Source organism: Lagenorhynchus albirostris, chromosome 19 (genome assembly GCF_949774975.1).
Source record: "Lagenorhynchus albirostris chromosome 19, mLagAlb1.1, whole genome shotgun sequence".
Taxonomy (NCBI): domain Eukaryota; kingdom Metazoa; phylum Chordata; class Mammalia; order Artiodactyla; family Delphinidae; genus Lagenorhynchus; species Lagenorhynchus albirostris.
The window spans coordinates 45965012-46109190 of NC_083113.1; the positions used below are offsets into that span (position 1 = coordinate 45965012).

General features: G+C 38.7%; 2 protein-coding genes and 1 non-coding gene across 6 annotated transcripts in view; all 3 read left to right on the forward strand.

The window, feature by feature from the left end:
- Nucleotides 1–2041: 2041 nt before the first annotated feature.
- Nucleotides 2042–82555, forward strand: AP1G1 (adaptor related protein complex 1 subunit gamma 1). 4 transcript variants are annotated; one of them, XM_060130009.1, is made up of 24 exons: nt 2042–2346; nt 17254–17310; nt 28704–28907; nt 40715–40839; nt 46371–46512; nt 48385–48481; nt 49659–49735; nt 53212–53307; nt 53770–53850; nt 54051–54149; nt 57808–57863; nt 58921–59034; nt 61412–61552; nt 62290–62344; nt 67028–67150; nt 67322–67411; nt 68027–68154; nt 69178–69282; nt 70197–70338; nt 70531–70657; nt 74391–74498; nt 74619–74779; nt 77425–77523; nt 78391–82555. In XM_060130009.1, the coding sequence occupies exons 3-24, from the start codon at nt 28707–28709 to the stop codon at nt 78490–78492; spliced, it is 2469 nt and encodes an 822-aa protein (XP_059985992.1). In that variant the 5' UTR covers nt 2042–2346; nt 17254–17310; nt 28704–28706; the 3' UTR covers nt 78493–82555. The 4 variants fall into 4 exon arrangements, with proteins under 4 accessions (XP_059985992.1, XP_059985990.1, XP_059985993.1 ...); XM_060130007.1 differs by lacking the exon at nt 17254–17310; XM_060130010.1 differs by lacking the exon at nt 17254–17310 and having other exon boundaries at nt 78397–82555.
- On the forward strand, nt 59307–59392 carry LOC132510524 (small nucleolar RNA SNORD71). The gene has a single exon (XR_009537330.1). It is a non-coding gene; the product is annotated as a small nucleolar RNA SNORD71 (small nucleolar RNA).
- An 11604-nt stretch (nt 82556–94159) lies between the features above and the next one.
- PHLPP2 (PH domain and leucine rich repeat protein phosphatase 2) overlaps nt 94160–144179 on the forward strand; it is a 65455-nt gene continuing 15435 nt past the window's right edge. Inside the window, exons 1-12 of the mRNA XM_060131432.1 lie at nt 94160–94434; nt 104876–105009; nt 118436–118626; nt 124379–124504; nt 126194–126348; nt 128123–128269; nt 128647–128877; nt 130149–130351; nt 135294–135354; nt 139028–139123; nt 140432–140587; nt 142899–143099. Coding sequence (XP_059987415.1) covers nt 94166–94434; nt 104876–105009; nt 118436–118626; nt 124379–124504; nt 126194–126348; nt 128123–128269; nt 128647–128877; nt 130149–130351; nt 135294–135354; nt 139028–139123; nt 140432–140587; nt 142899–143099 — 1970 coding nt within the window. The 5' untranslated portion in view covers nt 94160–94165. The remainder of the gene's footprint in view (nt 94435–104875; nt 105010–118435; nt 118627–124378; nt 124505–126193; nt 126349–128122; nt 128270–128646; nt 128878–130148; nt 130352–135293; nt 135355–139027; nt 139124–140431; nt 140588–142898; nt 143100–144179) is intronic.

Consider the following 144179-nt stretch of genomic DNA (forward strand, 5'->3'; position numbering starts at 1 on the left):
GCCACCAGGGAAGCCCTATAATACTATTTTGTAATATGTTTTTAAAAATCTGCCATACCCTGCTAATAAAGATAGAGGTGTAGCTTCATTTTTATTGGCAGCATAGCATTCTACTTTATTGATGTGCTGTAATTTATTTATCTGAAATTTGAGGTTATGTTTGAGTAGATGGGCAGTAAGTTTTCCCAAACTTTAATAGCCAGCCACAGAAACCAAAGATCCCAGGATAATGATGATTATGCTATATATTGGGTCAATTGCTTTTAATTTTCAGTTGCATTACGAGAGGAGCTTAGTAATTATAAAGATAAATATAAGTAAAAAAATACATGAAGAGGATTTACATTTTATAATGTCTGTCATTTTCTCTTTAATGTTCTGCCACTTGGCATGGTAGAATCCAAGCTCCTTCCTGTTTCTTAAGAAGATAGTTTAACTTTTCTTTTGTGGTTTGCAATGGTAAACACTTAAATTCGACTTCTAAGCAAATTTTTGTGACTTGCAAACAGAATGCTGTAGGTAACTGCTTTGGAACCTGCACACTCCTTACTTTTACGGGAGCCCCATAATGTACTTTAGCATGTATAGCTATACCTCCGTGAAATCTGCGTTATGGCATTATTATGGTGTTCTAGTTTTACACTTTACTTGCCCTGTGATCAAGAGCTGTACTATACAGTAGCGCATGGAGGGGATATGAAGTGACTGAATTCCATAAGCATTCTGCTCCCCAAATCATTTGCTCTCGGTTGATACCACTCAGTGTGGGGGAGGGTGAGTGGGTACCTACAATTTTCTAACTCCTAAGGTGGTACCACATAGATGAACCCTAGTTGGGGAGGAGAGAGGGAGGGTCGTTTAGCAAGTTACAGCTTCTCTGAGCCTCAGTCTCCTTATTTGTAAAACTAAGTTACTTATGCTTGTCTAGTCTGACTCAGGCGGTTGTCGCGAGGGTCAAATTAGATTACATATACGAAGATGCTTTTATAAACAATGTGATATCAATATTTGATAATGAAAAATGATAATTACTATTATTACGCCCTTGGCCTCCTTTCTTTACGGCCACTTGGCATGCCCCAGTAGTTCAAGAACGAAATTGTACAGGCGGGCCTACTAAATTGAATTTTTGTAAACTGTTTTGAAATCCCCTGCATGAAACCCGCAAAGTAAAAAAGTACAACCTCCTGCTGATGACAGGTCCTAAACTCAAGATTTGTGGTTAGTTCAGTTCTCTTTGTCATCTAGCTAGGTGCTCTGCTTTATTCACTTTCAGGGATACTTCATTGCCATTTCATCTGAAGGAATGGTAGGTCACCTTTCATTTAAACGGGCCAAGATATCTTGGCTCTCTTTACATAAACATGGAAAATATTCGTGTCAGGTGTTAGTGATTATTTATCAAGCCAGGACCTGTATGGTTGGACTGTTTTGGCTCAGGTCATTAGTGCATGGAATCAGTCAGAAAGCCCATTATGGAATGGTTTCAGCTATCACTAGTCCAAATCCTCTCTTTTTACATTTGAGGAAATTGAAGCCCAGAGAGTTTAAATATCTTGTTCAATGCACAGGTTGAAAGGTGATACTGGGCTTGGAATCTATTCTTCTGTGTCATCCTTTTTATTTTTATAAAATACATTGCAAAGATGCCATAAAAACCTCAGAATCCAAGACCACTTGGAGCATGTTCCTGAAGTTAACCTAAAGAGAAAGCTAAGGTCTCAAACGTGATGGGTGAGAATTTGGGGTTCTGGTGGATTAGGACCGGCACAGCCTGGTTCAGTGTTCTCCGCCCCCATCTGCCTCGCCTCCCTACTTCCTTCGCTACCTTGCTAGCCCCACCCTCTTCAGGTGGCCCCGTCACTTCCTGGTAGCCCCCACACTTCCACCAAAGCGGAACCAATGTGCGTGGGCTCTGGGGTCGACCGGATCTTTCTCGCTCAGACTCTTCGCAGCGGTGACTCGGCAGCGGCGTCTCGCGTCATCAGTGACAGCCCCGATTCTTGCTACGCTTTGCGTCGCTCTGCCAGGAGCAGTCACCTCCTCCTTGGCAAATAGTCCTCGGTGGGGTCCGAGTTCTTGGATAATAGGAGAGGGGAGGCACGAGAAGTTGCGGTCAGGGGACGCGGGATCGACAAGCAGAAGGAGATAGGGACCGAAGTTTCTGCGATAGTGTGCAAAGTTAGTTAAAAACTCCTTCCGACCTACGGATCCCTCCGCCTGCAGTAGCGGTGGTGAGGCCGAGGGAGCCGCCATTTTGGATGTTAGGTTCCTGCTGCCCCTGCTGCCACTGCTGCCGCTGCCGCCGCCCCCGGAGCTGCAGGTTTCGTTCGAGGTTTCGGGCCGGTGAGTGTCACTCGCGGCGCAAAGAGCATATTGCCTTTTTTACCCCGCGCCTGCCGGGAGCGCTCGGCCAGAAGCTTCCTGTCAATCCCAGGTGTCCGGTCCCAGACCGTGGGGGGTGAAGAGAGGACAGAAGCTGGGCCAGGAGGGGCCCGGAGCTCAGGGGTTGTTACGACTTCTTGAGCGCCGACCCCGAAGCGTCGGACCGGGAGGGTCCGCGCGCGGCTGCGTTCCTTGCTGTGGCGTTGCCCGGCCGGTGCGGGCCTCCTTGGACCCATTGATTTTCTCAGCCTGCGCTCCTCCTTTTGGGGCTCATTCAGAGAGCCTAGGGTTTGCGGGGCGGGTCTCACCCCCGCGTGTATTCTCTATGCCACGTATCAGCGTTCTTGTATCTCGTACCTGGGTCAGGTCTTTCGTGGAACTCTCTTCAGCACTTCCAAATGCTCAGTTGAACGTCGTCTGCACCTGCATTGCCGTTCTTTTCAAACTGGACATTGGCCTCGCTTCTCTCTAGCCTTCCGACCAACTTCTTTCCCAATTTTCCGGGCTTTTTTCTCTCTCCTCTATTTTCTTAAACTCATCTGCGAATACACTGCTTACTCTTCTCTCAAACTCCTGATCCTGCAGGCGTCGATAACTAATAATTCTCCCGATCTTCTTGACCGAGTCGGGACGTTGGTTGTGTTTCCTTGTTAGGTATAGGAGATTCGTCGAACCACTCGCTCAGAGTGTACTTCAACAGTAAATGTTTATAAAGTTCATTAAAGGGCTTTGGGGGGGAAGGTGGTAGGCAGAGGCTGTCAAATGTTTTCTCATTTGTGGGTTCCCTTTTCTGTGCTGAACACTTAGCTTTTGGGTACTTTTTGACACTTAGTATTTTTCTTGATGTATATCCCTGACCATGGAAATCTGCCTGTGAAAAAGAATTTTTTTTTTTTTGAAAAAGAATCTTAATCTGACATTGGTAGAAAGGAAAGTAACTTTTTTGGCTACGGTAGGGATTAGTTAACAGAAGAGAGGAGTGAATGAAAATTTCTTAGTGATTTTAACTTTCAACTGGTTTGTACAGTAGTGTTCTTCGTTGACTAACTCCAAAAAGATACTTGGATTGACTTCGAGTATTGGATTTTTCTGGAGATAGTTGGATTTTAAATACTCACTTTTACTGTTCTCCATAGTGCTTGTCAGACTGTATACCCCTTAACTTTTGTTTTAAAAATATAGACTCTCCAGGTACCCATAATTTCACCAATTTTATTCTACTCTTAACATATGTTTTGCAGTATAGCATGCTTGAATAAAAAGCATTTCACTGCAATTCACTGATTATTTCTTACATTTCAAGTTAGGTGTGATTGAGTCACCTCTATTTCACCTCAGCCTGCGTTTTAACATCTGCAAAAGAGAAATAACTTATTTGAGATTGTAGCCTAGTGACTGCTGAAACTTAAATTTATAACTTGAACTGGATCAAATCTTTTAATACTTCTAATCCATGTATAAGTGCGTTGTTCTTATCAGGTTATTATCAGGTAGATAAATTCCTGTACTAGTCTTATGATGTCTTAGTAGAAAAGTGAATGTTTTCATTGTAAATAGTGTTCTTGTTATTTGTTTTAAGGAGGCTTTTCAAAAATATATTTACTATTTGTGTATTTACTCTGAAGCTATGGAGTTTTCTCTTTTGGTTTGAAGAACTGTCAAACAGAACATATGGAATCTTCACTCATTTACTAAGTATCCCCTTGTAGTTGTAACTGAAATGTTCCATTTCTGAGATACACTTTTATATATATTTTTTATTTTATTTATTTTTTAAATAAATAAATTTATTTATTTATCTTTGGCTGCATTGAGTCTTCGTTGCTGCGCACAGGCTTTCTCTAGTTGCAGTGAGCAGGGGCTACTCTTGGTTGCGGTGTGCGGGCTTCTCATTGGGGTGGCTCGTCTTTGTTAAGGAGCACGGGCTCTAGGTGTGTGGGCTTCAGTAGTTGTGCACACGGCCCCAGTAGTTGTGGCTCGCGGGCTCTAGAGCGCAGGCTCAGTAGTTGTGGTGCATGGGCTTAGTTGCTCCACGGCATGTGGGGTCTTCCCAGACCAGAGCTCGAACCAGTGCCTTGGCAGGCGGATTCTTAACCACTGCGCCACCAGGGAAGTCTCTAGATACACTTTTAAAACAAGGTATTGGAAGAGCTATCAGATAGGTGTTATTTACTCAGTTCATTTCATGGTATTATGTACTGGTATTTAAATGTCATTCATTCTTAGGTAGTTTGCGTTCAATTGGAGAAAGCATCCTTTGCCTTGCAAATGATAAGTAAAGTGTTTATTTTAGTGCACATTTAAAAAATTTTTATTATTATTTATTTTATTTATTTATTTTTGGCTGCGTTGGGTCCTTGTTGCTGTGTGTGGGCTTTCTCTAGTTGTGGTGAGCAGGGGCTACTCTTCGTTGCGGTGTGCAGGCTTCTCGTTGTGGTGGCTTCTCTTGTTGCAGAGCGTGGGCTTCAGGCGCCCGGGCTTCAGGAGTTGTGGCCCGCGGGCTCTTGAGTGCAGGCTTAGTTGCTTAGTGCAGGCTTAGTTGCTCTGCGGCATATGGGATCTTCCTGGACCAGGGCTCGAACCCGTGTACCCTGCATTGGCCGGCAGATTCTTAACCACTGCACCACCAGGGAAGCACCTATTTTAGTGCACCTTTGATTGATCAGCACATACTTGAATGTCTGTTTTGTCTAAGGGGTTCTTGGGATTATACTTGAAATAAACATTGTTTAGGAAACCTCAGTTTATTTTCTTTTGGAGCAGTTGCTTGTTCTTTGATCTGTTTCACTGACAGCAGTTCTAGATTTGAAGATGAATTTTAGAGTGAAACTATAAAGTACAAAAATTGTCAGCAATGCCTTGGTGATATTTCATCTCACTATTTTTAAAGTAGTCTTGAAATCAGTCGTGTACAAAAACAAAAACTCAAGTTTTTATGTGATTTGTAACAACTCTATGCAAATTGAAAAAGTTGAATGAGTATTTTCCAAAAGATTATTTTTTAATTAAAAAAATTGAATTGGGAAAATACATACCAAAACAGATTTTCAAAATGCTTAATCCCCTTATTTGCATTTGCTGAGAATTTAAAAATTTTGTGTATACAGCAGGATTTGATATCAAAACTTTAAAACTCTTATTTAGATTTAGCTTCAGAAAATCTAAAACTATTCCTTTCTTCAAACTGCAGCAACCTGTTTATCTGTTTTAGGTGCTTATCATTCAGTCTTCCTTTATGAATCGTTCTCAGTTGATTTTGGCGTTCTTCATCCCTTTGTTACTTACATTCAGTTTCTTTCATGCAGGATGGTATTAAAGTAGCAGTTTTAAAATAAAGGGAACATATAGATTTATCTAAGTTCTTATGTTTCTTGGTTTATAGGTTTTGAGAATCATCTTTGTTAAAAAGTATTAGGATTTTTCCATTTGCTTTTTAAAAATATTTATTTATTTATTTTTGGCTGCATTAGGTTTTCATTGCTGCATGTGGGCTTTCTTTAGTTGCATCGAGCGGGGGCTATTCTTCGTTGCGGTGTGTGCGCTTCTCATTGTGGTGGCTTCTCTTATTGCGGAGCATGGGCTCTAGGTGCGTGGGCTTCAGTAGTCGTGGCACGTGGGCTCAGTAGTTGTGGTTCGCGGGCTCTAGAGCACAGGCTCTTTAGTTGTGGCACATGGGCTTAGTTGCTCCGTGGCATGTGGGATCTTCCCGGACCAGGGCTCGAACCCGTGTTTCTTGCATTGGCAGGCGGATTCTTAACCACTGCGCCACCAGGGAAGCCCTCCATTTGCTTTTTGTATAGAAAATTTTTTATCAGTAAAGGCGTCATTTCTGCCTTCAAAGTACATGTAAGGTTTTTCTTCACTGAAGGAGTAACATAAAACGCTTAATTTGCCATGAGTTCTGCTTACTGGAACAATCTCTTGTCAAAGTTTGAAGAGTCCAAAAGTGGAAGAAAAAAACCCCCACACTTGCCAAACTTGTTGAGTCAGTATTAACTAACACTTTTGTACAAAAACGGGCAAGGGTTAGGATAATATGATTAAAACGAGAAATGCTTTTTTCACTAGGTACTTGGAAATTTTGCCTCTTTTGGGGGGGCCTTGTTTTGGCCTACTCAGACCATTGGAGAGAGAAAATTAATGAGTTATAAGTATTACCAGTGAAAAACAGTCTTAGAAGGGAAAAAAAATGTTTTTTCTTTTTTTAAAGATGGAGAAAACATATGTGACCTTTGCACTTTATTAATAATTAAGGACATCTTAAAGGCAAGTAGTTTTTACCCTCCTTTCTCTGTTGTTACAGTGCAGCAGTCACAGTGTAACGTGATATGCAGTTGCTTTGCTCACTCCAGTTTGCATGTTATAGCTGATTGTGTTGGGCTGAGCATCCTAGGCTTTGCAGCTTATCTGGCTTTGAGGTTAATGTTATGGATTCTTGGGAAGAGCAAATATGAGAAAGACATGAACTTAGATCTTTGGAACTGTAAAATATTTGCACTCCCCTCCTTATAAGCCTTTGGGTTAAAATTAAGACTGTCAGAGCATAGATGATGTATACTACTTGGTTATAAGATGTAACTTTTGTAAATGATCACACAGTTGAACAACTCAAATTAAAAGAAGTTCCATCAGTGTTTTTGCAGCTCAGTTTAGTAGCTACTTACTAAACCTCACTCTTGGGAAATTGTTCAGTTTCAAGCTGAAGAAAAGGAAGGGAAGTTAATTTTTTAAATTCCTTTTTAAAGTCTGCACGAAAGATTCCCTTCCCACTTTTTGAAATTTTTCATAACATGATACTTTTAAAATATGGTGAAAATACTGGTTTGAAATAAATGGGGAAACTAACTGAAAAAATAGGTACACTGTGTAGAGTTAATTGAATCTTTGTAGATATTAGGGTTTTTTGGGTATGATTACCGAAGAAAAACTGTTGTAAGAAGCAGCAGTCTTGGGCTTTCTCTGGCGGTCCAGTGGTTAAGACTGCTTCCATTGCAGGGGGTGTGGGTTCGATCCCTGGTCAGGGAACTAAGATCCTGCATGCCACTCTGTGTGGCCAAAAATTTAAAAAACAGTCAACCAAACAAAAAAGAGTCTCTTTTTCTTTTTCAAAAATATTTACTTATTTATTTATTTGGCTGCATCGGGTCTTAGTTGCGGCATGAGGCGCTCTGTTGCAGCACGTGGGATCCATCTCCCTGACCAGGGGTCGAACCCTGGCCCCATGCATTGGGAGCATGGGGTCCCAGCCACCGGACCACCAGGGAAGTCCCTGAGCCTCTTTTTCTGATAGTACTCAATAAATATATTTGATTTTTTAAAATGTGTATTTCTCTCTGTCAGTGAAGACATGACCTCTGTATTTTCTTTAGAAACTTTACATGATGAAAGCTTAATAGATGGTGTTGATTATTTAAGAAAGTAGAATGAGGAAGTTGCTTACAATTTGACTTTACTAGCACTTGGTTATATTATTCTATTTACACACACTGAACTTTTTGCTGTTCCTTGAATACTCCATGTTCTTTCATTCATTGTACCTGTTCTGCTTTTACCTGGAATGCTTTTCTTTCTCCTTCCATCTGGTGAACCTATTCTTCCTTCCTCTCTACACCAGGCAAAGGAGTATAGTACTTTTTTTTTTTAGTATTTGTTGAATTGTTTGCTTTTCCTGAGCTTCAGAGGACAAGAACTATCTAATTGATGGCATCCCTAGTACATAGCACAGTGCCTGGCACTTAGTAGCTACTCTGCAGAATAGATGATGTGAATGAAAATAATATGGAAACATGTTCAGGTCCTCAGATATATGGTAATTGGTCAAGCCAAAAGCAGTCAGGGTCCTAAGTGAGCTATGGAAGTTTACTACAGGTCATTTACTTGTGACCGATAGAGTTGATGTTAGTGAAGTTTATTTTCAGGTTTAGAACATATACAAAACCTTATCTTGTGTCTTTGAAAATATTATTTAGATGTTTAAGTCGAAAATTGATATTATCCTTTCCTCTTTGCAATTTGTTCAGACTCTTTCTTATGCAAAAGCTTCAAGTGACAGCAAAGAAATCTACTCTTCCTGCCATCTTTTTTCTTTCTTTTGAATACCTATTATGTAATTCATTATACTGAAGAAACTAATAGTAAGTTGAGAACTTCAGTCTTTTCCCCCAAAGTGGAAATATGTTGATAGTTCAGTGATTTGTTACTCACTCTCCCTTTGTGTTTTTTGTTTTTTAACATCTTTATTGGAGTGTAATTGCTTTACAATATTGTGTTAGTTTCTGCTGTATAACAAAGTGAATTTTTTTTTAATATTTATTCGGTTGCACTGGGTCTTAGTTGTGGCATGTGGGCTCCTTAGTTGTGGCATGTGAACTCTTAGTTGCGGCATGCACGTGGGATATAGTTCCCTGATCAGGGCTTGAACCCAGGCTCCCTGCATTGGGAGCAAGGAGTCTTAACCACTGCGCCACCAGGGAAGTCCCTCTCCCCTTGTGTTTGAATAATCTACTTTAATAGTGCTGAGGATTTTTAAAAGTCCTTAATTTATTTAATTTACAACATCATAGAGGTCCATTGTAATAAATGAAAAAAATCTAAAGACATACTTCTAAAAAAGCTGTTCATTTCCCTAATCCCTTTGTTATTACTGCCTAGCCATTTTACCAGGTTATGGGTATACTTCAACATTTCTCTCCATGCTTTGTTAAGTACTATATATACAACATAAATGTGCATATATAAGGATTCTTTGTTTTTACAGCCTAGCCATTTTACCAGGTTATGGGTATACTTCAACATTTCTCTCCATGCTTTGTTAAGTACTATATATACAACATAAATGTGCATATATAAGGATTCTTTGTTTTTACAAAAGGTAGAGCATACCTTTTTTTTTTTGATCATACTTTTTATGTTACTCTGTAACAAGGTTTTCTTAACACATCATAGTCAGTAAATATAATTCTATCTTGTTTTTTTAAATATCCCTATTATGTCTCATCGTATGGATGTACTCTACGTAACTTATTCAGTTATTTTCTTGTGGACGTTTGGGCTGTTTCTAGATTTTGCCACTACAAACAGCGCTACAGTAAACATCCTTGTACATGTCACCTTATTTGCTGATGCTATTATTTCTATAGGCTAGAATCTCCAAGGTGGAATTTCTGAGTTAAAGGAATTATATTTTATTTATTTTTTTAAGGAATTATATTTTAAATGTTATTATTGCCAGATTACTCTCTAAATAGGTTGTCATAATTTCCATCTCCACTAGCAGTGGGTTCTCCATAACATCACATCATTAGACGTAATTACTTAATTTAATTTTTGCTGCTCTGCTAGTTGGTAAATGGTTTCTCAGTTTCGTCTTAATTTTATTTCCTTGACTATTGCTGGAGCTAGCCTCTTTTGATATGATTTTTGGCCTTTTGGATTTCCTTTACTGAGAATTGTCTATGTCCTTGGTTCATTTTTCTTTCAAGTTATTTTTCTCCTTATCTTTTAGGAACATCTTATGGTACATTAATTCTTTGTTATATAACACATGCGTTTATTAATCTGGAGTTAATTTTTATATAGTGTGAAGGGGTCTTATGGTTTTCCTTTGTATAAAGAGCCAACTATGTCTAGACTAAATAAACCATCCTTTTCTCAATGAATTAAATGCCACCTTATCATATGTAAAGTTCCCATATATGTTTGCTCTATTTCTGGATGTTCTGTTTTATTCTTCCTGTACCATTATTTTACTGTTTTGAATATCATAACTTTATAGAAACTTACACTCTGTTAAGAATAGCTCCTGTCACTGTACTTTTCCATTTTCTTGACTGTTCTTAAACATTTATTCTTATATCTGTATGGGTTGAAAATAATTCTGTTGAGTTCAGAAAACCTGAGAAAAGCCCAGTGTTTTTTTATTTTTAATTAATTTTTAAAAATTTATTTTATTTTTGGCTGTGTTAGGTCTTCATTGCTGTGCGTGGGCTTTGTTTAGTTGCAGCGAGTGGGGGCTCCTCTGCAGTGCGTGGGCTTCTCATTGTGGTGGCTTCTATTGTTGAGAGGCATGGGCTCTATGTGCGCGGGCTTCAGTAGTTGTGGCATGTGGACTCAGTAGTTGTGGCACGTGGGCTCTAGAGCACAGGCTCAGTAGTTGTGGCACATGGGCTTAGTTGCTCTGCAGCATGTGGGATCTTCCCAGACCAGGTCTTGAACCCGTGTCCCCTGCATTGGCAGATAGATTCTTAACCACTGTGCCACCAGGGAAGCCCAAGCCCAGTGTTTGGAATTGCACTGTATTCATATATTAATTTTGGGAGGCCTGACATTTTTTTTTCTGACATTTTTTAATGAGGATAACTTTTCCTTATTATGATGTTTCCATTTATTGAGGTCTTATTTTAGTTTTAGGTTCTTCAGTAGAGGTTTGATAGATTTAATACCTGTCTTCATCTAGTTCATGTACCTTTCTTGCTAAATTTATTCCTAGATATTTTATAGTTTTCGGCACTGTTGTAAGTGGGACTTTTCCCCCCTCTATTTCTAACTAATGTCAAATATAGGTTAAAAATGAATCTTTCATTTCTTATAGACCAGAGCCCCTCATCCCCACCCCCTTCTTGCTATCCCAAATTAACAGAACTTGGATTCATGAAGAATGTGCTAGGGAGAATTTGTTATCTTAGTTTTAAATCATTTTCTCGTAACTTTCTAATGTCACCGTGTAGAAAAATGCCCATAGATAACTGTGACTCTGTCCTTTTAGGATGAATACCATCTTATTATTTTGAAAGTTTGCAGTTTTGCTTTATTTATCCATTCTTGTAGTTTTTGTTAATTTGTTTGACTCTTCAAAGCAAGAATTCTCAAATTATGTATGTTCATTATATGAAAGATATCAAAATATACAGAGGTTAAAAATGCATCTATATTCACACTAGGCACAGATATTTCCCTTAAAATTTATCTTATCCTTTGGAGCGTATCTTTAAGAAAATTAAGATTTTATTTGGAGAATTTTTTGACAGTTTTTGATAATTGAGGACTCTAGGATATCTTTGCTAAAATCAGGGTTAGGAGAGTGAAAAATTGCTTTTTATTTTACTTGTGTCAAATTTGATGTTGATCATGTTCATCTGTCATTGTTTATTGGGCCTTTTTTAAAAATGAATTTATTTATTTATTTATTTATTTTTGGCTGCATTGGGTCTTTGTTGCTGCACGCGGGCTTTCCTCTAGTTGCGGTGACCGGGGGCTACTCTTTGTAGTGCCCGGGCTTCTCATTGCGGTGGCTTCTCGTTGCAGAGCATGGGCTCTAGGCCCACGGGCTTCAGGAGTTGTGGCTCATGGGTTCTACAGCGCAGGCTCAGTAGTCGTGGCACACGGGCTTAGTTGATCCACGGCATGTGGGATCTTCCCAGACTAGGGTTCGAACCCATGTTTCCTGCATTGGCAGGCGGATTCTTAACCACTGTGCCACCAGGGAAGCCCTATTCGGCCTTTATTGCTTTTCATGTGAATTAATGTGATCGAATCGTTCAGTAGACATTTGCATTTACATACATCCATTTTTAAAATCTCAGTTTTGGTTATGGATAATCAAACATAAAAGAAGATTCCTGTAACACTGTGGCATTTTAGGGAGAACTGAGCTTAAGATCTCTCAGAGGGATGCCGACTGGCTGCCTAGAGAGGGTGTGATGGTATCTTAATGTGGTCACTCGTTTCACAGCCTTAGCCTTGAAGATCCAGAAATTCCATTTCAGTATTTCACCTTGGAATGATTCATCTTGATTGAACTCACTGATGTGTAAGTTAAAATAACAGTGTTGTAATTCATAAGGGGTTATGCTTTTCTACTGAATTACCTGTGTCTACTTTCCAGGGCATTCTTCTGTTCCTTGTATGGAGGTGTTTGGGAGGCCAGGTACTTACGAAGGTGATTAATAATCAGAAAGCTGCATTGTGAGCCTGAAACCAGAGCATATAAAGTTGGCTGGTCTTGAGTGTTTCATCATTCTAGGCCACTGTGAAACTTGATGAAAGAACTATCCCTGTCCCACAATGGTGTTTGCCTCTCCAGAGACCAAAATACTTATCCCCAGATTTAATCTCTTTTATTCAAACAATGATGTACTAACACTGGTCTCTCCTTTTTCTTCACTCTGTAGAACATTCCCTTCTATGAACACATTCTTCATACAGGAGAAATAGATGTGCACTGCCTCCCCCTCCCCGCCCACTTTCCCCAAAAGAAAGAAAACGATAAAAACACAGTGAGAAAGCTAAGTCATATTAATGACAGGTGGTGTCTGTAAGATATATTGGAAAGTAAAAGTCTGATTGAAGCATAATACTGTTGATCAATTTGGTTTAAGTTTCTTACTATTAAGCATTCTTACTATTTTGGTCATAGTATTTTGCAAGTTTTAAATGCACTAAAGCAATTCAAATATACATACAAGATAAAAATCTGAAATAGAGGTTCTGTGGGGAGCATAATTTGAAATTATAGGCCATATGGAGAGTATGAGAGAGAAAGCAGAGTAACTTCTTTTGGAGGGTTTTGCCCAGTGTTAACTTAGGTCCCTTGAGTATTTTCAGCCATACTTAGAAATCTGTGACTGGATTGTTAAACAGTAATGAGTGGTAAAGTTAACTGAGATCTAATTTCTGATTGTTGAGCAAGAAAAACTTCAAGTATAGTGAGTGGGTAGAAAAGGAGATAATTTTAATATTGAAAATCGCTTTTAATTTAGGATTTCTTTTTAGATTTAGAGCTCAAATCTAAGCTTTAAGTTTAGAGGAAGAAGGACCAAATAGCAAGCAGGAGCCCCAGCCTCTTGGTTATATGCTTTTTAAATAATAAATAAATAAAATAAGTACATTTATTTTTTTATGGCTGCATTGGGTCTTTCTTGCTGCACACAGGCTTTCTCTAGTTGCGGCGAGTGGAGGCTACTCTTCATTGCAGTGCGTGGGGTTCTCATTGCCTTGCCTCTCTTATTGTGGAGCACAGGCTCTAGGTGCCCAGGCTTGAGTAGTTGTGGCATGCGGGCTCAGTAGTTGTGGCGCACGGGCTTAGTTGCTCTGCTGCATGTGGGATCTTCCCGGACCAGGGCTCGAACCCATGTCCCCTGCATTGGCAGGCGGATTCTTAACCACTGTGCCACCAGGGAAGTCCTGGTTATATGTTTTTGACTGTTGGCTGTCAGCTCAGAGCTCACAGCCCGGGAGTGAGGTCAGAAGTAGGAAGAAAGTTAACTGAGCAGGGTAGAATAGAGGACTGGGTTGAGTCCTTTCCCATAGGTGTTAGCAGCCAGTGTACTTTATTTTGTATGCTTTGGAAAGGACAAGTGTATTTTCTTTAGATAAGACTTCTATCTAGCCTTTAGAATTCAATAAATACAGTATTTAGTGAGTTCCTACTCTTTTAGGCAAGAGGAATACAAGGATGAATAAACCAAATAAGGATCAGGCTTCAGGGAACTTACATTTGAGTGGGAAAAATAGGTATTTCAAAGGAAAAAAAGAGGAGATTATGGCTTGGAGGTGGTATTGATGTATGAGGAAAATCTTTATCCCACAAAGGGATTTGCAGAGATTTTGGAAAATAACCATTTTCTCCATTTGGGGGATAAAATTTAGGAGAATTGGAACATATGCAGTCATTTTTTTTTTTCTGATCTCTTATACTGTTTAAAATTTTTCTTTCCTATATGAAGCATTTATAATTTTGATTACTTTGGGTATGTAAAGTAATCTAATTTAGTTTAAGCTCCAGAACCTAGTTTAACCATTTTGGATAGAAATTTTTCCAAAATGAATTTCACACTTCCTTTTTTCTCTATATTTTTCATCATTATTTATCATAACCATTAATTAAATAGAATATATTTAACCACAGTCCTTGTACCTTAACAAGTCAGACTTTTAATTTTTCTGTATTTCCTTTCTGTCCTTGTCCTAGTGTTTTACTTTTTATTATTAGTTTTATAAAAGATGACAAAGAGGGACATTTTATTTTGAAAAAGTGTACAAGCATGTACATATAAAATATATAGACATTTAATCATTGGCTGAAACCACTGAAATACTAAATGTAGGTGGTTAGATGTAAAAGGAGAAGTTGACAGGCACATACTCATGGTAATAGACTTAAATATATCTTTCTCAGCCTTTGACGGGTCAGGTAGTTAAATTAATAAGAGCAGACAGTATCTGAACTACGTAATTTTTAGAAATTGGTTATTCAGTGGATACTCTTTATTTTCATGTAATTGTTACCTTTATTTTTTTAAACAGCTTTATTGAGGTATAATAGACAAAATTGCACATATTTAATGTATAATTTGATGAGTTAGGATATAGTTTTATATTCAGTTTTTTCTACCTTCTGCTTTAAATGTTGATCTTTGTGAACCATTCCTTGATGAACCAGGGTCTTATTATAAAAATGGATTATGGTACTGTTTGTAATTTGTTAATACCCTTAGGACTATAGGGAGACTTGAAGACTTTTTGCTAGCACACTTAAGTATCATCAGACTACTACGCTCTGTGTGTGTGTGTGTGTGTGTGTGTGTGTGTGTAAGATAAATACTTTAATTGAGGATATTTTTTAAAAAGCTGTAAATTAAGGTAATTATTGTGGAAGTCAAAGGCAGAGGTTTTTTTTTTTTTTTGCGGTACGCGGGCCTCTCACTGATGTGGCCTCTCCCGTTGCGGAGCGCTCCGGACGCGCAGGCCTAGCGGCCATGGCTCACGGGCCTATCCGCTCCGCGGCGTGTGGGATCTTCCCGGACTGGGGCACGAACCCGTGTCCCCTGCATCGGCAGGTGGACTCTGAACCACTGCACCACCAGGGAAGCCCCAAAGGCAGAGATTTACCAGTGATTTGATCTTTTCCTTTTTGATTAATCATTTAACTTTTTTTAATAGTATAGAAGTCAAGTAAGGGCACAAACTTTATTTTTTAAATTGTAGTAAGAATACAATAAGAGCTATCCTCTTGACAAATTTTCAGTTGCACAATATAATATTGTATAGGCACAGTGTTGTTATAGCAGATCTCTAGAATTTATTAGTCTTGCTACTATGCTTTTGAATGCTTTTTTCTGTTATATGTAAGTTTTATTTGTTTGTTTTGCTACCGTTTTTGTTTTTTCCCTTGCTGTTAGGTGACACTTTAACTACCATCAGTGTCCTTTCCCAAAACAGCTTCTTTCTCCTGGCCCCCACCCTCTTCAGTTGCTCTAGTTTTCTAATTTGTTCTATTCTGTAAAAGGCTGAATAAGAACCTGCAAATAGAGTAAAGTAGACATTCTGTGTAGGTGTGTGTTGATATGATGCTCTCTATTGGCTGCACGAGATTATGAAAATGTGTTTTGGATTCTCAGCTGTGTTCCATATAGCTGAGTCATTACTATATACATTATATTCTTACAAATTTTTTAAAAAAGCATAGAGTTTATTGTTTTTTATGATAGGTGTTTAAGCTGTTGTATTTTAAGGAATCTCGTGGTTTTTGAGTATTTTGAAAAGCAAGTAAAAACTTTCAAAAAATAAGGAAATCCTCAACACTGTAATAAAAGTATGTTACATAGTCTGCAACATTCATTACATAGATTAGATGTATTTGAACCTAATTTTTAGAAATGTTTCAGATATAAAGCATATGGAAAATAATAAACCTTCACTTACCTACTACCTAGTCTAAGAAATAAAACATCACTAGTATAGCTGAAGTTTCCTGTGTATCACTGCCCCTGATCATATTCCCCTCCCTCCCAGATGTGCTGCTGTGTTGGATTTGACCGTTATCTTTTACATTCATGTTCTTTCTTATTCTCTTACTGCATTTTTAAAATTGAAGTATAGTTGATTTACAGTGTTTCAGGTATACAGCAAAGTGATTCAGTTATACATATACTCTTAATGCATTTTTGTAGTATCTCTAAAGAATAGGCACTTTCATGTGTTTTAAACCTTTATAAGTATTGATACTGTGTATCTTTCTTCAACTTATTTTTGCTCAATTATTTTATGCAAGAATAATTTGTTCATATAGCCAACATTATGGCCAACATTTGTTTAGTGATTACTGGGTGCCAGGCACTTTGCTAAGAATTTTACATGTATTCTGATTTAATTCTTGTAACAATCCATTGAGGTAGGTACTTCACACACACTCCCGCCCCCCATTTTGCAGATGAGGACACAACTCTGAGAGGTTAAGCCATTTACACAAGGACACACAGCTAATAAGTGGTGGAGCTGGGGTTCAAACCTAGGTAATTTTACTCCAGGGTCATCATGCTGATCCAGAAATCACTAAATTTCACAAAAGAAAAAATGTCTAATTATATTGAGTTAGTTTGGCCATGACTAAATTTGACTTATCATAAATACAATTTTCTGTTCTGTCATTGACTAGCAATTTCTTCTTTTTATTGTGTGGCTGCAATTTAAAAATCTGTTTTCCTCAGTAGACTGAGATCTTAAGGACAGAGACTGTGTCCTTGCCAGTCCCCAGCACCTATTGCAATGCCTGGCATAGAGAATGCTCAGCAAATATTTGTTGAATGAGTGATTGGCACTTACTGGTATAACGTGTTTCCCTTACGTGTTACTTAGGTCATCTCTGGGGTAGTGTGACTAATTGAATTGAACAAGGAGGAAAACGAAGAGGTGCACGAAGCTAACTTCTGATTCCAAAGTTTTTACATTCTCCCTTTCCATTTTGAAATGGATTTAAATAATGCTAATGTTGATGTCATTTATGATGTTGTATTCTCTGTTTTATAACTGTAGTCTAATGGGCCCTGAACTGTTAAACTTCTTTTTTTCATTTTCATTTTCTGATTAAAGACCTTGATCCTGCTGCTTTCTGAATTCAAGATTCTCAAACTTAATGGCTGTATTTCAGTTAAGTATAGTATATGATATTTTGTTCCTTATTGAAGTTTGGTTTAGTTTATTTTTTCCTTGTACAGAGATGCTTGTACAGATGCTTTGACTGTACAGTCAAATAAAGGGAGTACCTTTGATTTATAAATAATGATACTTTTAAAATTGACAAACTGAGAATAGGATGATATGTAATGTGATCATCAAATATTTGTTCTCATAGATTTTTTTTTTTGAAAGAGTTGTGAACTTTCTCCAACAGCTTTTTTTTTTTTTTAATTTATTTTTGGCTGCATTGGGTCTTCATTGCTGCATGCACGCTTTCTCTAGTTGTGGTGAATGGGGTTACTGTTCTTTGCGGTGTGTGGGCTTCTCATTGTGGTGGCTTCTCTTGTTGCGGAGCATGGGCTCTAGGCAGCTTCAGTAGTTGCAGCATGTGGGCTCAATAGTTGTGGCTCGTGGGCTCTAGAGCACAGGCTCAGTAGTTGTGGCACACGGGCTTAGTTGCTCTGCAGCATGTGGGATCTTCCTGGACCAGGGCTCTGACCCATGTCCCCTGCGTTGGCAGGCAGATTCTTAACCACTGCACTGCCAGGGAAGTCCCCCACAGATTTTTAAAGCTGATTCGATACCCTTATTTTTTAGTTGATGGAACAGAGACTTGGAGAAGTCTGGAGGTTTTGCCTTAGGTAGCTTGGCCGACAATGGTGGTTGATTATTAGGATCTTTCTTTTATTGTTTTGGTGCTAACATTTCTTTTAAATATGTTCTTTGTAGAAACAGTGTCTGAGGGATATTCAACATGTTAAGAGTATGTATTTGAAAGATTTAAGAACTTTGTCATTCAAAATCTTCATTCAGAATATAAAACCATAATCTCTAAGGTTTATTAATGTAAGAAGACTTGGGGAGGAGGCCAGAGGAGAGGCTACCTTACTAGGCCCAATTCTGTAGCCCAGTAATTTTTCCTTCCATTTGTTAATTCTTTGACTTTAATTGCTACTACTTCCAATGCATAGTTCCTGTGGTGTGCCTCCCTCCTTTCAGTGATTTGGCCAAAACATAGACACAAGCTTTTTTTTTTTTAAATTTTATTTATTTATTTTTGGCTCTGTTGGGTCTTCGTTTCTGTGCGTGGGCTTTCTCTAGTTGCAGCAAGCGGGGGCCACTCTTAATAGTGGTGCACGGGCCTCTCACTGTCGCGGCCTCTCTTGTTGTGGAGCACAAGCTCCAGACGCGCAGGCTCAGTAGTTGTGGCTCACGGGCCTCGTTGCTCCGCGGCATGTGGGATCCTCCCAGACCAGGGCTCGAACCCATGTCCCCTGCATTGGCAGGCAGACTCTGAACCACTGCGCCACCAGGGAAGACCAGATGCAAGCTTTTTGATTTTCTCTTCTGCAGGATTTGAAATGGCTGGAATTTTAGAATAGACTTTCTTACATATCTAAGGTAGAAATATAGTTTTGTTTATTTATGTTTGGCTGTGTTGTGTCTTTTTTGCTGCACGCGGGCTTTCTCTAGTTGCAGTGAGCAGGGGCTACTCTTCGTTGTGGTGCGTGGGCTTCTCATTATGATGGCTTCTCTTGTTGCGGAGCACGGGCTCTAGGCGTTCAGGCTTCAGTAGTTGTGGCATGCGGGCTCAGTAGTTGTGGCTCGTGAGCTCTAGAGCGCAGGCTCAGTAGTTGTGGCGCACGGGCTTAGTTGCTCCGCGGCATGTGGTATCTTCCTGGACCAGGGCTCGAACCCATGTACCCTGAATTGGCAGGCGGATTCTTAACCACTGCGCCACCAGGGAAGCCCTAAGGTAGAAATAAAGAGAAATACAAGTACTCAAAGATTTGTCATTGTCCCTCTCCATGTAATTAAAGCATTATCCTCTTTTAGTCTCAGTTCACCTGTTTAGAAGTCCAAAAGGGATATAGCTTAACAGGCTTAACAGACACCTTTTCTGACCTGCCTGTGTTTGGAAAGCACTACGTTTCAACATGCCACTCAGGAACTCCTTTCTAGACAGCTTGACACCTTCACACCTTCATGGGGGTTAGCTCAGTAGAGCACCTTTTAGTTCCCTGTCACCCATCCCTACTTTACTGGCAAAGAACATGACTTCATCTTTCAGGTGAGACCTGCCTTCAGCCACCCCTTAAATAAGGGTTTGCTATTATCTTTTATAGGCTGAACAGTTTTGTTTTATTAGCAGTTAAATGTGTCTTAAAGCAGGTTGGAACAATTAGTAACTTTCTCACTAGCCTACTTAATATCCCAAGTGTATATTATTATACCTGGTCAAATAGGTCTAAATTGTTTAATTGAAGGCTTTTTTGTTTACTTTTTAAAAACTCTAATTTTTTAGTTAACATACAGTAAAATTGACCTTTTTTGAAGTGTACAGTCCTGTGAACTTTAACACATGTATAGATTTATGTAATAACCACCACAATTAGCATACAGTTCTATCATCTCAGAAAAACTTCCACAGGCTGTCCCTTTTTAGTCTCCCCAACCTTAACCTCTGGCAACCATTGATCTGTTCTCCATCATCATAGTTTTGTCTTCTTGAGAATTTCATATAAATGGAATCATTCAATATGTAACCTTTTCTGAGACAGTTTTCTTTCATTAGGCATAATACCTTAGAGCTGTGTAATGCCATGTAGCAATAGTTTGTTCCCTTTTAAATTGCTACAGTGTTCCATTTTTATGGATTTACCGCATTTTATTTACAGTTTTTGGCAGTTATGAACAGAGCTTCTATAAACATTCATGTATAGGTTTTTGTGTGAACAAAAGTTTTCATTTTTCTATGATAAATTCCAAGTTGTGGGATTGCTGGGTCATATGGTAAGCGTATGTTTTAAGTTCATAAGAAACTGTCAAACTGTTTTCCAGAATGGCAGTACCATTTTGCATCCCCTCCAGCGGTGTATGAGAGTTCCATTTGCTCTGCATCCTCCCCAGCACTTGGTGTTTTAGCCACTCTAATAGGTGTGTAGCAGTATCTTACTGTGGTTTTAATTTGTATTTCTCTAATGCCTAATGTAGTTGAGCATCTTTTAAATATGCTTATTTATTATCCTTATACCTTTTTGGTAAAGTATCCATTTTAATCTTTTGCCTGTTTTAAAAAACTGGGTTGGTTTGTTTTAACTGTTGTGTTTTTAAGAGTTCTTTAGGGCTTCCCTGGTGGCGCAGTGGTTGACAGTCCGCCTGCTGATGCAGGGGACGCGGGTTCGTGCCCCGGTCCAGGAGGATCCCACATGCCGCGGAGCGGCTGGGCCCGTGAGCCGTGGCCGCTGGGCCTGCGCGTCCGGAGCCTGTGCTCCGCAACGGGAGAGGCCGTGACAGTGAGAGGCTCACGTACCGCAAAGAGTTCTTTATATGTTCTGAATACATAACATGTCCTTTGTTGATATGTGATTTGCAAATATCCCAGTCTCTGTAACTTGTCTTTTCATTTTCTTAGTAGTGTTTTTCATAGCACAAAAGTTTGTACTTTTTATGAAAAAAAAAGTACAGTTTTATCATTTTTTTCTTTTGTGGGTTGTGCCTTTGGTATAATGTCTAAGAATTCTGCCGAACCCCAGGTCATGAAGGTTTTCTCCTATATTTTCTTCTAAAAGTTTTATAGTTGTATGTTTTACATTTAGATCTATGATCCATTTTGAGTTAATAGGTGTGAAATTCAGGTCAAGTTTCTTTTTTTTTTTTTTTTTTTGGCATATGGATGTCCAGGTGTGATGTGCATTGAGTTGTTCATACTATTACCTAATTATCCTTCTGATGTTTGTGGTGATATCCCCTCTTTCATTCCTAATAATTGGTAATTTGTATTGTTTCTGTTTTATCGTCTGGTCAGAGGTTCATCAATTTTATTGGTCTTTTCAAAGAACCAGGTTTTGGTTTCATTGACTTGATATATTTTTTTGTTTTTAATTTAATTGATTTCTGGATTTTTAAAAATTATTATTATTTGCTTTTTTTTTAGTTCTTTTGGGTTTATTTTGCTATTTTTCTAGTTTTTTTTTTTTTTTTTTTTTTTTTGCTGCACCACACAGCTCACGGGATCTTAGTTCCCCAACCAGGGTTGACCACGGATGACCTGGATTGAACCGTACCCTTAGCAGTGAAAGCTTGGAGTCCTAACCACTGGACTGCCAGGGAATTCCCTCTAGTTTCTTAAAGTAGAACCTTATATTGTCAGATTGTTGACATGTTTCTTCTGTTCTTATACAAGCATTTAATGCTGTATGTTTCCCACTAAGCACTGCTTTAGTGTATAACTCAGATTTTGATGTGTGTTTATGTTTTTGTTCACTGTATTTACGAATTTCCCTTGATATTTCCTCTTTTACCCATGGATTATTTCGGAATGTATTGTTTAATTTCCAAGTACACAGAGAGTTTTACAGTTAGCTTTCTGTTACTGATTTCTAGTTTAATTCCCTTACAGTCAGAGACCATATTTTGTATAATTTCCATTCGTTTAAATTTATTAATTATTTTTTTGGCTGCGTGGCTTGCAGAATCTCAGTTCCCCAACCAGGGATTGAACCCCCGGCCACGGCAGTGAAAGCACCGACTCTTAACCACTGGACCGCCTGGGAATTCCCTTTTTTTTTTTAATGGCCCAAGACATGGTCTATCTTGGTGAATGTTCTGTAATTGAGAAGAATGTATATTCTGTTGTTGTTGGTTGGGGTGTTCTATAGATTTGGTTAGATCCAGTTAGTTGACTGTGGCATTCACGTCTTTTACACCTTTGCTGATACTCTGTCTATAGTTCTATTCTTAGAAAGCATGTTGAAGTCTCTAACTATAATTGAGTGGTGGTTTATTTTTCCTTTCATATCCGTCAATTTTTGCCTCATATATGTTTTAGCACTACTGTTGAATACGTTTGCAATTAGGATTGTTGTATTTTCTTGGCGAATTCACCCTTTATCAAGCAGTGGGAGGATAGGGAGTGACTTATGCCATGCTCTTAGGATCACAGCTCCTCTGGTCAGAAGAGCAGAGTCTCCCTTTCCCCGTTTCTAGGTGCCTGCCTGGCTGTTACTGCCATTACTTTTTTGCCACAGCCAGCACCGTTGCAGTATTGCCTAGGGGCACGGGTGGAGTGAAGGACAAAACTAAACAAAAGAGAGCCTTTTCCTCCATTGTCCTTTATATTTCTTTCCCTGCTCCTTGGACCAGAAAGAGAGGGTTTTTCTTAGAGTTCCTTCTCTGTACCCAGCGAGCACTTCTGGGTTTTGGGCTGCCCTTGGGTACAGGCTGGGCAATACTGGAGGAAAATGATAGCTTCTTGCCAGTTTGAGGGAACTTAAAATTCTGCTCTCTTTCTCCAGTCTGCTTGCTGTCATTTATTTTTCAGAGTCCTCAGGTAGCTGTGGCATGCATTTTGTCGAGGATTTTAGTTGCATTCAGAGGAGAGAGAGGAAGGAGTCTCCATGGAGTGTTGTTTATACCCATGTTCACTGGAACTAGAACTTTTTGTTTAGTTTTGATCTTAGAATATATTCTGAAATATACTAAATATAAACTAAATTCAGTACTATGTAAATAAACTTTTGTTTTTCATTCATGCCTATGTGGACAAAAAAAAAAATGTTGCCTGCCGTTTCAGTAAACAAAGAGCGTTTCCAGCCATCAAGCCATCAGCCACTGTTGCCCCTGCAGCCCCCCAGTGGTGTACCCTGAAGGGAATTCAGGATGGAGAAAAACAGGATACCAGCCCTTAGTAGTTAAGATGCATATCAAAGGAATGATTTCAGTAAACCTAGACTCTTGCATTTTCCCATACATAGAAAAGCACTAAAATCATTAACTTAAGATGTCTGTTTTTTGTGATTAACATCTTTTTTTTTTTTTCTTTTTACGGTATGCTGGCCGCTCACTGTTGTGGCCTCTCCGGTTGTGGAGCACTCTGGACACACAGGCTCAGCGGCCATGGCTCATGGGCCTAGCCGCTCCGTGGCATGTGGGATCTTCCCAGACCAGGGCACGAACTCGTGTCCCCTGCATCGGCAGGCGGACTCTCAACCATTGCGGCCACCAGGGAAGCCCTGTGATTAACATCTTTTGATGTTTAACTACATGTTTCTTTTTGTTTTGTTTTGTTTCCTACAAAAACTCATGTGTCCTGGCTTCTCCATTACCTCTTTGGAGCAGTCCCTCAGAGCTGTCTGAGAGGCTCTGTCCCTGGCTATAGTTTCCAGTAATGCCTCAAATAAAACATAATTCTCAACTTCCATGTGCATTTTTTTAGTTGACACCTATTAAGATATTTTCCTGTGATATATAAAGAAGTCAAGTAGTAGTAAGTTGTCATAGCCCAAGGGAAAAAAAATTACTGCTTTTCTCTAAGCTAGAGGCAGCCTTAGCAACTAATTCTGTGACCTTGTGCGAGGTAGTTAACATCCTGCATCCTCAGTTTCTTCCATAAAAAGGTAGTGGCTCTGAGACTTTCCTGGTGGTCCAGTGGTTAAGACTCTGTGCTTCCAGTGCAAGGCCCGCAGGTTTGATCCCTGGTCGGGGAACTAAGATCCCACATGCCGCATGGTGCGGCCAAAAAAAAAGCTAGTGGAATAAACTATATTTCTGTGATTCTGAGGCTGATAGCTGAGAAATTGCTCCAGGTAACTTGTTTTTCTCTCAGCTGGCTTAAACTTTTGTGATTTTTCCCATTGGACTACACGTTTTGGGACTAGATTTAGGCTTTTTCTGATAGTCTTTGTTTGCTCTGTAGAATCATTGAGGTCTTCCTAGAGAGAAGTTATTTCTTAGCAGAGTATTACCATTAATCTCGATTGATTTTTAGATTTCTCTTTTTCCCCACACACCAAGTTAGGGTTGATAATAAATACTATTCTCTTTGAAAGTACAGGGACTTCCCTGGCAGTCCAGTGGTTAAGACTCCATGCTTCCAGTGCAGGGGGCATGGGTTCGATCCCTGGTCAGGGAATAAGCTCCCACATTTGCACAGAATGGCCAAAAGATTTAAAAAAAAAAAAAAGAAGAAGGAAAGAAAGTACAGTGACTGGGCTTTAGACAGTTGAAAACTGATTTTATATTTAGTTCTTGATCTCTGAGAGCTGTAGTAGCTTTATGCTTTTCTTATATTTCACTGTGTTGAAAGAATATAGAGTATGTTGGTTTTGCTTACCCTTAAATTTTGTTTTATCCTGAAGTTCGTGGTATTTATGGTTATTGTGAAAAGTAGTTCTTTATTTAGATCTCTATTAATATTTTTTATTATTTATGAAAAATTTTAAGGATTGAAATGCCTTGTTTGTCGAGGCTTTTTTTTTTTTTTTTCCGGTACGCGGGCCTCTCACTGTTGTGGTCTCTCCCGTTGCGGAGCACAGGCTCCGGAGGTGCAGGCTCAGCGGCCATGGCTCACGGGCCCAGCCGCCCCGCAGCATGTGGGATCTTCCTGGACCAGGGCACGAACCCGTGTCCCCTGCATCGGCAGGCGGACTCTCAACCACTGCGCCACCAGGGAAGCCCCTGTTGAGGCTTTTTGACTTTTAAAAAGCTTTTGGTTATGAACAATTTCTAATACACATGAAAATAGAGAATAATATAATGTACCATCATGTATTTATCATATACCTTCATCAGTGATCAATATTTTGCCCATTTTGTTGCATATTTTTCTCTCCTATTTTCCTTCCTCAGTATTTTTTCCCCCGGGAGTATTTTCTTTTTTTAACATTTATTTATTTATTTATTGCTGCGTTGAGTCTTCGTTGAGGCACTTGGGATCTTCATCGCGGCATGCGAGATCCTTCTTTGTGTGCGGGCTCTTTGTTGCGGTGCTTGGGCTTCTCTCTAGTTGTGGCACACGGGCTTAGATCCTCGACCAGGGATCAAACGTGCGTTCCCTGCATTGGAAGGTGGATTCTTAAACCCTGGACCACCAGGGAAGTTCCTCCCCCGGGAGTAGTTTAAAACAAATCCTAGCAATCATATTATTTCATGTATATATAATGTTTTTTTATTTATTAAAAAAATTTTTTTTTTTGGCCGCACCGCACGGCATGTGAGATCTTATGTCCCCCTGCATTGGAAGTGCTGAGTCTTAACCACTGGACTGCTGGGGAAGTCCAATATAATGTTTATTTTTGAAGTATTGGGAAGAACTCTTGGAGTTTTAATACCAGGTTCAGGTGCTAGCTCTGTCAGCTACCGCCTTTGTGACGTTAAGCAAGTTGAATAGTTGCTCTAAGACCAAGTTTCATCAAAGGCAAAGTGGGGATAATGATTTTCTGCCCTTACTTCAAAATGATCTAAGGAACAAATGAGATGATGAAGATAATAAATGTAAAAGTGCTTTGTAAACTACAAACGCTAGACCCTTGAATAGTTCTTTTAAAAAGTAACAAAACAGGGGCTTCCCTGGTGGCGCAGTGGTTAAGAATCTGCCTGCCAGTGTAAGGGACACAGGTTCGAGCCCTGGTCCTGGAATATCCCACATGCTGCGGAGCAACTAAGCTCGTGCGCCACAACTACTGAGCTCTGCACTCTAGAGCCCACGAGCCACAACTACTGTAGCCCACGTGTCTAGAGCCCATGCTCTGCAACAAGAGAAGCCACCGCAATGAGAAGCCCGCACACCGCAACAAAGAGTGGCCCCTGCTCACCCCAACTAGAGAAAGCCCGCAGGCAGCAACGAAGACCCAACACAGCCAAAAATAAATAAATAAAATAAATTTATATATTAAAAAAAAGTAACAAAAACAGCCTTATACAGGTAGTTTTGCATAGTTTAGGACACACAATCTTAAGAGGGCCAATATACCAGAGCATATCAATACCTAGGGAACTTTTCTAAATTCCTAATGTACTATCCCTACCTTGAGGATTGATACCATAGTGAACTGATTGGAGTGGGACATCCTCCTGGTATATTAGATTAGAACAACATTGAAAGTCATTGGTTTAGGATTCCACAGCTAATATGTACTGAAGGTGATTGTAATGATTATCTAATTCTATCATTTTTCTTAACTTTGAGGTATAATATGTATAAAATAAAATGCAACTGTTTTAAGTATACAGTTTGGTGAATTTCAAGAAGTGCATATATCCATTTCTATCACCGCAGAAGGTTTCCTTGCATCCCAGTCCAGTCCCTATCTTTATCCTCTCAGGTAATCATTGGTCTCTTTGCCATCACTGTAGGTGAGACTTGTCTTTCTTAGAGTTTCATATAAGTGAAATCATACAACATGTACTCTCTTGTTCTTGTTTCTTTTGCTCAGCAGAATGTTTTTGAGACTCTTGTATGTTGTGTATTGGTTCTGTTTTATTCTGAGAAGTATTCTTTTATAGGGGTATACTGATTATGATTCACCTGTTTATGGACATTTGGGTTGTTTCCAGTTTGTGGCAATTATAAATGAAGCTTCTTTGAACATTTGTGTACATGTCTTGGTGAGAATATATATTTTCATTTCTCTTGGGTAAATACAGAGTGGATTTGCTGAATCATATGCCAAGTGTATATTTAACGTTATATGAAGTTGCCAAACTGTTTTCCAAAGTATTTGAACCATTTTACATTCCCGTGAGCAGTCTGTGAAAGTTCATTTGTTCTATATTTTTGCCTACAATTTTAGCCATTCTAATGGTGTGGAGTGATATCTCTTTATAGTTTAATTTGCATTTCCCTGCTGACTGATGATGTTAGCATCTTTTCATGTGCTTACAGCCATTCATATACCTTCTTTTGAGAAGTGTCTATTCAAATCTTTTCCCCATTTTTAAGTAAGATTGTTTTATTTTTGAGTTGTAGAAGTATATATTCTAAATACAAGTCCTTTGTAGGATAGGAATTGTATTATTTCTCTTTCTGTGGCTTGCCTTATTTTTATAATGACATCTTTTGAAGGGTAAAAGTTAAAAATTTTTATAAAATGCGAGTTATTAATTATTTCTTTTGTATTTTTTGCTTGTGTATGAAATGATTGCTTAAACTCACATTTCCAAAGATTTCCTTCTGTGTCCCATTTTGAGTTAATTTTTGTATATTGTGTGAGGTTAGGGTCCAGGGTTAATGTTTTTCTTCTCATGTAGATATCCAGTTGTGCCAGCACCACTTGTTGAAAGACTATCCTTCCTCCTATTGAATAACCTTGGCCCCTTTGTTGAAAATCAGTTGAACATATTTGTGTAGGTCTATTCCTAAACTTTCTGTTTTGCTCCATTATTCTCCGTCTGTCCTTAAATTAAGTTCCACAGTGTCTGGATTACTGTAGCTTTGTAGTATTTCTTGAAATTAGGTAGTGCAAATTCTCCACCTGTGGGGTTTTTTTTTTAATTTTCGTAATTGTTTTGTCTATTATAGGTCCTCTTATTATTATTACTTTAAAAAATATTCATGAGAATATGACACCAGTAGTGTTTTGGACAAAAATTTGTCACCTGCCATTTCAGTAAACAAAGGATGTTGTAGCTGTGAAACCATCAGCCACTGCAGCTGTCCTGCATGGTGCACCTTGAGGGGAATTCGGGATGGAGAAAAACAGGATACGGGCCCTAGATAGTTAAGATGCATATCAAAGGAATGATTTCAGTCAGCCCAGACTCTTGCATCTTCCCATACATAGAAAAGCACTAAAATCATTACCTTGAGACGTCTGTTTTTGGGATTAGCAGTCATCTTTTGATGTTCAACTACATGTTTTTTTTACACAGCAAAACCTCCTATATATCCTGGCTTCTCCCTTACTTCTTTGGAAGAGCTATCTGAGATGCTGTATCCTGGGCATCAGTAATGCCCTGAATAAAACATAGTTCTCAGTTCTTAGGTTGTGCGTTTTTTTCAGTTGACAGTTTTGTATGCTGAGATCAGTTTATTATTTTTTTCCTCATCACATTTTCAAAGAGTACCTAGGATACTGAGATGATTATGCTTCTTGGAAAGGTGTTTAAATCTGATATTTGGTCTTTTCTCCTAAACTTTCATTTTGTTGAATTGAGCTTTAATTATGATCATATTGAGTATTTCTCTGATACTTTGTTGAGCTTTGTTGAGTTTAACAACAGTTGAGCAGAAAATATCTATCTTCTTAAAGGTTAGGCATAGGCCTTTCCTTAATTTAAGGATTGCCTAAAGATTTGGGTTGAGTTAGTTCCTAAGATAGTTTGATATTAGTGATAGGCTTTACGTCATTGGTGTATTTTATGTCTTATTTTGCTTTAGTTAATACTTAACATTTTTATTTGTGTTCTTTCCAGAGGTTTAATGAATTGAGGGGTTTGTATGTAATAGCTTTGCTGGAACTTTGTATTACTGGACTCAGCAAGTCTTAAATTCTTAAAAATCAGAAATGTGTGTGGGAAGTTGTGTGAATGGTTTTGGTAGTAAAAAATATGAACGTCTTTATTTAATGTCTTTCCATATCCAGAGGATGCCAGCCCCCATCAGATTGCGGGAGCTGATCCGGACCATCCGGACAGCCCGAACCCAAGCCGAAGAACGAGAAATGATCCAGAAAGAATGTGCTGCAATTCGGTCATCTTTTAGAGAAGAAGACAATACATACCGGTGTCGGAATGTGGCAAAATTACTATATATGCACATGCTGGGCTACCCTGCTCACTTTGGACAGGTAGGCTGGGCTGAGACCACATCTAGCAAGGGTACTCTTATTTTAATGTCAATAGGTCAGGGATTGTTAGTCTTTCCTGTTGGGGAGGACAGGCTATTTTTGATGTCCTTGTAGTCTGATTATTGTGGACTGAGGGTAGAATTGAGAGAGAAAGCTGCAGACCTGGGAAGGCATGATATTGCCATCAATTCCTTTCCATTGGGAATCTCTCATTATGTGGATTAGGGTATGTTTTAATGGTGGCAGTGAGTTTAAAGATTGACCGGGATTAACCAGTAGATTGTGATTGTTCTGACAGAGGGCCTGGACTATAATGAGTATACATTTAAAAAAGTTTGCTAAACGTTTTCTTAATTATTTCCTCAGTGCAGTGATACTATGAGGAACACTGACAGATGTTTTTAAGTAAAAGAAATTAGGTAGTTGCCAAGTAATAGGATTTAAGGATTTTGTCCTAATTACCTCATTCCTTGATAGCTATAACCACTGTACAGGTCTGCTTCTTGATTTGCTCCCACATACAAACACATACAGCCAGTCTGGGCATGATATTCTTGGTGATAAGTGCTTTCTTCTTTCCACGTTTGTTGTGGAGATTGAGTCACAGAGAAGGGTATAGTGGGTTGTTTTTTAATTCTTATGAATGCTATTGAATTTTATTTCACTTAAGAATTTAATTATATGCTAAGTAGTCTTTTTATGGAAAAGACTGCAAAATTAAAAGAAACAATGTGCAATATTAGGTACAAGTAGAAAAAAATACTACCCATATTTGCATTATTCAAAGATAATGTTGTTAATGTTTTGATATATTTATCAGGAAAGATGGTCATCAGTTTATCTTCTGTTCAGCTCATTAACTTCAGTGGAAGGAAATTCCCTCACCCTTAGGTTAAAACAAAAAAGTAATGGGATTGGGCTTCCCTGGTGGCGCAGTGGTTGAGAGTCCGCCTGCCGATGCAGGGGACACGGATTCGTGCCCCGGCCTGGGAGAATCCCACATGCCGCGGAGCGGCTGGGCCCGTGAGCCATGGCCGCTGAGCCTGTGCGTCAGGAGCAAAAGTAATGGGATTGAATTTTACCAGGCTGACCTGGGTTACTTTTATGCTCATTTTGGGGCAGGAAATGAGATCAGCCTCTCTAGAAATACATGGTTGAGAGTGGGAGAGCATTAATTCCCCAAAGGAAAATTGAGGTGTTAATATCAGAGGAAAGGACCAGATACTAGGCAGTCAAAAACAACAGCTGTCTTCTATAAATAAACATCATATGCTTTTACTATATCAGAAATGGATCTAGGTGTGGTTATGCATGTAGTATGTGACATAATTAGTATAAAGCAAGTAGATATTCATATATTCTTTTTGGTTGATTTTAAGTAGACTCATTAAGTTAGATAGTCAAGGGAAGGGAAGACTCCTAATCCTTCCACTCAGAGTGTACTGCTGTTAACATCATGGAAACAGTAGATTTATATACTCCAAAGGGTGTACTTTATTTATTTATTTATTTATTTATTTTTGCGGTACGCGGGCCTCTCACTGTTGTGGCCTCTCCCGTTGCAGAGCACAGGCTCCGGACGCGCAGGCTCAGCGGCCATGGCTCACGGGCCCAGCCGCTCCGCGGCATGTGGGATCTTCCCAGACCGGGGCACGAACCTGTGTCCCCTGCGTCGGCAGGCGGACTCTCAACCACTGCGCCACCAGGGAAACCCCAAAGGGTGTACTTTAAAGACAAACTCTTGAATTTAAAATCATAGGATAGACTTTGGTGATATTTCATTTTGTAAAGGAGTTTTCTCTATATATCTCTAAGATTTATTTTTATAACATGTTTAAATAAAACTGCTTTTCAGGTCTGTCTAGGTGTTTTGGAACTTAATTAGATAAAACATTTAAGTCTTAGGCGGAGAGTGTTCACACTCAAGGCAAGTTTTGATACCAAAAAAATAAAGATTTTTCTGAGTGGGAATAGGAATCATAATTTTAAGGCCCTCATTCTGTTTGGATAAGGGAATTCAAACATTCCCTCTGAATAAGTCACGGCCCTATCCGTATCAGTAATTTGGTACCCTACCCATTGGAATTGCCTTTATAATGTACCCATAAAAAGGTTCCTATCAAGATTCTCTCTCCTGCATGTATGAATCACAGTGTCATTTTCATTTAATTATGTGTAAAAACAGCCAGCCTTTAATTGCATTTTATTTGTTAGATGTGCACTGTTCATTATGATAGCCACTAGTTGTGTAGCTTTGGAAATGTGGCTAGTTCAACTGAGGTGAATATTAAAGGAAAATAAATTTTGGGTGGGTACTTGATGCAGTTATTGGAAAACTTTTAAATATGTTTTAAAACTTGGGTATGTGAATCTATTTATCAATTGTGAGTTTTATGAAATCTAAATACAGTTCACATATTTCTGATGGATATGTAGTGTACAAATTAAGATGTGCTGTAAGTGTAAAACATACTGTATTTAGAAGCCTTAGTACAAAAGAAAGATGTAAAATAGCTAACTAATAATTTATATGCTGATTATATGTTGAAATGATATTTTAGGTATATTGGGCTGAATAAAATATATTATTAAAGCTAATTTCACCTGTTTCTTTTTCACTGCAGTATCTAACATGATACTGTACAACAGAAATTAAATATGAGCCAGATGTATAATTTAAAAATTTCTAATAACCATATTTTAAGAGTCTTATTTAAATTTTACAATAAAACCCATGAGGTAGATAGTATCCTCATAGTACAGATGAGGAAACTGAAATTTAGGGTTTAAGTGACTTATTTAAACTGAAATTTAGAGTTTAAGTGACTTAAGTGACTCAACCTTGTATAACTCTAAAACCTATTCATTCTTTGTGTTTAGTTTAAATCTATAAATAGCTATTTGCTTTAAGTTAATTATTTTAGCCCTGCCTTGCAGTAAAAAGGATTTGAGATGGCATATGTTACCAGCATCTATTTAAAAGGGAAAAAGAATAGTAGAAGGTAAGAGTTAGGAGAAGGAAGAATTCAGAACACAAGGCCTGTGTAGTTGCTGTTAGGGAGGCAGCTCAGGCAAGAAAAAAAAGATTCAGTTATGTGGTTGTTATTACTAGAATTTAAGAGCACAGTTGCGGGAACCAGACTGCCTCGATGTGAATTGGCTTTGTTACTTTGCTGTCTGTGTGGTTTTGAGCAAGAACCTATTAACCTTTCTTGTTTCCTCATATGTAAAATAGGGATATTTGTGATACTACTTTATAGGGTTATTCTAAAGGTTAATTAAATTAATAAATGTTAAACATTTATGTTTTGTTCTTAAAAAACTGTCAGACATTACCAATTTTACCATTTCCTAAGGGACAGCAAACAAAATTTAGGAAAAGCACTGAATTCTAAAAGGGATGTTCTTTCATGGGTCTTTTATTTAGGGCTCTTTTAGTAATGTAAGAGACAATATCCTCAACATTTTTACAACAAAAGCAATGATAGATTTCCTGTAGGGTGTGTAACCTTTCACGTGTCTGGCTTAAACACAACCCAGAAATAAAGTTGAATATCTGAAGAAGTGGGTAGATTGCAGGAGTAGAAAATGGTGACTCAGGGCCCAGATTCTTCACAGATGTATTTTGTTTGTCCTGCACAGTACTTAAAATTGTTTTGAGTTTGCTGTCTATGTATAAAAATCAAAGAACTTCTCATGGAAATCTGGGTTCCTAGTTTCTCTGAGAAAGTCAGAGGATTTGGCAACACTGGATCCACATTTTCACATGGTAGTAGTAGGCTAGGGACCTTCTCCAGGCTGGGCATGCGTTCTGTTTCTCCCCAGTTCCATCCTGGCCTGCTGTACCCAATTACCTGTCTGCAATAGTCTTCCTCTCCATCAGTATAGTATAGTATAGCATTTCACTTCCTTAGGTTCTCTAAAGTTTTACAGTATTCTCCATAAGGTCTTACACATCTTTGGTGAAACTTATTGGTAGGTTCCTTGGAGCTCTTGTTCCTATTGGAAATAGCATTCTTTAATTTTTTTAATAATTATGTTGTAGGTATATAGAAATATAATTGATTTTTGTCTATTTATCTGCCTAGCAACATTACTTAGTTCTAAGAGTCCCTGTGGACTCTATTGTTTCCATATGGTCAACAATACTGTCTGCAAATGATGGCAGTTCCCTTCCTTTTCCATCCTTAAACATTTTCTTATTTCCTTATTATACTGTACATGTAGAACAATATTGAAAAGAAGAGGTGATAGTAGGCATCCTTGCCTTGAGCACACTTAAGCTCAGATTGTGGTCTCCAAATACCCTTTTATTCTAAAAGGGTCAGGCCCATTAGAAAGATGGCTGATCCCAAATCTGGGGCAGGAAATGTACAAAATAAGCTTGGACTGTTGTACTGTACCAGAAGGCAAGAAAAACTGCAGAGGTCATTTTAAAAGGATATGGTAGCCACAAGAGGAGGCTGTCATGCCTCAAAATGAGAAAGTTTGAGCTTTTAATAAAAGTAATAATTGTAGTTGAAACATACCAAGTAAGTTTATATCAGTGAGTTCATAATAATTTAAAAATTTTTTGAAAACTTCATTGGTCATCTTTGGAAGATACTAGGGAACTGACTCATTATTTTGAAAACTGATAAATGAAAGAAACAAACATTTATCCTGCCTTTCCTTACCCGTAGTTCCTTGTAAAGGAATTATTGCTAAGTTCCTTCTGAAGGAACTATTGGTGATCCAATGGTATACATAGAGAAATTGCTCCTTAGAGGAATAATCCAGCTAATGAAGAAGGAATGGAAGAATTAGGATATTACCATTTTGCAATTCCTGATGATCGCCGGTGCTGCTCACGTCACAGGAGAGACAACCACCAGAAATAATTATATGCCTCCTGATGAAAGTTCATACCACCACCTGTGAATTATATTTGCTAAATCAAAACAAAAGAAAAACTGATAAACCTGAATCTGATCAAGGCTCCTTGTCTGTTTAAAAAGAGACGTTTTATAAGTGTTCATTGTAGTTTTGTTTCTGTTAGGAAAGCATTGGGAACAATCTGTATCTCCACAAAAAGAATAGGTAGGTTGGGCTTCCCTGGTGGTGCAGTGGTTAAGAATCTGCCTGCCAATGCAGGGGACATGGGTTTGAGCCCTGCTCCGGGAAGATCCCACATGCCACGGAGCAGCTAAGCCTGTGTGCCACAACTGCTGAGCCTGCGCTCTAGAGCCCGTGAGCCACAACTGCTGAGCCCGTGTGACACAACTACTGAAGCCCACGTGCCTGGAGTCTGTGCTCCGCAACAGGAGAAGCCACGGCAATGAGAAGCCCACGCACTGCAACGAAGAGTAGCCCCCGCTCGCCACAACTAGAGAAAGCCCGCGTGCAGCAACAAAGACCCAACACAGCCAAAAATAAAATAAATAAAAAAAATAAATTTATTTAAAAAAATGAATAGGTAAGTTGTATATTCATACATGGGATGCTCTATAGCAATGAATATGACTGAATTAGAGCTTCTTGTCTGGATGTGAGTAGTGCTCAAAAGATGTTGAGTGAAAAGAGCAGGAATACAATATGATACTTTGTGTAAAGTTTAAAACATTCAGAAACAATTGTCTCTACATGTATAGCTAAGGACATGACATGACAATGATCAACAGCAGTTTTGAGTTTTGGTCAGTCCTGGGATAGAGAGAGGGAACAGATTGAGGCAGACTATTCAGAGGGATTCAGTTGAATTTGTAATATTAAATTTATTAAAATAAATAGGGTAAAATGTTAAGATTTGATAAAGCTCCTTGGTGGGTCAAATTTTTGAGTAAAATATTTCATGATAAATTTTCTCAAGAGAAAAAGAAATGGGATACAATAGGAATGTTAATGCCAGAAGAATGAAAAAACAGGCTCTGGTCCATGTAGATTTTATGTTGCCAAGCTACACAGTGGTAAAGCAGTTATAATCTTGTTCTTGAAAAATTGTGTGTGTGTGAGTGAGTGAGTGTGTGTGTGTGTGTGTGTGTGTGTGTGTGTGTGTGTATGTGTATAAACTGGAAAGTTATTTCTGAGCATTAAAATGAAATACAAATAACTAAGACCTAACCAATCAGTTGCAGATCCGTTAATGTTTACAATATTTTAATTGCATCTTTTCATCAAGATGATTGTTCACATCATAAAGCTCAATGTTAAATTAAAAGCAAATGTATATGTGCATTTGACCTTTTGGGAAATTGTTCTAAAAGCTAACAAAATGAGTGCAGCTTTTTCTAAAGGGCAACCAGATTAAATGCTGATAAAAGGCAATATATTTGTACTTGCTTCAGAAAAATGTAACAAGGCCAGAAACTTGGTAAAGTTCTCCTATTAAAAATTGCTTTGAAATTCAAGGAAAATTGGAGCATTGAGTCATCTAGGAAAAGTATGTAAAAATTAAGTTGTTTGGCTTTCTCTCAAATCTACTCCATCAGAATATCCTGGGGGTGACATATATATATATATATATATATATATATATATATATAAATCTTAGAACCCTCCCAGGTGATTTTGATTAGTGATTTTTAAGGCACTGTATTTGTTCTAAAGGAGGCTGATAACTTCAGTCCCTTAAGGCTTGTTGCTTATGGCTCTCTGGAATGCTTCTGCTGAGAAAATATTCTGAGAAAAATTCAAGGATCAGCTGGAGAGAATTAGGGACTATTTGCCTTGGAAGACATGGAGTGTAGGACAGCTGTTAGGGTGCTGTCTTCCATGATGTGGCTCAGTTACCTAAGTGATAAGGAAACTAGGCCCAGATTGTTGAAATAACTCACTTAGGTCTCTTAGCTAGAACCAGGATAAGAGAGGCAAAGCTCCTAACTGGTTTCTTTCTGTTCCACTAAGTGTTATATAAAGAGATAGAAACCTTTCTCAGATGTTTTCTTAGTTTCTAACCTGAATTGGGTGGCCTTCCTACTTTGTTTTCACAGTAGCTTGTGCATGACTGTCACGGTATATATCTATCATATGTTATGATAAATATTCAAATGCTGGTTTTCTTTTATGTGTCTTTCTGTGTGTCAGTGAGAATGACTAGCACATTGGTTTGGACACAGCAGGAGCTTTCTAAATTAAAGGAAAACCACAGTGTCTCAAAACACTTGGAAAATAAATATAAAGAAATCAGTGAGTAGCAAAGAGTTACCACAGTCAACCCTTTGGGATGTAGGTGGGGGGAGAGGGAGAAGGTTGCTGTGGGTAAGCAAGTATCAATATATTAAGACCGGTTGTTAAGGAAGAAATTGATAGTAGGTGAAGAATACAAAATAACTGTCAGCAGAAAAGAGCAGAGCCCTTGTGGGGAATAGAGATAAGAAGGGAGCATACTTCTTAACATGTTCCTACGGCATCGCAGGTATGATAGAATAGCACAGTAATTGCTCATTATGAATTTAAGTTATCTTTAAAAGGTAGTTTCCATTTACTGAGTTATATTTTCATATGATTTTCTTAAATTTTTCAAAGGCTTTTTCATGAAACGATTCCAAGACTCAAATGCTTTTTTGCTATTTTTTGAAATATATGTTTAACTTTGGAGGGGGAACAAATGATTTCAGTTGTTTTTTTCCTTTTTAATTATAGTATTATTGTATTAACTTTTCTAACTACAAGTTAGATGTAAGTTCTCTTTATCCTGCAGTTTTTTCTCTCCCAGCCCAATATTATTTATCTTTGAAATAAATAATGACAGTTCATCGATGCAAAATTCAAAGGATACAAAAGGATATATGATGAAAACTCTGCTTTCTATCCTCTTCCAATCACTTAGTTTCTTTCCTTATAGGCAACTTGTGGTATTCATTTCTTGACTATACTTCCAGAGACACTTAATACATCTCCAGGCAATGGACATGTATATTCTCGCCTCTTCCAAAAATATATTGTAACATACTGTATGCACTGTCCACTTATTAATCTGTCTTGAAGATTAACCCATACCAATATATAAGCTTCCTTGTACTTATTTTTTTCCAACTTTATTGACATGCTCATGGTAGTAAATACAGCGTAATATTCTGTTATATGTGTGAATCTATTTAACTGATGTCTTATTAATGGACATTTGTTTTCAATCTTACTGTTTAAAGTAATACTACAATGGAATAATATCCATTATTTTGCTCATGTGTGAATATAAATGCATTGTAAGTTCCTAAAAGTGGATTTGTTGAGTCAAAGGGTATGTCTGTTTGTAATTTAGATAGACCAGATCTTTCTTACTGCATCTTGTGCCAGTTTACACTGCCATTACTAATGTCCTTGCACTGTTATGACAGTTTTTTATCTTTGCTAATATAATAGGTTAAAAAGTGGTACCTCAATATGGTTTTGATTTGCATTTCTTTTTCTTTTTTAATAACTTCATTGAATCATATTTTGCATATCATATAACACACCCTTTTCAGGTGTACAGGTCAATAATGTTTTAGTTAATTTTCCTAGATGGGTTTGCATTTGTTTTATGAGGAGATTGAACTTCGTTTTGTATGTTTGAATTATTTCTTAGTTTGAACTGTCTGTTCAAATTCTTTGACTTTTTATATTCGTTGTTGGTCTTTTTTTTGGCGATACGCGGGCCTTTCACTATTGTGGCCTCTCCCGTTGCGGAGCACAGGCTCTGGACGCGCAGGCTCAGCAGCCATGGCTCACGGGCCCAGCCGCTCCGCGGCATGTGGGATCTTCCTGGACCGGGGCACGAACCTGTGTCCCCTGCATCGGCAGGCGGACTCTCAACCACTGCGCCACCAGGGAAGCCCCGTTGTTGGTCTTTTTAAAAATAAGTTTGTAGAATCCTGTTGTATAGGATTTCGTGTCTGTGAAATGAGTTGCAAATATTTTTTCCAAGTTTGTCATTTGTCTTTTGCTCACAGTTTGGGGTAAAAGCAAAAGTTTTCTGTTACCTTGGTGGTGGACTGTTTAAGGTGGATTTAAAGCCAGATTTGTGGGTTAGCAGTGTTTCAGGTGGCGGTTTCAAGTAGCTTTAAGTGAGGAGCAGTAGTACTAGATGGAAGTTGAGGTTGTTGTCTAAGGGGTAGATACATTTAATTGGTTACTATTTTTTTTCTGTTCTGTAACTCATGTAAGTGTTGAGTTGTGTTTTTAGTGATTGCTGCTCAAAAGTGGATGCCCTCTCCTCACATTTACTGACATCCCATTGTATTCTCCTCCAATCATTTTCTTTTTCAACATTTGAAAACCTTGATAACACTTTTAATGATGACACGTAGTACAGTCTGAGCTCTGTTTGCTGGCCACTGTAAGTGTGAAGTGTGATCAGAGTTAATCCTTCACTGGAGTATGTATTTCAGAGGCCATTTCCAGTGTATAATCTTGTATTTTCCCCGCAAATTTGTCACCTTCAAAAAAAAACAGCAGCTCATTCTTAGAGCAAAGTCACTGTACCAACAGGAAATATTAGAAAAGAATTAATTTAGTATTTGTCCCTTTAATTTTAGTTTTTCTTTTGGCTATTTAGTTATTAGGTAAGTTTTAACAGCTGTCACAAAAAGCAACAAATTGTACTCACCAGTCATCAATGACTTTTAGTGTGACTGTCTTAAAACTTGGCCTTTAAAAATATGAAGTAATATTAATGCCTGAGTGTCCTTCTCATTAGTTCACCTTAAGAAAAAAAAGTTGGATAGTTTGTGTAATGTTTGCTGTTTGCCTGAAGCATGATTCAGTGAGGATGATAAACATTTCAGTGATACCTGATTCTTAGAACATTTTCTTCTACTGCTAAAATATTTATTTATAGAATGATTAAATGGGAAGATTTAAAAACCTTCAGTTTGAAAAAGAGAAAGATTTTTCTAATAACATTTTAACTTGTGATTTTCTCATTCACCTCAGCAGTAATTTTTCTGCTGACATTGTAAGAATGACTATAAACATCTTCTATTTCAGAAGTTGTTTTTGAAATTTAAGTTGAATGTGTAGACGGAAGGGAAGGGTTGTTAGATAACCTTTGTTGATCTCAGAGGCATTTCAGTTTTCCTTGGGATCCTGGTTATTCTCCCTTTGAGGCTTCTTTGACTTGCTCATGATGGTGTAGTCATCCCACAACCTTTAGGTGTTTTCATTGTAGGTACATTGAGAGAGCAGTTTTTAGATAGCTCGAAACAGGTTTATTTGTAAACTCTTTTACATTTCTCAGTTTGACTTTCATACTTACAGGCAGATTCGTGTGGGAAGTAGTCTCATGTGATCTTACATTCCTGTCTACACCAGTCTGCATCTGAGCCCCTTTCCTTGGAATACAGTGATTCTAAATGGGAGCATAGTTTGAAAAACCCCTCTTGAAGAGTCTAACTTGTGTATGCCCTTTGTAAACCACTGCCCGAGAGGGAATGTTTGGCCTCTTCCATGTTCGTCAAGATGGAATGATAAAGTATATCAGAGTGACTGTGATGTTCAAGAAAGGCTAAGTAGAGAGACAAACTGTTTAAATACAAGGACTCTTTTTTTTAATTGAAGTATTGTTGATTTACAATATTGTCTCAGGTGTATAGCAAAGTGATTGAGTTTTTTATATATATATATATTTTCAGATTATTTTCCATTATAAGTTATTACAAGATATTGAATATAGTTTCCTGTGCTATACAGTAAATCCTTGTTCCTTATCTATTTTATGTTTAGTAGTTTGTATCTGTTAATTACTCCTAATTTATCCCTCTCCCTCTCTCTTTCCCCTTTGGTAACCATAAGTTTTCTATTTCCTGAGTCTGTTTCTGTTTTGTAAGTAGATTAATTTGTATTATTTTTTAGATTCCACATATAAGTGATATCAAATAACGTTCGTCTTTCTCTGACTTACTTCACTTAATATGATAATCTCTAGGTCCATCCATGTTGCTGCAAATGGTACTATTTCATTCTTTTTTATGACTAATATTCCATTATATGTATATATACATATATATTTTTATACACACACACACCACATCTTAAACCAATCATCTGTTGATGGGCACTTGGCTTGTTTCCATGTCTTGGCTATTGTAAATAACTACACGGATTCTTAAGCTCTGAGGATTGTGTAAAGAAGAATTGTGTAAAGAAGAAGAAATATAAAACATTTTAGGTTAATTCCATTACTGGGTTTTCCTCTGGCTTGTGTGTGTTTGTTTACTTCTGTATTTGATTTCTAAAACCTCACCTCTCCATAGTACTTGGTTCGAGCCCTAAGTGTAGCACTTTCCACCTTATGTTAAAGTTAGTTATTGTCTATCTCTTCTTCAGTTGTACATTCCTGGTGTTTAGGACACTGTTTGGCACCTTGGTATGTTTCCAGTTACTGAGTTTTTGATATTCACAATAGGAACCAGACATTAAATACACACATGAGCTTGGTGCTCGTTTAATATAACCTGGGAATTAAATTAGGAATTAAGTTTATTAAAACCTTATGACAAAAAAAAAACAAAAACCTTATGACAACACTTTAGTAGTTTGTATGAATATGTAGATCTAAGGTAAACTTCACAGATTATTTGGATGGCAAATACCATAGGACCTTGACAAGATGATCTATTCCAGAACTTGATTATTATGATCAAGATATTGAACGGTCTTAAACCTTTGCCTTTTATTTGGTTTTATTTAGGTGGTTTGATGATACAGGTTATAACTATGTACTTTAGTTAACCATTGACTCTGGGTTAAAAACATTGTTTTTCTGATTATGGTAGCAATTTCTTAATTTTTTTCTTTTCCTTTTTTCTTTCTTTCTTTTTAAAAATTATTTATTTATTTTTTATTTGTAGTTGGAGTGCCTCAAGCTTATCGCCTCTCAAAAATTCACAGACAAACGCATTGGCTATTTAGGGGCAATGCTGCTGTTAGATGAAAGACAAGATGTCCATCTTCTCATGACCAACTGTATCAAGAAGTAAGTCTTAATTTCTTTCTTCCAATAACTACTTTGTACTTTTAGGTCTTTTTTATAATAAGACATAAAAAGCTTCTATTTATTGATTTTCTATTTACTGTCTAGAATATATCTGAGCTGCTTTTGGTTCTATAGCTTATATGTAAACAGGCTAAGCAAAGGATTAAAACTTCTGTAGGGGATAATTTAACTGAAGGTATTGCTGTACATCTTGAGTCATAGCAACTATTTAGCCATGAATAAGCATTTGGACTTTCATAGAATAGAAAGAGCATTGGTAAATCTGAGCTTTCTTATCATATATTTTTTTGAATACCATGAGTAATGAAACATTGTGTTTATTAAATAATTACCAGTGTATATTCTTAATAAATACCATTTAAAGGTAAAAAGAGAGGTCTTGTTTGTCAGCAGTCTAACCCCAGATTTCAGTTGCTGGGAATTATATTTAGCCCTGTGAATTTTTGTGTATAAGTCCTTTTTTCTCTAATGGGTGCTTTACTGATTTACTAGTCCAGTTATGTGTTTAACTTACAAAGTTAATGCTTGCCATTCTGGAGAAATTAGAGGACCTGTGAGTAGGGAATTAACAGTTCTCAGTATCTCTTTTTTTTTTTAATTAATTTATTTATTTTTGGCTGCGTTGGGTGTTTGTTGCTGCACGCGGGCTTGCTCTAGTTGCAGCGAGGGGGGGCTACTCTTCATTGCGGTGGGCGGGCTTCTCATTGCAGTGGCTTCTCTTGTTGTGGAGCATGGGCTCTAGGCACGTGGGCTCAGTAGTTGTGGCTCGCAGGCTCTGTAGTTGTGGCTCACGGGCTCTAGAGCACAGGCTCAGTAGTTGTGGCGCATGGGCTTAGTTGCTCCGTGGCATGTGGGATCTTCCCTGACCAGGGCTCGAACCCGTGTCCCCTGCACTGGCAGGTGGATTCTCAATGACTGTGCCACCAGGGAAGCCCCCTCAGTATCTCTCTTATAATAAATTTCTCTTAGAAAGTTATGGAAGTTTTAGGGTTTCCCTGGTGGTGCAGTGGTTAAGAGTCTGCCTGCCAGTGCGTGCAGGGAACATGGTTCGAGCCCTGGTCCGGGAAGATCCCACATGCCACGGAGCAACTAGGCCCGTGCACCACAACTACTGAGCTTGCACTCTAGAGCCCGCGAGCCACAACTGCTGAAGCCCCCGTGACTAGAGCCCATGTTCTGCAACTAGAGAAGCCACCACAATGAGAAGCCCACACACCATAATGAAGAGTAGCCCCTGTTCGCCGCCAACTAGAGAAAAAGCTCGCGCGCAGCACAAAAGACCCAACGCAGCCAAAAATAAATAAATTAAATAAATAAATTAAAAAAAAAAGTTATGGAAGTTCTGATGGCCATATTTATTAAAGGTACTTTTTGGTTTGTTTTGATTTGGTTTTGGTTTGCCTGTTGGTTTAATCTCCTTTTTTAGATTTCTTTTTCATTTATAGTATTTCTGTATTTGACAGAAAGTAGAATCAGGGGGATATAGGTGATCAATTTGAAGACCCTGAACTCATGTATTTTGCTGTGGTAAAAATTATAATTTAAAATTTCCCAATGAATAATGAAAAATTTCAAAATGAGAATTATGATTGCTTGTAAATATAGAGTGTGTCATGTAAATACATTGACTCTGTGACTTAACTTGGGAGAATCTTCTTTTTGGCCTTGTAATAAATATTAATAATGAAAATACTAAGTTGATTCATTTATTCAACAAATATTTATTGTATACCTGTTGTATGCCAGGAGGTGTTATGAACTTTGGGGATGGAGAATGAAAAAAATGGACATAAATCCTTGGTGTCATGGAGGTTACATTTTAGATGTTTAATGTGACTTTACATATTTATTCTGGACAGGCCTCTGAAAGTTTCTTTAATTTTTGTTCTTACATGCTCTGTGCCCTTATTATTCAAGCCTTCAATCATATGTTGATAATTTGGCAGTTCTGCCTAGCAGCAAGTTCATATTAGAGACTTAATACCAAACTCAAGTATAGGTTTGTAGCTTGATAAAAATTGAAGAATAGGCATACAGGCAAATAAGGAACCTTTGTGTTTAATTTTCATGAGACCTAGCTAAGCCCCAAGTGAATTTAGGAGAGAGCTAATAATAGTTGGGAATTGATCTGGCACTTAAGTTTAAGCTCAGTTAAAGGACTTCGGATAATTCAGTTTTAAAAAAAAATTTATTTTATTTTTTTGGCTGCGTTGGGTCTTAGTTGCGGCACGTGGGGTCTTCGTTGAGGCATGTGGGATCTTTCATTGTGGTGCGGGATCTTCATTGTGGCGTGTGGTCTTCTCTAGTTGTGGCCTATGGGTTTTCTCTCTCTTTCTCTCTCTAGTTGTGGTGCATGGGCTCCAGGGTGCCTGGGCTGTGTAGTTTGCGGCACGTGGGCTCTCTCATTGAGGCACGCGAGCTCAGTAGTTGTGGTGCATGGGCTTAGTTGCCCTGTGGCATGTGGTATCTTAGTCCCCCAACCAGGGATTGAACCCGCGTCCCCTGCATTGGAAGGCGGATTCTTTGTTTGTTTGTTTGTTTTTTTTGCGGTACGCAGCCCTCTCACTGTTGTCGCCTCTCCCCTTGCGGAGCACAGACTCCGGACGTGCAGGCTCAGCGGCCATGGCTCACGGGCCTAGCCACTCCATGCATGTGGGATCTTCCTGGACCGGGGCATGAACCCGTGTCCCCTGCATCGGCAGGCGGACTCTCAACCACTGCGCCACCAAGGAAACCCTGGAAGGTGGATTCTTTACCACTGGACCACGGGGAAGTCCCCTGTGTGTTTTTTTAATCTTTTAATGAATGAGTTTTTTTTATTTGTGAGGTTTTTCGCATTTTGCTTATGGGGCATCATATGTACCAACAGTTTTTCTGTTTAATGATGAATGTTTACCTCATTGTTCATTGGCCTAGAAAAACTCTGACATTAATGATCTTGGAATTAAATCTTTAAAAATTAAATATAATACTTTAAGAGCTTGCATTATGCAAATATTCTTAATCATTGAAAAATGATTGAAGAGTCAACTAAGTACTCTTGGGAACTAGGACACTAAATGGTAAAGCCATAGTTAAGTTAAACTTTATCAGTAATTTTTATCTTAAATATTCAAATTGGTAGACAATAGCAAATCTGACTGATTGACACTTTACCTTCTGTTTCCTTTCCTTTCTTTGTTCTTCAGGGAAGCCTAAAACCATTTATTAGTTCATTTAAAATTAACCCCCCCAATAAATAAAAAGACCAATAATGAACCCATTACAATGTTAACAGAAATAAATTTTTTTATGAAAAACTATTTTTCAGAACAAGAACAATTTCAGTGAGAAGAATGGCATTATTTTACAATTTTGTAAATCTCTTTAATATCTAACCTAATGGAAGCTAGAAGCTAGATGCTCATATTGGCTTCTGCATTCAGTTTCTTATGTTACGTTTTGATTAAGTATATGAAGAAGATCTAGCCTTTTACAGATAATGTAGTTTAAAAAAGAAAGAGGACTTTAATAACCTTTCAGATTAACTATGGATAATGTTCTATGATGGTATATCACAACTCCATAAGTGGTAGTTTCTTTAGGGTTAATTACAATGTGGAGTCTGAAACCGTATCAGTGAAGTTTGGTTCTTTGTTATATTAAAACCCATTGGTCTGTCTTACACTTTGAATGAACCTTTTACTCTTGCATGCTTTTTAAACATCATGCTTAAGGCATTTGGAGAAAATTGGTTCACTGAGTTTTAGAGTATTGATAGACTGTCAGGTTCATGGTGGCAATAAAAATATTCCAAAATTCTAATTTTCACTTCAAAGCTTAGATTTTATCATTGGCAACAAATATTGTCACTTGTTGCTCTTGAAGTTACTTCAAGGTTACTTGGCTCTTCTTCAAGAAAATGTTTGGCAAATAATCACATCTTAATAATTACAGTTGTCAGTTATTTTTCAAATAAGAATGATGTTCATTTTAAAAGTAGCTACTTTGTAGTTTAGCTTGCAAATGAAAGAAATACACAAGTGCTTTTCTCTGAGATTGCCACTTTACTCCAGTATGCATCAGAAGTACTTTATGCATACTTTCCATTTTGTCACGCAGAATGTTAAAAAATGTGCACTCAAGAGTCAAGGTATATGGGAGTTCCCTGGTGGTCTAGTGGTTAGGATTCTGGGCTTTCACTGCAGTGGCCCGGGTTCAATCCCTGATCAGGGAGCTGAGATCCTGCAAGCCGTGTGGCGTGGCTTTAAAAAAAAAAAAAAAAAAAAAGAGTCAAGGTATAATAAAACTAATCATTTTTACTGCTTTGTCATGGGCAGTATTAAGTGAAACTCCCTCCCTCCCTCCCTTCTTTCACTCTTAAGTGTGTGGCAGTGTATTCAGTGACTACTATTACTTGGTGCCTCTGCCCTGATTTGTGCTAACATGCCATAGTTTTTCCCACCATTGCCTTTGCACTGTCAGTGCGGGTGTCAGTAAAGCTGACAAATAATGAGTTAGTATTGTGAAAATAGTTTATATTTCGTGGACCCCCTGAAACAGCCTTGGGGACTTCCAGAGATTCTTTAATCACAGTTTGAGAACCACTGAGCTAAACAATTTTTAAAATGCTCTTAAAGCTGGTAGAAGTAGCATAACTCAATAATTCAGCTTCTGAATGGTAAGAGTTGGTTATAATATGTAAATGAGTTTACTGGTTCAAGCTTTTAATATTTCAGCTTTTCTGAAAGTATACTTCAGGCTGGTTTAGAAATAATTTTGTACAGTAATCAATGCCTGTTAGAAATAGAATTTTTTGTATCTGTATCACTAGATACTGAGCCTCACTGTAAACATCTAGCTTAGTTTATGATGGTTTAATTAGCTATCTTTTTAGTTAGTAATTTTTTCTTCTTTTGAATAAATAAAAGTGTAAAAATTAATTTAACATCAAGGTTAATACTATATCATAAGATCAGAGACCTTATAGTATAGTATTTAGAGTATACAGTGTTTAAGTATAGAGTATATAGTATAGAGTGTTTCTGTTGTGATGTTTAAGTCATCTTAAATGCTCTAGCAGTAGAGATTGTTTTCTGATTTTTTTTTAAGGTTTTGGTTACTGTATTACTTTTTTTTGTAGTTAGTAATAGAGCATATTAAAATCTTTTAAATATACACTTGTGCTTCATATTCTGTCATTGCTAGTTTTTACTTTCAGTGGTTTGCTGAGTTTCCTAAAGAGAGTTGTCTTTTAACATCCAACAGATAGCATGTTGTCCAGTTTATGTTGCTTTGGTATTTGGGAACATTGGGTTGCAAGCATGTAGAACAGAATGTCAGTCAGTTTGCTGTGTTGTAATTTGTAATAAAGTTAGAATAAACACTTTTTGCAAAAATAATCCTAATAAATATTTTCCATATTAGAGAAATCATGAATCGTTCAGAGCTACCTCGTTAGATTGTGAAGCTTCTTCATGGGGAGCACCAGGCAGGGCATGTTCATTTCTGCCACCTTCTTTCTTTTGCAGTGATCTTAATCATAGCACGCAATATGTACAGGGGCTAGCACTTTGTACCCTCGGCTGCATGGGCTCCTCAGAGATGTGCAGAGATCTTGCAGGAGAGGTAGAGAAACTCCTGAAAACCTCCAACTCTTACTTAAGAAAAAAGGTAACTTTCAATGAAACCGAATGTATGCATTTGGATTAGGCAGTATTATGGAGATGAGAAGGCAGATTATTCATATTTGAAAGCTCAAATGATAATATAACTTATCTTTCCCTGTGCAGTAAATGTATTTTAAATGATTATATATGAATCAGTTGTTTATAAATCAAAATCATTTTTTATACTAATTTTGGAGGTGATTTTTTTTTTTTTTTTTTTTTTTTTTTTGCGGTACGCGGGCCTCTCACTGTTGTGGCCTCTCCCGTTGCGGAGCACAGGCTCTGGACTCACAGGCTCAGCGGCCATGGCTCACGGGCCTAGCCGCTCCGCGGCATGTGGGATCTTCCTGGACCGGGGCATGAACCCGTGTCCCCTGCATCGGCAGGCGGACTCTCAACCACTGCGCCACCAGGGAAGCCCGGAGGTGATTTTTTTTTTTATTGCTATTTAACTCTCCAATTAATAAGTGATTGTGAACACTTTAATTCTCTTAATTCGTCATTTTTCAAGGAAATGATTTATAAACAAGCAAATGTTATTGGACCCTAGATGGCATACCTAATTACTTCCTAAGTTACCTGATTCTAAACAGTATTAAACAAAGTGATAATGAACAGATCTTTACAAATTTATTTTAGTGCCCATGTCTTTGTATTAGGGCCTTTGAATCTTGGAAGTGCAGTTCCATGGGGACCTAGATAATTATTAGGGAATGATTTAGAACATACTTCCTAAAACTGATATATCTAAATGGAATAGTGATGGAAGACAGTGATCTTATTCACTTATTTGCTTTTATTTGTTGATATAAACATTTTGTTATTATTTTATTGTGCTTGAATCCTAAAACCTTCATAAACAAAGGGTAAAATTTAGGACTTTAGAAGTGAGTCACATAATATCGTCTGGTTGGCGTTTATTGTGCCTCTGTATTAATGGTGTGAGACAAAGCTGTTGAAAGGGCCAAGCTGTTTTCCAGGAACATGTACTGTTAATGATGGCTATAGACCAAAGCCAGTCTTTTCTCTTAAAAAATGTGTGGGCTGCTCTTGTTCAGAAAGATTAAATAAATATTAATAAAGATTAATAATTATTAAATAAAATAATTCCTACAGATTAGGAAAAAAATTGTTTCCCCCCACTGTAGCATGAGAAGAATTAGCTGAAATCTTTTCTTGTTAATGTATCTAAACTTTTATGTTACTCAATTCCAACAAATAGTAGTTATGGTTCCTTTTGCCAGGGGTGGGGGCGTTTAACCAAAATCAGTCTTTGAATGCCTTTCTTTCCTGTGAACAAGTTTCTTCAGTAGAGACTAGCTAACTGAGAGGCGTTTAACTAAGATCCTAAGTAACTTTCAAATGATTTTCTTGATTTCAGTAGAGAGTGACTTGGGGAAAGTATAGCTATTATTAAAAGCAGCAGCAGATTTAAAGCATCTGCAGTATATATATCTTTCAGTTGCATAATGTTTTTATAAAACCTTTTGGTCTTTTTACTCAGAAGAATGATTATCACAGATGGAAGTCTTTATTTTTTACTTTGCAAAACTCCACATAAATTATGTTTAGCATGTTTGATAAGTTTGTGTTTAACCATGGTCTAGTCGAGAAAGCTTTTGTCCACTTATTTGGTAATATATGACCGAAGAGACAGGTGAGTTAGAAGTTCTCGTTAATGCAATAAGTATAAGTTGGAAAGCCCTAACCAGTTAATAACTAATAAGTCTGATAATGATAAATAATAAATCTGATACCTAAGTCCTTTCTTTTTTCATGTAGGTGAACTAGTTGGTAAGGTTTTGTTGTTTATAAGATTGGTTGTCCTGACTTAATTGAAATAAATCTTCTTTTGTCCTTTTTATGTTTTTTATAGGCAGCACTTTGTGCTGTTCATGTCATCAGGAAGGTTCCTGAACTTATGGAGATGTTCTTACCAGCAACAAAAAATTTATTGAATGAAAAGAACCATGGTAATGTGATTTAGATGCACTCATGAAGTACTGAGGGAGAAGGGGAAAGAGAACAGGCTTCAGGCAGTGTTGGCCTTCTGTCTCATGCAGTAGACTCACCTTTCTACTGTGCTTGGACACTTTTCCAGGAAGGGCTAATGGGTTGAATCTCTCTTCTACTCCCATATCCTAGTTTTTGTAATTAGAGATTGATTCCTTTACAGTAAGCTTGTTGTTTTTCATTTCTGGTCCTCTTTTACTATATTAAAAATACTATATTAAGTAATAGTGTAATTACAAATGATCCTAGCCTTGATTTTCATGTGTAAAACCCTTTGATTTCCTGGCTATTTTATAATAGAAGAAAAAGTTATTTTTTTATTGCTTTGCCATAGTAGTGTAAGAGTTGTGAAACTACTTTTAGGTTACTTGTAACAGGAATTTGTAATGGTTACCCAGATATATTTTTATAAAGCTTGAGAGAAATTAAATGAAATGTGGCAGTTCTTTACCGAGCATTTTATTCTTATTTTGAAGTCAGTGAAACAAGTTCTGAGTGAAGAAAATTCTTGTGTCCTAAATGCTAAGAGAAAAAATGTTAACGTGTATTTAATTTGATTAATGCAGTCCTGTGCCTAGAAGACTCAAAATATACTTGTTGAACAAATGAATGTTTAGGGTACTTATTTATTATTTAGTGAAAAGTATGGTGTGATTCTTTTCACTCACTCTTGACCAAGCAAATTTACTTTGTCATTCACAACTACCTTGGGTTTTTCGTATATTTTATCTGGAAATTTAAAATCTTGGTAAGATTTTTCTTCTTGAAATAGCTATCAAAACTCAGCTAAGAGCTTATTAAGTCTGGAGCAGGTGATGTCCAGTTTATATTGACTAGGAGCATGTCTTTATGGATATTCTCAAATGTAGAGACATGTGTATTGGTTCTCATTTTTAGCAATTATTTTGGTCATATAACTTTAGAATATTCTGTTTTGATTGACATCACCAGTATTAAATCAGTAGGTATCTATTAATGCCTTCTTTGTATTCACCTCAATGCTTAGATTCTTTGAGAGATTAAAAAACAAAAATAGCAGCTATCCTTTTGGAATTGACCTTCAAAACTCAGAGCCCTGTACTATGAAGTTGAATAATATAGCCTCATTATTAGTTTTCATTGGTTCTTTTCTTTCAGGTGTCCTTCACACTTCTGTAGTCCTCCTCACAGAAATGTGTGAGCGAAGCCCAGACATGCTTGCACATTTCAGAAAGGTAGGTGCCATTCTGTTTATCTAAGCCTTTCTTGATTGAAAATGGCTTTCCTGAAAAGTACATGATTTTCTCACCTATGAATTTTCTTTTGAAAGAAAGCTGTGGAGCTGAATAAAGGACTTAAACAGCCCTGCTGTGTGGTAGGGCTGGAAGCCAGATTTAGGCATATAAGAACTGGCAATAGTGCAGTGTTTTCCCTTTCATAATAGAAGTCTTCTCTCATTGTTGGCAGACACACCAGTCTCTCACGTGCTTTATCTGCTGTTTTCACATTGAAGTTAGGAAATGTAGCCTGAGGTCAAATTACACACAGGAAGAGTGTGTTTGTGTGTGTGTGTGTGTGTGTGTGTGTGTGTGTGTGTGTAGTTTAAGGCAGGTAATTTTTTTTTTTTAAGGTGAAAACTGCAAACTGAAATTTGACATTACTTTTACCTAACATAGGGTCCCGCACTATTCATTTTACGCTGTGGTGACTCCGGTGATGGAAGTCTCTAGCTTTCTTAAGTCCCTCCCTCCCTTTCTTAGAGCATTCTAAAGTGGGAATTTTTTTCTCCACTTATGTTTAGAAGGGACTAGTAAGGAGGACTCAGAGAAAGACTGTTCTTTGGGTAATTACATGCATTTCAGTTCCTTTTATAGGGTGCTGATCACTCCATAAATTGGGCTTACTTTGTACTTTAGATCTAATGAAGCTCTAATAGCAGCTCTTTTTTGGGAGGCTTTTTTGCCCCCTTAGATGTTCATGTATTGATTAAATTATTATAAAATAGTATGAGGCCCGTATCTGTCCCTAATGCTTGCTTTGTATGTTTTGTTCCTGTTGTCTGTTTGGAATCCTGCTGTATGTTAGAATGAAAAGGTAAGAATTAACCCTCTTTTAGATGGTGCATGCTGGCATTAGGTCCTTAGTGGCTTTTGTGTATCCATCCACAAATGTGGCTTTTAAAAATATACTAATGCTGAAGTTGTGCTTAATACTATGTTATTTGTCCTAGCATTTTTGGCTAACTTCCTAGTCCAGGTTTTGTCTTGTCACTTAAACTCCTGTCTCCAAAGTCAGCCTTGGATTTCAGTTGCAGCCTTTCCTGATTTGTAAGCCTCCTTCTCTGCCTTTCCTTTGTCTTCACTTGAGAAACTTTGAGCAGCTTCCCATTGGTGATGGCAGTTCCAGATCAGTTTGGATCCTTGACACCAAACACTGCTTCTTCTTGAAGCAGATATTTTAGAGCCGTGTGGGTAACCCCATGCTTTAAAAAGCTCTGTACGTACTTCTGATCTTTCAGTTCAGTCTTAGAGCTTTAATTTCCCCCTTACTTGCCCTCAATCTTGCCTTGAAGTTTTGGAATATTAAAAGTTTTTTGAGGTAGAGTGGGTGGGCATCAACTGATTTTCATGGCTGCAGCCTTTCCCTTTGTCATTTTATTTTGTTTGTCTTGTCATCAGTTTTAGTAACTTGCATTTTTGTCAGAAAAATAAAGCTGGGTTCCAGGAATTTGTATGCAGAACACTTAGACATTTGTGCTTTTTGTCCCGGGGTGCTCTTATGTGGTGTGAGTTTAGTAGCTGAAGGAAAGAGGACTTCTCTGAGACAGAAACCAGATTTTTTAAAAAAAATAATTAATTTTTTTTGGCTGCGTCAGGTTTTAGTTGTGGCACGTGGGATCTTTCTTTGTGGTGCGCTGTCTCTTCATTGTGGTGCATGGGCTTCTCTCTAGTTGTGGTGTGTGGGTTTTTCTCTCTCTAGTTGTGGCATGCGGGCTCCAGGCTGCATGGGCTCTGTAGTTTGTGGCATGCGGGCTCTCTCATTGAGGCACGTGAGCTCAGTAGTTGTGGCACAGGCTTAGTTGCCCTGCGGCATGAAGGATCTTAGTTCCCTGACCAGGGATCGAACCTGTGTTCCCTGCATTGTAAGGCAGGTTCCTTACCACTGGACCACCAGGGAAGTCCCCAGAAACCAGATTTTAAAAAGTAATTGAGGATATGCATAGTACAAAAAAGGAGACCATTGGGAAGTATGCAAGGCGAGCTACTTTTTGTGCAGAGCTTGGTAATTAGATGATCCCGGTTTTATTACATTTTAAAGCAGTTTATACAGTTATATTATTCTGACCTCTAATATGAATCTGTCCACAGTTGACAGAGTTAATGAGGATTCTGTTTAGAATTTACAGGTCATTATAGCTTAGATTTGTTTTAATTTTGGAATTGTCCAAATTAGATTTTTGTTTAGGTGACTTACGAAGTGCTTATGGCCAAACTTATTTAAATTCCCACAGATTATGTTGTCTTGTATTTAGCAATAGACTTAGTGTTGTAAATGTTTTGAGTGTGTACCTTGGGCAGAGCTTGGCTTTTGTTTCAGTCTTGATCCCCTTTTAGAATTGGAGAGTAGGGAGGAATCCAGATACGATGAGAAAAAAATAATTGAGTTGCAGCAAAGTTGGGGCTGTTTTGACTGCCTCCAAAAGAGATAGGATTCAGTTCGCTTTGGACACTTCTTAATGTTAGGTGAGTAGAATTGTTTATATAGCTAAATTGAGTTTGTAGTTTGAGACTGGAAATGTTCTTATTGTGGCAAACATTTTGGAATAGGGTTTTAACCTTAAATGATTGATCAACAGAGTTTGAAATGAATGATAATATTTAAAGCATTTTTAAGTTCAGCTTGGGAGTAAAATTGCCTCTACTATGTGCTGTCAGTCAGTCTAATGGACAGAGTAAAAAGAAGAAGGGCATTCTGACCATAAGGAATGTATAGTTTCATCAGTGAGATAAGACAGGCAACAAATGTATAATTAGGTGCTGAAATTAAATTTTACCTAAAATTGTGTCATATGAGTTAAGAATAGGAAAAGGACATTATTCATGGCCTTGCTGTCTTCCTAAAGTGAAGGATACAATTTTTCATGTGTCTTTTCCACTTAGTGTTGGAGGCTTTTGTATTCCCTGTTGTTTGTTGGAAAAGGATATAACTAGCCAAATATTAAGAGGGGAGAATTTTTTTCTCTATTTGAGATAGTTTGTTTTAAGACTATAATTTTAATAAAATCACCAGTATTTTGGGTGTGATAACATTTTATATCCACATGTGTTGAATGTATTAAAAACTGAATATATTTGTGCAACCTTGGTGTGTCAAGTCCTATAGAAGTAGAAATGCAATATGCCCCATAGGTACCTGTTTTACTTGGTTCTCAGAGGCTTTCTAACCTACTGTTATTTATAGTACCTTTGCATGTATAACTCTGGAGTAAAAATATCTGGTTTGTTTTTAATTCAGATATTCCTTCTTGAGTTCTTGGCCAGAATACTCCTAAGTTATATTTATCAAACATCAACAGTATACTAGTATATTGTATCAGTAGAATTTGCTTGGACTCAGACCTTTGCATCCTTTTTCTAAGTCAAATTACCTGCCTATTCATGAGAAATTCTTTGATGTTCACTGTTTTTTGATGCATCTCTCTTCCCCCCAGCTTGTGCCCCAGTTAGTTCGTATTCTAAAGAACCTCATCATGTCCGGATATTCACCAGAACATGATGTTTCTGGGATCAGTGACCCCTTTTTGCAGGTGAGGTCGAAAGAAAGTTTTGGATAAATGATATATTTTGGAATAGATTTTTCCTTCCTCTTATGTTTGTTTTGGGTAGAGATTTGGTAGTTAATTGATTAAACTAATTACATTAACAAATGAATAGTGACACAATTCTGTGTGAGATTAATAGGATAAAATTATAGTTGTAATAGTCAAATCATATACTACATGGAAACTTGATTTACCAATATAATACTGCTCTGCAGGTGGTGGTATCCTTTGGCTGTGAAGTGTCAAAGTGTGGGTTGTCTAATAACTTCATTAAGACATAGAACCATATATAACTTCTCTAAAGATAATGTTTAAATTTCTTCTGTTTGAATTTTACCATTTCTGTTGGGATCTAAGACTTCATTTAAGTTATTTGAATTTCATATCAAGCAAAGTTCCTTTGTGCCAGGCGGAATTTGTTGACATTTGTCATATTTTGCACATTAGGTACGAATTTTGCGGTTATTAAGGATTTTAGGACGAAATGATGATGACTCAAGTGAAGCTATGAATGATATATTAGCACAGGTGAGTACTTAAACTTACATTTAAGTAAACACTCATTTTAGTAAAGCAAGGAGTAGAATGATTGTGAGTATATGGAGCAGTTTTTATTTGTGTTTTCTCATTGGTGGCTGTAATCAGTCACAAAATGTCTCCTGTTACCTCTGGATATTTTTTGGAAGCATTGTTTTGTCACTTTTGTAACACCCTCTGTGTCTTTTCAGGTTGCCACTAATACGGAGACTAGTAAAAATGTAGGAAATGCTATTCTTTATGAAACGGTTTTGACTATCATGGATATTAAGTCAGAGAGTGGACTGCGAGTAAGTCTTTTTAATCTTTTCTTCTCTAAACATTTTATTTAAAATAATTGACTTGGATTTTGGAAATGAATTCCATTTGGAAATTAATTTTAGTAAAGAATGATGCAGAATGTATAGTGCCTTTTTTTGGTATCTGAAGTATCATTTTCTCCACTGAAGGCTTAATATTGATTATAATAGAAATTGGAAGAGCTTAGGTATGGTTAGACACATAGATAATGTTAAGTGAAGGAAAATTTTCTTTCTTTCTCTTTTTTTTTTCTTTTTTGACCACACCATGTGGCATATGGGATCTTAGTTCCCCGACCAGGGATCGAACCCATGTCCCCTGCATTGGAAGCGGGGAGTCTTAACCACTGGACCGCCAGGGAAGTCCCAAGGAAGCATTTCTGAATGAGCTTTTTTTAGAGCCATGATTTGAGTTGGGCTCAATCACTTCAAATAAGACATGATATTTGAGTTAATTCATTTCTCTAAATTTTTATTTGAGAAATAAACACAAACTAAAAGAATTCAAACAGTACAAAAGGTATGCAGGGAGGAAGATGTCTGTCTGTAGCTTTCATGTGTAGACTCTCAATTTTTCTAGTGGGAAATACGGTTACCATTTTCTTTTTTTTTTAAACATCTTTATTGGAGTATAATTGCTTTACAATATGGTGTTAGTTTCTGCTGTTTAACAATGTGAATCAGCTATATGTATACATATATACCCTCCCTCTTGTGTCTCCCTCCCACCCTCCCTACTCCACCCCTCTAGGTGGTCACAAAGCACCAAGCTGATGCAGCTGCTTCCCACTAGCTATCTGTTTTACATTTGGTAGTGTAAATGTGTTAATGCTACTCTCACCATTTTCTAATGTACTTTTTTTGGAGATATTTTATCCATATTTAAATGTGTCTGTACATGTGTATTTCTTGTCTATCCCACTTTTAAAAACTTTTTATTTAAAATAATTTTAGACTTACACAAAAGTTGCAAAAATAGTTCAGAGTCCAATATTACCATTCGCTCAGCTTCCCCTAATGTTAGCATCTTGTATAACTGTAGTATAATTATCAAAACTAAGAAGTTAATATTGGTTCAGTACCATTAACCATATTACAGACTTTATTCAGATTTCACCAGCTTTTCTACTGATGACTAATCCTTGATCCCACATTACATTTATTGTCATGTCTCCTTAGTCTCCTCCAATCTATGACATTTCCTTCGTCTTTCCTTCATTTTTGTGACTTTGACACTTTTGAAGAGTACTGATCAGTTACTTTGTAGAATGTCCCTCAATTTGGCTCTGTCTGATATATTCTTTTTTTTTTTTAATATTTATTTATTTATTTGGTTGTGCCAGGTCTTAGTTGTGGCATGCGGGCTCCTTGGTTGTGGCATGCGAACTCTTAGTTGTGGCATGTGTGTGGGATCCAGTTCTCTGATCAGGGATTGAACCCGGGCCCCCTGCACTGGGAGCATGGAGTCTTAACCACTGCGCCACCAGGGAAGTCCCTGATATATTCTTTTTTTAAAAATTTTTTCTAAATTTATTTTTTGGCTGCTTTGGGTCTTTGTTGCTGTATGCGGGCTTTCTCTAGTTGCGGCGAGCAGGGGCTACTCTTTGTTCCGGTAAGCAGGCTTCTCATTGCAGTGGCTTCTCTTGTTTGGAGCACGACCTCTAGGCACGGGGCTTCAGTAGTTGCAGCACATGGGCTCAGTAGTTGTGGCTTGCGGGCTCTAGAGCGCAGGCTCAGTAGTTGTGGCAAATGGACTTAGTTGCTCTGCAGCATGTGAGATCTTCCTGGACCAAGGCTCGAACCCATGTCCCCTGTATTGGCAGGCGGATTCCTAACCACTGTGCCACCAGGGAAGTCCCCCCACCCCGATACATTCTTTTTTTTTTTTTGCGGTACGCGGGCCTCTCACTGCTGTGGCCTCTCCCATTGCGGAGCACAGGCTCCGGACGCGCAGGCTTAGCCGCCATGGCTCACGGGACCAGCCGCTCCGCGGCATGTGGGATCTTCCTGGACCGGGGCACGAACCCGTGTCCCCTTCATCGGCAGGCGGACTCTCAACCACTGCACCACCAGGGAAGCCCCCGATACATTCTTATAATTAGTTTGAGGTTATGCTTTTTTGGCAAGACTACCACAGAAGTGGTGTGCCCTTCTCAGCTTCATATCAGGAGGTACCTGCTATCTGTTTGTCTCATTACTGGTGATATTAAGCTTGATCTTTTGGTTAAGGTGGTGTCTCTCCACTGTATAATTGTTTTTTTTCCCTTTTGTAATTATAATATTTTGGAGGAAACACTTTGACACTATGCAAATATTCTGTTCTCCTCAGACTTTTACCTACCATTTCAGTACCCTTCAGAGGATCTTGTCTGCAACAGTTATTAGGGTGGTGTTCTAATGATACTGTTCTATTTCCCTCATTTTTTCCTCATTAAATAATTGGAATTCTTCTATAAGGAAAAACTCTCCCTCAAGAATTTATTCATTCTTTCAACCATTTATTAGTATAATAATTGCTAACCCATAGCTTTGTAAGAAACAAATTTACTAACTACACTACAGTATTTGTGTATAGTTCTTTTTGTCATCTGGGTTGTTTTGCACCTTACACATTTCATGTTAGGTGAAAACATTATGTTGGAACTAGTTTATATTCATGTATAGAGACCATTCTCATTTTTAAAAAGGTTGTGGTAGAATATTCATAACATAAAATTTATCATTTTAACCATTTCTAATTCTGTAGTTCAGTGGCATTAAGCACATTCACAGTGTTTTGCAACCTACACAGCCATTTATCTTCAGAACTGTTTGGCCTTCCGAAACTGAATCTACGTACCTATTAAACAATAACTCTCCCTTATCCCCTGTCCCCAACCCCTGGCAACCACCGTTCTACCTTCTATCTCTATGGATTTGCCTGTTCAGGACATTTCACATAAATGGAATCATATAATATGGGGTGTTTGTGTCCGGCTTATTTCACTTAGTATAATGTCTTCAAGGTACATCCATTTCGCAGCATGTGTCAGGATTTATTCTTTTTAATGGTCGCATAGTATTCTGTTGTATGGATGTGCCATAGTACATGTAGCAAATTTGCTATTAATGGACTCTCCTATCATTTGTGATTATAGATAGTGTTGCAGTAGATTTTTGTGCATATGTACAAGTACATTTGTCAGCTAAATTCCTAGAAGTGAAATTGTTGAAGCAGAGGATATAGTTTCATTTTGTAGCTTTTATTTATTTATTTGGCCGCACCATGTGGCATGCGGGATCTTAGTTCCCCAACCAGGGATCAAACCCATGCCCCCTGCAGTGGTAGCACAGAGTCCTCATCACTGGACCACCAGGTAATTCCTCATTTTAAATATTTATAGTTACTGCCAGGTTTCCCTCCAGTAAGGCTGTAACAATATTATTTTTCTGCTAACGATATAAAAACTTTAAAACAATCTTTCAGCAGAAGTAAAATATGGTTTTAGGAGTTTACCTTCAGAATTTTTTTTTGGCTAGCAATCTATAGAAGTACTAACTAAACTACCACCTTTAAATAGTTTGCACCTATCAGAGGCCAGAAAGTGACCCTTAAACAATATAGATATTTGATTTTCCTAAATTTTTAAGCTATGCTGTTTCTCTGTAGGTCCTAGCCATAAATATCCTGGGTCGTTTCTTATTGAACAACGACAAGAATATTAGGTAAGTCAACTGAAAAATGTCTTGTATCTGGCTGTTATAAACTCAGTGTACTCAAGAGTGACTTTGCTCAAGATCACACATGTATTGAGTGACATATCTAGAACTTCAACTCAGGATTTTTATTTTTAGTCTGGTCTTAAAACTGTTTTGATAAGAATTTAAATATTTGCCTCATGAGTTAAGTTTTAGTCCTGTTTATACGTTAGCATTAGGAGTCAGCAAACTTTTTCTGTAAGGGACCAGATAGATGGTCAGTATTTTAGACTCCATGGGCCTTAGGGTCTATTTGGCAACTACTCACCTCTGCCTCTTGGTGTGAAAGCAGCCATAGACTGTGTAAATGATGCGCATGGCTGTATTGCAATAAAAATTGATTTACCAAACCAGACAGCAGAGGGCTGGGTTTTTGCAGATAGGCTGTAGTTTGCTGACCCCTGCTCTAAATTAAGAAGAAAAATATAACATTTCAGTTGCAAACCTGGAACATGTTTGTGAACTCCAGCTACTTTTTTAAAGTAGATGAATTTATCAGTATTACCTTCTATTCTTTCTTGTCATGTTAACGATTGAAAAAATGTGGAAATAATCATTATGGTACCCTGAATTATCTTCTCCTTCCAGAAGAATTTTTAAATACTTGGATCATAAACTCAAATTTTTGCAGGTATCAAACAAAAGCAGAGGAAATGGTAAAATTGAAATAATTTCCTCTTGTGTTTTGGGGCTCAGGCAGCCTGAAAAGGCATACTATATACTTATTTTGTTGTACTATTTGAAAGAGTTTGGAAGAATCAAGTCAGTCACTTTTAGAAGTTTAAATGGAATTGACCATGAATACAAATCTAAATCCAAGGCTTCTGGTTGCCACAGCTTTAGATTATAGTATTTTTTATGGCTTTACTGTATTTCCATTTTACTCACTAATCTGTCTTGTCTTTTAAATATTTAACAATGTATGCTTTCCCTTAGTCATTGGACATCTTCTTTGTCGTTAAGCAGAGAATTATCCTGAATTTTACATTTTAATTCTGTTCTTCTGCAACTTTATGTCATCCAGATATGTAGCTTTAACATCTTTGTTGAAGACTGTGCAGACAGATCATAACGCAGTACAGAGGCACAGAAGTACCATTGTGGACTGTCTAAAAGATTTGGATGTCTCAATAAAACGGTAACAGATTATTGAAAATTCTGCTCCCCACCCATCACCTGATAACTTTGTAATAGTTTTGAGAGGGAGAATATAGACATTTATGTATTTAGTCATTATTTTCACAGAGTAAATCCTTTTTTTCGAAAGGATTGGCAGGGAGAAGTTTAGATTAATGAAAGAGGCCAGTACGGAATACTGAAGTGCACACTGAAGTTGTCCTTGGTTCTTTGATGAGTAAAACAGGTACAGATAAGCTGGGCATATGTTTACTCAACAGAGGTACTGTGTTCTGTGTGTTGGAGGATGAAAATACGGAGTGATCCATCGGCTGAGTGTTTTATCACAATGCTGAAACTCAAATTGCTGACAGCACACGTTTTCTCACAGTACTTCAAAATGCTAGAGGCGGCCGTGTTTCTTTAGAACAGTGCATCTAGGAATGACTTTTAGGCAGCACATAGGACTTAGAAAAGGCATGTATATTTTTTCCTTGGTGTAGTAATTCTACTGGTTCTCATCTTAGAATAACTGTAGTTGTTTGTAAAACCTAGTTATAGTTGGCCTCAGTGAACTTTTGGTTTACTGTTCAAACCAGAAAAAATTAGATTTGAAATGATCTCTGAAACTATTCACTTAACAAACATTCATTGATAATTGTGTTCCTTTTATTTGCAGAGAACAGGTGCTAAGTGCTTGGGCAAACTAAAGATAAGACCTAGAGTCAGTAATAACAACTTTTACATAGTGCTTTGCAGAGGATTTATAAGCACTCTCTCAGTTGGTTCTCAGAGCAAGCCAGTAAGAGAGAGTAGGCAATTACTTCTATCCCCAATTAACAGATTAAAATACAGTACCAAAGGAATCAAATGACTTACTCCAAACCTTACCCCTTGGACATGGCAGACGTGGGAATAGAAATCAGACTTTCTGACTTCTATTGTGTTGTTTCTGTATAGCTCATGACTGGGCTTTGCATTTCAAAAGTAAAACCTGGGTCTCTTTGACAGGTTATATAACAGTAGGAGCTTAGACTCTGGAGCCAGAAATCCTCATTTCAAATCCTAGCTCTGCCCTTAATAAACTTTGTCTAGTTACTTAGCCTTCCTGTGCTTCAGTTGTCCCATATGCAAAATGTGGATACAAGAGCACCCACTTCAAAAGGTTATATGCAGGATTAACTGGATTAACGTATGTAAAGTACTTAAGCACTGTGTAAGAATTAGTTATTATTGCATTTCTGTAAGGATTGAGTTTTTGTTGCTTGTAGATTAACTAAGATGAAAGTATTATTAAATTGGGATTTTTGAAAGTTAATTATATGCCATGCTTGACATTATTGACCAAATGTGAAAAGATGCCTGTCATAACCTTATAACTTTTATATGTAAAACATGTCCATATTTGCCTTCATTACCAAATTTGATAGGCGGTTTTAGAAACTCCTATTTGCTCTCATAGCACATACCCTTTTTTTCCTTTTCATGGCTCTTATTCTCTTTTTCAGTTTTTTTCCCAGCTTTATTGAGATATAATTGTGTAAGTTAAAGATGTCCATCACATTGACTTGTCACACTTATCTATTGCAAAATGATTATCACCGTAGCATTAGTTAACACCTGCATCCTATCACATACTTACCATTTCTTTTTCATGGTGAGAATATTTAAGATCTATTCTCTTAGCAACTTTCAAGTATATAATACATTGTTATTAACAATAGCCATCATGCTATACATTAAATCTCCAGAACTTATTCATCTTATAGGTGGAAGTTTGTGCTCTTTGACCAACATCTCCCCATTTTTCCCACCCGTCAGACCCTGGTAACCACCATTCTAGTCTCTGTTTCTATGCATTCAGCTTTTTTTAGCTTCCACATATGAGTGATAGTGTACAATATTTGTCTTTCTCTAACTTACTTCACTTAGCTCTCAAGGTTTGTTTTTATTCTACTCTTCTATGTACCTTTTGATGTAAACTATGTTACATCATCTTTGGACTAAAGTGGATGTAATAAAAGGAGAGTATGGTGACTATATATCATGTTTTTAATGAATAACGCAGAGGTATTATCATTGGGTAATAATTTTGTTGCCTCTCTTTTTGAGCCTTTTAAGTATTCTAAATTTCAGCTTCATAGATTAGATTGCTGAACTCAAACTGCATTTTTGGTCTTTAGTAGTATATCTCTTGGGGATTTTTGAAGAAAAGTGTTGATGAACGTTCAAAATAAATTTGATAACTTTGGTTATCTCATGTGCAAAGATTGGGATCATAAGATCATGCAAAGACATCAATACATCCACTAGTGCTTGGTGTTCAAAGACAACATACCTGGGTCTTTGTTTCATTCCCACTGTAAATATCATAACTTTTTTTCCCTCCCCCCTGCAAGGCGTGCAATGGAATTGAGTTTTGCCCTGGTAAATGGCAATAATATTCGAGGCATGATGAAGGAATTGCTTTATTTTCTGGATTCATGTGAGCCAGAATTTAAAGCAGACTGTGCATCTGGAATCTTCCTTGCTGCAGAAAAGTAAGATTTAATTTTTATATTCATTGGTAAAAAATGCTTGGAAATTTTTGGAAAGCATCTTTAAAACATGGGGGAAATGTTGTAAACATGTTTAAACATGTAACATTTATTTCAGGCTTCCCATTAGAAATTAGGTTTGAGAAGGCCATTCTAGCCAGTATCTAATGTTAAGCATTATGCTAAGACCAAAATAATCCCACTTTTATAAAATCTCCTCTTTTATCTGTTCTTTAACCTCTCATCTATGATGTCCTTTTGATGAAAAGAATAGAAAAGTTACAGCATCTGGATGGTGGTTCTGTGTAAAACTTTTAGGAAGAAGTACCTCAAGATTTTGGTAGTATGGTTGTTTCACCTCTTTTCACTGTGAATTTAAGGGAGCAAGTTTCTAGTCCTGGTGTGCCTGGGTCTCGGAAGAGTCCCTTTTCTTCTTTCTTCTCTATCCTCTCCTGTCCTGACTTTATGATTTATTTTCTGAAAAACTGGAGACAGAGTCCCCAGTTCTCAGCTCAGCAACTCCTATTGCATATTACGTGGAACATCTGAATTTGACTATGTACCACTTCATCACCCTTTGAAATGGGAATTGCTGCTAGTTTTGAAGGTAAAATGGATCCAGATATAATCACTTAACCTGTGAACCTAAAAAATGCTGTAGGACAGGATTTTTGAAAGTCACTGAGCAGAGCTTAGTTTATAGGTTCCAGTGTTTTCACCTAGTGCCATTATTTTCTCAGGTATGCACCTTCCAAACGGTGGCATATAGACACAATTATGCGCGTTCTGACAACGGTAAGTAGTGTTCTTAAGTCAACATATACTAAGGGCTGGATGTGTCGATTAACGAGTCAGACAAAGCCCTTGTTCTCATGAAGCTTATATTCTAGTGGGGGAGGTAGGAAATTCATGGGGAAATATGTAACACTCTCTTGTCAGGCAGGGGAAAATGCTATGAAAAATACTAAAGTAGCATATGGGACTATACTGATGGCAGAAGAGGATGGGATATGGGGCAGTGGGCCAGATGTCTTAGGTAGAATAGGGCAGGTCACTCAGAGGAGGTAACATTTGAGTAGAGAACTTGGTTAAATGAGGAGCTGTGCAAAGATTTGGGCGAAGAGTGTACAAATCAGAGGGAACAGTAAGTGTTGCAAAGCCCTAGGGTAGCAAACAAGCTTGACCTGTCTGGAGAGCATCAAGAAGGCCAGTGAAGCCAGTAGAGTGAGAGAGGCAGAGAATGGTAAGCTTGATGCAGGGGCTAGATTCTATAAGGCCTTACAGGAGTTAGGATTTTATTTTGAATATGATAGGAAATCATTGGAAAGTTTTGAATGGCTAAATTCTGGATTTTAAATTATGATTTTATAGAATATCCTTTCTTTGGTAGTCTTCCAGAATTTTGGAGCTTCTCAGTCGATCAATTAATAGACAGGGATTAGAGATTTAAGAGTAAAAATGAAAATGTAGTGGCATAACTATCTATGTCTAATTATGTCACCAGAAGTAAAAAACGTTGACAAAGTTGACCACATTAAAATTTAAAACTTGTATAGCAGAAGGAAAAAAAAGTCTACAAAGTTAAAAGGCAGATGACAATTAGGGGAAAAACCATTGTAACATATGACAGTGTGTTAATATTTTTAATCTATAAATACTTTACAATTAATAGGAAAAAGTGAAACACTAAAGGAAAAACTGGCATTTGAACAGACATTTGACAAAAGAAGAAATGGCTAGTTAACAGTGAAAAATACCCTTACTCTTAAAGAGATAGTAAATAAAATAAAAGTGAGGTATCATTTTTCACTTGTCATACTTTTTAATCTAATTCCTAGTGCTAGTTAGAAAATAGAGAACAGGCAGTACTTTATTAATTATGTTTTTAGGACTTTCTGTTGGAAAAATAAAAGGTCACTGTACAAAAATGTATATTACAGAAGTGTTCATCCTAATCTTATTTATAATAGGGGAAAGCTGGAAACAACCAGGAGTCTCCCAATGGGCATGGGTTAAGTAAATTATGAAACATCTGTAGGAGGGAATGATACCATTGAAATTTTTTAAATTTCAATTAAATAGTTTACCTACAATGAATTAATTTTGTAAAAGTTTAAAAGTCAGTATACTTAATTGGGAAATTATATTCTAACAAAAGATACGATGGTTTTTATAAGGCTCAAAAGAAGGGAAAAATTAGAGCTCCTGGAGAAAAATGTTTATCGAAATCAAAACCTTTTTTAAAAAATTGCTCCAACTTTTCGGTTTTCCAATCAATTTATGTTCTCTTTTTATATGATCATATGATTTTTCTTCTTCAGCCTATTGATGTGCTAGGTTAAGTTAATTGATTTTTTAAAAAATTATTTATTTAATTGAAGTATAGTTGGCTTACATTAATTGAATTTTGAATGCTGAATCAGCCTTCCATATCAGGAATAAATCCCACATGGTTGTGACATATAGGTTTTTTAATGCATTATTGTTGTATTTGATTTTCTAAGTTTTTTAAGGATATTTGCATCTGTGTTCATGAGAGACACTGGTCTATAGTTTTCTGTTACCGATGTTTTCTTTGATCCATGTGTTATTTAGTAGTGTGTTATTTAATTTCCAAATATTTGGGGACTTTTCAGCCATCTTTATGTTACTTATTTCTAGTTTAATTTTGCATGATTTCTATTCTTTTATTTATTTTAAAATATTTATTTATTTATTTTTATCTTGGTCTGCCTTGGGTCTTCATTGTGGCACGCGGGATCTTTTTGTTGTGGCACAGGGGCTCATCATTGCAGAGCTTGGGCTTCTCTCTAGTTGTGGCACAGAGGCTTCTCTCTAGTTGTGACGTTTGGGTTTTTCTCTCTCTAGTTGTGGCACGTGGGCTCCAGAGTGTGTGGGCTCTGTAGTTTGTGGCACTCAGGCTCTCTAGTTGAGGTGTGCAGGCTCAGTAGTTGTGGTGCGTGGGCTTAGTTACCACGCGGCATGTGGGATCTTAGTTCCCCGACTAGGGATCGAACCCGTGTCCCCTGCATTGGAAGGCGGATTCTTTACCACTGGACCACCAGGGAAGTCCCTCTGTTCTTTTAAATTTATTTTTAATGGCCCAGAATGTGATCTGTCTTAATGAATGTTCTGTGTGAGCTTGAGAAGAATGTGTATTCTGCTGTTGTTGAATGGCGTGGTCTATAAATGTCAATTAGATCATGTTGATGATTTCTCTTATTTAAAACACTCTGCTTGTGCTTCCCTGGTGGAGCAGTGGTTAAGAATCTGCCTGCCAATTCAGGGGGACACTGGTTCGAGCCCTGGTTCAGGAAGATCCCACATGCCATGGAGCAACTAAGCCTGCGAGCCACAACTACTGAAGCCCACGTACCACAACTACTGAAGCCCCCACGCCTAGGGCCTGTGCTCTGCAACAAGAGAACCATCGCAATGAGAAGCCCGTGCACCGCGATGAAGAGTAGCTCCCCACTCACTGCAACTAGAGAGAGCCGGCTCGCAGCAGCGAAGACCAAATGCAGCCAAAAATAACAAATAAATACAATAAATAAATTTATTTAAAAAAATAATAAAACACTCTGCTTTTTCCTATTAGGGAAGAATGTAAATATCTAAGTCACACCACTAATTACCTGCTTTTTAGCTTCTCACCTTTCCTTTTTGACCATTTCCCTAAACTTCTCCCTCTGTCTCTGTGTTTCTTTTTTTTTTTTTTTTTTTTTTTTTTGCGGTACGCGGGCCTCTCACCATTGTGGCCTCTCCCGTTGCGGAGCACAGGCTCCAGACGCGCAGGCTCAGCAGCCATGGCTTATGGGCCCAGCTGCTCCGCGGCACGTGGGATCCTCCCAGACGAGGGCACAAAGCCGTGTCCCTCTCATCGGCAGGTGGACTCTCAACCACTGCACCACCAGGGAAGCCCTGTCTTTGTGTTTCTTAACAGGAGTGGGTATCCCAGCCACCTGGGATTTTTTCTTTGTCTTTTTCCTCTCTAAAGTACACATGGGTAGGCCTGGTCTCAGTCTTGTAAATCCGATCAACTCTTCTGTCCAGTAATGGGAGATTGACCAAGGTGGGCTGATACTAGGCACAGGTTCCACTGTTTATATGTCCTGTGCAGCCTGGTTATCATCATGCTCTGATAAGGCCAAAATTTAGTTTCCTCATAGGTTAAATAGCTGTATTTTGTTTTTGTGGTTGTAAATCTCAAGATTCCACTAGTCAAGAGGACAATAAAGAGATCAAGGTTTTCTTTTTTTTTTTTAATGTGGATAATTAAATACAAAATATTTCCTATTCCTGGGACTACTTATTGGTTCTATATTTATAAACTAGTTTTTAAAGGAGTGTGAATAAACTCAGGTTTTTTATTTGTTTGTTTGCTTATTTACATATTTATTTGGCTGCGTCGGGTCTTAGTTGCAGCACACAGGATCTTCTTGAGGCACTCGGGATCTTCCGTTGTGACGTGTGGGCTCTTCATTGTGGTGCAAGGGCTTCTCTCTAGTTGTGGTGTGCGGGTTTTCTCTCTCTAGTTGTGGCACGCAGGCTCCAGAGTGCGTGGGCTCTGTAGTTTGCAGCATGTGTGCTGTCTTGTTGAGGCGCACGGGCTTAGTTCTAAGCCCTGCAGCATGTGAGGTCTTAGTTCCCCGACCAGGGATCGAACCCACGTCCCCTGCATTGGAAGGCAGATTCTTTATCACTGGACCACCAAAGAAGTCCCCTAAACTCAGGTTTTTTAAAAGTTACTATTTATTTCAGTCTCATCTTATTTAACAAGCCTTTTTGAACTGTTCATGTACACTCCTTTCTCCATCCCCCAGAGTAGCGTGACTACTATAGCTAGCTCATGTGATTTTAACACCTGTGTTGGGGAGTTGTGGGAAGGGAGAGGTGGTTGTAATTAAGTTCCCAGTGAATGTATTTCTTAAATTTTTGTAATCGTAGACCTTACCTGTTTTGAGTAGAGAAGGCTTCTTAAATTTTAAACTTTTTTTTTTTTACTTTGGACGAGGAGAAGTTTTTATTTTTTATAAAATCTTAAAACTTTAGAATATTCATTTAAATAAGACTTTAAGGGGGGAGGGATAAATTGGGAGATGGGGATTGACATATACACACTACTATATATAAAATAGGTAACTAATAAGAACCTACTGTAGAGCATAGGGAACTGTACTCAATACTCTGAAATGGCCTGTATGGGAAAAGAATCTAAAAAAAGAGTGGATATATGTGTATGTATAACTGATTCACTTTGCCGTACACCTGAAAGTAACACAACATTGTAAATCAACTATACTCCAGTAAAAAAGAAAAAGACTTTGAAGTTTGAACTGCTTATAAACATGAGAATTGGAAACAACTTTATCTTTGAGGGTGTTCTGTAGTAGTCTCCTTTGAACAGCAACAATACTAGCTAACATTTCTTATTATTACTGTGTGTTTCTAGGGGTAACTGTCCGCATTTCCTTTTAGGCAGGAAGCTATGTTCGTGATGATGCAGTTCCCAACTTGATCCAGTTAATAACCAATAGTGTGGAGATGCATGCCTATACTGTCCAGCGCTTGTACAAAGCAATTCTTGGTGATTATTCTCAGGTAAGTACTTTCACTTTTAGGGGGAAATTGCCCTTTATTTTCCTGATATACTCTTACTACTGTCACTCTAGAGGTGCCTCAGTTTTGACCTTTATGATTAGATGACCTGTGATTTGTATTAATCCTTTAAAGGACTGAAATCTTTGACAAACGGTGACTTTCTTTTGACAGCAACCTTTGGTGCAAGTAGCTGCCTGGTGTATAGGTGAATATGGAGATCTTCTTGTATCTGGCCAATGTGAAGAGGAAGAGCCTATTCAGGTACCCTTTGTCACTCTTGGTTAAGGAGGGGGAAAAACAATGTTTTTGGTTTTAAGAGAGTAGTGTTTAATCAGTTGAGATTGATTCCTTGAAAACCTTTTAAAGAAGCAATTCCAGAATTACATTGGAAAACCTGCTGATTTTTGAGTTGGAACTTACTGGGCCATTGTGAGATATTAAAACTGCGTTTAGGACCTACCCCCCATCCCATCAGACTGACTTACATTGTTTCTCTTACCCTCTGGCTGATAAGAAATGAGAGTGTATCCATGTTTCCATTTGCTCATTAAAGGACTGGATTTCAGAGAAGTTGTGGCAACAACACTTTAACTCTATGAATCTTTTTCCTTTCTTCCTCTCCTTCTGCCTTTGAAAGTCATAAAATGCCTCTCAGCCCCCAATGGGTATTTTCCATCCTTTTTACCTCCCTCCTACATGCTTCTGGTTGGTGGGTTAGGTTGTACAGTTACTCTGGCAAAGCACAGATTATGTTAGAAGCTTTGGTAATGATGATGGCAGGATTGTCTTTCTGGTGACATCCTGTGACTTAATATCAGATGTAGATATTTACAGTTAAAATTCATCTTATATTGTCTTTTTTTTTTTTCTGCACAGGTAACAGAGGATGAAGTGTTGGATATTTTAGAAAGTGTCCTAATCTCTAATATGTCCACCTCAGTGACACGAGGTTATGCCCTCACTGCCATTATGAAGCTCTCTACTCGATTCACCTGTACTGTAAAGTGAGTATGGAGAAAAAGTAGGGTGAACATGTTGTTTTGTAATTTTTAAAAACTTTATTATGGAAAATTTCAAGCAAAAGCAAAAGTAGAATAGTAAAATCAATTGCATATACTTTTATTCCTCAATAACAATCATCATTTCATGGTTAATCCTTATTTTATCTATATTTTGCTCCCTGTCATCCCCCATGCCTATTTTCTCTTTTAAAGTAGCGAAGTTATTTTCCCATATAAGGGTTCTGGTTTATTTTTTTCTTTTTACTGTTTTGACGAAAAGTCAATTCTTGGATCAGTCTCCCAGCCAAGCATATTTAAACTTAGTTCTCTTAGACCTTCTGCTTTAATTTTTTTTTTTTTTTTTTTTTTGTGGTACGCGGGCCTCTCACTGTTGTGGCCTCTCCCGTTGCGGAGCACAGGCTCTGGACGTGCAGGCTCAGCGGCCATGGCTCGCGGGCTCTTCCCAGACCAGGGCACGAACCTGTGTCCCCTGCCTCGGCAGGCGGACTCTCAACCACTGCGCCACGAGGGAAGCCCTCTGCTTTAATTTTTAATGTTAAGCCTCGTGAAGAATGGTATTTTTTACTATTTAAATTGTGAAGTAGAAGAATTTGGTGTCAGGTAATGACCTTTTGTTGAAAGAAGTCTGATGCCATGACCCACTTGTTGATAAAAGCTTACTTTAAAGTTATTAAAGAAGAGAGTGAACACTATAAATTTATTCTTTTGTAGCAAATTAATAATCGGTACTTTTGTCTAGCAAATTTTAGGGTATGAGATATTTAACAGACAAAATCTAGTATTACAACTAGAATAAGTATGATGGTAATAAGTATGATGGTCTTGAGCTATATGTCAGATGAATGAACATAAAGGAAAAGTGTTTTGTTTTTGAAAAGTTATGTACATTAAGAAAAGAGCATTTCAAAATTTTAACCAGAACCCTCTGTTTCAAACATTATTCTCTCTGCTTGTTTATGAACTTTCTTTTGGGTATTTGAATTTGTTTGTCATTTTATCCCAAAGCCGAATTAAGAAAGTGGTTTCCATCTATGGAAGCAGCATTGATGTGGAGCTCCAGCAGAGGGCAGTAGAATATAATGCACTTTTTAAGAAATATGACCATATGAGGTAAGTAAAAGAAAGTAAACAATGCATGTGCCTCTTAGCATCTCAAACAAATTGTCACGATAAACCCGTAAAGGAGATTCATCCCTCGTGCTTTATTAGCCAGACTTCACAACTCTGTTTAGTTCTAACTGCTTGGCCCCTTGTGTTTTGTCCATCTTCTATTCTGCCTAGCCTCTAAAGAAATAAGTGAACTATGTTCCTTTAGTCCCCTTCTCACCTTTCTTTTGGTAGAGAAAGTTTGCTTCATTTTCCATTTTATTTGGTGAAGAAGTGGGAGTTGTTTTTTTCTCAAGAGAATTGCATTCAGATATCATTACTATTAACATTTTGGTGTGCAGTGTCTTCTGTTATGCAGTATCTTTTTTCCCTCTTCTGTTATGCAGTATCTTCTTTTTTTTTTTTTTGCGGTACGCGGGCCTCTCACTGTTGCGGCCTCTCCTGTTGCGGAGCACAGGCTCTGGACGCGCAAGCTTAGCGGCCATGGCTCACAGGCCCAGCCGCTCTGCGGCATATGGGATCTTCCCGGACCGGGGCACGAACCTGTGTCCCCTGCATCGGCAGGCGGGCTCTCAACCACTGTGCCACCAGGGAAGCCCCAGTATCTTCTTAATTGGAAACTGCTAATACGTACTTACTTGCTGTTCTTTCATTCCAATTTCTCTATCACTGAGAATTCCCAGTGTCTTGGGATTTAGAGGGACAGTTTGTCCATTCAGTGTTTCTTGCCTGCCCTTAATCCAGCCAGGAATTTAGGTCATGTATTCTTGTAATCCAGCTTCTGTTTTAGTGTCTGTGTTGGGATGTGGGTAGGGGAGATGTCTCTACATGTTTGGCTCCAATATAGTTACAGTGATTGTTTTGGGTAGGGAAGCTAGGTTAACTGCCTAGAATTTAACCACTTCAGATTCTTTCAGGTCTGCTCTGCTTGAGAGAATGCCTGTCATGGAAAAAGTAACCACAAATGGCCCTACTGAGATTGTGCAGACAAATGGAGAGACAGAACCAGCTCCTCTAGAGACCAAGCCACCACCCTCTGGGCCACAGCCCACCAGCCAGGTAGCTTTTCCCTTGCTTATCTGGGGATCTTCATGATCTTATAGTTCCTTAGAACCTATCTCTTAGCTGATACCTTTCAGTGTTCCTGGATTGATTGATGGTTCTCTTCCTTATTTTTAAGTGTTGAAAGGGCTTTGCATCAGATACAGATTAGGCAATGACTAATGAATAAGATTTTATTTCCTTGTTTAGGCCAATGATTTATTGGATTTGTTGGGAGGAAATGACATAACACCTGTCATTCCAACTGCACCTACAAGCAAACCAGCTTCTGCTGGTGGAGAACTTCTTGATTTGCTGGGAGACATCAACCTTACAGGTGAGGTCAGACTAGAGTTATTTCATGCTTGGTTAGGGATAAGGGCCTTAGGGAAAAACTGTACTGAACATAGCCTTTCTATCTAGCACATGAAACAGTTGAAGATGGGAGAGGCTAAGTGAAAAGCAAGAGTCTTCACAACATCTGGGATATGTTGCCATACTAATACTCTAGAGATAATTAATAGGGATTCCTTAAAGTCTAATTTTTAATTTTTTGGAGAGTAAATTACTCATAGCATTTTAAGATAGAAAGGACTGTCTCAGGTTAGAAAAGAAACACATCCCAAGAAATACATTACTTTTTCTAGGTTTCTTTCTACTCATGGTTAGTTTCCAAGAACTGTGGCCGTTTGTAGAGAGTGGAGAGATGTCAACTGTTTTCCTCCTTCCCTCTCTCTCCCTGTCTCTCACCTTGGTATTAAAGCAATGGAAGGAGAAAGTCATCCATGGTTATAATATTCAAATATAACTTTTCATTTGGGAATATCTTTTCTTTATTTATATGTAGTAGACATTTGTAATTAATGTGTTCAGAGATATTGTGAACACAAGAGTTCAAGAGAGTCCAAGAGGGCTTCCCTGGTGGCACAGTGGTTAAGAATCCGCCTGCCAATGCAGGGGACATGGGTTCAAGCCCTTGTCCGGGAAGATCCCACATGCTGCAGAGCAACTAAGCCCGTGCCACAACTACTGAGCCTGCGCTCTAGAGCTCGTGAGCTACAACTACTGAACCTGTGTGCCACAACTACAAAAGCTCACATGCCTAGAGACCATGCTCCACAACAAGAGAAGCCACCACAATGAGAAGCCTGCGCACCGCAACAAAGAGTAGCCCCCCACTCACCGCAACTAGAGAAAGCCCGCGTGCAGCAATGAAGACTCAACACAGCCAAAAATAAATAAATTTTTTAAAAAAAGAGTCCAAGAGTATCACTGTAGCCTATAATTTCTAATCTTAAGTGACTTCTTTAAAAGTATAATGGAGAGTTACAGCATACATGACCTTACGTAGAAAACAGCCATAGGATAAAGTTGTTGAATGCTCATCTAGACTGGCTATCACAAGCTAAATGATTTTTTTCCTAACGTAGCAGCCTCCCAGAGCTTATGGTTTGTATTTGTCTTAACAGAATTTAGAAATGTTACTTGTCATGTACTTAGAGCCATTTACAAATAGTCATTTTCAAATCTTGAGATGCCAAAGCTATCCTAGATATATGGAAAAACAAAAACAATCCCATGTTTAAAACATAGTGTATGGGGAATTCCCTGGCAGTCCAGTGGTTAGGACTATGCTTTCACTGCTTAGGGCCTGGGTTCAGACCCTGGTCAGGGAACTAGGATCCTGCAAGCTGTGCGGCATGGCCAAAACAAACCGTAGTGTATAGATGATATGCTTTATTTATTAACATAATAGCATTTCCATGTTAGTACATAATCTTACCAATTATAATTTTAAATGGTTGTCTAATATTTCATTAAGAAGTTTGAACCATTATTTATTCAGTTCCTTACTATTGGGCATTTTGTTTGTTTCCAGATTTTTCTTATCATAACTGATGCCTCAACATATCGTTATTACATAAATTTGTCCAAATTTATTTTGGGTTTACATTCTTAGGCTAAGTTAGGCTTAATCTGTCTGAATCTGTTTAAAGTAAGAAGGATAAATACTTAACGTCATAGGGTATTGTGAGGAACAGTGACTTAGTACATGCATGACACATAGTAGGCACTTGGTAAATGTTATTTATTGTTTCCTCAATGTATATGGCCATGAGTTTCACTGTATAGTCATAAATATTATCATCTTTTTTAAAAAGCCCTAACAGTTGAAAGATTGATGCTATCATTTTGTTAATTTTTATTTTTTCATTCAAGGGAATGTTTTATATTTATCCATATGTGCATTATACATGAATTTCCTTTTCGTACGTTCCTTTTGTATCCTTTAACTCATTTATCATGGGGTCTTAATGTTTTGTTTTTGTTCTGACTTTCTTGTTTTTCTAGTCTTAAATGAAAAAGTAAAATGATAAAATGTTAAAAAGTCTAGATTTTCCTTTCCTTATTCATAATGAGTTTAAACACGTTTTCCCATTTTTTTAATTTTTAAGTAAAAAAATTTTAAGTTCTAGATTCTTTAAGCCATCATTACAGTCATATCGTAATGCACAGTAATTTAAATCAGTAGAAAGTAGGAAATAAATTTAGTATGAGCTTTTAGAGGAACTGGAGCAGTGAGTTTCTGTTGTTTCTCAAAACTACGTATTGTACCATTGCAGGAGGAAAAAAGCTAAAATTTGGGGGACTTAGGGACTCATATGTTGCCTGTGTGTCTTGGGTAGCCTGTGATTTTCCATGGGAACACGTTTCTAAAATTGTTTTGAAAATGGAAATTGTGGGAAAATTACTAGATTAGATTTATAAAAACTAGGATAACTATATGAATATTTGTTTATATTCTTCATTGGTAATCTGCTTGACTGCACATCCTGTGGTGTCCACATTTGTTTTAGCTCCTTGTGCTTTGCTTAGCCATATGTATTTCTACCTTCCTTGCTAATTTTTAGTATGTGATTTTTTTTCTAGTGTACTTGGGCATTATTTTTTTTAAGCTAATTCAGCCTTTATTTCATTTTGTGAATTTTTTAAATGGTATAATTTCAGTTAATTTTATAAGTAGTTTGAAACCTATTTAAGCATAAAATGCATTCTCTTTCTTTTGCTGAATTTTCTTATGCCTCTTCTTAGAATCTTGATTTCTGTTAGTTCATGATCACGTTCTATCCCTGGCCCTCCTTAACTTGTTCTTATTTGGAAGGATCAAATAAGTATGATAATCTGATGATTTCTTTCCCCCACTCCACACCACCTCTCCCAGGGTGTGTGTGTGTGTTAAAATTAATAAATGCCTTGATCTACTTAGCTTGTAAAATAAAATGTTACTAAGAGAGTTGACATTCCCTGTGTACTGCCTTATCTCCTTCCCTCTTGATCCCAGAGGTAACTACTCTCTATTCTAAAATAGTGTTAGCTTTGGTGTTTACCATTCATGTGTATGTCTAGAATGATACAGTGTGTAGTATTGTTTTGCCATTTTTTGCCTTTTTAGAACTGGTATCCAACTGCATGTGTACTTTTATATCTTGCTTTTTTTTGCTAAACATTGTATTTGTGAATAATCCATGTTAAGTGCATTTCTAGTGCATTCACATTTTTACTGCTGTATATGTATAGTATTTTATTTTGTCAGTGTACCACAATTTACTTACCCATTATTTTGATGATGGACATTTTGTTTCCAGAATTTCATTGTTAGAAATTATCTTGCTATGCACACTTTTTGTAACATGTCTCCCTGTGTAAATATGCAAGAATTAATCAAAGCAGTCCTTCTTTTGTGAAATGCTTGTTCACTTCTCTTACCACTTTTAAATTAGGTTAACTTTTTTCCTTATTTATTTGTAAAAGATATTTATAGTTCTGAGTAATCATCCATTTGTTATTTTGTAGCATACATTTTCTTCTGCCTTTGGTCTATTTTTTTATGTTTTTTTTTAATGAACAGAAGTTATTCATTTTAAAGTATTTGAATTTTTAGTTATTTTTGCATCTTGTTTAAGGCATCCTTCCCTTAATTTGAGATCATGATAATTTTCTTCCATATTTTCTTGGTGAGATTTGTCATTCTGGCTAAGATTGACCTAACTTTGGGATGTTTCATTTAGGTGCTCCAGCTGCTGCTCCCGCCCCTGCCTCAGTCCCACAGATATCCCAGCCCCCCTTCTTGTTGGATGGGCTTTCATCACAGCCTCTCTTCAATGACATTGCTACAGGTACGATCACTGGTGTTATCATCATTAGAGCAATGAGAGATAGTTGTTGAAGAAAGGAAGTAATAATTTTGCAAGCATTAGGCTGACTACAATTAGACTGATCTCCCTGTGCTTTCCCAGGCATCCCCTCCATCACAGCATACAGTAAGAATGGCTTGAAGATAGAATTCACCTTTGAACGGTCAAACACCAACCCCAGTGTCACAGTGATAACGATACAGGCCTCCAACAGCACAGAGCTGGACATGACGGACTTTGTTTTCCAGGCTGCAGTACCAAAGGTACTATAATTGTCTTCTTGGCCTTTTTCCTTGAATTAAAAATCGGCGGATTATTTTTTATGTATTTGGTAAGGGATATATTTTAATGTTCAGAGATTAAACTAAATTTGCAGATTTAACTCAAACTAACAGTAATTAACTATTATGGTTCATTAAAGCATGTCATTTTTTTTTTAACTAAGCATGTCATTTTTAATGAATACTTTCTGCTTAGTCAAAAATATTCTTACAGTTAGTATTGTCTACAATGGATAAAGGAAGGGCAGCCTAATAGCGACAGAGCAGAATTCTACAAGGTGATTCATTAATGCTCAGGGCACTGAGGATAGGTTGGGGTTCAGTATTACAGTGGTAAAGACCTAAAAAGCACAAATTGTAATGTGGAATTAAAGTTCAATCAAGATGAGAGACTTCATGTATTTGATATTCTCTTCTAGTCACTGGATCAGAATTAAAAGTTTTTGCCTCTTGATAATGTGAGAGAAACATTCCTCCTTCATTAACATCTAGTTTACTATTGATGCAATGACTGCTTGTTTTTGTAAATTGAAGTTTTGTTTATACCAAATCTTAGTTTAAGGAGTGTTTATGTTCATCATTGAATAATGAAAAGTTTTGAAAAAGGAAAATGTAGAATGAGGAGTGGGCAAAATTTTTCTGTAAAAGACGAGATAGTGAGTATTTTAGGCTATATGCTGTCATAGTGCCAAAACTGTCATGGGCGATATATAAAGGTGGTGGCTCTGTTCCAATAAAACACTTGCAGAAAGAGGTGTCAGTTCATTCTTGGCCCATGGACCATATTTTACCAACCCCTGGGATAGATTAGGCTAATCTGATCTTTTCAGTGACATGTGAAGTATGACATTCAGACAACACAATTTTGGAAATTGAAGACCTTTTACTTGTGGTTACTGCTGACTTTGCAACCTTCTTTACTTGGATTTTTAGGAGTCAGAATAATGTAGATGTTTTACAAGCAGTAGAGTTAGTGGTTTCAATACTAGTTGTATGACATTAAGCAGGTTACTTAATCTCTATGCCTCAGTGTCTTCATTTGCAAAGGGGGTGTGTCATCGTGATATCTAATTCATAGGGTTCCTTTGAGGAATAAATGAGTTTTATGTGCCAGGTACTGTTTTAAGCACTTTTCATATGTTCGGTGCTCAGTAAATGTTAGTTGCTACAACTTAGAGTTTTATACTTATTATTTTACGCTGCGGTTCTAGCAACATACTGTCTCTGCTTTAAAGTATGGCCTTCTTCTTGGTGTTGTACTATACAATGCCTATTTGCATATCATGATGTATCTTGAACTTCAAAACGTTGTATTTCGTAGATTCTACTAATACTATTTTTACTTTTTGTTATTTCTGAAATTGAGGTACGTTTTAAAATTGATACCCTTGTCATAGTTTCATTGGCAGCCTATTTTCTTTCTCAGTGGTACATAAAATAATGGTGTGAATTACAGTTGATGCCATCTAACATTTAATGAAATAAATGTAAATAAATGAATTTTAGCTTACATAATTTATCTTGACAGTAGACTTATGAATAAGTCCCAAAGTAATAAACCTGTGCATTGAGATTAAATTTCTGCTTTTATAATTTTTGGCCTTAGAGAAGACCTAGACCCACGAACCTCCTTCCCTCCTTTCTTCCTTCCCTCCCTCTCTTTCTCTCCCCTTTGCCCTTCTCTCTTTTCTCTCCCTCCATCCCTTTCTTTCTCTCTCCCCCTCTTCTCTTCTTTCTCTTTCTCTCTCTCTAATTCTCCTCTCTCTCTAATATTTTAGGAGACTAAACTTTCAGGAAAATTTTTGTAACCCTAGTCTGTAAAATAGCTGCATACATACTATATGGTGCTAACTATGACTTACCTGTCTTGCTCACAGCTCTTTTATCTCTCTTCCCTGTAAACAAACAAACAAAATCCACCAGCACTCAATAAATTATGGTGTTTGGCTTTTCCAGGTCTTTTGCTGTATGGGTTAGTTCTGCACATAATTTTTCTGTTAGGGCTTTGTGTCCCCAATGTAGAAATCCTGATGTGTTCCACATACGTATTAACAAACTGGCTTTTTTCAGCTTTTCCTTTACCTCTGTCCTGTAGGAGTAACCCTTGACACATTCCAGATTATATAGGCTTTAGAAAACAAAGGTTCAAGTCTCTGATCCCAACCGTCCAAATACACAAAAGTTTGAAGGCGTGTAGTTGGTGACTAGTGTGCTGGTTTACTATTTTTAGAAACCTTTTCATTTCTTTCTAGTTTTTTTTAACCGCAGGGACCCATTTTTTTTGTTGCTGTTGTTTTTTGTTTTGTTTTTTTAGTTACATAGTTGATCAGTTACTATTAACTGAGGTTGCCAGAACGAGAATTGGTTACTTTTTGAAAAGTGGTAGGCTAAAGTTGCTTCTACCAGGAAGGAAAGAGTAGCTCATTGCTAGAAACAATGGCGTTTTATAAATGCCATGAAGTGATAGCCCACATGCTGTGAATTGCTGATATCTGAAAAACAAATAGAATTTAGTAGTAGGTAAATCTGGTAATTGAACCATCATCTGCGTGTCTGACTGTATTTGTTGACATCTCTGACATAGTGTTAAGTGTATTTTTCTGAAGAGTGCCCTTTGTTCCCCCCAGACATTCCAGCTGCAGCTTCTGTCTCCTAGCAGCAGCATCGTCCCAGCATTTAATACGGGGACCATCACACAAGTCATTAAAGTTTTGAACCCACAGAAGGTGAGTAGCACAGTTGAAGACATTATCTGAGCAAGGTGTAAGCATATTCCCTGAAATAAAATTTGCTTTGTTTCTCAAAGGTTTTTCTGACTCACAGCAGAAAAGAAATCTTTTTAAATGTCTGGTCTAACCTCCTTGTTCTTTTGTAGATAATAAGTGAAGCCCAGACACACAAAATGGTTTAGTGGCATCTCATTAAAATGCACACTTAGAGGACTTCCCCACGGTCCAGTGGTTAAGACTTCACCTTCCAATGCAGGGAGTGTGGGTGTGATCCCTGGTCGGGGAGCTAAGATCACACATGCCTCATGGCCAAAAAACCAAAACGTAAAACAGAAGCAATATTATAACAAATTCAATAAAGACTTTAAAAATGGTCCATATCAAAAAAAAAATCTTTAAAATGCACATTTAAAGATTTCTCTATTTAGAGGCTTAAAAGTCTAGGTTTTTGCATGGGGAGGGGGGGACAAAGCAACCAGTATATCTGAATGTAGAGCATAAGATGAGTACGTTTACCTCATTTTTCTAGAAAATTGGATACAAGGGTTGAATCTTGAGAAAAGTACTTAGCAAATGTTTCTGTGAAAATACTCCTGAGTGGTTCTGTCCTGTTAATGTGGTTCTAGGATTGAAGCCAACAGTGAGTTCTGGAGATGCATTTTCTCTACTTGACTGCATGATGTTGGCTAATAGCTAGAGTATTAGGTGGTTTTTGTTGTTGTTTTTTGCCTGTGTTTCATTTTTAAGAGAATTCTGCTTTAAAATAATATGTGTTTTCTAAGATTAAAAGTCTATTTGTAGACTGTACAGATTCTAAAGATTTTATTTCAGTGTGTAATTTTTTATTGTCTTTTCTTCTGACAGCAACAGCTGCGAATGCGGATCAAGCTCACATATAATCACAAGGGCTCAGCAATGCAAGATCTAGCAGAGGTGAACAACTTTCCCCCTCAGTCCTGGCAATGAGGGTCCAGCACCATTCTCATTCTTATCCCACTCAATCAAAGGAACTCTGGGAAGGAGATTATGATCACTGCAAGTCCCCCCCAACTGTACCATGGGCATGAGGAGCTGAAGAGAACTGTTGAGGAGGATTTTCCTAAAGTTATTGCTGACCTTGAAGCATTGTTAAAGACTAATCTCCTCTCCTCCACTGTTGAGGCCGGCTGCTTCTGGAGGCTACTTTGCACTCTTCCTCCTCCTCTCCTTTTTCTGCACTTCTCCACCCCTCCTACATTTACAGCCAGAATCAACATTCCCTGAGCCCCTGAGGAAATAAGCAGCTGGTCTGGAGGAGAGGACTGGAATTCATGGCAAGAAGACACTCACTCTGTCTCTGCAGCAAAGAGTTGCCCCTTCTTTTTACTGTGTTTCTCTGTGGGTGAGGTGGGGTATTTACTCCTCACTAGCTGGGTTACCATCTTCAGGCGCTTTTTACATCTGGCATTGAGAACGGAAATGTAACGGTGGACATGAGGGAGCCCTGCCTTTTTCTACTGGTTCCCCCAATGTTTGAAAGAGGCATTAGGCTCCTGGTAGCCTTTTCTGTGCATTGCTGTATACACACAGACACACACATGTATGTATGTTTGTTACCAAGAACTGGTCAGACCTTGAAAGGTTATTTGTAAACACTGGACAGATGCAGTTAAAAAGAGCTTTTGTTTAGATTTGGCATGAAGGATATGGTGCTCTATTTGTAATAGAAACTTCAAAGGCTCTTCCAGCCCCCCTTTCTCTGCATTCTTTAGCTGTAGTCATGAGTACTCTCCATGATTTTCAAAATTGATTCCCCTTAAAGTGCAAAGTGGACGATTTACAAAAGGTATATTAATAGTTATTAATGCCCCTATTCCCACTACAAATTTTAAAGTTTCTCCCAAACCCATGACTTGCCTGAACTATGGTAAATGGGTGGAAAGAGGAGTTTGCCACTTTTAAAGTACAGACTCCTTAACAAAAGCACCTTTGCCCACAGGAAGAGTGAGTATCTGATTCACTCTAGAGCATATTGGAGTCATCTTCTCCATTACTCCAAATCTCCCTTTTTATTTCCTGAGCCTGGCTTGGACCTTGGCATTCCGTTTGAATTCCTTCTTCTAACTGGAACATTTGTGTTGTATCTGTAACACTGGCACTGAAATAAAGACCACGCAGTTAAAGAAATCTTTCCTATATCGTACTTTATGGTGTTGGAATGAAGCCTTGTAGCTTCCTTGCCCCCTATGTCAGAGGAAGTCTTATAGACACCATAGGGTAGGAATATCCTTTCCTGAGTGCGAGAAGTTGGTCTTTCATCTTACGAGTATCTGCATCAAAGACTTGAGATCTGGAGCTTTTTAAACTAGTGAGAGTACCGAGTGCTTTTAGAAAGGACCCTCATGTTATCAAACCTTAACACTGAGTTGCTGGCATGAGGTAAGGTGACTCTCCTGTGGCACGTGTTGAATGTACTGTGTATGTTCAGGTGCACAGGTGCCATGTCTGATGTACTAAAGAAAAGCAAAAGTCAGGCCCACCTTGCTCTTAAAACATTTGCAATCATTACTGTATTGAGTACAGTATAAGGACCACTTTGGCTTTGGTCTTAAAACTGGATACAGATATCCATTTTTTCCCCCTCCATTTCACCAAGCCTTTACTTAAAATCTTCAGTGTCTTGTCAAATCTAGCTCTGTATCAGATGCTAGATTATTCCTAACATTTGACAAACTGGAGTTGAACTAAAGGCTCCAAAGGGGGAACTTTCTGGTCTTATTTTAGTATTTAAGAGCAAGATTTGCTAAAACTTATTCTACTGGGTAAATGGTTGACTGAGTCAAGAACAGGATATTACCTTGTGCGTAGTTTTCAGTAAAGTAATTGTGGTCTAGTGTGTGTTTCAAACAACTGCTCTGCCTGTGTGATGAAAAATAGTCTTTAAAGGTTTCTTTGCAGACTGATTTCATTGGATGGATACTTAATGCTGTGAAACGTGATAGGATTAACATAATATTGGTGGATTTCTTGAATAGAATTTGTCTAACATTCCTCTTGTGGTTGAGGCTTTATTTTCTCTCTCACGTTTATAGTTAACCAGCTCAAGTTTCTTTAGTTGAACTGATTTGAATCTCAGAAATTTGCTGAAGATCATGCTATGAGACAGTGCTAGCTAATGGGGCTGGAAAGGGTCTACTCTCAGAACAAAGTGTCTCCTTGCGTGAATGTAGTTTTGAGGTAGAGTTATGTGATCATCCATAGCTTTGTCTAGACAGGGTAAAAATCATGGCCTTAACACAAAGGGTGCTGTGTAGAATATGAAATGATTCCAGAGAGTGAACCTGAGCACCGTATTGAAGGACTAGCGGCCAGGTAACTAACTGCCTAGGATACTGATGGTTGTGAAGACTGTTTCAAATGATTGGATCTTTGAAAGCTTCAGTGTGCCTTAGTTTCTAGGATCAGAATTCGTTCTCCTCTCATTTGGCCGTGCTGCTAAAGGAGAAATCTCTTAATTTCTATGAATACTTGCACATTTCAGTTATTTCTTTCCCTAGTATAACCATTCACGGGGGAGCAAAATTGTTTAGATTTACAACTTCAGAGCCATTGTGAGAAAAGGGTGATTTCCATGGCTGTTTTCATAACTCCAGGGTGATAAGCAGTGAGCCTAAACACACTTACTTGGACAATTTCACATGCACTTTTACCTCATTTTTTCCCCTCTTCCAGAGTAGTTTTTATTCTGTACTCCCTCCCCACCCCCACAGTAATCCTAAAGGAGAATTTGTCTAAGTAATCTCAGAAAACTGTAGGAAGGGTGCTCTACCCGAGAAGCTTCTCCCACTATGCTCCGGTGCTGTTACCTCGAGGTAATTTGGACAGCCATGGAATGTTTCATGCTCTGTATAGTGATTATCTGTTCATTTTAAGGTCTTTCTAATTTAAAGAAACATTCCTCACTGTAACATTTGGGAGGGGATTCTTCCCTCTTGTAGATTAAAGATGTGCTTCATACCCCTTGTTTGTCCCATTTATATAAGAAAACTGTCTAGCACTAACGGTTTGAGTATTTCCGTCTACTATATAACATGCTTTCCATTTTTATGTTGTTCTGAGAGGTTGGAAATTAGGGGATACTGTTTTCAAGGTTCAACTTCATTATCTTCTGCATTGGAAAGTATTTGGGCTATGAGAACTAGGGGAAGGAAAGTTTGAATGCGTATGTTTTTTTCTAGTGAATGTGTATTACCCACATTGTCCTAAACAGAGAGTGAGCTAGAGAGCAAAAAGTGGATACTCACGAGCTTTGTGGTTGGTGGAGAGGTGGTACACGTCTGTGCACTCAGGAGTTTGGGAATGGGGAGGATCACTGAAAAGAGACGTGCTCAGAAAGTCCTGAAGTTTAAAACACTTTGACCAGCTCTGGCTCAGGAGGGTGGGCCTGCTTGTAGAACTGGAAGTGAATAACTCTTTTTCAAGCAATAGCGGTGAGTGGGTCCCATCTACAGGGTTCCAGGACCTGGAACATTCAAACAGAAGAAAAGGCTGAAGCAGCATGCACAGTTGCTTCTTGAACTTCCACGAGGCTGATTCTGACTTCAACATGGAACATTGGAGTTTTGTTTTTGTTTTTGTTTTTGGAACCTGCTGTTGCGCTTTGTGTGTTTTGTTTTTGTTTTCTCTTTGGGGGCTTCATGGGAAAGAGCTTCTGAACTCTTTCCTTTGTGAACTCCCACTATGTCCCTGTATAGTCCCTTTTCTTTCATAATGTTGTAAGTTACATTTTCATTAAGCCCCATCACATCTTCTTTACTGTAAAAATATTAAAAGGCTGTTTCCAGGCGGGACGGCTAATGAAGTTCTAATTATTGCAGACATATTTTTGAGATGTAAAAAAAATTTTAAATTAAATGATAAGTCTTAGAGGCGAGAGGAATAAAATGGATGTAAACATTTACATGGGATGCATTAGAATTCTGCTGTGTGTATTGTCTTTTGGTTGAAACAAATTATGAACAGTGACTAATAAAAAGTCAATACTCAATGATTTAAATTTTGCTTCCTCACTTCTTACAAGTGGATTAGAGAAGCCTTTGATGAGTTCTTATTCCAGAGCTTTGAGCTAAACTTACTGACCTGTTAATGTTCCTTTTACACAGAAATCTCACCAAAAGAGGAACTTGAACAAATTTTTAAAAACTTGAAGTTACAGACAGTGAAAAGTGCAGTTGGAAATTTTAACTAGTGATTGTTTCCATGCTGGTATTCTCCACATGGGTGAATTCTCAAACAAGGCAAATAAATCATGTCAAGATGAATTGTGTGTTAGAGGTGGTCATGAACTTTTAGTTTAAAGCGTCTATTTGTGACTTGTTCAAGTTTATCTGTGTCTAAGAAGAGGAAGGCTTGACCAGCCAAATGAATTCTGTTTCATGATCTATTTTATATGAACTCTTCCATAGAAGTGAGAGTGGTTGAAAGTTGGGAGCTTATGTGTTCTAGTACTCAGATGATCCCTGATAGTCCCTTATTGAAAAGAGGGAGAGTGTGATAGTTAGCCCCCTAACTGAGAAGTAGAAGGAAGTAGGCCTTGGCAATTATCTAATTTATGCAGAAGTGCCCTTTGGTGCTGTTTGATAAGTGACATTTCTATAATCTTATATGTGGCTTAGTTAAAATTCATCTTTGTTTCTAATATTAAATTTACTTGACACCTTCATCTCCATGTAACGAGAGGAAAATATAAAAGCTGCGGTAGAAAACGTTAGCCAGTAACAGACTCTAGACATTTACTTAATACAGTGAACAGTGTTCAGATTTGAACTTCCATCCAGAAGGACCAAATTAATTTTTATCACTTTTTTATTTTGGGGTACACGGGCCTCTCACTGTTGTGGCCTCTCCTGTTGCGGAGCACAGGCTCCGGACGCGCAGGCTCAGCGGCCATGGCTCATGGGCCCAGCTGCTCCGCGGCATGTGGGATCTTCCCGGACCGGGGCACGAACCCGTGTCCCCTGCATCGGCAGGCAGACTCTCAACCACTGCGCCACCAGGGAAGCCCAGTTTTTATCACTTTTCTAAAGTATTTTTCATGCTATTTCCTTCCCTAGTTCAGTTGTCCCCATATTCAACAATACAAAAATGTTCAAGGAAAAAAAATCCTTCAAACCTGGAAGCCAGGTAAATACAGCCTGTTTATTTGAAACTAAAATAAGGAATATCTAAATCTGCTCAATCTGTGGTAGAAATAACAAAGGATTTAGGCCTAAAGATGACTTGTGATCATCAAAGGAGTGGGAACTAGCTATAAAGAAGCAAATGTAGTAAGCTCTTATGGCTCCTCTACCAAAATCTTACAGACGTGAACTCCCCTTCTCCACACCTTCTTTCCATTTTGTAGTGAAGATTAGGAAGAGCTCCTGGGATAAAGTGTGTGTGTGTGTGTCCCTCCCCAACCCCTTCTAGGTGGAGAGAGAGGTATGCACTTACAGGAAGGATACAGAAAGGAGGGAGTCTAATGACTTATCTGTCTCTTGGCTTGATTCAAACTGATTTTTGTAATGATGAACCTGCAGTGAGGGCAGATGGATATTTGCACAAAAAATCCCAGAGGAATTTATTTTTAGGGTTAGTCTGAGCTGTTTACCATTTCTAGAAATTGTAGTTACGTAACCCTAGGCATACATAATGCACACTGCCTTGAACTGGGGGAGAACATGAATATGTGACCTTTGAAACAGTATAAAATGTTAATGGCAATACATGATCTGAAAAGAAAACTCAGAATCAACTGGTTGTCACCACTTAACTGAATTGGGTCTTAAACCATGGAGACCTTTAAAGAGAGCTGCGTCATAAATTATCCCCTGCAACACCTGGGCTCCTAGCTTTTTTGTTCTCTTTTTGAAAGAGGTAGTACGTTATTGAAGAAGTAGTAAATACATAACTTTTAGCATATGCTTGTATCCTGAATTGATGCTTTAGCCCACTCTCCCATTAATTACAAAAAAAAAAAAATCATCTACCACTGCTGTTCCCCAGCAGGAACTCAAATGCTGGTCGTGTGACAGGATCCTTCCCCTTCAGATGATAAACTAATAAAGAGCTTCTGCTCATGAGATCTGGAAAATGTAATGTGTAGTACCTCAAGAAACAGGCTTTTAGAAGCACTTAATTCTGAACCACATTTTCATTCTTTTCTCTGCCTGTCTGCCCTTGGTCAACTCCACTTCTGTCTCCATACTGGTGCTTATCCCTTACATACCAGTGTTCTTGCTGGAAGAAGTTACCCAATAAGCACTGAAATGGGAATCCAACTACTTTGAGTAGCTTTCTTGAAAGTAATTTCAGGGTAGAAGGAAAACCCACGAGGTAGACAAAGAGTTTTTTTCACTTTACACCAGACTCACAGAGACATCATTTTAAATTCACTAAAATGAGACAAAGAAATGAAGATGACTGACTGGAGACTGGAATTTTGGTATATACAAAGTAACTCATGAGAGGGGAGAAGGTAGTGACCAAACTTTCACAGAAGAAATAATTTGTACAGAGTCAGAATCTTTGCAAGAGTCAAATTTTGTCTTGGAATTTAAAATATCTATAAACGCATACATAGAAGAGGGGGACAGACTGCACTGACAGATGTCAAACTCTCTTGTTCTAAACCTACAATTAAAATATTCTTAACATATAGTTGGTCTGTATTAGGCAAGCTGAAGCAATGGTTAATAGGTGATACCAATTATTCAAAGCACAAGAAATTGTTTTTTTCTGCTAATTCCTTAGAAGTTGCCTGAAGATTCAACACCTGTGTAGGAGGGGGAGACCTAAAAATCCAGAGGTCTAGAAGGTTTCCTAAGACAATTTAGAGCAGAATTAACAAGCGGACTCTAAGGAATTGAGTGTCTCTTAAATTTGGAAATTCAGAATAATAGTGACACCTATGAATCACTACTATGTGTCAAGCACTTTGTATGCATTTGCAAAATCTTCATAATAACTACTATACAGACTAATTTCTATTTCACAGCTAAGAACCAAAGGCTTAGATAAAATAGCACAAGGGTATAGATCTAATAATAAGAGATAGAGCTGAAATTTGGAATCTGGCTGTCTGATTTGGCCCACTGACCAGTCACAAAACTATCACTGCAGGAACTAAAAGAAAATAATAAAAATTTTCTGAACTAGAATTGCAAATAATAAAATGGCTTTCAGACCAGACCACATTACTGCTTGAAGCAGAGAACAATATTCTGATAATTTTACTAAATGAGGAGAAATTAAAATGTGGCTGGGAGGTGAGATGACATTTTGTACATGAGGTGGGGTCGAATTTGCTGAAGAAGGCCGTGAGCATCTCTAATAAGGAAGAGAAAGGGCCTTGCTAAGGTGAGTATTCTCAACAATTCGTTCAGTGGCTTTGTACGTGAGGGTGACAGTCCAGTTTTTTTTTTAATTGAAGCATAGTTGTTTTACAATATTGTGTTAATGTCTGCTGTACAACATAGTGATTCAGCTATAAATATATATACATTATTTTTTCATATTCTTTTCCATTATGTTTTATCATAGGATATTGAATATAGGCATCCGGTTTTGAAGTACAGAGGGAAGGTCTGGGAAAGGTCAGTTACAAGAGGCACCCTTGGCGGAGGGCAGCGTCCTCGCGTCACTATTGACAGGTGCAGCCCTCCACCCCCCTTTCCTTGTCCAGCCCGTACTTCGGAGGCGGGGACAGCAGCAAATAATCCTCCCTGTACCTCAGTCCGCCAAACCGAGGGCGGCCGACAACGGAGGCCCAGCCCTGCGGTGGCGCCGGGCTCCGCCCGCGAGGTCCCCGGCAGCCCGCCCAACGGCTTGCGGCTCGCAGCGCCCAGGACGCACCGGGCCCGCGGCTACGCAGGGCCGAAACGGCTGCGGGTGGGGCGGGGCCGGCGGGGCGGCGGGTGGCAGGGCCGGCAGGGCGGCAGGGGGCGGGGCCGGCGGACTGCGGGGGGCGGGGCCGCAGGCTGTTCGCGCTCGCCGCCGAGGCTCCGTGCGGCGTAGCGCCGGCCGGGCGTCCCTGTGCAGCCTCCACCAGCCGCAGATGGGGGAGGTGGAGCCGGGCCCCGCGGGCCCGCTCGAACCGCCGGAGCCGCCCGAAGCGCCCGCGAGCCGCCGGCCGGGCGGGATCCGGGTCCTGAAGGTGAGGTGGGCGGGCGGGTTGGGGAGGGAGCGAAAGCGGGCAGAGGCCGCCCCTACCCCGCGCGGTGGCCGAGGCAGCCGGCGACCCCCACCTCGCGTCGGTCAGTCAGCCTTGCGGCTCAGTCGCCCCCAGAACCCGGCTGGAGGGGCCGCGGCACCCGCGGAGGCCTCTGCAGCTGGCCCCCGCCGAGGCCGCGGCCGCCTCCGTCCCCACCGCTGCCCATCCCTGGCCGCGTGCCACCCGCCTCGCAGGCCCACGCCTTGGGGCCGGCGTCCACCCGGTCGCCGCCGCCACTCGGCTCCTTTGGGACCCCGGGGCCCGCCTCTGCCTCCCCCGGTTGCGCACGGGGCCCCAAGGCCGGCGGCTCCTGGCCCGACAGCGGAGCTAATAGTACGCAGGGCTTTCTCCCCGGACACCTGAAGACATCACCCCAGCGGGAGGATGGCGGCGGTGATTGGCCGGGCGCTGCGGTGTGCTGGGGCTGCGCCGGCTGGAGTGGGCCGCCTCTGCCCTCGGAGCTTACCACCGAAGTTAAGACCCGCTTCTCGCTCCGGAGCGCGGGCCTGGAGGGAGAATCCCCGTAGGAGCTTAATCTCGGGGAATCGCTGGGCGTGTTGCAGAAGGGAGGAGGGGTTGGACAAAAAGGGGCATTCCTGCTGGCGGGAGTGGGGCTGACAATCCAGAGAGACGGTGACGGGGGAGCAGTTATGCAACAGGCAGCTAACGGGGCTTTTGGCAGGAATTGGGGGGGAGTAGGAGGAGTGAAGGCAGATGCAGACAAGGGGGGGAGTGGAGTCTTGAAGGTGATGACAAGAAGTTAAAATGCACAGGAATTGTAGGGTGGGAAGGGGACAGTGAAGGTGGTTAAAAGGAGGGGTTGTGGGAGACACATTGGATGGAGTTTTCTACTAGCCTTCGAAATAGTTGGAGAGAAATTTTTCTGTAGGTCAGATATGTAAACTAGGTGTCCTGGAGATGGAGTGGAATTCCTTCTAAAGTTCTAGAAGAGGAATCAGCAGGCTTTAAAACTTGCCAGAGAAAAGGAAGAGAGAAAAGAAAATTTAGATTTGACGTGTTTCAAAACTACTTTGCAAAACAATGAAAATACATAATGTTTAAAAATTCATTAAGTAATAGTTGTTCTTTGGGATTGAGGGTGCGACTGTATACTCGCTACTAAGATTATACGTAGGGAATCACAAAGAAACAACAACATTGGAAAAAAATAATAGATTTGAAGCATCTGGTGAATCCATGAAACAACATAAATTAGAACTCTAAAATATAAAACTTTTTTTCTGCTGCTACCTCCCAGTCTTAATGCAGCAACTTAAAGAAATAACTTTTCATAGTTTATCTCCACTTCTGCATAGACCTTATACATATTTACTTTAATCATGTTTTATATTAAATATAATCACATTATATTAAATATAATTTATATCAAAATTATATTTTAATTAAATATAATTACTCAAAGGCTTTTGGATATTTACTTAAAACTGTAAGGTCACAAAAATGTAAATTGTGAATGAACTTAAAAAAGTTCTGCTGGCCTGGCTTATCAGGAAAGGGCAGGTCTGAGAGATAGGTAATGCCCTCTGGCCTAGAAGGTAAACAGCCTTGGCTATTTTTACAACTATTTTTTGGTGGAGAGAGAGTGAGTTGTGGGAGGGAAGGAATTGAGAAATGAGGATCTTTTTTGAAGGGTTCGACCTTCCTGCACTTCCAGGAAGTGGTCCAACCTACCACTGGTTCCGTGGGTTTCCAATCTGGGGACCATTAGAAAGAGTCCAGAAATTAATCTTGATTATAGTGCTGAGCTGGTGATGTGGGAGGCTCACAGTGTCTTAGACCTTTGCATCCTTGCAAATAAATGGGATCGGCTGTGAAGAATAGGTGCGGTGTGTTCTACAGACAGAAGTTCCCTTCAGTAGCTGAGTGGTTGAATTTTGTGTCAGGTGAAACTGGAAAGGAATATGTAAGTAGAAGACTTTCAGAATCGGGAAGAAAGCCATAGTTTCCTACATGTTCTTTTCTGAAAACCCTTTTAAAAAGGCTTACCATTCTTTTTTGTAACTCTTCTATACTTAATACCAGATCATGAACATCATTATTGTCAAAGAGTATAGATCATCATAAAAAGGCTAATATAGCTAAACTGGTGTAACTTTAGCCAGATTAGATCTAGGTCCACCGTATAGCCTACTGGAAAATTTGATTCAAAATCTGCCCCCAGATTTATTTAGCAAATTGCTATTTATTTAAACATCTTTATTAGAGTATAATTGCTTTACAATGGTGTGTCAGTTTCTGCTTTATAACAAAGTGAATCAGTTATACATATGTCCCCATATCTCTTCCCTCTTGCATCTCCCTCCCTCCCACCCTCCCTATCCCACCCCTCTAGGTGGTCACAAAGCCCCGAGCTGATCTCCCTGTGCTATGTGGTTGCTCCCCACTAGCTAGCTATTTTACGTTTGGTAGTGTATATATGTCCGTGCCACTCTCTCACTTTGTCCCAGCTTACCCTTTCCCCTCCCCGTATCCTCAAGTCCATTCTCTAGTAGGTCTGCATCTTTATTCCCGTCTTGCCCCTAGGTTCTTCTGACCATTTTCTTTTTTTTTTTTTTAGATTCCATATATATGTGTTAGCATATGGTATTTGTTTTTCTCTTTCTGACTTACTTCACTCTGTATGACAGTCTCTAGGTCCATCCACCTCACTACAAATAACTCAGTTTTGTTCCTTTTTATGGCTGAGTAATATTCCATTGTATATATATGTGCCACATCTTCTTTATCCATTCATCTGTTGATGGACACTTAGGTTGCTTCCATGTCCTGGCTATTGTAAGTAGAGCTGCAATGAACATTTTGGTACATGACTCTTTTCGAATTATGGTTTTCTCAGGGTATATGCCCAGTGATGGGATTGCTGGGTCGTATGGTAGTTCTATTTTTAGTTTTTTAAGGAACCTCCATACTGGCTGTATCAATTTACATTCTCACCAACAGTGCAAGAGGGTTCCCTATTCTCCACAGCAAATTGCTATTTAGAATATAGTCCTTTATAACTGTAGTTGGAATATAAGTATGAGATTTTTAATACTCTTTAAGATTATTAGGAGTATCCTTGAAGCAGAAATTTCCAGATGTTTGGAAATTTGGAGAGATTTTTTTTTCTTTTTTTTTTTACTCTGTAGAAGAAATGAAGTTATAATTAATCTAGTCAGTGGATTCTGTGAGATGCGTTTTTTCAATAATAGTTTCAGGTTTTTATCAAAATAATGTGTTTGTATGGCTTTTAAAATCAGTTACTACCAAAAAGATTTTAATGAACTGAAATATTCTTCCCCTCTTTATCTCATCCACCCCTTCCAAAATATTCCTTAGCATGTATATTCCTAGAGATGAGCCCATATTCTAAAGTTTTGAATGCAGAAACATATCTCCTACTTTAGGATATTTCACAGTCTAGTAGAACTCACTGAGTATGAAGAGTTACTTCAGTAGATCCTGTTCTACCATGCATACCTTAGAGTTAGTTCATTGGGCGTTTAATAGTTTATCACCTTTGAACTGATCAGAGCCCTCATTTTTAGAGGGTTTAAAGTGTAAAACTGAAGTGGGTACTTAAATCATGGCTTACTCTGAAGATTTCGGCTTTCTAGAAATATCTTTAAGTCTTAAATGTGCTCTTTATACACTTGTTTGATGTGAGGGTGATTATAGATATGTTCCCTTTTAGAGAAACTTGTCAATAGTTCTTATATAAGAGTAAAGGGAGGAAATAAAGTGTTCTCCATCTAGCATTTCCAGTGGAATAGTGATTCTAAAAGCTGCAAGCATCTCAGAGGACAGAAGTGACCTTTCCAGCATTTACCTGATGGTTTAGGCAGTGGAGAAGGAAGCACTAGGTAATTCAGCAGTAACTAATGATAGCTAAACAGTCCATCTAGATTGTTACCAGAAGGCTATGCTTGTTTGGTATCTAGGCCGTTAAATGCCCATTGAACAGGTTTAAGAGAATGATATCTACTAAAGTTCTAACTCAGCAGTTTATTTTCATGGGGTGGAATATATCATATAAACAGGAGATACATTCTTTGACCAACAACCCATGGATTTCAACAGTGTAAAAGTTCTTAAAACTTTATGTGTAGTCTTTTTTTTTTTTTTTTTTTTTTTTGCGGTACGTGGGCCTCTCACTGCTGTGGCCTCTCCCGTTTCGGAGCACAGGCTCCGGACGCGCAGGCTCAGCAGCCATGGCTTACGGGCCCAGCCGCTCCACGACATGTGGGATCTTCCCGGACCGGGGCACGAACCCGTGTCCCCTGCATCGGCAGACGGACTCTCAACCACTGCGCCACCTGGGAAGCCCTATGTATAGTCTTAAGGGAAATAGATATACACATTAAAAAATGACTGTTAAAAATCCTCACAGAAGAAGAATCATACATGAACTAATGTAATACTTCCTGGGGTCTGCCTTGACTTTTCTAAGATTGATAAGGTTAGTGGGATATTATTTGACCTTAAAAAGTTTTTTTAAAGAAGCTTTTCGGTGGATGTGTGGAGTGGTGTCCACTGGCCCTCTCTTAATAGCAGTGAGCAAAATTTCTCTCCACTGAGTGCAGAATGCAGAGCTTCCTTGTATAAATGTTACTGCACTGTATAGAATACTGTTTTCAGATGGTTCAGTTGACCTTTACCAAAGATTAAAAAATAAGGAATATTTAAAATCACTGTCTAATTATGCAGTGGTTAAGATCATTTAGTGGTGCAAATATGATGGTCCCTATGTTTATAAAATATGTGCTCAAAAGCCCTTTGTTAATTCTGAGATGTTCAGCTTTGAGAAAATGCTCTTTATGAGAAGAAAGACGCCTAGTTCCCACTTGTAGCAGGGGTTTATCCTATTTATCTAAAGTTAGAATCAGTAATAATCCTCATGGTTTTGATTAGCTGTACTTAAATCCCTAAGATCTGTAAAATGATCGATTCACCTATTATCATAAATTTAAACAATGAAGCCATTCTTGATTTCTTGTTTTTCTTTTTCTCCATGTGGGGAATACCTTCTAACTTTTCCTTCCCCTTTCTTTATCATCTTCAGAGATTTAATTTTAGGCGCTACAGTTATCCTCAAATATTTAATCTCAGTAATTACAAAAATAATATTTGCTTTATTTATAGATATTTCTGTTTTCCAATGAGGAATAGTAGCAAAAGTATTTTATTTACTTTGTGGCTGATACAGAGGAAAGGTGATAGGGTTTCCTATAAAAATGGAGATTTTTTTCCCCCAAGTTTGTTCAACTTCTTGCTAAAGCTAATTAGGCTAAAGTACAGACTGGGAATAAATGTCTGTGACATTAGTGAGTTCTGCATGCATCTCTGGGCCACCCAGGTGCTAAGGTACTGTAATAGGTTCTCAGTGTATAAGAGAAGAAGAAATACCAAATAAATAATTAAAAACTCATTGTGATTTACATGGGAATGGAAGTATGTTTAAGGTGAAGAAGTTCTGTGGAGGAGAGTGTAGAGTTATTAATTCTTTTTAATTAGTAGGAGAAAGCAGGGATGGGAGACGTGGAAAGCTCCACAGAGAGGGTGACGTTTGAGTAATTTTGAAGAATAACTACTCAGATGGACAAGATGGAGAAGGACATTTCAGGCAAGTCACAGAATTGTGGAATAGTTGGTGTGTTCGGGGAGTTGGATATGACAGAGTGACATACAGTGGGGAGTGGCCCTAGAAAGGTGGGTCAGTGTAATTGTTTGTGGAAATTAGTTTTTTATTAATGGGAATAGAAATGGCCCATTTAAAAAAAATAGAGCAGGTAAATATTGATCTTTAGAAACTTGTTATATTGCTGTAGCAGTTGTTTTTGCTCTGAGATAATGTGACTTCACAATGTATATGCATACCTAAGTTATCAAATGCAACAGTAATTTTTCTTTTGAAACATGAGGATAATGGAAAGAATATTTGTGCAGTATTGTGTTGATTCTGTAGTTCCTTATTTGGGATATGAGGCAGAGGACTAGGACCCTAGAGGAACTTTCAGTTTGCATATGGAGACATACAGAAATGTTTATTGCAGCATTGTTTCCGACACTGAAAAATTAGAAACAAACTAAATGCCCTCAGCAGGAAAATGGATAAATTTCAGTGTATTTGTATAATAGAATGTTATTCAAGAGAATGAGCAGGGTGTATTAATCATAGATACATCTCTAAACCAATGTTGAATCAAACAAAAAAAATTGCAGGGTGAAACGTAAGTATGTTAGGTTTTAGATAAAGTTTTAAATCATGTAAAACAATACTATATAGAGTTTATAGATATATACTTATATGGCAAACGTAAAAAATGCATGGGAGGACTTCCCTGGTGGCACAGTGGTTAAGAATCCGCCTGCCAATGCAGGGGACACGGGTTTGAGCCCTGGTCTGGGAAGATCCCACATGCCATGGAGCATCTAAGCCCGTGAGCCACAACTACTGAGCCCACATGCCACAACTACTGAAGCCCACGCACCTAGAGCCCGTGCTCTGCAACAAGAGAAGCCACCACAATGAGAAGCCTGTGTACCACAATGAAGAGTGGCCTCCGCTCGCCACAACTAGAGAAGGCCCATGCGCAGCAACACAGACCCAACGCAGCCAAAAATCAATCAACCAATCAATCAATCAATAAAAATCAGAAATTAAAAAAAATGCATGGGATGATAAACTCTATAGTAGAGTGTTTATTTCTGGGGAGAGAGGGAGGTGAATGGGATTTTTTTAGGTAGTAGGTGGCTTTAGCTATAGGTGTAAGGATATATCATATATATGTTCTTTAGAGTAATGATCTGAACTAAATATGGCAAAATATTAAAGCTTGTGAAAATTAGGTAGTAGGTACACTACTGTTCTTGACATTTTTATGAAAACAAAGAAAAAAAAAGATCAGAAGATGACTGACAGGGACTTTCCTGGTGGTCCAGTGGTAAAGAATCGGCCTTCCAATGCAGGGGACATGGGTTTCGATCCCTGGTTGGGGAATTAAGATCCCACATGCCTCGAGGCAACTAAGCCCATGCGCCTCAAACTACAGAACCCACATGCCCTGGAGCCTGTGCGCCACAATTAGAGAAAGAAAACCCGCACACCACAATGAAGTTCCCGTGTGCCGCCACTAAGACCTGACGTGGCCAAAAATAAAAAAGTAAAAAAAAAGTAAAAGTAGAAAAAAAAAGATGATGGACAGAGACATGAACAGCTAGCAGTAAAGAGAATGAAAATTTTCAGTTTAGGGCTGGGCATGGCAGGTGCAGAAGGCTCTGTGACAGGAGGCGGTACTGAGTCAAGTATTGGTGACTACGGAGTGGAAAGGTGGGCTGAAGACTGAATGTGTCTAATTCAGTCAGACATTTGAGCTAATGATTTCTTTTTCCTGACGTTTTTAGAGAACTATGAAACGCAATGGGAGCAGACATTGTCTGAATAGGAGAAGTAGGTTTGGTTCTCGAGAGAGAGACTGGCTGCGAGAAGATGTGAAGAGAGGCTGTGTTTACCTGTACGGAGCAGACACCGCCACGGCCACTGCAGCCAGCGCCTCTGCCACTGCCTCCTCCTCCGACTTACATCTTGTCCTTTGCACAGTAGACACGCCAGCGTCAGAAATCTGTGCTGGAGAGGGAAGGGAACGTCTTTATTTGCAGCTTCATGGAGACCTGGTCAGGTGAGGTCAGAGTTTTACCACTAATTCTCCTGCAGTATAAGTCACATGTGTTTCTGCTTGGAAGTGGGCTTTAGGACCTCATTCTTGCTGGAGCTGATGATGATTATGGGGTCACTAGGCTTGAAAAAAGATTTCTCCCTGGAATGCTGACATTAGGATTCTTGAATTTAAAAACTGTCAGTTTTTAAAGGAAAAGGAAGGAAAGATTGATAATTACTTCATTTGGATTATATCATAGGTCGGATATCTAAATTTAAAATAAATATTTTTTAAAGATTTTTAAAAAATTAAATTTATTTATTTTTGGCTGCATTGGGTTCTTCGTTGCTGTGCGCGGGCTTTTCTCTAGTTGCGGTGAGTGGGGGCTACTCTTCGTTGCGGTACCCGGGCTTCTCATTGTGGTGGCTTCTCTTGTTGTGGAGCACGGGTCTGTAGGCGCACGGGCTTCAGTAGTTGTGGCTCACAGGCTCTAGAGCACAGGCTCTGTAGTTGTGGCTTACGGGCTTAGTTGCTCTGTGGCATGTGGGATCCTCCCGGACCAGGGCATGAACCTGTGTCCCCTGCATTGGCAGGCAGATTCTTAACCACTGCGCAGCCAGGGAAGCCCAAAATAAATATTTTTAAAGTTTTTAAGCAATACATATAAACAGAATGAAATAGAAATATATAAAAGGAAATAGAATGAGAAGTACCTATGGTCATGCATGAGTATGTGTCATTATTTGTATATAAATTTTAAAACTAATGGTGCTACATGCAACATGTCAACTTAATATCTCTTAGAAATCTTTCCATATTAATGTTTATATAATTTTCATTTATTTAATGGCTAAATAGTATTTCATTTTATGAATCTACCACAATTTTAGCTAGTCTCCTATTAATGGACATGTAAGTTGTTACCAGTTTTTTTACTACAAGTACTGTTGCAGTGAATATCCTTGTACCTGTGATATTTCTCCCATGTGGAAGTCACCTGTAGGGTAAAGTCCTAGAAGTGGAATTGCTGGCTCAAAGGGTATGTGCATGTTTGATTTTGAGAGATTTTGTCAAATTCCTCTTCATAGAACTTACACTTCGATGAATAATATAAAAGTATACCTATTTCCCCCTTACTTTCTCCAGAATATGTTAAATTTTTCATATACAGACACATCCTCATGCACGAGCACATACTTGATTGTGAATAGAAATGATTGTCAACAGTTTTTAGAGAATCATAAATTCAGCATTCCAAGGACAACTCTTTTTTCAAGGCTGATGACTTAGATTTTTGCAAATCTGATAGGAATTTTGTTATTTTGTTTTAATTTTCATTTATATTAATGAGTTAGGTTGAGCATATTTTCATAGGTTTAATTTCTTTAAAATCTTTTTTTTAATTTTTTTTTGTTGTTGTACGCGGGTCTCTCACTATTGTGGCCTCTCCCGTCGTGGAGCACAGGCTCCGGACGCGCAGGCTCAGCGGCCATGGCTCACCGGCCTAGCCGTTCTGCGGCATGTGGGATCTTCCCGGACCGGGGCACGAACCCATGTCCCCTGCATCGGCAGGCGGACTCTCAACCACTGCGCCACCAGGGAAGCCCTGATTCAGCTTTTTTAAAAAAACTATTAGTTCTTTGAGTTAGACCTCAAATAAGAGCTCCTTAAGTGCCTGACCATTGACTTTCTCTCCTTCCCTTTCCCTGTAATAAATAAATGTCTCAAAACAGAATTCAAAACTGTGGGTTCAGTACTGTTGAAAGTGAGAAAGGAGGCACCCACTTACACCTAAAAATGTGGCAATGATAGTACCACCTTTAGCTGAGCTAAACATTGATATCATTTTAAAGTCTAAACTGGGGTTTATTATTATTTTCCTTTAGGATTTGGACTAATTCCTGAAAAAGTAGACTAGCACTTGAATGTTTTCCTTGTTCACCAGTTAACTACATTTCCTAAATCCATTTGTAAAACGAAAGGATCAGACTGGGTGACCCTTAGGCTTTTCTAAATCTTAACACTGATTCCGATCTAATTTTATCAGGTGGAAAGCCTTGACCTACATTATAGCTGGTAGTGATTGACAGAGTTCAAGTATTTAAACCTAAGACTTATTACTCATCTGTATACTAATGTGTGTATACACAAAAATACTAGAAAAGTGGAGAAAACCCCACTTGAATTGGCTTGCTACTACTAGTTGTGTAGCTAAGAATCCAAATGTGATACAATTTACTTTAGTGAATCTAAACTGTACTTAAAATGGAGAGTTTGTCTCTTTTTAGTCCTGTAGCCTTGATAATTTCTAATGAAATAGCTCTTTGAAAACATAATTGGTTATAAAATAATGAAAACACTGTTGAACTGTGGTTTGAAGATATGAATATATTTTCTTTTATTAAAAATTTAAAAAAATTTGTACAATTTTTAAAGGTTACACTCCATTTGCAGTTATTATAAAATATTGGCTGTATCCCCTGTGCTGTACACTACATCCTTGTAGCCTGTCTGACATCCAGTAGTTTGTGCCTCCCACTACCGCCTCTACCCCCCCGCCGCCCCCCGCCCCGGCTGTGTTGCTCCTCCACCCCCCACTGGTAGCCCCTAGTTTGTTCTCTATATTTGCAAGGCTGCTTCTTTTTTGCTACATTCACTAGTTTATTGTGTTTTTAGATTCCACATAGAAGTGCGATCATACATTATTTGAGATCTGAATATATTCTCATCGCTGGAATAGGAGCTCAAGAAGCCTCAGCCAGCCAAAGAAATGATGATGATATATTTTAGCTAACATTAAGTGCTTGCTTTTGCTAGTTAACGGGCTTACTGCTTTATGCACATTTTCTCATTAAATCCTCACAGTAACTCTAAGAGAGGTAGGGTTATTCCTTTCCAATGAGGAAAATTGAGGCTCTTCGAGAGGTCCAGTAACTTGTTCAAGGCCAGGCAGGTACTGCCAAGCAGTTGGAATGTTGACATCATTCATGATAGATGGTGGACTTCCTTCCGAGTAAAGGCCCTCCCGGAGGGGAACTGGCACAGTGTGCCTTGCTCAGTTTCACTATTTAATCATAATTGTTTAAAGATCTTTTTTAGACCTCTTACTCAACGGTTAATTGCTTGAGTTCAGTCTTACGTTTATCGCATCAGAAGAATAGGTACTTTCTTTGTAATAGCTCTTCATAAGATAGTTGACAGTCTAACACAATATCTTTTTTTAATAACATTTTTTGCTGCTTAATGAAGTGTGATTTATATTCATTGTAGAAATTTTGGAAAAATGAAAAAGTATAAAGAGAAATAATTTTCATTGCTTATGCTTTTTGTAGATTATCTCACTTAATCCTCATAACAATCTTGTGAGGTAAATACTTTCCCTATTTTATAGATGAGGAAAATGAGTCTTAAAAGAGTTAATCATCTCACCTAGAATCACTTGGCTGGTAAGTGTAGAGCTGGAATTTGAACTCTGGCATTCTGACACCAGATTCCATATATTACCTCCCCCTTCCCCCGCCATGCTGACATTTTTTTTTCCAGATCTTTTTCAAAATGAGTGTGTGTGTGTGTAATTTTTTTAAATTACGTATTTGGACCCACACCATATATTCAATTTTATTTACTGCTTACTTCAATTAATTTCCTTGTGTCATTAAAAATTCCTTAGATACCAGTTTTAATAACTACAGAATATTCTATTTTATGCATATACTATAACTTGTTTAAAATTTGAGAAATTATGTGCAGTAATGGTGTAGAGCTTGGATTCTGGATTGAGAGTGTGTGTGTTCAAATTGGCTGTGTTACTATGCAAGTTGCCTAACGCTTTGTCCTCAGTTTACTAATCTGTACAATGGAGGATGATGATATCTACATTATAGAGTTATCACGAGGATTAAATAGATTATACATGTTATGAAGATTAAGTGAATTAATACTTGTAACGCTTCTTAAACTCGAATGTCCAGCTGGGGAGCTTGTTAAAATGCAGATTCTGATTCAGTGGCTCTGGGGTGGGGCCTATGGGTCTATATTTCTATTAAGCTCCTAAGTGATGTGCTACACTTTGAGGAGCAAGGAAGTAAACTTCTTAAAATGATGCCTGGACCTAGTAAGTGCTCAATAAGTGTTACCTGTTTGGGTTGTTTCAAGTCACTCAACCCTTAGAAGTAGTGTGATGACTAAACCTTTGCCCATGACTCTTTACATTGTTGATCTCCGTGAACTAGGTCCTAGAAATGGGATTACTGGCACTAAAATTACCCCATGTTTTTCCTAAATCATCCATGATTTCCTTCTTTCCTTACTCTTTTTTAATCATGGACTTGTCACTTGAATTTAACAGAGGGATTACTAGTTTATAGAATTTTAGCACTTGAAGGAACCTAAGAGAGATGCCTACTAGCAGGGGTCTCCAACCCCTGGCACTGGGCCACACAGCAGGAGGTAAGCAGTGAGTGAGTGAAGCTTCATCTGCTGCTCCCCATTGCTCACATTACCGCCTGAACCCCCTCCCGCTGCCCCCCACCAGCCTCCCTGCCACCGGTCCGTAGAAAAATTGTCTTTCACGAAACCGGCCCCTGGTGCCAAAAAGGCTGGAGACTGCTGCCTACTAGTAAAATGAACCCAACCTACCAGCCTCACCATCCACTGCCCTTTCCATCCGGAAATACGTGTGGGGGCAGGGCTTTTGGTTATCACAGCTACAGGGGAGGGTTACCAGCATCTAGGGTCAGCATTCGGGACAGGGAGCCTTAATGTCCTCAATGTGTGGGACCATCTTGTACAGCAAAGAATTGTCCTACCTAAAAGGCCAGTAACTTCCCCATGGGAATCACTGAAACCATTTTCTTTCGTTTTATGGATATGAAACAGAGGCCTGGAGAGGTCAGGTCCAAAGCACATTCCTGCAGCTGCCTGGTGCTAGTGCTCTAGTTGGAACACAAGTATCCTGTCTCCCAGTCCAGTGCCCTTTACATGATACTATTTGGTCTGTCTGTTTTATTGGACTGTTAAAGTGACAGATGACTCAGTAGTGAAGCTTAGTGTAGTCATTGCCTTCTCTTTGAAAAGTTGTAAAAATATCACATGTAACAAAATGAAGTGCCCTTTGGCTCATGGTCATATCTTTACTTTTATTTTCAGTCATCAAAATGACTAAGATTTCTGTGGTTGATACAGTATCTTTTAAGATAAGCTAAGAACAGATAAAATACATCTAACAGAAAATTATGCCCTCAGGATTTGGGATCCTGAGTTCTAATTCCTTTACTATCACTGACTTGCTGGGTGACCTCTTAACAAGTCACTATAGTTTTGTTTTACCATATTTTGATATTGTAAAAGTGGAATGAAAAGTCCTGTTTCAGGATACATACTGAGCTGATTAACCCTGAGGAAGGAAAAGGATTATTTTTGTTTTGTGTTTCATATTTCTGTAGTATTTTAAAGCTTTAAAAGAATGTGTTACACATTAAGTAATTTGTTTTTATTAAAACTTTGTTTTGTTTTTACATTTTAATACTTCTAAAATCAGTGTGTATCTTACAGTTGTTGGTAGGTCATAGTCTAACTGGCAGTGTTTTTTCTTTCTTAATGGTTGTTACAATGCCATCTGGTTTACTGCAGTACAGTTCTGACACTAACCACGCAGAGTCTGCACAAACTTCCTTCACAAGTTAAAGGACATTACACCTGAGACTAACACAACGCTGTTAATCAGCTATACTCCAATATAAAATAAAAATTAAACAAACAAACAAACAATTTAAAGGGCCTGGTCTCCAACAAGACCACCCTGACTTTACACTCTGGTTGCACTTCAGGCCAACTGGATAAAAATTTAGGGGGCTCCCATGACCCCTTCAGGTTCAATAATTCACTAGAATATCTCACAGAACACAAGAAAGCAGTATTTAAGATTACAATTTTCGTATAAAGGATACAAATCAGGACCAGCAAAATGAAGACACACATAGGGCGAGGTCTGGGAGCATCCTTGTTACCCTCCCAGCACATTAGTGTGTTCATCCATCGGGAAGCTTCAGTACAGAGTTTTTATTGAGGTATTATAGCGTAGGCTTGACCGATTTAATCATTGATCAGGTAGGTGCTTGAACTCAAATCTCCAGCCCTCCCCTCTCCCAAGGTCGGGCTCACTCCAAGCCCCAGCCCTGTCTTCACGTGGTTGGTCTTTCTGGTGACCAGCCCCCGTCCTGAGTCAGCTCATTTCTTAGCATAAACCTAAGGGTTATCCAAGGGGCTCATGAATAACTAAGACACTCCCATTACTCAGGAAACTCTGAGGATTTAGAATCTACCCCACAGGAACCAGGGACCACGAAGGCTAGAAAGACTCTCATACAACAATGATGCATAAAAATAGTCTATCTTTCAAATGATGATGTATTAGACTAATGACGTACAGTAATTTTAAAACATAACTTTTTATGTTTCTTGATGTAAGTTAACATATGAAGTGCTTTGAGCTCTCTTCTGCATACATTTTTAATCTACATTTAGAAAATAATATTGTTTCCCTAAAGGAGGCTAGGCTTTGTAAGGAAACCGACACAGGTTCAAACCCTGATGCCATATGTACTAATTGTGTGACTCTCTGAACCTCATTTTTCTTATTTCCTAGTTTTGTAAAATGTGAGATACTTCCCAGCATAGTGTCAGGTATGGGGTAAACATTCATCGAAGTATCCTTGTTGTTTGTATCATGATCTGTGTTGTCGGTCTTCAAATTTTGCAGATTTTACCTTTATAGATGGCCAGAGATTGAGTTTTAACCTGACTTTGATGTAGAGAATGCTGCTCTGCTTTGTTAGGGTCTTGGATACAATATGTTGGGTTTTAATAATGTATACTTTTGGGCTTCCCTGGTGGTGCAGTGGTTGAGAGTCCGCCTGCCGATGCAGGGGACATGGGTTCGTGCCCTGGTCCAGGAAGATCCCACATGCCGCGGAGCGGCTGGGCCCGTGAGTCATGGCCGCTGAGCCTGCGCATCCGGAGCCTGTGCTCCGCAAAGGGAGAGGCCACAACAGTGAGAGGCCCGCGTACCAAAAAAAAAAAGAAAAAGAATGTATACTTTTGCCTCCTACTATTAACTAGAATTCTTGTGAAATGATACCTGGAATGAAATGTACTCTTCTCTTACCTCTAACTTAACTGTGGGCGCTGTTCAGATTGGCTAAGAGCTGCAAACACTGTTGATAGCATTACTGTATTGGTTGGCTGGTTTGGAGAAAAATAACCATATCCACATATATTCAGATTTACAAGGACTATTGTAGCTCCTTGAAGCATTAGAAGCAAACTAAAACTGTTAACAATAGTCATATTGTCTCTTCTTAAAGCCGCAGTGGAAGTATTTCAAATGCTGAATGGAACCTTTCTTTGCTAACATACTCTCTCCTACACCTGTTTTGCAGTATATATATTTCCTTTGATTTGTGAGAGATTTAACACACAGCTAATTAGCAGCCTGTTAAACTTTTGGAACTTTGAAACACAAAATTGATCCGTAAGCATATTACAACATTTCCCTCCCCCATACTCTACTCTCTTAAGCAGATGAGTTTAATGAGTAAATGGAATTAGTCCCTCGTTTTACTTGTTTTTGCAGTTCTTGAACTATTTCTTGTTTGCTCATTTATGCTAAATTAATAAGAGCAGATGTTGAGATTCTGTTGATTTTTTTTTTCCCCATCCCACCAGGGAGAATACTTTCTTTAGGTGGAAATATATAAAGAGGTTTTCCAAAATCTACAGAGCCTTTTTAGACCAGGACATTTGATCAGGTAAAATATGTCAGAATTAGGATATTTCCATTTCTCCTGGTTTTCCAGAGAGAAATAGGAAAATTGAGTTAGTGAGCTTTAGCCTGAAAGTATTAATAATGTTTCTTGGTCTTGAATATGTGATCATTATATGGAATTATATTTAAATACATTGATCTCTGTATCCAAAAATAATAGCAGTGTTCACGTAGAATTTGTATTATATTAACAAGGTGTCTTAAATACCTGAAAGAGCCCTGAGTTTTAAAAGACGCTGAAGATCATCTGGCCCAACTTGGTTCTTAGAGGAGACTCGTCTAAAGTGTCCGTGACAGAGGGCTCTCTAGCTCTCTGTGAACTATTTTGAGAGGTAGTCTGTTTCATTATTGGGCTTCTCTAATCATTAAGGTTTTTCCTCATTTTTTAATCAAGTCTACTGTGCAACTTCTCCTTGGTCCTAGTCCTATTCTTTGGAGCAATCTAGATAGAGTAAGTCTAATCCTTCTTGACATTGGAAGGTAGAGAGGGCTCTTTATGCCCTTGGTCACCTTGTCTTCAAGTTAATCCTTCAGTCAGTCTTCCTATTACATGGCTAATTGACCCGTCCAGGATATAGTTTATTAGAAGTCTCTCTTAAAATGCATCCTTCTTAGAAGAATTCTACCATTGTACTGGGAAGGTGCCTAATTGTCACAGCCCTTTGCGGATTTTTATTTTATTTGGCTAGAGATTAATTGTAACTGATATTTTTATTCTGAAAAGTTTATTTTTCATTTCTATTAAATTCAATATTTATTGGTCTTTGTAGGCTTTTAGTTCTTTGGTCATTCCCCGTGTAGTAGTTCTGAGCTGATGGAAGCTGAAAGTCAGAACTGAACAGTCAGGAGGGGCCAGGAGGTGGTTTTACTTTATTTTTATTTATTTATTTTAGATTTTTAAAAAAATGTTTATTTATTTGGCTGCGTTGGGTCTTAGTTGCGGCATGAGGGATCTAGTTCCCTGACCAGGGATCGAACCCTGGCCCCCTGCATTGGGAGCGTGGAGTCTTAGCCACTGGACCACCAGGGAAGTCCCTATTTTTACTTTTTACTTTCTGTACTCATCAATATGATTTCCATTCCTAAATTACCATATTTTTCAGTTGTTTATATTCCACTTTGTAGTATTCCCATTTCATGTTTTTTTTAATTAAAGCATATTGTCAACCAGTATTTTCTAGTTCTTTAACCACAAAACACAGAGTTCTTTCATATATTTTTGCCATGATGGAAGGTTTATCATGTTTCTTCTGATTAATACAAGACTTAAGTTTTCTAAACAGAATCCTTTTAGGATATGAATAATGTTCTTCAAGATCTTTTAAACATACAGGCTTTCCTATACTTGTTTTTTGGTTGTTGTTTCAGATAGGGGAGACATTTTATTTTTATTCTAATTAAAATTTTATTCCATTCCTAAGAATTTTTTTGAATAATGTCAGTACATTATTGAACACTACTACATGCCAAATAATTTGCTAAGCACTTTATATGCTATGTGATATCTTCTTGTAAGCAAATCAATAAATACTTCTAATAACGACTCTGTGAGTTAGGCACTACCCATTATACTGATGAGGAATTTAAGACAATGAGGTTAAATAACTTGTCTAGGGGCATACATGCAGTTGATAAGTGGCAGAAGTGAGACTCAAACCCAGGCAGTCTGACTTTTGGAGCTCATGCTCTTAGCTGGTGTATTTATGACTCTTTGCTTTCTGATAAAAGAATTGTAAATGAGCTGCCTTAAGTCTGTGTGATTTTAAAATATGCAGTGTCACCAGAAGCCACAAGTGATTACTAACATTCTGGTTTTACCTAGCTTTCAGTCAGAACCATGTAATCTAATGACTTCTGGGGAATTACTGGGCAGTTCATTCCTAGTTTTTATGGAAAAATCATCTGTGAAGCCAGAGGAAATATATAGGATATAGTCAGCAACCCAAAGTCTCCATTTATAATTGTGTTGCAGCTTATGTGAAATCAGTTATGGCCAGGTACAATCTTTTATATCTCATAATTTCAATTCGATGCCTTTAAGTTTGAAGCGGAGGTTCTCAAAGGGCCCTCTGGGGGTCTCTGAGACTTTTTGAAGAGGTGCATGAGGTCAAAACTGTTTCATAATAATGAGGTATTAATTTCTTTTTCACTTTCAGTCTTGTAAGTATACAGTGGAGTTTTCTAGAGGCTACATATCTGAGAATCTAGCTGTCTTCTATTAAACCAGCTGTTAAAGAGATTTATAAAATATAAAATAATGCAAGTCTTCTCACTAAATTTATTTTATTCTGAAAATATAGTTTTCAAAAAATATTTGTTAACATGTAATGTGTTTATTGTTGTTATTTTAAAATGAATAACTAAATATTTAGAAATTCTTAAGTTTAGTTTCTCATTCAGTAAATGTCAATAGATATACCCCGTGTAAACAAAAGCTCTTTGGGGGCCTCAAAAACCATAGAGGGATCCCAAGACCAAAAACTTTGAGCACCACTTGTTTAGATTAGTTGTATCATGTGATATTAGAGAAAATCTTGATATAGAAGTAAAAATCTAGAGCATATTAAAAGATTTTAAAAATCAAATGAAGTGTGTTTATTACTTAACAAATATTTTTCTTTTGAATTGTATAAGCAGGAGACTGGAACCTACTGAACGACCTCTTCAGATTGTTTATGATTACTTGTCCAGGCTGGGGTTTGATGACCCTGTGCGCATACAGGAGGAGGCGGCAAATCCTGACCTTGGCTGTATGCTTCGATTTTATGGTGGTAAGGATTTATCATGGCTGTGTGTATACATTAATGACTTTTAATTGATTATTTGTACCTCTGTCTGTCTTCAGCCTTTTAAAAAGATTTTATCCAAAGCCATTTTTAAGCCAATTTACTAATGTAGTTAGAAAACAACAGCAAAAACAGCCTACCCTTTTTATTTTTGCTCTTTTTGTTCTGGTGTTTTGCTGACTTACAGAATTGTTACGTACTTTTGCCAGCATCTTGATCAAATCATAGCTTTAGTATCAGTTATATTTTCAAGTTCTTTATAAAGTCCATGAACTTCTGGATAGTTCGAGAATGTTGCAAAGTAGGTGGTTATTATCATATATGACTTAACATTTGATGAACACATCAGACGTGTATATTGTTGAATTTCGTAAGCTTTAAATCTTGGGTATTTTGCATGCTCTTCTCTTTTGGTGCATTTTTTCCCTATTGACTATTTTTCATCTGATCAGTTTAGTCATAAAGTTAGCCTTAAGGAAGTCAGAATATTTCTGAATATTACTCTCCAAATACACATCAATAACTAGTAATACTACTGAGTACCATTTTTTGAGTGCTTACTGTGTGCTTTTATGCTTGTGAATTACCCAGTTTACTCAGTATAGCCACCTTATGCTCTAGGAACTGTTGTCTCATTTTACAGAGACAGAGAAGTTAACTTGTTCAAGGTCATACAGCTAGTAAATAACAGAGCTATTTAACACCTAACAGTTTTGAGTTAATATGACCCATTTTTCAAACAGTTGAACTAGTAACTAAGTTATTAGTGTATGTAGGCATAACCATTTACTAAGATTTCCTGCTCTCATTCCTCAAATTATTGATTTAATCTGAACTCTTGTGACACATGTCACAAGCCAGTTTTATTAAATGCACTTCACAAAAGATTTTATTTATAATTTTTCACCACAACAATATTTTCTGACATGTCCCTTAAAAGTTGGTTTCATTTTATTTTATTTCCATTCATTTCTCTCCTTTGTTAGTTCATGGAGGGAGAATAGTTGCTAGGTTGATGTTAAATCTGAGGAAAATCTTTTAAGACTAATTTGAGGAACACAACCGATCTATTACTGTAAAGCTTGGTTAAAAAATAATAATAAATCTTGGATAGTAACATGCTCTTTATATGTGGTTGCACATAAGTTCTTCACTCCATGTTTTCATTCTGGGATGAAAGTTGAGCCTTGAGATGCTGGCGAGCTCCTTTATAACCAGTGAGATTGCATTTGAAGTCAGTTATAACACAACAGTTGGCATGATTGCATTAATTTATTAATAACACCTGATAAATTGTAGCATGCCTAGGATCTTAATATTCCCTTAAGAGGATATTTCCAGTAAAGTCAAAAAGAGTACCAGTTTGGGGGGCTTCCCTGGTGGCACAGTGGTTAAGAATCCACCTGCCAGTGCAGGGGACACGGTCCAGGAAGATCCCACATGCCACGGAGCAGCTAAGTCCGTGCGCTGCAACTACTGAGGCTGCGCTCTAGAGCCCGTGAGCCACAACTGCTGCAGCCCACATGCCTAGAGCCTGTGCTCCACAACGAGAGAAGCCACCGCAAGGAGAAGCCTGCACACCGCAAGGAAGAGTAGCCCCCGCTCGCGCAACTAGAGAAAGCCCATGTGCAGCAGCAAAGCCCAACGTAGCCAAAAATAAATAAATTAAAAAAGAGTACCAGTTCCTAGTACTTACTATATTTGCGGGGGCGGGGGGGAGTCATTAACAGAGAACATTTCCAAAAGTGAGCTCTTTTAATTTAGAGAAGCTAGTATAATTTGAGTGAGAAAATTACATTTGAGAAAGAGGTTTTTAAAGCTAGTTACTTTTGAAAATAGGCAATATATGTATATGGCACCAGAAATAAAAGGTTAAAAAAAGTATGTATGTGGTGTAGGTAGATAGATAGATAAGGATATTTTCTGTTGGCTGTGTAACAAATTGCCTCAAAATTTAGTGACTTAGGACTTCCCTGGTGGCGCAGTGGTTAAGAATCCACCTGCCAATGCAGGGGACGCGGGTTTGACCCCTGGTCTGGGAAGATCCCACATGTTGCGGAGCGGCTAAGCCCGTGCACCACAACTACTGAGACTGTGCTCTAGAGTCCGTGAGCCACGACTACTGAGCCCACATGCTGCAGCTACTGAAGCCCATGCGCCTAGAGCCCATGCTTCGCAACAAGAGAAGCCACCTCAGTGAGAAGCCCATGCACCGCAACGAAGAGTAGGCCCTGCTTGCTGCAACTAGAGAAAGCCCACGCACAGCAGTGGAGACCCAATTCAGCCAAAAAATAAATAAAAATTAAAAAAAAAATTTAGTGACTTAAAATGATATTAAATATTTATTTTTTAATTTATTTTTATTTTTTGGCCGCACCATGTGCAGCGTGTGGGCTCTTAGTTCTCTGACCAGGGATCAAACCCACACCCCCTGCAGTGGTAGCACAGAGTCTTAACCTCTGGACTGCCAAGGAAGTCCTGATATTATATCATACAGTTTCTATGGGTCAGAAATCTAGGAGGAATTAGCTGGATGGTTTTGTGTTGAGTCTCAGTGAGATAGTACTCATTATATTGGCTGAAGCTGCAGTCATCTGAAGGCTTGAGTGGGGCTGGAAGATTCACTTCTAACATGGCTCACTCATGTGGCTGTTGGTAGAAGGCCCCAGTTTCTCACCAGTTTTTGGCAGGAGATCTCAGTTGCTCGCTATGTGAACCCTTCTCTAGGGCTGCTTAAGTGTCTTCACGATGTAGCAGCTAGCTGCCCCCAGTGATGAGAAACACACACATGCACATGAGTGCATGCATGCATGTGCACACAAACACATAACACACACACATACATACACACAACACACAGGCTTCAGTGTTTTTTATGACCTAGCCTCATAAGTCACCATTGTTTTCACCACTTTCTATTAGAATTGAGTCACCAAATACAGCCCACACTATATAGAGAAGGGAAATAGCCCTCACCTTTTTTTTTTTAGGCCTCTCCTTTTGAAGAGAGGAGTTGTAAAGAATTTGAAGTATTCTTTTTGAAGCAAATAGCTTAGCAATCAGCTTTCAGTATTTCTTGCATAGAGTCTTTGGTGTGTTAGCTTAGCATATACTGTTAATGAGGCCAGGGTCAGAGGGCCTAAGTTCAAACCAGTGTTTTGCTTTGTTTGCTGGATATGAAACGTCTCCGGTACTCCAGGGGCCATTGTGCAAATGCTAGTTATCAGTCTTGCTGGGGGCGGTGCTGGGGGAAACGGAGTGGAGTGACTCAGTACAGATTCATGATATAAAAGCCTTGAAATAACATGTAACTAAAGATGAGTGGGTAGCATGATCAGTCACAGAGATTAAGAGAGCCCATTAATCAACTCCTTATTATGTAAGAGGAAGTGGCATCTAGAAGGTGTGATTTGCTAGTGATGTTGTAGTTCTGGGGTTGAATAGCTCAGGTAGCATAGCACCCAGCCTGAGCATTTCTTTCTGTTTGGTATTCTCTGTACACGTTGTTTGAGACAGTTTCATCCAAGGAACATAAACACAAACAAAAGAAACCAGATACAAAAGAATTGCATATATAGTATGTTTCCATTCATTTAAAGTTCGAAAACAGGCAAAACTCAGCCGTATTGTTTAGAGGTGTGTGACAGTACCACTCTCTGTCCATCCAAAGCTGCTCTTTCCTTCCTCCGTAATAAGACTTAGAGGTGGGCACATGACTGCCCAGCTACATCTCATTTCTCAGTCTTTTGTGCAGTTTGGTGTGCACCTGTGACAAAACTTTCTAAAGTGGTATGGAGTGGAATTGTGTGCCGCTTTTATACCTGGTTCCTAAAGCCTCCCGTGCATACTTCTTGCTCTTTTCCTCTTCTGTAGGGTAGGAAGGCAGTCATCAAGAGCAATATTGAAGTCATGTGTTGAAAATGGCAGAGCCACCATCAACTGGAGTTTCTCGACAGAGTTGACCCCTGGGAACCCAGACTGCCCACCCTAGCAGAGAATTACATTTATCTTGTGTTTGGGCCAGTATATTCTTTTTGTTACAGTAGTTAAAAATTGCTGTAACTGATACATGAGTAGCAAAAACATAAAGAAAACAAGGAAATTATTATTATAAAAGTGAAGAGAATGGCTGACCTCTGGGGTAGAGGGAGGAAGTGATTCCTACAAGTAGAATTTTTGAGTTAATACAAGTATATACCGATAGTGGTTATCTATTAAGCAGTGATATATAATGTGATAATTATGATGTAATAATCAACTTGGTATATACCTGTTGAGAATTTTCTAACTTTTATTCCTATCTAATGTGTATTTGCAGAAATATATTTTGTTTACATAAATGCTGTCATTTGGTGTTAGTCTTCATGCTTTTTTTCTCCCAACAGTGTTTTGAAGGTCTTTTCTTAACTATCTTCTATATGCATTTCTATATGTTGCATACTATTGGATGTCATGTATGTATTGTAGTTTATATAACAATTTCCCTAGTGATGGACTATTACAAATAGCACTGTAGTAAAATTGCATCTTTGTGCACCTGTGTTTCTTTTTTTTAATGATGTAATTGGAATTTTTATTTTATTTATTTTTAAAAATTTATTTATTTTTGACTGCATAGGGTCTTCGTTGCTGTGCACGGGCTTTCTCTAGTTGCGGTGAGCAGGGGCTACTCTTTGTTGCAGTGTGCAGGCTTCTCATTGCAGTGCCTTCTCTTGTTGTGGAGCATGGGCTCTAGGCGCACGGGCTCCAGTAGTTGTGGCTCACGGGCTCAGTCATTGTGGCTTGCAGGCTCTAGAGCACAGCCTCAGTAGTTGTGGCGCACGGGCTTTGTTGCTCCACGGCATGTGGGATCTTCCCAGACCAGGGCTCGAACCCATGTCCCCTGCATTGGCAGGCGGATTCTTAACTACTGCACCACCAGGGAAGTCCCTGCACCTATGTTTCTTCAGAGTAAATCTCTAAACGTGAAGTTATTGGGTCATAGGATATTTATTCACATTTAAAATACTAATAGTTACTACTGCAAAACGAATGTATATCCCATCAGTATATCAGAGTACCCCTTTGCTCACAATATCACCTTTTAATATTATTAGCATTTAAAACTTTTACTAATCTAATGGACTAAATGTTGGTCTCGTTGTTTTGATTTTGTTTTCCTGATTACTAGTATGGTTGAATATTGTGTCATATTTACATTGATCTTTAAGTTTTCTTCTTTGAATTAACCCTTGATATTTCTGTTGTTTATCCTTTTTCATATTGATCAGAAGGACATTTTTTTTTTTTTTTTTTGCGGTACGCGGGCCTCTCACCGTTGTGTCCTCTCCCATTGCGGAGCACAGGCTCCAGGCACACAGGCTCAGCGGCCATGGCTCACGGGCCTAGCCGCTCTGCGGCATGTGGGATCTTCCCGGACCAGGGCACGAACCCGTGTCCCCTGCGTCGGCAGGTGGACTCTCAACCACTGCGCTACCAGGGAAGCCCCAGAAGGACTTTTGTATATATTCTGAATATACATCCTCTGTATACTGTATTTGTGACACATTTTTTTTCCAACCTGTAACTTGTTTTGTAGTTTTGCGTATTGTTTTTTATTGTGCAGAAGTTTTATTTAATCAGATTTAGTCAGTCTTTTCCTTTAATACCTTTACGTTCCTTCCCTATCCTAGGAAATAAACATACTCTATATTTTCTTCTAGTACTTTTATATTTTTAGAATGTGATATGAGGTAGGGATCTAACTTTACTTTTTTCTCTGTTGATAGCCAGTTGTCCCAACAATACTTATGAAATAGCTCATCCTTTTCCTGCTGATTTGAAGCATCACCTTTATTATTATTAAGTTCCTATACAGGCGGGGGTCTGTTTTTGGATACTGTCCTATTACATTGATGTCTTTGTCTTATGCTAATACCAATGCTATTTTTAATATACCTATATGATAGATTCTGATAGTCGATAAGGAAGTTCCCATTCACTTTTCTTCTCTGAAAAATCAGGGATATCTCTAGAATCAAATCTTTCTGAAGATGTAGTATTTGGGTTGGTTCTTTAAAAATCGACAGAATTTCAGTAATCAGAAAGGAAAAGGAGGACAGAGGTGGGGTATTAGGAATTTCAGTGCATGTTCTGTGAATCATACACACAGATAATTTGAGTCCAGATTGTTTTGGGCCTTGAGTGCAATATCAGGAGTTTAGCCTTCATTTGGCAGATGGTAGCAGAAGTGATGGGATCCAAGTGAGTCTGAGAAAGATGAATCTGGCACCAGAGTGAATAATAATTCAGGCGTGAATTAGTAGGGATCTGAACTAGGGAATGGGAAGGAATCATTCGTATAGAGACTTTTTGAAGGAATAGTCAGTAAGTGTTGATGGTTGATTGAAAAAAGGAGTTGAGGAAGAGAACCTAAGAGGCAAAGCTGGCTCTGAGGTTTTGAGGCTGGGTGGCTTCGGGAGACTGACAGGACTTGAGCTGTGAGAAGGATCTGGTTTGCAGGGATGGTGATGAATTGGTTTCAGGCATTTTTTTTTTTTTTTTTTTTTTGCGGTACGCGGGCCTCTCACTGTTGTGGCCTCTCCGGTTGCGGAGCACAGGCTCCGGACGCGCAGGCTCAGCGGCCATGGCTCACCGGCCCAGCCGCTCCGCGGCATGTGGGATCTTCCCGGACTGGGGCACGAACCCATGTCCCCTGCATCGGCAGGTGGACTCTCAACTACTGTGCCACCAGGGAAGCCCCAGGCATGTTTAATTGTAAGTGGTGGTAGACATCCAGTTGGAGATGTCTGGCAGTAGTTGGAAGTGTGAAACTAGGAGCTTTGGAAATACAAATCTGGGAGTCAGGTACATGGGAGTGTTAAATCCGTGGAAGTTGTTAAGATTATCTTGAAAATAATAAATATAGGAAAAGAAGGAGGCTTAAGGCAGAACTTTCATTATAACAACTAGCATTTGTTTTATACCCTTACTATGTGCTGAGCATGTACTGAGGTGCTGAGCACTCTATGTACCTTTTCTCATTTAATCCTTACAACCGTGTAGGTAGATGTTATTACTCTGGAGAGGTCTTAACGGGTTCTAAATCTCTTCTTTTTTTTTAATTAATTAATTAATTTATTTTTGGCTGAGTTGGGTCTTTGTTGCTGCCCGCAGGCTTTCTCTAGTTGTGGCAAGCTGGGGCTACTCTTTGTTGCAGTGCACAGGCTTGTCACTGCGGTGGCTTCTCTTGTTGCGGAGCACGGGCTTCTTTAGTTGTGGCTCACGGGCTCTGGAGTGCAGGCTCGGTAGTTGTGCCGCACGGGCTTAGTTGCTCCGCGGCATGTGGGATCTTCCCGGACCAGGGCTCGAACCCGTGTCCCCTGCATTGGCAGGCGGATTCTTAACCACTGTGCCACCAGGGAAACCCTAAATCTCATCTTCTTAACCTCTAAGGTACTCTACCATATAGTTGATGGAGAAACAGTTTAGAAGAATAAGAGGGATCCATAAAATGTGAGAACTGGGAAAGACTAGGGATCATCTAATCCAACTCCTTGGTCTTAAACTTGGGAAACTAAGGCCTAAAAATATGGAACTTGTTCAGGGTCACAAAACCAGATTGTGGGATTGCTTAGCCACCACTGCTTCACAAGATTTTCTACTGAAATACTTCAAATCAGAGTGTGTTCTTGTGTTGGGTGGGGGTGGGGTGGCTATTGCGAGTTTGAAATTTGTTTTGAGGTTTCCTGTTTTACTCTTTAAATGTAAGTAAATGTTTCATTTTTACCCCAAAATATATCAGCCAGTATTTATTTATTTGTTTAACTTTTTATTTTGAACTAGCTTTAGATTTTCAGAGCAGTTGGAATGATAGAGCTCCTGCACACACAGTGCACACACAGTCACTTGAGCCGTTGTTCCCGTATAAATAGTGCTTCATCTTTCTCATGCTTCTTTAAAAATTTTTCCTTTGTCTTTAATTTTCAGCAGTTTGATTATGAGGTGTCTGGGCTTGAATTTCGTTGAGTTTAGCCTGCCTGGGGTTCACCAGTGCTCCAGGTATTCTGTTCAGGTTTTATAGGTGAATTCAGTGGGAGAGACAGGGTACAGTGGGCTTTCTCTGTCTAACTCAGAACCAGAACCTTAATGGCATCTTTTGATGAAAAGAAGTATTTCATTTTGATATAGTCCAATTTAACAGTCTTTCCCTTTATTCTTTTCTAGAAGCTATATTGCTTTGCCTTTCAGATTATATTCACAATCTGTCTGTGTGACTTCATTTTTTATTGTCTGTTTTGAGTTATCATCATGAGCTCATGGGCTTATTTATATTTGTTTCAATTCATTTGCAGCTATTTTTCTTTCTGATGCTCAATTTGTCCCATCTCAGCTAGGGGGAGCTCTTTCAGGTTGCTTTCTATGTCCTTCCAACATGACCCAACTACTGTCTTTGATAGCATTCTAGATTTTCCATTAAGTTCTTGATCTTTTCATCATCTGACTCACACCAGGAATAGATTATTTTTCTAAGGACTGGTTCATTTTAATGAAAAATGGTATTTAGAGACTATCCTATGGGCAATAGACGTATTCATTGCTACAGGGTTGTCCTTGATGCTTTGTTTTCGAAGCTCTTTTTTTTAATTATAAAAGCAATCCATTTTCTTTATAGAACATTTCAAAGTGTAAATGTATAGGGAAATTAAAATTATCCCTGATTTTCCACTTAGAACCTTGGCTTTCGAGATTATAAGTCTGTTTTTTAATTAGAACTCTTAGACATTCCAAACGTTTATTAGAACTTCCTCATTCTGTTTTTTACCACTTTCAGAAGATCAGAGACTTGAGGCACTCTGAATATCTAGCAAACCCTCCATAAATAATAATAAACAGCATGTTATTTCATGTATAAATAACTTATCCTCCCCAAATTGAATGTTCCTTTCTGAGAGTGGTGATGGATAGATTTAGATGGATAGATTAAATATAAAGAAATAAGGCCAAGGAAAGAGAGACTCAAAGAATTGTACATCCATTGATTTAACATCTGTTTCATGTAAACTTCAAAAGAGACTATTAGACAATTTGGAAGCATGAGAAGCTATAATGAAGTCCCATTTTTATTTGATGTAGCTAACTTTGTAATATATCATGCTGTTAACCAGGATGGGAAATATAAGTGCAATAGCAAGTTTGGGAAAAATGATGAGATTAAAAAAACCCCAGCTTCATTGAGATATAATTCACATACCATAAAATTCACTCTTTAAAAGTGTACAATTCAGTGCTTTTTAGTATATTCAGAGAGTTGTGCAACCATCACCACTATCCAATTTTAGAACATGTTTATCACTGTAAAATGAGACCCCCATATCTGTTAGCAGCCATTCCTTATTTCCCACTCCCACAACACCTGGCAACCATGAATCCACTTTCTGTCTATATAGATTTGCCTATTCTGAACAATTGATACAAATGGAATCATACATACTTGGCTTTCTGTGGCTGGCTTCTTGGACTCAGCATAGTGTTTTAAGGTTCATCCATTTTGTAGCATGTATCAGTACTTAATTTCTTTTCATGACTGAATAATATTCCATTGTATGCATATACCACATTCTATTTATCCACTCATCAGTTGATGGACATTTGTGTTGTTTCCTCTTTTTGGCTATTATGAATAATGCTACTGTGAACATTCATGTACAAGTTTTTGTGTGGACATATGTTTTTAGTTCCCTTGGATGTAGATGTAGGAGTAGAATTGCTGGATTATATGGTGACACTGTGTTTAAGCTTTAAGGAACTGTCAGACTGATTTCCAAAGTGATCGCACCATTTCATAACCCCCCAACCATGAAGGGTTCTAATTTCTTTACATTCCCGCCAACACTTGTTATTGTTTGTCTTTTTTGATTATAGTCATCCTAGTGGGTGTGAACTGGTATCTCGTAGTTTTCATTTACATTTATCTAATAACTAATGAGGTTGAGCATCTTTTCATGTGCTTGTCGGTCTTTTGTATATCTTCTTTGGGGAAATACCTGTTCAATTCCTTTGCCCAGTTTTTAATGGGAATATTTGTCTTTTTATTGCTGAATTGTAATAGTTCTTTATTTTGGATACAAGTCTCTTATTAGGTATATGATTTGCAAATATTCTCTCCTGTTTTGTGAGTCTTCTTTTCACTTTCTTGATGGTGTCTGTTGAAGCACACAGCCTTTTATTTTCAAAGTCCAGTTTATCTGTATTTTCTTTTTCGTCACTTGTGCTTTTTATGTCAATATCTAAGAAACCATTGCCTATTCTAAATTTACAAGATTTATTCCTATCTTTTCTTTTAAAGTTTTATAGTTTTATTTCTTACATTTAGGTCTATAATCCATTTTGAATTAATTTTTGTATATGGTGTGAGGTTAGGGATTCAACTTCTTTCTTTAGCATGTGGATATCCAGAATTCCCAGCACCATTTGTTGACAAGACTACTCCTTCCCCATTGAATTATCTTGGCACCCTTGTCAAAAATGAGTTGTCCATAAAGTAGGGTTTTTTTGGTGAACTCTCTATTCTGTTGCTTTATGTCTATCCTTATATCAGAACTGCACTTTATATGCCAGCTCCTTACTTTGTAGTACGTCTTGAAATTGGGAAATATGAGTCCTCCAATTTTGTTTTTCTTTTTCAAGATTGTTTTGAGTTGAAAAGCCTGTTTTCAACTGTTCAAGCTGTTCTGAGTCCATTGCATTCTATGGGAATTTTTGGATCAGTTTGTCAGTTTCTGTCATGAAGTTATCTAGAATTTTGATAGGGATTGCATTAAATCTGTAAATCAATTTGGGGGGTTTTGCCATCTTAACAATATTAAGTCTTTCAACCCAGGGACACTGGCTGTCTTTCCATTCATTTATGTCTTTTATAATTTCTTACAACTATGTTTTATAGTTTCAGTATACAAGTTTTATAGTATTTTCATTTTATTCTTTTTCATGCTATTATAAATGCAATTGATTTCTTAATTTCACTTTTGAATTGTTTATTTCTAGTGCATAGAAATACAGCTGATGTTTTAAAAATCTTGTATCCTGCAACCTGTCTGAACTCATTTGTTAGTTATAATAGTGTTTTTTTGGTGTGGCTTACCTAGGAAGGTAATTTTCTATATACAAGATCATATTATTTTCAAATAGAGATAGTTTTACTTTCTTTTCATTCTGATACTGGTTTTGTATCTGTAAAATTTTATTTTATTTTTTTGTTGAAGTATAGTTGATTTACAATGTTTCAGGTTTACAGTAAAGTGATTCAGTTTTATGTGTGTGTGTGTGTGTGTGTGTGTGTGTGTGTGTGTGTATTCTTTTTGAGATACTTATTTTGGTGGTGGTGGGGTGCCGTGCCACGTGGCTTGTGGGATCTCAGTTCCTTGACCAGGGAGTGAACCCTGTGGCCATGGCAGTGAAAGAGCCAAATCCTAACCACTAGACCACCAGGGAACTCCCCTCAGGTACTTTTCCACTACAGATTCTTATAAGATATTGAATATAGTTCCCTTTTCTATACAGTAGGTCCTTGTTGTTTATCTATTTTATATACAGTGGTCTGATCTGTTAACCCCAAATTCCAAATTTATCCCCCCCTGCCCTTTTCCCCTTTGGCAACCATAAGTTTGTCTTCTATGTCTATGAGTCTATGAATCTGTAAATTTGAGGTGAATGGGGACATCTGTTGGACATGTCTAGCAGGCAGTTGGATATATGAGATCAGAACTAAGGGAAGATTGGGGCAGGAGATAGAAATCTGAAAGCCCTTATCAACATATGAATAGTGTAGTTTTTGGGAAGTGGAAGCCAGATTGAAGTAAATTGAGTAAATAAAAGGTGAGGTAACAGAGATAGCTAATATAGAAGCACAAATGAGAAGAAAAGAGCCTCAAAAAGTTAAACTTATAGTTTCTTAAAATATGGTTTGTGGGCCATCTGCATTTAAATTACTTGGGATACTTGTTAAAAATACATTTTCCTATGTTCCATCCCAGACCCTCTGAATTAGACTCTCTGTGGATAGGTCTTGGTGTTCTGCATTTTAAACTAATTCTTAGATCTCTTGGGCACATAGGAATTAGAGAATCCCTCAACTAAAGGAATTCTGTTGAGAATGAAGGAATGGGAGAAAACTTGAGTGCTTTTGTAGCTTTGATAGAAACAATAGGGAGGGTGGAGTTGAAGAGTGAGAAGAATGAAGAACCAAACTCCCCAAGGAAGGTGGAATTTAGAAAAGAGGTGAAAGGATTGGCCTAGAATAGAAGGAGAAATGACTCTTCCATACATCTGGTGTTAACATACAGAGTTTTAAAAGCTTTGAAGTAAGCTAGCCCATTTCTTCATTTTTTTATATGGGAAAAACATAGTTAATAGGGCAAAGCAATGCTCAGGGTTCCATAATCAATTATGTAATAATACTGAGTACAACCCAGTTTTCTCAGTTCCCCGTTTATTGGTGTTTGCACAGCCTCGTACTGTTGCTGATCCTGTTCATTTCTGTGTAGAGTTACTGTCTGTTTCTAGTAGTGCTTTAACCAAGAACATCTCTTCTGTCATAATGCTCTGTTTTGTTCACTATACCTCAGTCATATATGAAGATTTCTAAAGGGTGGCAAAAAATAGAGAAGCTCTTGCATGCATGTATTGCTTCTGCCACCAGGATTGGGATCGTTGACTGAAATATCAGCCGAAAGCTTTTCTTCACAAAGAGCAGCAGTACCCTAAACCGTCCCCGTTCCCTAACCCTAAACCTAACCCCAACCCTAACCCTAACCCTAACCCTTAGGGGGTTCTGTGTACAGAACTAGTTGTGTACAGAACTAGTTGTTCATTTCTTCATTCTAGAATAGACTAAGCACAATAGTGGCTGTCACTTATTCCATACTTGTTTTGTATCTAAAACTATGCTTAGTATTTTACATTCATTATCTTAGTTTTTTACAAGAACCATCTGAAGGTAGATAGTATTAAGATCCAAACTCTATAAATGAGGAAAGTCAAGGTCAGTGAGATTATCTAGTTCAATGAAACAAAGTGAGTGGCAGAACCAAGATTCAAACTCAGGTTTGAGTGTCTGACTCCCAAGTCCATGATCTTAACCACTCTGTCATTCTGTCTTTCTTTGTGTACATGGGACTGTTGGAAGAAGGATTAACAATGGCATCCAAAATAACATGTTGTTCTCTAGACCACAATTTGTAGTGCTCCCATTATGTAACTTAGGGATGGACAACATTTTAAGACTGAGAGCTTATTTTGTAATACTTATATTGCTTGGTTACTTAAATCTATATTAGGGTTGCTGAATGTTAACGTGTAATACTTTCTTTTTCCCTTTCATTATTTTTATGCTACTTTAATGGTGGCTTTTGAAGTACTCTTTTCTTTTCAGAAAAACCATGCCAGATGGATCATCTGGATCGAATCCTTCTGTCTGGCATCTATAATGTACGAAAGGGAAAGACCCAGCTGCATAAGTGGGCTGAACGCCTGGTTGTTCTCTGTGGCACCTGCCTCATCGTTTCCTCAGTGAAGGATTGTCAGACTGGAAAGATGCACATTTTGCCTCTGGTTGGGGGAAAGGTAAGACTCACAAAGATGAATTATTCTTCCTCTAATCATCTTAATTTAAAAAATATCACATATGCTTTTCAGAGCTTTTTCCACATCTTTTCAAATAAACCATTTTTCCACATCTTTTCAAATAATATGAGCATTATTAAAGATTACGTCACAAAGTTTTTGTGTTCTTAGTTTTAAACAAAACCACTCAGGCTAATTTAAGCATAAAACAAGTTCATGTACATCACGGACTCCCTGGGAGGTCCAAAGACTATCCATGCCCCAAATTTTGCTGCAGGACCCGTCTGTTGGAGAAACCCCTGCGTCCACTGCTAGGCACTAAATGCTCTCTCATTGGTACCACCAAGAGTAGACAGAGGATGCTGCCACTAGAAGCTGCCTTTGTAAACTAGAAGTAGCTGTTAGCATCCCCTCCAAAATAGATTCTTTCCTGTTTCTCTTTTTCCCCTGTTAGACTGAAATTCAGAGTCTGGAGTGGTCATAAGCTCCTACCCAGCAGCCAGAGAAACCTGCCATTTCTTGCATCTGTACTAGAGAATTCCCCATCATAGGAAAGGCAGTTCCAAGTCTGGAAAACAGATAATGTTTATAGGAAGTTATACATAATTTTATTTCCTTTATGTTGAATCTTGAAGATCATAAAACAATCTGAATTGAAGAGAACTTCCAGACAAAATGACTTTGTGAATCATGCTTTGAGATAGCCAGTTTGATCCAGATACACAGCAATATAGATAAAATACATATATTTAAAAAATAAACATATGAAAGGACATAGCTGGACTTAGGAATGTGGAATAGAAATGTAAGTGGTGAGGGCCTACTGGGCTCTGGGTCTGAAAGGTGGTAGCCTAGGGGTTTAGCTCCTATAAGTATCTGGGTCTAAAAGTACTCTGGTTATGATGGGGGACCTGGCCCAAGCTTATTGCTGGAAGCTAGGAAATGAGTGGTATTCTTTGTTCCTGATAGAAAGCTGGAAAAAAACAAAAACCCAAACAAAAAACTTCTGTAAACCACTGACTGGAACCAAGGCTTGTTCCTGGCTGTGGTTCTAAACAAATGCGTGGACCCAGTTGTATGCCCTGTGACTAGGAAATGAACAAGCCCCACCTGGCCTAATAAATGAATGTGTGTCACTCCAGTATCATCCGTGGAACAGGAACCCACTACTACCAGTATGAGACCTGGTTCTATTCTTGGGGGCTGAAGGATAGTGAAGAAAGTAAGTGAAATTTCTCCAAAGGGAGAAGGTGAGTGAGGACAAGGTTGGAGGATTGGCGGAGAGGAAGTGGGAAACAGAGCAAGCAAGAAAGAAAAACAAACCTCCCATTTATGTAATTCTTGTCCGTTCTCTCTCTTCCCTCACTAATAGAATAGAATTGTGTTCAGGGTGGTGATGTGACCAAGATCAAAAACTCCCCAGCCTCCCTTGTAGCTAGTGGTGGCTAATAAATATAAACAGAAGTTTGAAGGTGGAACTTTTGGGAAAGGCCTTTAAAGTGGGAGAGACGTGGATGGCTTGACCCTTTGCCCTGCGTTTCCTTCGTTTATGGAACATAGTCTCTTGGTATTGGAGATGGAGCAGTCATATGGTGGCTGGAAACTGCAGGCATTTGCTGAGTGTGGCCTTCTGGAAAGCAGGAGGCGCCTGGGCCCCTGGTGGCAGGGCAGAGCTGCTGTAGCACTCCTGGACTGATGCTATGTTTTTAAGCCACTACTTCACAGCTGAATGTAATGAACCAACGAACGTACTGAAGAATTTCACAGATAAAACGTATAAGAGAGCCCATAAGGGAGGGTCCAGTATACATCTAATAGCAGTTCCAGAGAGGAGAGTAAAGGAGAATGGATAAGCAATATCTGAAGAAATAACGGTTGAGATTTTTCTAGAAATAAAGACAGACATGAGTGTTCAGATTGAAAAGACACTGAGTACTGAACAGGATAAATAAAAATAAGTTGGCACGTAGACACATTGCAGAACATGAAGGAGCAAATCACAGAAGCTTCCAGAAAGAAAAGATTACCTGCAAAGAATTGACATGCTGACAACAGCTTTCTTTTCATCAACAATATGTGTAGAAGACTATTTGCAAAATTGCTGAGAGAAAATAAATGTCAACCTGTAGGCTATATACAGCTGAATTACTTTACAAAAGTCAAGGCAAAATAGAACATTTTCAGACATATAAAGACTAATGAGGGAGTTCCCTGGCGGTCCAGTGGTTAGGACTGGGTGCTTTCACTGCCGCGGTGCAGTCAAAAAAAGAAAAAAAGACTGGTACTTCCCTGGTGGCGCAGTAGTTAAGAATCCGCCTGCCAATGCAGAGGACACAGGTTCAAGCCCTGGTCTGGGAAGATCCCACATGCCGTAGAGCAACTAAGCCCGTGCGCCACAACTGCTGAAGCCCGCGCACCTAGAGCCCATGCTCCGCAACAAGAGAAGCCACTGCAGTGAGAAGCCTGCGCACCAGAACGAAGAGTAGCCCCCGCTCACTGCAACTAAGGAAAGCCCGTGTGCAGCAACGAAGGCCCAATGCAGCCAAAAATAAATAAAATAGTGGACATGAATTTCATTTAAAAAAATTAAAAAACAGCACCCCTCCAAAAAACAAAAAAAAAAGAAGAAATAAAACAACAAAGGAAAGTAAATTCAAAGGGAAGGCATGAGATAAATAGATGATGAGCACAGACACTGACAAAATATGGTAGTAAATTTAATATTGATTGTAAAAACGTTTAAAATTTTTAATATTTTAAATATAAATTTAAACAACTAAAGCTCAAACTATCCTGAACAGTATTCAAGGTGTGGTGGTGTGTTCAGTAAGGAAAGTGTGATGCAGTTTTGGGATAAGTGATTTATGAGTATAACTTGGAAGTTTCCAGCTGACTCACCAAGATTCAGTAGCTATGACATACTAAAGTGAGATGTCAGACAAAGATGTAAGTGGTTCCATAACTATAAAAAGACTTCATCCTCATCAAAGCTAGGGTTGTTGAAAAGAGCTGTGGTGCAGTGAATCCCTGCCACCACCCCAAATGGTACTGAGGGAGGTTTCTGCCTCTTTCCTCAAGCCTAGTGAAAGAGGTTTCAAAAGGAGCCAAGAGAGCCTGATATGGGTCCGCTGCAGTAAGGGGGACATAGTGCGTTGGTGTCCTGCCTTCTAACCAGGAAGTCTTGAGGACGAAAGATAAGCTGCCGGCTGCTTTGGTGATAGAGCAAAGCGCCTAACTCATGTGTTGGGGTCACTTTGTACTCTGGGTTTGTTAGTGTGTGACCCAGATGGGTTGAGAGAGAGCAGGAGCCATTGGGTAGGTGGGTGGATTCTCTTAGAATATGTCCAGTGGGGCCACCTGGAGGGGCAAACAGACTTCACTGGAGGGTGGGCTGTCAGTGGACCACCAGATTCCTTCAGGTCTGAGGAGGGAGTGGTCACCTGCTAGAATAGCATGCATTAGCCTGGTCAAGGGATCTGTACATGAGAAGCCATCATTGGTTGGATTGGGGGGGGCCGGGTATCCAAAGAACCCTCAAAAGGACCCTACTGAGGAAGATCATCCCCTTTAAAATCTGGTAGGCCCAGAGCGTGCGAAGTCAGGTTATGACTGTACTAGTCTAGTAAGAACCTTTGGGCTTGCGTCTTCCCTGTCCTTCCTCCTGCCCCACTTCAGTGATGGAGGGAGTCAGAAATGGCTTCTATCCCAGCACCTAGTAAGTAAGGGGGGAGGTGAGTCCAAAAAGTAGGCCAAGGTACCCCTTGCAGGCAGGCAGCTACCTCCAGTGTGCCGCAGTGGTGGGGAAAGGGTTGGAGCAATCTTACCCTTGAAGTGGAAACTTTGGCTTTTATCATGTGGGCTGCAGACTCTCCTGTTCTGAAACAGGCATGCATTCTTGCATTACCGGGACTCGTACTGACTGTTGCTAAGCTGGGAATGCTCCTTCCCCAGGAGGTTTCCACACCTTGCTCCTGAATAAAATAAAAGACTTGTGGGGTCTTTGCTCACATGTTCCCTCCTCAGTGAGTCCTTCCTTGACTGTCCTATTCATAACTCAGATCACCTACCCTGTTCCCCTCCAAGCCTGTACCCTGCTTTATTTTTCTTCATGTTACTCATTCTGTATTTTAGCATATTATGCTATATCATGTCACCATTATTTATTTATTTATTTATTTATTTGTGGCTGCATTGGGTCTTCGTTGCTGTGCGCGGGCTTTCTCTAGTTGTGGTGGCTTCTCTTGTTGTGGAGCACAGGCTCTAGGTGCGTGGCACACGGGCTCAGCAGTTGTGGCTTGCGGGCTCTAGAGCTCAGGCTCAGTAGTTGTGGTGCATGGGCTTAGTTGCTCCACAACATGTGGGATCTTCCTGGACCAGGGCTCGAACCTGTGTCCCTTGCACTGGCAGGCGGATTCTTAACCACTGTGCCACCAGGGAAGCTTTCATGTCACCATTTTGATATATAAACTCCATTGAGGGCAGAGGGTTTGTTAATTTTTTCCCCTGTTATGTCCCCAGCACCCACAATACTAAAAAGTATTCATTCAGCAGATAATTATCAAACTGAGATTGTTTTGTGATTTAAAGAGTAATAAATAAATTTACTTATGGCTATGCCCTATGAATCCTACTCCTTCAACATATCTGTTAAATAAGTATTCCTTTGTTTTTTTCTTTTTTTTTTTGGCCACACTGTGCGGCATGCGGGATCTTAGTTCCCTGACCAGGGATCGAACCCATGACCCCCTGGAGTGGAAGAAGCGTGGAGTCTTAACCACTGGACCACTAGGGAATTCCCCCTTTGGTTTTTTTTTTTAAACAGCTTTATGAGACAGAATTCATATAGTGTACAATTAATCCATTTAAAGTGTACAATTCAGTGACTTTTAGTATATTCACAGAGTTGTACAACTGTCACCATAATCGATTTTAGAATACTTTCATGGCCCTTTGAAAAGAAACCCTGCACTACTTAGCCGTCATCTCCCCATTCCTTCTCCAGCCCCAGGCACCCATTAATCTACTTTCTGTCTCTATAGATTTACTGATTCTGGACATTTCATATAAATGGAATCATATAATATATGGTTCTTTGTGACTGACTTCCTTCTCTTAATATAACGTTTTCAAGGTTCATGCATGTTTTAGTGTGTATCAATATTTTATTCCCATTTACGTCTGAGTAGTATTCCATTGTATGGATGTACTACATTTTGTTTATACATTTACCTGTTGATGAGCATTGAGGGTATTTCCACTTTTTGACTATTATGAATAATGCTGCTAATAATTCACATACAAATTTTTGTGTGGATGCGTCTTTTCTTGGGTATATACCAGGAATGGAATTGCTGCGTCGCATGGTTGCTTTTGAGGAACTGCCAGGCTGTTTTCCAAAGTGGCTGCACCATTTTACATTCCCACAGCAGTGTATGAGGGTTCCAGTTTCTCTGTATGCTTGCTAATGCTTGTTACCTAACACTTGTTATTATCTGTGTTTTTGATTTTAGCCATCCTAGTGAATGTGACATGGTACTTTGTGGTTTTGACTTGCATTTGTCTAATAACTAATGATGTAGAACATCATATCGTGTGCTTATTGGCCATTCCTCTGTCTTCTTTGGAGAAATATCTGTTCAGATCTTTTGCCTATTTTAAAAAATTGAGTTGTTTGTCTTGTTATTGTCCTTTGATTTTTAATTGGGATTGTTTACTTTAATTGGTTCTGGTTTTCTCCCCTTCTCTTCTTCAGGTAGAAGAAGTAAAGCGACGTCAGTACTGCCTTGCATTCAGCTCAGCTGGAGCCCAAGCTCAGACCTATCACGTCAGCTTTGAGACTTTGGCTGAGTACCAGAGATGGCAGCGGCAATCATCCAAGGTGATAAGCTGTCAGACCTCCTGATGTGGAGATAAGAGCAGAGAAACCCAACAGAAGTATATTTTGAAACTGAACTTACTCCCAAGAGATCAAATTATAATTCTTACGCACATCACTCTAGGCCTTTCTGAGTACATAGTGAATGAAATGGAATTCTCCCAGATCCTTAACTTATTGTTTATATTTGCATAGTACAGAATGCTTACAAAAGTGTTTTCAGGTGCATTTACCTTTATACCGTCTCTGTGAAAAAGGTAGGGCCTTGAAGGATTTGAGACACAATGAAATTCAAATGACTCTCCCTCGACCATAGTGGTCAATGATAGATGGAACTGTTCCCTAACTCATAGCCTAGTGTATCTGTATGTGTTTAGCACAGCTTTGATGAACCACTTTAAATTTGAACTTATTGATGGGACATGGCCTGTGATCCTGTCACAAACCATTATTCCTGTATGCTGAGGATAATTGGCTTTTTAGCATAATTTCTGCTTTCCTAGCCTTTAAAGATGAAGTGCTCTAAAATTGTACTTCATTTTCCAAATTCTCTTGTTCTCCTAGCCATCTTTTCAGAATTTAAACACATTTTTCTTTATGCAGCTAAATAGCTTCATGAAGGATTGTTTCAATATAATGACATGCCATCAAAACATGAATGACTTTTGCAGTGATATTTTGTTTGTTTTAGACCCATTTTCACAGTCCATGTTGTATTAGCCTACTATTATAGTAATATAAATCTTGTTTTGGCTTTATTGGATTTTCTGTACTTGTGGTGGTATAAAATCTCTGAATAAAACTAGTTTCAATTTTAAATAGCTATTTCATTCTTCTGCCCTTGTAAAGAGAAATTAATATTTTTTGAGCACCTTTTGCATGCTAAGCAGTGGTGCTGTGTGCTTGGTTATTTAATTTTCCTCGTGACAGATGAAGAAATTGCACAAGTAAGGAACAGGGCTTGTGCGGCTGCAAAAGGCTGTGTCTTTCAGTATCACACTCCCTCCTAAAGTTTTGTACAGTTACTTTGAATCATCTTAACTTCCTGCATGAACTGTTAACTTTCCATCTTTATGATTTGTATTTTTTTTTTTACCTTTTACTTGTAGACACTTTACAGCTTATACCTTTCTGTTTTTCAAGCATCTCACGGTTTTAGGAAAAAGTAAAAATTAACTGTTTCTTATGAATGAATAATCGGATCTCATGACCTTTCTTTTCTTTCCCATCTTACTTTTTTTAATAAATAAATAAATTTATTTATTTAGTTAGTTTTGGCTGCGATGGGTCTTCGTTGCTGTGTGTGGGCAACCGAGGGCTACTCTTCATTGCAGTGCGCAGGCTTCTCGTTGCAGTGGCTTCTCTTGTTGCGGAGCACGGGCTCTAGGCACGCGGGCTTTAGTAATTGTGGCACACAGACTCGGTAGTTATGGCTCGCTGGCTCTAGAGTGCAGGCTCAGTAGTTGTGGTACACGGGGCTTAGTTGTTACGTGGTCTAAGGGCTTCTTCCCGAACCAGGGCTTGAACCCGTATCCCCTGCATTGGCAGGCGGATCCTTAACCACTGTGCCACCAGGGAAGTCCCTCCCATCTTTTTAATCGGTGCCTTTTTGTGTCAATGCCGTCCCGTCCTCTGCTGGGTGGGAAACATTTGGGGCTGACTCAGATGGCTCTTCTCTTTGACCTTGTCCAGGTGGTGTCCCAGCGTATCAGTACCGTGGACCTCTCGTGTCACAGCCTTGAGGAGGTTCCTGAGCATCTCTTCTACAGTCAAGATATCACCTACCTCAACTTGCGACACAACTTCATGCAATTAGAAAGACCAGGGGGCCTTGACACTTTCTACAAGTATGTGGGGCATAGGTTTCCAGACTAGCTTACTAAAACTGAATCGTAATCAGTACCTATAAGCGAGCATGTTTACCATCATATATATATTTGAAAACTTCCCCTCCGTTTTGAAGAGGAAGTAAGAATTGTTATTAACAGTTTTCCCACTCCCCTTTTCCCCTCTGTACAAGAGAAGGTAGATGCACAGTTTCTGTTACGGAGGCAACATTGAGCTGCCCTTGGTTTGGATAATCCTTTTCTGTATGTCATTGACAGCAATGCGTGATCTGCCTCCAGGGTAAATCGAGAGATTCTGTATATGGGAAGTTTTTGAATCAGAAGTTTCAAACTTAACTAACTTAAAGGAAATAGGCCAGATTTCAAGAATTCCACTCCAAGGTTAGGGCTTTTATCTTTCCTTTGCACCTGCTACTGCCAACTCTGAAGTCTTTTGTCAGCTATGAAACCTCTCTCTTCTAATAAAGGAACCATTTCAGTCCTAAGGGGCAATGACCCATATATTTTCCCATCTCCTTTGTTAGAATATATTCCCCATTTCCACCCTCCACCCATTTCATCTCCTTCCTCCCTTTAAAAATGGACGGAAGTGAATAAATATATGGTGTAAGTAATTGTCTGGGCTTCTTGTGGGGAGGAGAGAAATTGGAAATTAAAGCATTCAAATTATATGGTGATTAAAAAGATAAATGCACATTGAAATGACATATTTTATATACTTAGTAACTAATATTTCTAGAATAATTTTCAGAAAGCATGATTTTTACCTCGTCTGAAATGTTTTGCAAAGGTTTTCAAATATAAGCCTATATTTAGTAATGAAATAATTATTTTAATAATATTGATATTTAAAAATAAAAACAAGCTATAATTTTAAGGAAGTGGGTTTCTAGTATTTCCTTCTGTTTCTATGAAAAGAGGGTTAATCTCGTTTGAGGGCTGGATTAGCAATTTGGAAGTCAAGGTGCCAAGCCGAAGGAACAATCAGTACTCAAGCTGAAATTTTGGAAGAGGAACATTAGAGAGAGGTACCAAGGATTCAAATCTAGAAGCAGATGATACAGTTCATCATCGTGGAGGACACCACCTCAGCCTTACCATCTTGTAATAGTATAGTAATGAAGTATAATACTTCTAAGTAGAATTACAGGAGTGACTCCTGTGGATCCAATTTATGATGATACTATCTCTCAGTGAGACATTTTATAGATACTTCTACAAAAAAAATGGAAGCATTAAAAATTAGTTCATGTTGTATATCATCACATTACAGTAAAACTCAGTATCACCAACATATTTTTAAGCTCTAACTGGCCCATTCATTTCAAGTGACTTTTGAGCCAGCATAGTTTCAGTACAGAAAAAGAAATTGCTTATAATGGGATTTGATCTGAAGGTTTGTTAGCTATTCCTGTGTCCATGGGTTGATTAATTATTGTTAAGGCTTTCGTATATCGCACGTAGAAATTTAATAAAGGAAAAGATTTGAAGCATATCAATAATGATTGATTCACTTTGATAGAAGATAATTGTACCAATGTGAGCTTTTCAAGATTTTCTGCATTTTTAAGGAGAAGAGAGAACAACTCCTGTCGCACCAGACCTGGTTTTCTCAACGGCTTGCACTGGGTATTAGTTATCTTAGTGCCTATGCCACACATAATGTTCGGCACATACTGAGTGCTCAGTAAATATTTGCAGAACAAATTCTTTGATGGACATTTAAAATAGATCACTTTTTCATTCAGTAGTATAATATGCCTTTGCTTTTTAGATTTTCTCAGCTTAAGGGCCTGAACTTGTCCCATAATAAGCTTGGGTCATTTCCTGTATTGTTATGTGAAATTTCTACCCTGACCGAGCTCAACCTTTCCTGTAATGGATTCCACGACCTGCCGAGTCAGATTGGCAATCTGCTGAAGTAAGTATCTGACTTTTACTAGATTTGTCTTTTCCTGTGTTTGCAGCGTAAGGAACTTGTCTGCATTTGGAATGAAGGTAGTTCCATGAGCTCTTGCAGTGAAATAAATCATGTAATTATGAGGATTCTGGTCAGCAGCAGCTACTTGCCTGCAGAAGTAACTAGTCCCTCAGTTTTAACAGCAGAGGCTCTGATTACCCTTGATGTTAGAGGGACCATCTGTATTTCAGTTATCTTAGTAAGACTCTATTTAGATAGACCTAGGGCAGTTTATCATTATTGGATTCATAATAAGTTAATGACAAGTCAAGATCCATAATTCTAGTTCTATCCATTCCAGTTAAAACTTTTCATCAAGTTTTGTTTTCTTCCTGCAGTCTTCAAACCCTCTGTCTTGATGGCAACTTTCTGACTACTTTACCTGAAGAATTGGGAAATCTGCAACAGCTTTCCTCCCTGGGTATTTCCTTCAACAACTTTAGTCAAATTCCCAAGGTTTATGAGAAACTCACTATGTTAGATAAAGTGGTTATGGCAGGAAACCAACTGGAAGTGCTGAACCTGGAGGTGCTGAACTGTATGAGCCACGTCAAACATGTGGATTTGAGGTGAGGTCATTCTTCACCGTGCCTTCCTTTCGCCTGACCTGTAATGGACCTTTACGTTTTCTTTTAATGAAGACTTTTTAAAACATTAGGATTTTAGAACACTGTATGTTTTCAAAGCTGTAGTTAAGCTTCATTTTTCACTCAATGGCAGAGAGATTATGAATGAGGTAGGTGTACCATGTGGTAGAGACAAATGTTGTTCTGACTTACCCTCCCAGCAATGTTTTATGAGAACTCCGATTTTGTCACATTCTTATCACGTTGGATTTTAGCAGTCTTTGTTGGATTTTAGCAGTCTTTTTCCTTGTTGTCAATGTAGTAGGTAGAAAATAGTATTTCATTGTTTTAATCAGCATTTATGGTGAGTGAGTTGAGTGTCTTTTTGTATACTTATTGGTAGTTTGTATTTTTCCATAAACTTGACCATTTTTCTATTGAATCATTGGGTTGCTTCTTGATATCTATTGTATTATAATTAAAATGTTAACAGTTTTACTACTAACAATTTTTAATAAGAGTTTTATTCCCTTTTTAAATATATTATTTATTATTTATTTATAATCTTTTCCTAAAGGAAGCTAGTAAAACACACATACTGGATGTTCTGTCATTTACACTAAGTCATCGATGTCCCTTATAAAGACATAGTAACAGAAAAATTTATTGAAATGCAGGAAAATGAACAGGCCTGCATGCATTAAATCAGATACTTATATAGAAGAGAACAAAGAAGTCATTTTCTGTAATTTGCCCTTGAACTATTCCATATTGATACAGAGTATTTTCCTCTTCATTAATTGTGGTAATGGGAATCTTAGCACTAGAGAGAGTAGGCAGAGCAGTGAGAGGAAGTATGACTGCTTCCTCTTGCTCTTACCCAGTACTTACTCCGTGAATGCCTTGCTACTCCTAACCCGACAAGTTATGTTCATCTTCTTGTTCCTTTGTCCTATTCCTTCATCCCTACCTAATGTACTTGGTATTTGGGTGCAAGTTTTAAACTGTTTGTGGGCATGGTCCCCTTTCCTTTCTCTTTATTTAATTTGTACATGTATTTGCCAATCTGGATTGTCTCTAACTTAGTTTATAAACAAAGAACTCGAGGTATAGCTATCTGTGGTTATTTACTTAGTACCTTGCAAAATGAGGCAAGTAGTGAAATTCTTATGCTGTTTAGGAAAGAGAAAAAAGGATCATACTTCTATTTTTCTTTTGGTCAGCACATTTAGTAAAATTTATTTCTAATGATTTTCTTATTTCTGAATATTAAGGATGAACCATCTGAAAACCATGGTTATTGAGAATCTGGAGGGAAATAAGTACATCACCCACATGGATCTGCGGGACAATCAGCTGACTGACTTAGATCTTAGCTCCTTGTGCAACTTGGAGCAGCTGCATTGTGAGCGGAACCAGCTGAGGGAGCTGACGCTCAGTGGCTTCTCCCTTCGAACTCTCTACGCCAATTCGAACAGTGAGTTCTCTACCCAGTCTCCTGTATTTCCTCTTGTGGCTCTTGTCCAAGCTTTCCAAGAACGATGGCATCTGGGGTGTTCCTCAGATACTCTGCGAAGTGGAGTTTGAGGTTCACTGAGACCTAGCTTTAAGTTTGCCGTCAACACTTCAGTGGTTGAGATATGCATAAAAAGACATTGCAGGACAATTTGAGATTCACTAAGTGAACATAATAATAAGAGGCATTCTGCAAAATGACAGGAAGTCAGGAGGGTGGGCAAGCATGTTCAAAAGAGAATATCAGTGATGGTCTAAAACAAGGGTTGTCCAGCTACAGCCCAGGGGCTAAATCTGGCCTACCATCTGTTTTTGTATGGCTCATGTGGAATGGATTTTTACATTTTTTAATGGTTGGATTTTAAAAAAATCAAAGGAAGAATAATTTTGACATGGGAAAGTTATATGAAATTCAAATTTAAGTGAATAAAGTTTGATGGGCACACACCCACATTCATTTGTCTACATATTAACCACTCTCATGCTACAGTGGCAAAATTGAGTAGTTTTAAGAGAGACCACGTGGCCCACAAAGGCCAAAATATTACTAAATATTTAGCCCTTTACAGAAAAAGTTTGCCAATCTCTAGTCTAAAACCTTGTGCTGCCTCAGTTCCAGAATGAGAAGCCCTTCATTTCAATAGTGATTTGTTTGCCCCAGGAATATTTTTCAATGTAAAAGGCCACATATTTGTTGAGGCCATTCTGTTTATAGAGAGTTCTTCTTTACCAAAGAAATTATACAGTTGACCCTTGAACAACATGGGTTTGAGCTGCACAGTTTTTTTTGCTTTGTTTGTTTTGTTTTGTTTTGGCCACACTGTGTGGCTTGCAAGTTCTTCGTTCCCCAACCACGGATTGAACCCGGGCCACAGCAGTGAAAGCACTAAGTCCTAACCACTGGACAGCCAGGGGATTCCCTGCACAGGTCCACTTAAACATGGATTTTTTTCAATAGTAAATACATTTGACCCTTGAATAATGCAGGGTTTAGAGGCACCAATCCTCTAAACAGTCAAAAGTGGGAGTATAACTTTACAGTTAGCCCTCTGTATCCGTGATTCCGTATCTGTAGATTCAACCAACCACGGATTGTGTAGTGTTGTAGTATTTACATATACATATAAAGTTATATGCGGATTTTCAACTGCACAGAGGGTCAGTGCCCATAACCCCCACATTGTTCAAGGGTCAACTGTAACTACTTTTTCTGTGTTTAAAGAAGTAAAGGAAAAGATGTTTAATTTCACTAAGTATCAGTCAAAGAAATGCAAATTTAGATAATACCATTTTATACTCATCAAATAAAAATAATAACACTAAGTGCTTACTGAAGATGTGGAGAAGCAGTACCTCTCAAACGCTGCCAGGGGGAGTTGGTAAAGCCAACATGGAGAGCAGCATGATGGTGTCAGAGAAGTAAGATACACAGAGCCCGTGGTCTAGCAGCTTCCCTGCTTGGACTATCTCCCAGACACTCACATAGGAGATGTGTCCTAGAATGTTTATCACAGCATTGTATGTTATAGTGAAAAAAACTAAAAATATGACTATAAATAGGAAAATGGGTAAACAAAGCAATGATAAATTTATATAATAGAATATTGCACAGCAATGGAAATGAATGTACTAGAGCTTTGTGTATTAGTATGGATAAATCTCAGAAATCTTTTGAGCAAAAAAAGAAAGTGCATATTTTGATATCCAGCAGTGAAAAGAATGGTCCTCTTGAAACAGAAAGGTACCTATGAATTACTCATTCTAAAAGCCTGTGGATTGGACTTCCCTGGTGGTGCAGTGGTTAAGAATCCACATGCCATGGAGCAGCTAAGCCTGTGTGCCACAACTACTGAGCCTGAGCTCTAGAGCCCACGAGCCACAACTGCTGAGCCCACATGCCACAACTACTGAAGCCTGTGCACCTAGAGCCCGAACTCCACAACAAAGAGAAGCCACCGCAGTGAGAAGCTCGCACACCACAGCGAAGAATAGCCCCCCGCTCGCCGCAACTAGAGAAAGCCCGCATACAGCAATGAAGACCCAATGCAGCCAAAAATAAATAAATAAATACATTTATTAAAAAAACAAAAACAAAAAAATAAAAGCCTATGGATTTAGAATGAGACCAAGATCTGTTACCCCTCCATGGTGTTATTTCCTTTTGGCCAATTGTAATCAGATAATTCTTGGTTTTTCTGACTTTTTAAAATTTTGTTCCCCTTTTTGATACTCTTGTGACCCATATTGGTCTGATTTTTGGAGAGATTAATTATATTCAGGATTTTATTACTTCGACTGGTGGTCAAGAATAAACATAAATGAGGTTTGCTTTCTTATTTTTAACACTATGTTAGGTATTCAGGAGTCAGTGGTTGAGTACACTATGATAGTTATATAAAATTTTAAAACACATAAAAATGTTGTCTGCTTAGCTCTAAGTATGCCATGACAGTATGAAAGAATCCATGGGAATGATAAAAATCATATTCCGGATGGTGTTTGCCTCTTGGTATGTGCAGCGTTTTAATTCTTAAAAAGGCTGAAGCATATAAGGCAGAATGTCACGATTTGTTAAAAGCTAGGTGATGGGTGAAAGAATATTCATTACTTTATTCCCTTTTCTGTATCGCTAAAATATATTATTAGGATAAAAGAGAGTTAAGACTTCTCTTTTCATTGCCTTTTATCATGTTATAGAAGCTTCAAATTGTAGCTTAGATTAATTGTTAGGGCTGTTTGTTGAGTCGTGCTGTTTATACATGTGAGATGGTAGTAGTTCTTTTGTCCTGGAAATACTTGTTATCAGGCCTAATGTGTATTCTTAAAGTATCTAGAGACTCTGAATGACTGGCCCTCTGGGAGAAGACCCATTGACATACATGTAGGCCTTCTTAGTAGATTCTGTCACAGTACTGTTAATGGGGCTTGTTCTGTTCACAGAATCCTTAAATTGTACAACCTGGAAGAATTCACATCAACACTTGAAGTTTTGACACCTCAAAAGTAAAGAACTCAGCTTTCAGCTTCACAAAAGAATTTTTCCAAATGGCCAGCTAGCATAGGAAGTGCCATCACACCAGGGTCATCAGGGATATGCAAATTGGAGCCTCACTGTGACACCACTGCACACCTCCCAGAATGACGAGAATAAAAAAGGCTGAAAATACCAGTGCCAGTTGTTGGGCATGTAAATTGTTGCAACCACTTTGGAAAACTGCATGGTAGTATCTCCTGAAGTCACACATATGCACCCACCTCACTCAGCAGTTCCTCTCCTAAGCTTGTATTCAACATAAATGCTTATGTTAGTCCACAAAAGACGTGGACAAAATGTTCACAGAGGCACTATTCATAGTAACCCCCAGCTAGACAAGACTTAAAATGCCCATCAACTCTACAATGGGTAAATAAATTGTGGTATATTCCCAGGAAAAATTTTATACAGCCATGAGAATGGATGAACTACAGTCATATTCACTAATATGAACAAATATCTCACAAGCACAATGTTCAGTGATGAAGCCAGACAAAAAAATTATATATAATGATGTGTACATTTATATAAATAGGTAAAAGTAATCTGTATGTGGGGTAGTGACTAGAGGGAGGGGGGATGAGGGGAAGTTTCCGGGCAGCTGGTACTGCTCTGTTTCTTGATCTGCCTACTGGTTATACCAGTGTGTTATTTTGTAAAAATTCATTGATCTATACATTTAAGGTTACTGTACTTTTCTTTATTTGTTTTGCTTTAATTAAAAATTAAGATGTTGGGCTTCCCTGGTGGCACAGTGGTTGAGAGTCCACCTGCCAATGCAGGGGACACGGGTTCGTGCCCCGGTCCGGGAAGATCCCAAATGCCGCGGAACGGCTGGGCCCGTGAGCCATGGCCGCTGAGCCTGCGCGTCTGGAGCCTGTGCTGCGCAACGGGAGAGGCAACAACAGTGAGAGGCCCGTGTACCGCAAAAAAAAAAAAAATTAAAATGTTGCCAGGGAAAATTCAGTTATTCATTTTTAAGGTTAATAAGCTAAGCAATTATTATTAACATTTAACAGCTGCCTGATCCAGTGTGACTCCGTTGCAGTACCCAAAATCCTCCAATTAGTTGTTGTATTTGGTTTTCAAATGGGGATCAAGCAGTTAAATAAAGTTAGTCAATGTGAGTTACCCACTGTTTTTTTTTAATTTTTAATTTTAATAGATCTTTATTGGAGTATAATTGCTTCACAATACTGTGTTAGTTTCTGTTGTACACCAAAGTGAATCAGCTACATGCATACACACGTCCCCGGATCCCCTTCCTCTTGAGCTGGGACGAAGTGAGAGTAGCATCAACATATATACACTACCGAATGTAAAGTAGCTAGTGGAATGGGCTTCCCTGGTGGCCCATTGGTTAAGAATCCACCTGCCAATGAAGGGGACATGGGTTCGAGCCCTGGTCCGGGAAGATCCCACATGCTGCGGAGCAACTAAGCCCGTGTGCCACAACTACTGAGCCTGCACTCTACAGCCCACGAGCCACAACTACTGAGCCCACGTGCCACAACTACGGAAGCCCATGCACCTAGAGCCCGTGCTCTGCAACAAGAGAAGCCACCTCAATAAGAAGCCCACACACCACAATGAAGAGTAGCCCCCGCTCACCACAACCAGAGAAAGCCTGAGTGCAGCAACGAAGAACCAACACAGCCAAAAATAAATAAATTAATTAATTAAAAGTAGCTAGTGGGAAGCAGCAGTGTAGCACAGGGAGATCAGCTCGGTGCTTTGCGATACCCACTGGTTTTCACCTTTAGTTCATGTCAGTAGGTGACATCAATTTTCATTAGCTTTCCCCCTTGTTTACTCTCAGTTACATTCTTCTTTGGAGAACGTCACTAACACCAATCTGTTTTCTGATTAGGGCTGACAGCAGTGAATGTCTATCCAGTACCCAGTCTGCTCACTTCTCTAGAACTCTCCCGGTGAGTGTGTCTCATGAGGGTGGTGCTTGCTTGATTCCTGTATTTAAGAGATGTCTGTGGGCACTTGCACAGTTTTGAGGTACAAGAAATGCTAATACATTGAAATATTTGGAGAACCAGGAGAAGAGCAAAGGTTGAGTGAAGGAATAAGTTTAATGGCCATGCTATTTAGATAAAGGAAGGTCCTCTTGAAACAGGAAGGTGCCTCTGAATTACTCGTTGTTAAAGTTTGTGGATTTAGCATGAGTTGTAAACAAAGATCTCTTTCCCCTCCATGGCAGTGATTTTCTTTTTCCAATTGGAATCAGATACTTCTTGGTTTTTAGTGACTTAAAATGTTCTCTTATTTTTTTGATACTCTTGTGACCCATGTTAATCTGATTTTCAGAGAGATATTAATTATATTCAGGATTTTATTTCTTCTGTTTGTGGTCAAGAACAAATGTAAATGAAGTTTGCTTTCTTTCCTTCATTCATTTTTAATACTGTGTTAGGCATTCAGGAGTCACTGGCTGAGTTTTACAGTCTAGTGGAGAGTTTGACCATCAAATAAGCAGTAAGAGGGCAGCATCGTAAGTGCTGTGAGTATAGAGTGCTAGAAGCAGGTACAAGGGGCAGTGGACAGAGTCCTATATGCTCAGGGTTTTCATAAAGATTAAAGGAGGGCTTCCCTGGTGGCGCAGTGGTTGAGAGTCCGCCTGCCGAAGCAGGGGACAGGGGTTCATGCCCTGGTCTGGGAAGATCCCACATGCCGCGGAGTGGCTGGGCCCGTGAGCCATGGCCGCTGAGTCTGTGCGTCCGGAGCCTGTGCTCTGCAACGGGAGAGGCCACAACAGTGAGAGGCCCGCGTACTGCAAAAAAAAAAAAAAAAAAAAAAAGATTAAAGGAGACAGTAAACGCAAAATATGTAGCATAGTGCCTGGCATAAAATAAGTCTCTCAAGAAATATTAGCTGTGATAGCCAGGTTTCTTTTTGTTGTTGTTACTTTATCATCATTATTATTAAGCTGTTGTTCTAGATTCCCTTCCATCCATTTCTTTCTGTCATATCTTCCCATCAAAACCCCAACATGGATCAAGACTAAGATTGACCTTCCCCACTGAGCTTGATCATTACTGAAGAAGATCATGTATTTAGTTTCCAGCCTCATCTGGAGTCTCTTCTGCCGTCAGCTCCTTCGAGTGTCCTGACATCTGTTCCAAATTGCTTGGCTTCTCTCAGCCCCACTGCCCCTCATCTCCTTGGCTCCAGGGCTCAGTTTCCCACTTGACTGGGAATATAGAGGTCATCATGGGTGATCTCTCTCAGCTTCCTACCCCCTTGTGTAAATTCATGTAGATTCATATCCGTCCTCTGCTTCTTTCCTCTGTTCAAGGCCAGTCCAGCCATCTGTGCCTTTGATCCCGTGCACTCCCACTGCCCTGGACCTTGCTCTGTTAGTCATCCTCCTCCTCCTCCTCCTCTCACGCGTGTTCGGTGTTTTTCTTTTTTCTTTCTTTTTTTTTTTTTGCAGTACGTGGGCCTCTCACTGCTGTGGCCTCTCCCGTTGCGGAGCACAGGCTCCGGACGCGCAGACTCAGCGGCCATGGCTTATGGGCCCAGCCGCTCCACGGCATTTGGGATCTTCCTGGACCAGGGCACGAACCCGTGTCCTCTGCATCGGCAGGCGGACTCTCAACCACTGAGCCACCAGGGAAGCCCTGGTGTTTTTCTTTTCCTTGGTCTCTATGCACACTCATAGCTCCTGTCTTAACAAACAAAAAATGTTCCCTTTATCTTGCAACCCCTCTAGTTATTGTCTGTTCCCTTATCCCTCTCATCCCTTTTTGTCCAAATTTCTCAAGAATTATCTGCATTTCTTGGCTCAATTTCCTGTTCCCCTTTGTTCACCCCACCACAACTGGCTTTAGATCTCCTCTTGTGGAACTTTTCTGTATTGACACTGTTCATCTTGTTTTCTTTTCTTCAAATGTGCTGTTTCCTTGGCTGGTTGAGACTGATTTTTTTTCATGCTGCTCTAACCATTTCTTCTGTCTCTTCCTTAACTCCTCTTTCTTAGCTAGCCCTTTAAAGGTCAGTTATCCCAGGGTCTCTCTTTGGCCCACTGCACTTCTCATTTGACATGATCTCATTTACTCCCAGGATTTCACTACACTTCAATGTCAGCATCACCCAGATCACCAGTCCAGATCTCCTTCCTTCAGCCTCAGACCTGTATGTCCAATTTCATAACAGATGTTTCAACCTGTACTTCTCCAAGTACCTCAAATATGTGCAAAATTAAATTTATTATCCACCCCTCCACCCGCACTTTAACTTGTTTTCTGTTTTGGCTTTTGGCGTTATCATAAGACAATCAGATCCAGATGGACACTACTGAAATTCATGATTCCCAACCTCATTTGGAGCCTATCAGTCCTTTCTCTGGATAGGATTTCCTCTCTGGTCATCTAGGCGAAAGCCTAAATATCACTTTTGATTCTTCCCTCTGCTCCACTCACATGTCTAATCCATCTCCAAGTCATTTTGATTTTTGTCTCCTACATGTTTCTGGCCCCCCTCCCCTCCCTTCCAGGTGTGTTACTACTCATTGAGGCCCTCATCATTCCCTGTCTGGAATTCTCGTTATAACAGCTTCCTGATTACGCTTCCTTTTACTCATATCACCACCTCAACCAGACCTCCGTGTATGCACAGAGTGAGCTCCTAAAAGTGCAAAACTGCTCACCAACCCTTCAGCGATCCCCCTATGTCTGCAGGATAAAGTCACAACCTCCTAGACATGATCAGATATTTCTAGCCTTGTTTCTTCCCACTCTGTGCTCTGTATTGGCTGTTCCAGCATCACCAAACTGCTTATTATTCTTTTCTTGCCTCTGTGCTCTAGCTCATGTTGTCACCTCTTACTTGGAATGTCCACCACACCTCCGGTGTGTACAGCATTCTTCAAATTCTACCCCGGATGTCATATTTCTTAGGGAGCTTGCCTTGAAGTGCTTCCTTCACTAAGCAGTCAGAGCAGCATCTGCGTTTCTCTTACAGCACTTATTTCATTCTGCCTCATCATATTGATCCATCGATCAGTAGGTACTTTGAGGCTTGGGGAAGCTAAGTAACATCTGAAAATAAATTCCTGTGACTGAGTATCTGCCCAGTGCGCTAGTAAATATTTGAATTCACATTCTAAATGATCCGGAACTTTTCCCCCACTAGTTATCTTTTGTCCTTACTTCCTCACTTTTATTCATTTCGTTCATTTTTTCCCAGAATTTGCTTCTCTTCTCCCCGCATCATTACTTGAGGAAATCCTACTCCTCTTTGAAGATTTGTTTAAAATGCCTCTTCTTCCTTTAAGGCTTTCCTCCCCATCCCATCCCACCCCACCACCTATGTGCTTTTCTATACCGAAGGCTTTTGTATCTTCATTGAGCCCGCAGCACGCTTGATCCAGTGTCAGGTATGTGTGTGTGCTTGTCTCTCTCCACGTTTCTATCAGCGACATTCATTGAGCACCTACTGTATTCCAGGCAGTGCATCAGGGATGCCTTGGGGATAGTGCTTCTGCCCTCAGGGAGCTCAGGGGACCATCAACGGTACATTACAGACTAGTGAAATGGAATGAGTTCCACTCATCATCTTAAATGATGCCTTTTAATTATTTATTTTCTGCAGAAACCTGCTTGAGTGTATCCCTGACTGGGCCTGTGAAGCAAAGAAGATAGAAATATTAGATGTGAGCTATAATCTCCTGACAGAGATTCCTATGAGGTATGCATGTGTTAACGTATATATTATGTGTGTATTTAATTAATTTTCCTATATTTGGGTTGCCTTTCAAGGGTACTTAGATTCATTTGTTCAGTAAATATTGAGTATCTGCTAAGTGCAGGGCAGCGTGAGTGCCGTAAGGAATACAGTAACGCCTAAGGCATAGTCTTGGCCTGCAAGGAACTTAGTAAACAGATAGTTGGGGTGACTTGTGCAGAGATAACTGATAAAATGTAACAAGAGTTGCTGGCATAGGTCGGTGACATGATAGTGATAATAGAACATTTGTATTGGATGATTTATTATGAACTGGGCAATGTTGTAAGACCTTCACTTTCATTATCTTATTTAATCCTGTATCAACCTTATTTTATAAGTGCTGTTATCCTCCTCTTACAAATAACGAAACTAAGGCTTAGAGTGGGTAGGTAATTTGTCCAACATTGCACTTAACTAGGAAGTAATAGGAGCTGGCATTTGAATGGAGTAGTCATTCTTACTCCAAAGCCTCACCCTTGGTCACTACACTATATAAATAAAATGTTTTAGAAATTCAGAACTTTGGATAATTAGAGAATGCTTCATGGAGAATGCCTGTTTGAATTGACCTTTATAAGATGGTAGGATTTCTGTATGTGGAGGGGAAAGATATAGGTGTTGGGAGGTGGGGGGGGGTATATTAAAAAGTACCAAAATGTGAAATGTGAGGTTATTACTTAGTGGAGTCTTTAAAAGTAAATTAGAGGGTTTGTAGCATAGTAGGTATGAACACAGCTTTGGAGTCAGACTTTAATCCAAATCCTGACTATACCATTTACTACATTTGATGTGAGATCTCTGGCAAATCAAAGTCACTTAACCCTTCTGGACCTAATAGTTAAATGTCCTGGCACATTTTAAGAATTGAATAAGGAGTAGTGTTTGTTATAATAAATTTTGTTATTAGCTTATTATAATCAATTATATTAATAATAATAAATTCACTGAATTTTTGGTGCTATCTGTCTAGACCTAAAATCTAAATTGATTTATTACACAAATTGCTTTTTTTGTTTAGATGTGTTCTGGGCTGTGTGCTTTCATTAATTCACCTTTTCCCAGAATGACCTGAATGACTTCCTGGTGGGTGGTGGGTAAACATATGGTTGTGGCTGCTTTCTTGGCTCAGGCACCTGTCAGTGATTATACTGTCTAGAAGAACACAATTCTATTAGTTTACTGATTTTAGTTAAATAGCCAAGGGAAGACTCAGGAAGAGAGATTTAAGTCCGTTTTTTGTTGTCGTTTCTTTGTGCTCTATCCCCCTAGAATCCTTAGTAGCTTGAGTCTTAGAAAACTAATGGTGGGACACAATCACGTGCAGAACCTTCCAGCACTGGTGGAGCACATCCCTCTCGAGGTGTTGGATATTCAGCATAACTTGCTCACCAGGCTGCCAGATACCCTCTTCTCTAAGGCCTTAAAGTAAGTACTGTAGATTTTATTTGGAAGAGCAGAATCATTGGCTAAGCAAATTGCCTGGACTTGTCATTGGAGTAACATTTGGAACCATCTTTACAGAGTGTTTATCTCATAATCCAGCTATGTGAAGACTTACTTGCAATTTATATGGAATAAAATATGACACTGTCTTTTTTTTATATAAATTTATTTATTTAGTTGTGGCTGTGTTGGGTCTTCGTTGCTACATGCAGTCTTTCTCTAGTTGTGGCGAGCGGGGGCTACTCTTCGTTGCAGTGCACGGGCTTCTCACTGCAGTGGCTTCTCTTGTTGTGGAGCACAGGCTGTAGGCGCGCAGGCTTCAGTAGTTGTGGCACACGGGCTCGGTAGTTGTGACTCACAGGCTCTAGAGCACAGGCTCAGTAGTTATGGCACACGGGTTTAGTTGCTCCATGGCATGTGGGATCTTCCCGGACCAGGGCTCGAACCCGTGTCCCCTGCATTGGCAGGCGGATTCTCAACCACTGCGCCACCAGGGAAGCCCCATGACACTGCCTTATGAGGCAGGAATCTTCAACTCAAAAGGTGAAATAACCATCAAGTACTTAGGAAGTTACAGTGTTGTAAACAGATTTAAAGAGCTTAGGAAGGTTCAGGCTTTCATCTCAGAAAGCCTCTTTGATCTTCAAATAGAGATTTCAGCATTCTGTTACAGCTTCTTTGGGTACTTTTCAGCTTTTGTATTAGGAGAAACGGGCATACCACTGAAGTTAATTTAGTTTTTGCTTCTAGCTTTGCTAAGCTATCACTAAGTTATATTCTTTATTTGCAGGGCTTTTTTACTCTACTTTGAAAACTGTGCATTTAAAGTTATGTTGTTCCAAAAGTATTATTTATTTTCTCATTGTAAATTAACAAATAGTATGTCTTCCTATTTTAATACCTGTAATCAGGTTTATTTAACACGTATGTCACCATTAAATGAAAATGGGTTTTTAATTATAGTTTTCTGTAATATGGAGAAGGCAGTATTTTTCTTCAATTCTGACGTGGAGAAAGCAGAGAGAAACAGTGGTAATTTAACTAGGCGGCAGGAGGCACACAAAAAGCATTTAGCCCTCAAGTGTCTGGCTTGTTCTCTGTCAGTTAATACATCTCTTAATGTGTAATATGCTTGGTTAGAGTTTCCTAAAAATAAAATCTTTGGAAATTCTAAAAAAACATTTGAGGGAAATTTTCTTTTTGGAAAGTTTTAGTGCAGTAACATTTGTTAATTAATAAGTATTTGTTAGTAATGCATTACAGTTCATTTCATTCTGATGACAGTCTGAATAAAATTAGTTTCAGCTCTAGAATCTTTAGTAAGGAAGTTACCTAGCAGTTGTAGCAAATCAATAATATTTAATACTAACTCTGCACGGAGCACTTTCGGGATATATGAAGACACAAACAGACACACAGTTCCCTCAACAACTTAAAAGCTAATTTGCAATGTGGATCATACAGTTTGAAGAAGACTTAAGAACACAGAAGTTTAATAATATTAGCTGCCTTTTGCTGAGCATGTTCTGTATGTACCAAACACCATGCTAGGCAGATTTTTTAAATCATACCATGTTTTACTTCTTAGATTGGTGAAGATTAAAATGAATTATGATACTCAGTGTTGACAAAGGTGCGAGCAAATGCAATCGTATATCCTTCTAGTGGTATAGCCTTTCTGAAGTATACTTTGATATAGCCTTTCTGGGGCTCATTTTGGCAGTATATGTATAAAAATCTTAAAGATATATGTAGCCTTTGACCCCACATATTCTGCTTCTGGGAATATGGCCTAAAGAAATAATTGGGTGAGGACTCGAAGGTGCTCACTATAATGTCTATGATGGCAAACAATTGGAAACAGCCGATATGCCCATTATTAGGGGATTATAGGGGGATTGGCTAAATAAATACGATCCTATTAAAATCAGACAAACATTTTTCTAAAGGGTGTCCTCACAGTTCATATATTTGTGCACATGATACTCAACAGCATCGTTTCGGTGGTCATGCAGACAGTAAAACATGAAGCTGGGTTAGAATTAGACTACCACAGAATCCCGGGAACACAACTAAGCCTGCATTCTTCCCTCTCTGCTTGGCTTACATGAGTTGAGTAGAAGGAATTTTGTTTGGGTAGGCTCAATCAGAGAAAACTACCTGGAGGAAATTACTTTTGTCATGAGTTTGGGAGCACGGAAAGGCAGTGTTACATACTGAGATGGCATGATGGTTTCCACACAAGAAGGCAACCAGTAGCCATAAAGGAAATGATTTGCATGTGTTCTGTCAGTCTCAGATACTTGAATGCATCTGCAAATAGTCTGGAGTCTCTGCCCTATGCTTGCACTGGGGAGGAGAGTCTGAGTGCACTGCAGCTGCTCTACCTGACCAACAACCTCCTGACAGATCAGTGTGTGCCCGTCCTGGTGGGGCACCCGCACCTGCGAATCTTGCATCTTGCAAACAACCAGCTACAGACTTTTCCCGCAAGGTAAGCAAACGCGAACTTTGATCGTATCAGATACATAACATGATTCTGCATTTGTCAGACTACATCACAGCTATTTTACTGGGTACTCTTGCTTTATGTTGACCGACTTACTGGTGCTGTGATTCTACTACTTGAATGGGAAAATCTGTACCCTGTTGTTAAGTATCAGTAACCACAGACATTGTGGTTAAAATGTGTTGAATTCTTAGTTCTATTTACTTAATAGTGGACTAAGAATTTTCAACCTAGAAAGTACAGGCTTATGAAATAAATTAAATTCTGAAGATAATTCTTTCTTTTCTCCTTTCAGCACTGATATATAAAATACTGTTGAGTCCATTAATTTGTTCATTTTTATATATGTTGAATGCCTACTGTATGTCAAGTACTGTGTAAGTACTAGGGAAACAGTGGTGATTAAGTTACAGTCTCTGTCCTCAAGGAACTTGCAGTCAAATTAGGGAAATAGACAAGTATATAGGCAGTTGCAGTGCAGTGTAATAAATGCAGGATGTTAAAGATATGCACGGGTAGCTGCACTGAAGAGATGAATAGTATTTAGCCAGGCTACATTTATAAGACATAAGAGGGATATTTAGTGTTGTCAAAGTTTTTTTTTTTTACATCTTTATTGGAGTATAATTGCTTTACAATGGTGTGTTAGTTTCTGCTTTATAACAAAGTGAATTAGCTATACATATACATATATCCCTTGTCAAAGTTTTAAACAGTGTCAGTGGAGAAATAAGTATTCCAAAATACATTTGATTAAAAAAAATTTTTTTTAGAAAATTTGACACCAGAGGCACTTCCCTGGTGGTCCAGTGGCCAAGACTCCATGCTCCCAATGCAGGACGCCTGGGTTCGATCCCTGGTCAGGGAACTAGATCCCACATGGCACAATTAAGAGTTCGCATGCCACAACTAAAAGATCCCACATGCCACAACTGCAGATCCCACTCGTGGCAACGAAGATTTTGCATGCCGCAACTAAGACCCAGCACAGCCAAATAAATAAATTTTTTTAAAAAAAAATATTAGGGGTTTCCCTGGTGGCGCAGTGGTTGAGAGTCCACCTGC

What these genes read in the sequence shown, in the direction of transcription:
- AP1G1 (XM_060130009.1), top strand. Translation starts at nt 28,707, where the DNA reads ATGCCAGCCCCCATCAGATTGCGGGAGCTGATCCGGACCATCCGGACA. An exon ending in AAGAAATATGACCATATGAG is followed by an intron (nt 69,283 to 70,196) that starts GTAAGTAAAAGA and finishes AGATTCTTTCAG; the next exon opens with GTCTGCTCTGCTTGAGAGAA. An exon ending in TCCAGGCTGCAGTACCAAAG is followed by an intron (nt 74,780 to 77,424) that starts GTACTATAATTG and finishes TGTTCCCCCCAG; the next exon opens with ACATTCCAGCTGCAGCTTCT.